The 137,803-nt window shown below is 44.4% G+C and overlaps 2 protein-coding genes and 1 pseudogene across 3 annotated transcripts in view; all 3 read left to right on the forward strand.

Annotated features, from left to right (window-relative positions):
• LOC308309590 (RIMS-binding protein 2-like) overlaps positions 1-46,241 on the forward strand; it is a gene marked incomplete at both ends in the record, with an annotated part of 107,618 nt that extends 61,377 nt beyond the window's left edge. Inside the window, 18 exon segments of the mRNA XM_080755501.1 lie at positions 559-638; positions 1,766-1,875; positions 3,855-4,290; positions 4,292-4,634; positions 6,780-6,954; positions 11,051-11,217; positions 13,250-13,687; positions 13,806-14,231; positions 16,639-16,818; positions 18,874-19,056; positions 20,611-20,716; positions 22,594-22,731; positions 25,874-26,043; positions 27,641-27,809; positions 29,109-29,209; positions 38,424-38,495; positions 39,716-39,931; positions 45,948-46,241. Coding sequence (XP_080611627.1) covers positions 559-638; positions 1,766-1,875; positions 3,855-4,290; positions 4,292-4,634; positions 6,780-6,954; positions 11,051-11,217; positions 13,250-13,687; positions 13,806-14,231; positions 16,639-16,818; positions 18,874-19,056; positions 20,611-20,716; positions 22,594-22,731; positions 25,874-26,043; positions 27,641-27,809; positions 29,109-29,209; positions 38,424-38,495; positions 39,716-39,931; positions 45,948-46,241 — 3,804 coding nt within the window.
• A 4,637-nt stretch (positions 46,242-50,878) lies between these two features.
• On the forward strand, positions 50,879-53,379 carry LOC308309591 (E3 ubiquitin-protein ligase TRIM35-like; annotated as a pseudogene). The gene is made up of 2 exons: positions 50,879-50,915; positions 52,008-53,379. The product of its transcript is annotated as an E3 ubiquitin-protein ligase TRIM35-like (transcript).
• A 21,022-nt stretch (positions 53,380-74,401) lies between these two features.
• On the forward strand, positions 74,402-120,681 carry LOC308309592 (transmembrane protein 132D-like; the record flags this gene model as incomplete). Its single annotated transcript, XM_080755502.1, has 12 exons — positions 74,402-74,440; positions 76,234-77,192; positions 84,587-84,733; positions 89,695-89,866; positions 95,620-95,763; positions 101,212-101,420; positions 107,362-107,551; positions 109,159-109,272; positions 113,263-113,454; positions 118,858-119,349; positions 119,536-120,351; positions 120,499-120,681. The coding sequence occupies 12 exons, from the start codon at positions 74,402-74,404 to the stop codon at positions 120,679-120,681; spliced, it is 3,657 nt and encodes a 1,218-aa protein (XP_080611628.1).
• Positions 120,682-137,803: the final 17,122 nt, after the last annotated feature.

A 137,803-nucleotide genomic window follows, 5' to 3' on the forward strand; every position in this document is an offset into this window, starting at 1 on the left:
TTCTGATCTGAGATCAGATTCTAAAAATGTCTTCTATACATCCTGACAGTTTTCCATTCTGATCTGAGATCAGATTCTAAAAATGTCTTCTATACATCCTGACAGTTTTCCATTCTGACCTGAGATCAGATTAATCGTTTTCTGAAAAACCTCATGTTTCTATATCGGTGTTTGTCATACTATTTCATAGAATCATTATTGAATCGGCCGCAGACCACCCCCCCCCCCCCCATCTGTAAATATGTTGTTCCAGGGACTCTGTCTATTCTCTCGCTACACTCTATAGTTTGACACAAAGAGATGCACCAAAAACTTGAAATATGGAAGATACGAGGTTTCTGCCCGACAACGACGATATTATATGGATGGCTATATACTGTATGTGCAGTACTTAATGCATGTGTGTGTGTGTATTAGGCATGTAACGATATACACTCGTATATCACGATATGAGGCTCACTTGCAGCGACAGTTTGGAGTTTAGGTTGTTTTGAATGCCGTCGTCATGTCCATATTGTCGAATGACTCTAGACTTCCCCACTGGCCTTTATCCAACAGATGGAGGATGAGGTCAGCCCTTCGCCCAGGTCCAAGCCTCGATACACAGGCCAGGTCCGCCTCTGCACTGCCCGCTACAGGTGAGAGGTCGAGTTCTGGGGGTTTAACAGTTAACAATATGTCGTTGGGCATTGACACCGCAGTGGCGGCCTAATATATAGGTTTCAATCGTTTCAATTGAAACGGGTCAACGGCCAAAAAATAATAAAAAAATAGTAGTAGTATAGTGTGTTGTTTGGTTGTAATTGTTCCCACTTCCCAGTGTGTGCACTCACTGCACTAGCAGCGCTGACAGTTGCGATTGCATCATTGTATATAGCCTATGCTGCCTTCCATGTTATACCTTAAAGTAAAAAAAATAGTTTGATCAAGCAAGCTGCTTTTGTCCGATAATACACACTGACAAAAAATATATATATATATATATATATATATTATAAATTATTAAAATTATGACGTCATGAACGGGGCCTCCCGATCCTTAAGGCCGCCCCTGATTGACACGATATGATCTTATTCAGCGGTGTTGTTTTCGTCGGCTAAAACTGAGACGAAAAGTGTTCGTCGACTACCTTTTATTTCACAGAGGAAAACTAAAGCTATCAAAACAGTAATCAAAACAAAGCTATGGCGACTAAAACAGAGGCTAAAAATACTGACAACTTCGCCAACAAATAAAAACTAGACTCAAATGTTATGAAGGGAGTAGTGGACAGGAGATCCAGTATGACCAGTAAGTCATTTTACAATTAGTTGCGTGCTGAAAATAGCCGATCTACAAGCTCGTGGGCTTGTAGATCGGCTATTTTCAGTAAGTGTAAAATGAGCCAAATCAACTAATGATTCCCGTGCGCGGTGCACGGCTGCAGCCCACCACCGCTCCTTGGCTGCAGCTCACCGCTCCTTGGCTGTGGCTCACCGGCGCTCCCATATAGATTGGCCAAACGCGGGGGAACACATTTCACTGCGGTAAACGTGTGTTTGCCAATCGTATACGATTGATAACAGAGCAGTATCAGATTCTGGACGGATTATCAGCAAAACCACGTCAACTCTCTATTCGCTTTGTTCGGAAAGGAAAGATCTGATGAAGCTGTATAATGAGCAACCAAATGTCGTATTATTAATTTATAATTTCACACCTTTTTTAGTTTTTTTTTTTTAACTTTACAAATGTAACAACAATAACGTTCTTTCTCCTTTTCAGTTATAACCCTTATGATGGACCAAATGAGCACCCCGAAGCAGAACTCCCCCTGGTGGCCGGAAAATACCTGTACGTCTATGGAAACATGGACGACGACGGCTTCTATGAAGGTATAGGAAATAAATAAATAAATAACATAAATGTATGGCAGTGGGTTCTCAACCTGCAGGTCCTTGAGAGGATTCCAGGTGGTCCACCTGCAGTTTAAATGATGGAGAGTTTGGTAACCAAATGGACCCTTATATTATAGATCTTGAAGAAATGGAATGTGGAAGAATTGTTATTTTGATTGAACGTTATCGCTCCTGAATACAGCATAGAATTGTGGACAAAGAATGGTGGGATGTGGCTAAAATGCTTAACCCATTCTGACCGGGAACCCGTTTTGGTGTCGGCATCATGTTATGCTTTAGCTATTGAAAAATAGCAGATCTACAAGCTCATAGCGCGCCACCGAGTGGCGCGCTACGAGCTTGTAGGTCTGCTATTTTTGAAAAATCGAAGAACGACTGACATTTTTTTAGAATCTGATCTCAGGTCAGAATGGGTTGATCAGACCAGTGTGTGTCCAGTGGAAACCTCGTATGAATCTGATCTCAGGTCAGAATGGGTTAATAAATAGTGGTCCCTCATGGTATCAAAATGACAACTCATGACAACAAACACCATTTTTGGGGCCGAGAAAATCATTAGAAAGAAGAAAAAAAAGGGCACGGTTTATTTTGTTAACCCCTTTTGGTGTTTTAAAACATTATGTTATAATTTAGCTATTGAAAAAATTATAAAAAATTAATATTATTATATTATTTTGACGTCAGGCCTAAATGGGTTAAATAAATACTTCCTGAAACGTCTATGGGGAAAAAATGAATTGGAAATTATTTTCGCTCGTCTGATGCTATTATTATTAATATTATTATTAATAATAATAATAGTAATTTATTAATATTAATATTATTATTGCTTATTTTGCAATTGGTTATTCCGATTAACCGATGCGCCCCTATATGACATACAGAGAAGCCTTCATAATGCTAATAGGACTCAGTGTTTATCCTAGGACTCGGTGTATCTGCTCCTCAGTCAGCTCAGCCCTCTGCAGTCGTGCTCAGCTACTCTGAGTCATCGTCTGTGGGTGGTGGTGACTGGTAAGATGGCCTTGCATCCTGGAGAAAGCCCTGTGTGTGTGTGTGTGTGTGTGTGTGTGTGTGTGTGTACACACTACACACCCCTGGGGAGGCAGGCTGATGGCTCAGAACAAGCTGTTGTCAAGATGGGGACCATGGTCCTTTTTAGTTCAATGGCTAATCCAACAAGCCACTGCTTAGACATCACCATGCACGCACACACACACACACACACACGCACACACGCACGCACGCACGCACGCACGCACGCGCGCGCACGCACGCACCTACACACACACATCCGCCAGTTTACCGAAGACAGCATGGAAGATAGTGTCGGTAATGCAGTGTGTGACACTGTGTGTGTGTGTGTGTGTGTGTGTGTGTGTGTGTGTGTGTGTGTGTGTGTGTGTGTGACACTGTGTTCGTGTGTGTGTGTGTGTGTGTGTGTGTGTGTGTGTGTGTGTGCGCGCGCGCGGCTGATCAAACCGGGCCTGAATCCAAACTAAATGGACTCTGAGCTGGGTGTGACTGGACAGACACCTGTTGTGCCTCCATCTAATCAATGCACACAGGATAAATCAGTCATCCCCACACACACACGCGAGAGAGAGAGAGAGAGAGAGAGAGAGAGAGAGAGAGAGAGAGAGAGAGAGAGAGAAAGAAACCAATGCCCTGAGCAAAACTCAAACTGGCTTCCCACCACACTATACCGTACAACAGACCATATTTTCAACACCCTAATTGACAACCAAACTAACAACAACAAGAAATGTTGGCAGGGCTGCAGCCTGAGTCCAACCCTCTTTAACACATACTTCAATGAACTGGCAAAAACACGGGCAACCCCCTAGTGGACACATGCAGATTCAGGCGATGAATGAGTTTTTAATTTCACTCTCTTTCTCTGTCTCTCTCTCCCTCTCTCTCTCTCTCCGTCTCTCTCTCTCTGTGTCGTCCAGGGGAGCTCCTGGACGGCCAGCGAGGGCTCGTCCCCTCCAACTTCGTGGAGTTTGTCCAGGACAAGGAGAGACAACTAGCCATCCAGGCGGCGGCGGGCGGCGGGGGAGGAGGGGAGGGAGGGGAGGAGCAGCAGGGGCCATGTTTGGCCTTAGCTCTGGTGGACGGCGGTGGCGTTGGCGGCGGTTGCCTCCTCACGCAGGACGGTCACGCAGGCGGTCTCCTGGGACTATCCGCCAGCAATGGCGGCCTGGGGGGCGGCGGTCCCTGTAGCAACGGCACGGGAAGAGGAGGAGGAGGAGCGTTGGACGCCGAGGACCTCGCCGACGAGGACGCCGTCCCGTTCCCCCGCAGGATCAACCTGATCAAGATGCTGGCGCGCAGCGTCATCGTGGCCTGGGAGCCGCCGCCCTCCTCCTCCTCCCCCCCCCCTCTTCGTGGTCTCGGGCTACAGCGTGCTGGTGGACGGCGAGCCGCGCGCCAGCGTCCCCTACGGCGCGCCGCGCGCCGCCTGCAAGAGCCTGCTGGAGGGCCTGCCGGACCTGGACCTGGCCCCCCCGGCCCCCCCTGGTGGCGGCGGCGGCGGCGTGCACCGCGTGTCGGTGCAGTGCGTGACGGACCGCGGCCTGGCGTCGGACGAGCTGCGCTGCACGCTGCTGGTGGGCGCCGGCGTGGTGGTGGCGCCGTCGGGGCTGCGCGTGGACGACATCCGCCGCGACGCGGCCGAGCTGTCGTGGAGGCCGAGCAACAGCAACTACGGACACGCCGTGTTCCTGGACGGGGTGGGTGTGCGCGTGTGTGTGTGTGTGTGTGTGTGTGTGTGTGTGTGTGTGTGTGTGTGTGTGTGTGTGTGTGTGTGTGTGTGTGTGTGTGTGTGTGTGTGTGTGTGTGTGTGTGTGTGTGTGTGTGTGTGGTCAATGTGAATTAAGGGGACATTTCGCATGAATACACGTGTCCTCCTAAACCCCATTGGCCAGTATGTGTGTGTGTATCAGTGTTGTTTTTGGCAGCTAATTTTAGTTTTAGTCATAGTCTCTTGAATAGTTTTCACTTAGTTTTAGTCGCATTTTAGTCGCCTGGAATGTTCTAGTGTTTAGTCTAGTTTTAGTCGACTAAAATGTCATACGATTTTAGTCGACTATAAATCTACAGTTGAAAAATCTGGATCTCTTGTCCACTAGTCCCTTCCTAACATTTTAGTCTAGTTTTTATTTGTTGACGAAATTGTCAGTATATTTAGTCTTAGTTTTAGTCATCATAGATTCGTTTTTATTTAGTTTTTATTTAGTTTTAGTCAGTGAAAAAAGGTAGTCGACGAACATTTTTCGTCTTAGTTTTAGTCGACGAAAACAACACTGATGTGTATGTGTGAAGGTTTTTTTTTGTTTTTGTTTTTTTTGGTTGCATCCACTCCCATACTAAAAGGCTTTCTTACCTTTCTTTGTAGTCGTTACGTCCCCCACACCAAAGAGGTCCAGGTGTTATTTTGTGCAAAAGCTCCTTATTGGCTGTTTCCCCTACGTCTAAGATACAGAACCTTACCCTGGAAAAAGGTTTGTTTCAGTAGGAGTTTTGTCCCCTCAGCCATCACGGCATTAAACAAACTGCCCCGCCGATAGGATGGTTTCTGTACACAGTGGGGAACTCATGTTTTGTTTTGTATTGTCTTGGTGTTATGTTGTTTCTGTACTATGTGCTGTTTTTGTGTTGGTGTTGAACAGACCTGTGAAAATGAATATCCTTCGGGACAATAAAGATTATTATTATTATTAAGCCCTAAATGAATTGCATTGAATTTAATGGGAATTGAACGGGGCTATGGGGTGTTATGCTAATTCGCTTATTTCCATCGCTCAAAATTATCATTTCTTTGTATATATCCTCTCTTCATAATGTAAATAATATCCCCAAGCGGCACACTTTACTACTTCTTTCGATGGAAATAAGCAAACTAGCATAACACCCCCATAGCCCCATTCAATTCCCATTCAATGCAATGCAATTCATTGAGGGCTTATGGTAGGGAAAATAGCCAATAAGGAGTTTTTGCACAAACAAAACACCTGGACCTCTTTGGTGGGGACGTAACGACTACAAAGAAAGGTAAGAAAGATAAGAAAGCATTCTAGCATGGAATTCTCCTTTATCCCATTTTGACCTGCGAGATCAGATTAAAAAAAATGTCTTCTGACATCCTGATAGTTTTCTGAAAAAGCTATGTTTCTATATATGTCAGTGGTACATATGTCAGACCTATACAAGCTTCAACTTCAAACTTTCAAAATAACTTCATTTTTCCTTTCCGGAAATGTATTTTGTGCAGTGGTAAAAGACAGTTACTATTATAAAATATTTTTTAAGAGGAACTACTTAAAAGCATAATATATTAAAAAAATCTGTTCTATAAGTACTAACAATTAAAAATCTAAATATTTACTGTATGCAACCTATATGCGTTCACTATGTAGTCCATCAGGTGGAAAGGGGGGGGGGGGGGGGGGGGGTTGTTTGTTAGGGATCCCAACGAGGAGGGGGGGGCTTGTTCAGCCTATAGGTGTTCAAGAGTCTGATGGAGGTGGGCACAAAGCTATAGCTGAGCCCCTTTTAGTGAGTTTTGATGCTCTGTATCGCCGGCCTGAGGGCATTAGTTGGTAGTGGTTATGGAGGGTGTGTGTGTTGTCCTCAACTAACACCATTTTGGTGTTAGCATCATGCTTATGCTTTAGCAATTGAAAAATAGCTACGAGCTTGTAGGTCTGCTATTTTTGAAAAATCGAAGAACGACTGACATTTTTAGAATCTGATCTCAGGTCAGAATGGGTTAATCAGACACAGTGTGTGTCCAGTGGAAACCTCGTGTGAATCTGATCTCAGGTCAGAATGGGTTAAAGTGTATTCCCTAAAAAAAGAAATGTTCCATATACCAGGTGGAGTACGCCACGGTGAAGCCCGGGAGGCACCGGCTGCGCTTCCACAACCTGAAGGCCACCACGGTCTACAAGGTGACGGTGGCGGCGCGGCCGCACCAGGTGCCGTGGCAGCTGCCCCTGGAGCAGCGCGAGAAGAAGGAGACGAGCGTGGAGTTCTGCACTCAGGCTGCGGGTGAGAGCGAAAGCGGCCATTTTTTTTTAAATTTAAGTTAACCCGTTTTTTTGGGGGGCGGGAGGGAGGGAGGGAACCCCCCCTTTTGGTTTGTTTTAACCCCTTTAGGCCTGACGACGTCGACATTTATTAAAAAATGTCTTCTAAATCCTGACCGTTTTGTCAGGATTTGCACCACATTTTTTTTCTCCAAAAAATAGCAGACCCTGCACAAGCTCGTAGCGCACCACTCGGTGGCGCGCTATGAGCTTGTATAGATCTGCTATTTTTCAATAGCTAAATAAATTATAACGTAATGTTCAAAACACCAAAAGGGGTTCCCGCCCCAAAATGGGTTAAAGCATCATGTTATACTTTTACTTTTAGTACTTTTACTCAAGTACATTTTCAATTCCGTTCTTTTACTTGTGACGAAGTAGTTCTAAATTGCAGTATTGGTACTTTTAATTAAGTAAAAACAATTGAGTACTTTCCACCACTGCTAATTACACTGGTATATCCACACCTTTTCGATCTAACATACAACATTGATGCATGCTATAGATGTAAGCAAGATGTAAGTGTCATGGCCGCCCCCAAATGCATTTCCAATGGAAGTCACATGGTTTGACACAACATGTTGGACTACAAGCTGTTGTATGGCTTTCGGCTGTGTTTTTCGACTCCCCCTCACAGCAGCGGTGGCCGAACGGTTTTGCGGAGCGGTCTTGATATCGGAAGGTCGCTATAGTTCGTATCCCCGGACCGGCACGTTAAAATTACCACCTTTGGACAAGGCATTGAACCTCTACCATGAAATGTTCTATGAGCAGGGCCTGGCTGTATACACAAGTTCTTGAGCTTAGTCCAGTTACCCTGGGTAAATATAGTAGCCTACCTTTCCTTTCCTTTACACAACACAAATGTTGCGTCAAACCATGTGACTCCCATTAGGAAATGCACTGGGGCAAGATGTATCACACCCTTTGTATACAACAAAGCATACATCAGTCTGTTGCGAAGGTGTTGAGCGAGGCCTTGTGGCGTCGGATATAGAACACAGTGCCTTACCTTCCCATTGTTGTGTGTGTGCTGTGTTTTATCGTCTCAGGTCCAACAGCATATTGCAGAACAGGTCAGAAAGACACACCCGTGTATAGTGTTCCATTTTCACTCGCACTTAAATCATCAGCACAGTTCTTTGGCAGGGGTTTCTAAGAAGTGTTTTAAGCACCCAACGCTGCGAGGCAGATTTATTACCGCATATATATATATATATATATATATATATATATATATATATATATATTTAAAGAGAGAGGACAAAGGCAATGAAAAGTTATAGGGAAGTATTTTCATATTTTGTCCTCCTCTGTCCCCTCCTGTTTTGTATCTTTTGTATGCTTCCTTCTCTTTCTGTTTCATTTATTTTTTTATTTTTGACCGTTTCCTTTTATATCTTGTGTAGTCTATAGTCTATATAGGATCTATTATTTCATTAATTTAATACTTTTGAAAACAGATATTAAGTTGGCTAAAAGTTTATTGTCATTGTTATTAGTGCTACAGAGTAGCAATAATAATAATAATTAAAAAAAAAATATATATATATATATATATACTCATTGAATTTTACTTCAAGTCATGTTGCCACATTTATTTACATCATAGTTAAAATACTTCGAGCCAATTTCAAAATGCTTTGTTTTGCGAGTTCACTCACCGCGAGCACACGGCTAACGAAAGCGCCACGAGCACCTGTGAGCGCCATCGATCGGCTGCCATTTTGATGAGTCATTCCCGCAGCCTAGCCAGGAACAACACATGCTGAAGAAAGTTAGACTTGCCTGCCTTCCCCGCAGCAATAATTTCGTCTTTATTTAAAGTTATTTGTCTTGTTTTTGTAAAGCATATTTCATTTGAGTATCTATTAAAAAATACAATATAAATGTTTTTATTTTTATTTTTATTTTTATTTTTATTTTTATTTTTATTTTTATTTTTATTTTTATTTTTATTTTTATTTTTATTTTTATTTTTATTTTTATTTTTATTTTTATTTTTATTTTTATTTTTATTTTTATTAATAATTGTATAATTTATTTCACTCACAACTCAAGCTGATTGGTTGTCGCATGTATGTACACTATGTATGAGTGTACAGTATGCACTGTGGCTGTGCACTGTGAATCCCACAATGGAAACATTGATGTGCGTGCGCGTGTGCGTGCGTGCGCGCGCACGTGTGGAGCATGTACACCTTCATTTACCTATACATTCATGCACGCACATGCACATTACACATTAATACAAGCGAATGTGTGAGTGTATTAAGTGTGTTCCCCAATTTCTACTTCCTTACTGTATACAGTATAATGTTGTTGTCTGTAAAAATCTATATTATGTCACACTCAACGTCTCAACGACCACCAGGGGTTGCAAATGAATACATCAGGGCCCACTATGTATTTATTCGGCATTTGAGCCACGGAAACCGTCATTTTGATGGCATTTTGACTCTCGGACACACGACTAAAATAATATGATGTTATTCTCGGGATAAGATTGTGTCCACATCTCCATAGCTGTATTGATGTATACCATTAGGAGAGATAACAGGCCAAACGTTGATCAAAATAATCAATTCATCTACATTCTCTAATTGTGCGTATAGAGTTCTTGTAAATGAAGTATAATGCCAGATGTTTCGCGATAATTCAACTCTTGAGAGAGTATAAAGTGAAACCAAATGGACCCCATTTGGTCTCATTTCACGTTCTCAAGTGGTCCAGTGGTTTTCAACCAGTGGTGCGGGGGGACCCAACAGTTGTCCTTGAGGGGGCGGGTTGCAGGTGGGGTCCCCAGGTATAAATGACGAAGAGTTTGGTAACCAAAATGGACCCTTATCATTAGATCTTTGACTCCATGGAAGCACCGGGTCCATTTGGTTTATTTTTACGCTCTCATCTGCACTATACTTAATTTACAAGAATTCTACACAATTAGAGAAAAAAAAAACGCTTTGCCAAAAGCATGGAATTGTAGCCAAAATCGTATCCAACGAAAAAAACCAGAACATACATTGCTTTTGTAAGAGGCTAATTAAGGGCTCCATTTCCGTCACCGCTAAAGCCCTTATCCCTAAACTTCTTTGGCTTTTTTTTTTCTTTTTTTCGCAAAACATTTTTGAATATATAGTTAACCCATTCTGAACGGGAACCCATGTTGGTGTTATAGCATCATGTTATGCTTTAGCTATTGAAAAAATAGCAGATCTACAAGCTCTTAGCGCGCCACCGAGTGGCGCGCTACGAGCTTGTAGGTCTGCTGTTTTTTTTTAAATCGAAGAACGACTGACATTTTTTTCGAATCTGATCTCAGGTCAGAATGGGTTAATCAGACCAGTGTGTGTCCAGTGGAAACCTCGTATGAATCTGATCTCAGGTCAGAATGGGTTAATCAGACCAGTGTGTGTCCAGTGGAAACCTCGTATGAATCTGATCTCAGGTCAGAATGGGCTAGGGGGTGTAACGATACATTTGAACAGCGATGCGATACATGGTCGACGATACGACACATGCGCGATATCGGTTCATTATGGCGATCCGATACGATTCGACGATTTGGAATCGATACGGTAACTATTTAAAATACATTGACGTCATTTTAAATGAAGTAATTAAACCCCTCTTTTTCATTTTTCTTCAATTTTTTTTTGCTAAAATACCACGCACAAAGACATATTATTGATACAATCGATTAGTTGCATATAGCAAAACGATTCGATGCCGATTATTTCCATTGCAAAACGATACGACACATAGTCAATGTTGCCGTTTTCATTTCGATATATATATATATATACTTCGATTCTTGAAATTGAAATCGATTTTTCGATGCAGTTGCACCACAGTGGTGTTCCCTTCCTTACTACCGGCCTGACACCTAGAGGTTTTCTAAAGGTTTTTTAAAAGTACCTAGGTACCTATGGAAGCCACACCTCTGATGGGTGTGGTTTAGTCTTAAGGGGTGTGTTTTTTTCACCCCTATCCTATACATATTCGTTTGACATGTCCTGTCCTGTCCTGTCCTGCCCTGTCCTGTCCTGTCCTGCCCTGCCCTGCCCTGCCAGGCCCTCCCCATGCTCCCCAAGAGGTGCAGGTCCTCTGCGGGCAGATCCCGGGGGTCCTCCAGGTGCGATGGAAGCCCCCGCCCCTTTCCCCTACGGGCACATCCAACGGGGCCAACGTCATCGGCTACGTGGTCTGCACTAAAGGGCAAAGGGTGAGTTGCAAGCATTCCAGTTTAACACATTTTGTACATAATACGTCCTGAAACGTCATAAGGATTGGAACCGAGAGGTGCCTTAGACGTCTGTGGACGTCCTAGCGACGTCCAAACGACGCGGGGCGAGATAATAATATTCAGAATAATTACTTTTTTTTTTTTTGGCATTTCGCTTTTCGCTTGCCGTATGCTAACACTCTGTGAAACTATTAGCTTGTCATTGACTCCCATGTTAGCGCGGCGGAAAGAATGACTCGTATCTCCTCATCCAGGGCGCTCTCCGTGGTGATGAATGGATCGATATGCTGGCGCTGCGTTTCTGCTCCTCATCCGTCTCTCCCGCAAAATATGAACTCTTTTTGGAGCGTATATAAATATATTAAGATGATCGGAGATTGTGATGGCACTTTGTCAGTCAACTTTTTTAAGAAAGTATTTCCGGTTCATGGCTTTCAAAATAGAAGCGATCACTACTCTGGCGATTACTCTGGCGCAAGCAGCGCCTTTATTTTGATGCAGTTCCGGTACTAAATGTGTTAAAGTCGACGTATACGTATATATATACATACTTGGGGGGGGCCTCGCCATACAGATGTCGTCTATATATACGGAGGAGCAGCTCAGAAAGGAACGCCGCGTGAAATAGCTTTTACTTTAGCTATTTTCCCTTGAGAATAGTATAGTAGTTTTACTTTGGTCATTAAAAGAGAAATCGCATGAATACAATGCCTGCTTTTGTAATGCAGACGTAATGCAGATCTACAAGCTCATATAGCGAGCCACCGAGTGGCGCGCTATACGAGCTTGTAGGTCTGCTAATTTTTTTTGAAAAAAATCGACTGACATTTTTAGAATCTGATCTCGGGTCAGAATGGGTTCATGATCAGACCAGTGTGTGTCCAGTGGAAACCTCGCATGAATCTGATCTCGGGTCAGAATGGGTTAAAAAATGTCAGGGAATGGGTTTTGTACCAGTCTGTTGAAAAGATGGCAGACGAAGCACCATGGATGCAGTAGTGTAGCTCAGTATTTGTGAGCAACATGGCCTGGGCATCTTGTGTGCCTTCAACGTGGGCATAACGGTGCACTGCAGTGCCCCCTACCGACAACCCAACGCCAGTGCATGTTTCCCATTACTAGTCCCATTTGTCTCTCTTAGTCTTCCCCCCTCGTTTCCCCCAAACACCGGCTCCTCTAGGACCCATTTGTGGGTCGCGGAAACCGCGGCACACACATTCTTTTCAATAGCTCCCTTTATTTATTTATTTATTTATTCTGTTTCCTATGTACATTTTGTCTTCAATTATTGTTTCAAAACTGCCTCGAGTGACTATTGTTATTTCTACATACTGCTACTCTGCCACCCAGTGATTGTTTAGCAGTAACTATTAACCCATTCTGAACGGGAACCCCTTTTGGTGTTAGCGTCATGATATGCTTCAGCTATTGAAAAATAGCAGATCTACAAGCTCGTAGCGCGCCACCGAGTGGCGCGCTACGAGCTTGTAGGTCTGCTATTTTTGAAAAATCGAAGAACGACTGACATTTTTTAGAATCTGATCTCAGGTCAGAATGCGATAATCAGACCAGTGTGTGTCCAGTGGAAACCTCGTATGAATCTGATCTCAGGTCAGAATGGGTTAAGAATTAAGTACTGTACTTAAGTACAATGTAGAGGTATTTTTTATTTTTAGTATTTACTTAATACTTCTATACTCTACATTTACACTATACATCTCGGAGCCAAAATGTGTAGTACTTTTACTCCACTACAATCATTTGGAAAAACTTGAGTTACTACAGTTGCGTGCGCGCGCGTGCATGCGTGCATGAATTGTGTAACGTTGTGTCTTCCTCTGTAATGTATTTTGTTGTCATTTGATGTTTTATGTGTGGCTGTAGCTGGGGGGGGGGTGAAAAGCCACCAGACAAATTTCCCTGGTGGACAACAATAAAGTTGACCATGACCTTGATGCGTGTGTGTGTGTGTGTGTGTGTGCGCGCGCCCGTCCGTCCGTTGATGCACTAGATAGCGGAGGTGATGTACCCCATGGCGGACTACGTGACGGTGGAGCTGACGAGGATCCAGTGCCTGGAGGCGCGCGAGGTCATCGTCCGGACGCTGTCGGCGCAGGGCGAGTCGCAGGACTCGCCCACGGCCGCCATCCCCAACAACCTCCTGGTGCCTCTCCCCGCCCCCGTCCCCGGCCCCCACCCGCCGCCGCCGCCGCTGGCGCTGGCGGTGTCGTCGCTGGTACCCCAACAGCAGCACCCGCCGCAGCACCCGCACAACACAGGCCTGCCGCCGCCTCACCCTCACCCTCACGCCCCCCCCCCACAGCAGCCCCCCCTCCTCGCCCTCCTGCCCCACCACCCTCAGGCGCCGCCGCCGCCGCTGCCGCGGGGCGGGCAGCCGCTTGCGCTCCACCCTCCTCCTCCTCCTCTCCCGCCGCACGCTCTTCAGCAGGTCAGGCTTCCTCACCCGGGGGGGGGGGGAGCGGGGGTCCCCCCCCCTCCTCCTCCGCCGCACCTCCTCCAGCACCCCCACCCCCACCAGCACCACCCGCCGCCCCCCCCACCCCCAGGGTCCCGCCATGAGGCCCCAGCACCGGCTGCCCCTCCTGCCGCACCCCCACCACCCCCACCACCCCCACCACCACCAACAGCACCACCCCGTACCTCAGAGACCAGTAAGTGCCAGAGACCTGAATGCCAAAGAGCAGGCCCACCCCCACCACCACCCCGCGCTGCCCGGACCGCCCGGCTGGGACCCCCGCTCCCCCTCGTCGTCGTCCGCTCCCCCTCCTCCTCCTCCCCCCGCTGGCGCCCCCGCCATGCAAGGCGGCCCACCACCACCACCACACCCACACCCACACACCCTGGAGGCGCCGCCCCCGGCCTGCAACGCCCGCTCCCCCTCGCCCCAGAGGATCCTGCCCCAGCCCCGGGGGACGCTGATTCCGGACACGGTGGCCAAGGCCATCGCTCGAGAGGCGGCGCAGAGGGTGGCGGTGTTGGCGGCGGAGCAGGGCCAGCAGGGCGGTCCGGGCGGCAAGGTGAGAGAGAAACGTTTTGGATATTCACAAAAAAAAAAAAAAAAAAGTCAAATGTTTTGTTGCTTTTTATGTCTCTGCCTGGTTTCCGCCCCCCCCCCCCCAGGGATCCAAAACATCAAAAAAACCTTGCCCAGGCGGTGGCGTAACCGTCTGGGCACCCGACTGGTAATCCAGTCGCAGTGTGCAGCGGGGTTCGACTCCCGAGCCCGACACGGCCTTTATACTGCATGTCATTCCCCATCTCTCTCCCGTTTCCTGTCAGCCTACTGTCTGTCCCTTATAAAACCAATAAAAGGTGTAAGCCACAAAAAATAATATCTAAAAAAAAAAAAAAAAAAAAAAAAAAATTATACCCTCTAAGGCTGTCACGATTCTCGATAAATTGACGTTCAGTGTATGGGACGAATCAAAATCGCCGGCTCGACTCGCGATATTTCATTCATGCATGCGCTCCGGAACGTTTCTCACGGGACGAGTTTCAGCCAGTCGGACCTCGTGTATACCACCGGTAGAGTTCTCATTTTCTGCCCGAACCCGACCCTATACCCGACCCCCTAATTAATTAGTCGGGCCGGGCCGGCCCGAGCCTCGGGCTCCCTGGTTTTCTGTGATATTTTATTTTAATTTTTATTTATAATGAAAATGACAATTCTGTGACTAAGCTCGCCTCACCAGGCTTTCGAACCTCGGAGGCAAGCCTGGTCTCTGTTCCAAAAGTGCCGTGTCAGGTCTGGAACGGATGATATCGCTACGTCATGTTGTAGTCATTGTTTTGTAGTCATCAGGATGATATCGTTACGTCATGTTGTAGTCATGGTTTGGTAGTCATCAGAATGATATCTTTACGTTATGTTGTAGTCATTGTTTTGTAGTCATCAGGATGATATCGTTACGTTATGTTGTCGTCATTGTTTTGTAGTCATCAAGATGATATCGTTACGTCATGTTGTAGTCATTGTTTTGTAGTCATCAGGATGACATTGTTACGTCATGTTGTAGTCATTGTTTTGTAGTCATCAGACAGGAACAATCAAACGGAACTTCCTTTTCCCGCAAACCGGAAGAATAACAATAAAAGCTCTAGTAGCCTGTGGCTTTTATTGAGAAAATCGGTTCGAGGGAAAAGGAAGTTCCCGGAAGATTGATGACTACAAAACAACACTACAACACGACGTAGCGATATCATCCGCTCCCGACCCGGTTCATAAACCCGAAATGGAATGGTGACCAGGCCCATCATCATTTTTCGACCGCGGTCGAGATCATGGATTTCACAACGCCACGCCAGACTTTCCGGTCCTTCATCGACCATCCCCAGTTCCTGCTTACTGATGCATGATGTGTCCCTTATAGCGATGTCATCAGGGTACGACAGTTTTCTACCTCTGGTCTACTTTGAGGCAGGACTCCAGAGAAGAAGGGAAGATTATATAACCTCATTGTCAGCTCTGTAGCAGCAGTGGCCCGGCAAACTGTGTTCTTCTGGATCGGACTAGTGAAGAAGCACAGGGGGAAGGTTGCCGTATATTAGATTCGATTCGATTTTGCGCTCTCATTAGAAGGCGGGTGTGAGTGCCATTCCAACCGCCCAGGCCCAGGCTACTATGTGACTCTCTGGAGGTGGAGGAGTGGAGTGGAGTGGAGGGCGGAGCGCAGCGCGTTGCACTGGCTGTTTGATGCTGCAGCTCTGGTGGTGCATCGTGGTGGTGGTGGTGGTGGTTGTTGCTGACTGCTACTTGCTAACTTGTTGCTATCGCTGGCTTTGCTGGTTTGCACTTTGCACACCAAAATGAGCTGCTCAGCATCAACTATTAGGTACTGTGTATATGACTTCAGTTAACTTGCCATATGCAAACATGTTTTATGAGATCATTGCACGATAGCTCGTTTTGGTTAGCTCGATAGCTCGTTTTGGTTTCATGTCGCGGTTGAATAATAACCTAATGTCACCCTGACCTAATCAATCGACGTTGCCACGGCGAACGCTCCGTATTGACGTAAACGTTAACGTGTTCACTGCATACACGTAAGATACATTAATAATGCATTCCTTCATTCATTCATTCATTCGTTTTATTTATTCTCCAAATTACACTGAGTAACTAAGCTCATTTTCAGTGTCATCGAGTAATACAATATCATGTAAAAAAAACAAACATCACAATTACATCGGGGGGGGGGGGGGCAATCATTTTTGGGGACCTTGACGTGAAAAATATATCTTGAGAACGACTGACGTAGAAAACACGAGGGTTTTTCAGAAAACTGTCCGGATTCGGAAGAAACTTTGTAGAATGGAGCCCAGCTCTAAATGGGTTTAACTCTCCGTGTGCTTTGTGGCGTCTCCGCCTGTGTTTCCCAGGGGGGCCGAGGAGGGGGGCCGAGGCAGGCCGGCTACGGAGAGCAGCACGGCCAATCGTTCCACCAACACCACTCGGACGAGGAGGAGGAGGAGGAGGAGGACGGCGGCGGCTACGCTCGTAGCCGCAGGAGAGTGGCCTCGGTCGACGAGTTCCTCAGAGGCTCCGAGCTGGGCCGGCCGGTAAGACCAACACCGATGAAAAAAAAAAAAAAAACAGTGGTGGAAAAAGTATTTAATTGTTTTTACTTAAGTAAAAGTGCCAATACTGCAATTTAGAAGTATAGGCTATACGGAAAAGTACGGAATTGTGCTTGAGTAAGAGTACAAAAGTGTCGCCATCAAAATGTACTAAAAGTGAAAGTACTCGTACAAGTTCAAAATGTGTACAAAAATCTATTGAAAATGGCCGAAATGTATAGGGTTGAAGTGCAGGTTAATGTTAATGTTTTCTAATCAAAATTAGAAAATCTCCAAAGTAACTATAGTAACTAAAGTTTTCAAATAACTGTAGTACATTTTTGGCTCTGAGACGTATACTGGAGTTTAGAAGTAAAAGTACTGGGAATTGGATATACTCAAGTAAAGTACAAATACCTCAAAATTGTACTTAAGTAAAATTACTTAGTTACTTTCCACCACTGATGAAAAAAACAAACCCACTGAATCATTCCCTATACCTCCCCCGACCCACTGTCCTGTCCTCCAGCCCCCCTCCTCAGGTCTGTCTGTCTTTGTGTGCAAGGGTCCATTTTTTAGGGAGGAATTGGCTTCCAATGGGCTAAAAACTACAGTTCCCGACTCCCGATCTTTTGATTTTGAGTACAGACTTTTCCCCCGATCAGATATTCATAACAACGCCATGTCACAATCGTACAATATCCAAAAAAACTCACAGACGATATCCAGTCGTATAATATCATGATATGGATACTTTTTTATTTTATTTTTTTTGCTCCCAAATCCGATTCCGATCATCAGAAACCGTGTTGTTTTCGTCGACTAAAACTAAGACTAAGAAAAGTTTGTCGACTACCTTTTTCCCCCCCGACGAAAACTAAACTGGAACTACATGAAAACGAAGCCGCGCTGACTCAAACTATGAGACAAAATATACTGACGTTTTCGTCAACAAATAAAAACTAGACTAAAATGTTAGGAAGGGACTATAGTGGACAAGAGATCCACTATAAGTCATTTTACACCTGGTTGCATGCTGAACATAGCCGATTTACAAGCTCAGCGCGACACGTTGTGGGCTTGTAGATCGGCTATAGTTTTTTTTTTTTAAACAGATTTTGTTCGACTAAATCAACTGTAGATTTAGTCGACTAAAACCTTATGATATTTAGTCGACTAAAACTAGACTAACACTAAAACATTCCAGGTGACTAAAATGTGACCGAAACTAAATGAAAACTATATTCAAGAGACTTATATGACTAAAACTAAAATGAAGAAATGTCATGAAAATGCAATGGGGATCACCCTATAGCTAAAACTATAGTATAGCATCTTTATGGGAGCTGAGCCCTGTCCAAATCTGTAAACATGCGTGACTTTAGGATCTATGCAAATACAGCATAACCTTTTCTGTCTGTCTGTATGCGTGTGTGTGTGTGTGTGCGCGAGACTGAGCGTGCGTGTATGTTTGTGCGTCCACGCGTACGTACGTACACACACAAACACACACACACACACACGTACACGTGTGTACTACTGTACCCATGTGTGGATGCAACTTTGCATGCAAATGCATGCATAAATGGGTGTCTGTATGGGTGTTCTGTACACATATACATGATGATGCGTTTTTGTGTCACGTCTATATCTGTGTGTCCGTGTGTCCGTGTGTGCGTGTGTGTGCGCGCGCGCGCGTGCGTGTGTCTGTCTGTCTTGTGCATGCATTTTCTATCTCCCATCTGTGCGCGTGTATATGCATGTATACATGGACACGTGCATTATGTCGTGTGTGTGTGTGTGTGTGTGTATGAATGCCTGCATACATGCGCATGTATACAACGACAACGATGACGCCGACGGCGCGCGTGTGTTTTTTTTTAACGTGTGCGTGTGTGGTGCGCATGTGACGATGACGGTGGTGGTGGTGGTGGTGTGGGGGCGGCGGGGGGGGGGGGCTACGACCGCGTGACCATACAACATGCATGCGTGTGTGTGTGTGTGTGTTGTTGCTGAAAACCATGCGGCTGTCGTCATGTGTCCGTCAACCGTCCGCAGCCTCACTATAGCCACAGTGAGGAGGAGGGAGGAGGGGAGTGTCAGAGTGATAGTAGCCACGGTGACGGCGCCGGAGGAGGCGCCTCGGACCTCTCCGACATCATGGAGGAGGACGAGGAGGAGCTGTACTCGGAGATGCAGCTGGAGGAGGGACGGCGGCGCAGTTCGCACAACGCCCTTAAGGTAACGGACGGACGGACGCGGGGGGGCGGGGCATGGCGGGGCGGGGCACTCTGATATTATCGGTGGTGGAGACATGCACTCTCGTTGTTTTGTTTTTTTTACTTATAACCCCCCCATTCTGGGCCCCGCCGGGATAATAACCCCCTTTTGGTGTTTTTTTTTTAAAGCATTATGTTAGTCTTTAGCTATTGAAAAAAATTGCAGATTTACAAGCTCATAGCGCGGCACCGAGTGCCGCGCTATGAGCTTGTATAGGTCGGCTGTTTTTTTGGAAAAATCGTGAAAATTGCGGCGCAAATCTTTGAATGTATGTTCTTTCAGAGCCGACTTTTTTAACTCAAATCTTTGCTTCTGACGTGGAATATTGAGAACCCTGCACTGAACATGAGTTCTTCAGGGGGAAAAAAATGACATTGTAAAAAGACTTTTTTTTTTTTTTTTTAATCGACGTCGGGCCTAAATGGGTTAAAGGAGCATTCAGTGATTTCGTTGTGTATAGGTCTGCTATTTTTGAAGAATCGTGAAAAGTGACATGAAAGGGTTTGAGAACGACTGAAAAACAGCTTCAGCTTTTTCAAGAAAACAGTATTTATGTGCGATGAACGGAGGGTACTGTATGTTGCAGGCTCAGGAGTCACTGTCCTATATATATATATCCAGTGGCGTGCACAGACATTTAGAGGGGCGGGTGCTCAAGTGAAGAAAAAAAAGGGCACCTTGTGCAGCGTGTGGAACCGGGTTGCCGGTTGCCTTTAATAGTGTGAGATTAATAGATTTTGGAGGCATAAATAATATATTAGAAGCATTATTATTTTTTAATCAAGAATTGATCAATGTCACCATGGTCCACATACTGTACATACAGTGTACACTGTGCAAAAAAAGAACAGTGGGCACATTTGCTGTCCAGAGGGAAAAGGTTCAGGGGGTGCTCTAGCACACCCTAGTGTCTTATCTGTGCACGCCACTGCCTATATCTCTCTATAACTATATCTTTCTTGTAAAGCACCGTGGGTTACATTCCCTGTATGAAAGAAAAAAAAATATCAAAATAAAGTGTATTTTTCTTGTTGTTTTTCTTGTATGTCATTGCATTGGCCTATTCCTGGAATGTTAAAAAAAATATTCTTGTGTGCTTGTGTGCGTGTGTGTGTGTGTGCGTGTGCGTGTGTGTGTGTGTGTGTGTGTGTTTGTGCATGTGCGTGCGGGTATGTTTGTGTGTGGGTGTGTTTATGTGTGCGTGTGTGTGTGTGTGTGTAGGTGTGTGTGCCTGCATGAGTGTATATAGCTGTGTGAGTGCATATGCACATGTATGTTTATGGGCTCGTCTTCACATAATGTGTATGTGTTTGTGAGCGTCTGTGTGCGCGTACATTTAGTGGTGCGTTGTGTGTGTGTGAGTGCGTGCGTGCGTGTGTATGCGTGCGTATGCGTGCGTGCGTGATCGTGTGGTTGCGCGTGTGTGCACATGCAACTCATGTATGCGCGTGTGTGTCTGTGCGGGTATGAGTGCATGCACATGCCTCTGTATTTGTGTGCGTGTGTGTGTTTCAGACCAACGCCGCCGCCGGCGGTCGAATAGACCGAGAGACGGGGAGAAGACTCCAACATGGCGGCCCCATGAAGCCCCAGAGACGACCCCTCATGGTCCCTTCCATTGGTCAGTATATGTGGTCGCGAGCGTGCCGAGAGAAAAGAACGGTCTTGCTTCTGGGTTTCCCGTGGGTCGTTTTTAATTTTTCAATTTTTTAAAGCTGTTCATGTGTGTTTCCTTGCTTTGATGTTCTCCATGCTCTAGCACAGTGGTTACCAAAAAAGTGGGGTCCCCCCCCCCCCCCCCCCCCGGCTAAATTATAGTTTGGAACCAAATGGAACCCCCTTAGGGGGTCTGTAACTCAAATGGAAACCATTTGGTTCGATGTGTACACTCTCAGAGTTAAAGTATAACATTGATTTTTACAATATAAACTGGGGGGTCTGCCTGCCCCCCAGTTCACATTCGTCCGTTCCGTATAGACTTAAATGGCAATTAAAACGGGTTGAGAATCACTAGCTGGAGCCGTGGAAATGTATAGTTGTCGCAAAAATCCTGTACTATACGCTATATTCCGTCTGGGAACCACTTGCTCTGGCTCTGGTCTATGTTGCTCTGTTTAAAAACTGTCATTATAAGTTTCCCCCCCGATGTTGTAAAAATCGTCCATGTGTGTCTTTGAACCGTTGTTCATGCCCTTTCCACATTCCCTGAACATGAACAGATCTGGCGCAAACTTGTATATATACTTCAGCAGGCTGGAGTCTCTCTCCGCTATAGTCTTACTAGGCGGTCGCGATGGACTGTGGAACTCACCTATGCTTTTTAGGGAGAAACTATAGGCACAGCTGCTGGACATGAGACTAATTAGAGCGAGCGAGCGAGAGAGAGAGAGTGAGAAGTGTGTGAGTGCGTGTCTGCGTCCATTTAACAAAGGTGCAGACCATCGGAAATCAGCAGAGAGTGAGCGACGTTTGCGCTACTCTATTCCGAATTGAAGTGGACTCGGCCCCAGACTTTTTTTTTCTTTTCTCTCCCTTGAAATAAAAAACGTCGAGGCTATATTCGGGCCGCAGACCATCATACACAGACTCATACACACTGATTGAAATCACTTTGGTGTAGTTATTTTCAGTTTTATATACAGTATGCTCCCATGTTAACTTATAGCCACTATACCAAAGCATGGCAGGGACATTTTTTTTGCTGCAATGAAAAGGCTTAATTCAGTTGGCGTTCCTGGCTATAGCGAATGGACCAGCTTTTCGCTTTGTAATCCCCGAACCGAACCCCGCCCCTACCCAGGGGTCATCTCCATGTTGGCTTGTGGGTGGACATTTTTTGTCAGCAGTCCACTTTTTGCCACAGACGTATACAAAATGAGTGGACGATAATATTACCAGAAAGACGACAAATAGAGGGAGCCCTGAATGTCCATAACAGGTCTGTAAATCTGGACCCTTTTCGGGTCCATTTGGTTCCATTTGAACACTCGTTAAGGGGGGGGTCCTTGCAAATATAGAACATTTGAGAACCACTAGTACTAGCTGGACTCCTAGTGTGCCTGTAGTAGTCGTGAATTATTGCCATACATAGTCATTATAGCCCTTCACTAAATCCCACCCCAAAAAGCGACTGTCCAACGCCAATCCAAATAGTTCAGCAACGGTTGCTATGCAGGTCAAGCTAGTCTTCGCTGCTAAACGCGCCTATTGGACAAGGACGGGTTGGGGGAGGGACTTAGTGAAAGGGCTAATTGTGACGAAAACCCCTGGAGACATTGACATTCAATCAAGTGGGTCTCATGATCAAAAATAGGAACATATACATTATAATGGTGTGTAAATAAAAACAGTGTTAAAAAAATAATAATAATAATTGCCACGGGACACATTTTTGTCCGTGTACGGTCGGACATGATGGTGACCCCTGACCCCTTACCCACCCCCCCACCCCCCCCCCCCCACCTACCCCCTCTGTGATTGGTTTATTTCCCTGTATAGAGATAACCACTGAGAGTAACAACAGTGAGGGAGGGAACCTCCCCCGTCATGGCAGAGTAGGTGCAGGACAAAGGACCAGGGCCTCGTCCCGCAGGCACGCAGGCGGCTGCGCAGGCGCCCTCTGCAGGCCACCCCATGGTACGTCGTGCTAGCTGCTAGCTGCTAGCTGCTGCCTGCCTGCGGCCCCCCACCCCCTCTCTCTTTGACCCCCCCCCCTCCCCCCCCTTCGTTCACCAACCAACAGCACTACAGTATAGCCACCAACAAAACAAAAATAACAATAAAGCCTCCCGAAATGAAAAGAAACCTGGTAGTCAGGGGATATTAGTACAATCTGGGGAAATAATTTCCTTCGCCAATGTGTTTGTAAAGGTGTCTGCTAACATAATTATCCCACATTGGTTTATATTCAACCACCCTATAGGGTAATTTTTGACAGCGGCTGAACGTCGGGGGTACCATGGACCCATTATAAGGCAAAATGTTCTAAATTTCATTATGTGAGTCGTGTCAAAATAGGGGGTTTTCATCATTCTGAATCCATTCCAAGCGTTAGTTTTGCACGAAAAACACTCCATGGGCTAAAAATGGCCGTAGCCGTCATCACAAATGTGATGAGGTTCAGTGTCTATGGCCGTTTTTAGCCCATGGAGTGTTTTCGTTCAAAACTAACGCTTGGAATGGATTCAGAATGATGAAAACCCCTTAGTTTGACACGTCACATGCTATTTAAAGCATAATGGAATTTAGAACATTTTGCCATATATTGGCAAACTTTCAGCAGCTGTCAAAAATTCCCCTATAGGGTGGTTGGATATAAACCAATGTGGGATATGTTGGTAGACACCTTTACAAACACATTGGTGAAGAAAAGTCTTGGTAAGAAACGTATTCCCAGATTTGACATTATTCTGATAATATTCCCTGACTATGGGGCTTGTTGAGTAGATGTGGAGGACACTCCTCTCCAGCGAGTATAATTATAACAGCCTGCAACTATCGATTATTTTCTTTGCCAGATTATCGATTTGCTTTCTTCGATTAATCAAATAATCGAGAAGCATGATGTTGGAGGGAGGGGGGGGGCAGGGGGGGGGGTCATTTATATATTTTTATTTTTAATTATGTCAACGTCTGACTTATTCCTGTAGACTGGGGGGCTCCATTTTCGTCACCACTAAACCCCTTATCCCTAAACTTCATTTTTGAATAGTTAAAATGGCCAGTCTACAAGCTATCACAACGTGTCCATGTAGATTGGCTATAGTTGAACTATTCAAAAATGTTTTTCAAAATAGTAAAAAATTTAAAAAAAAAAAAAAAAAAAAAAAAGTTTAGGGATAAGGTGGTTTAGCGGTGACGAAAATGGAGCCCTATATGTCAAGGAATTGACACAAAATTTGCTTTAAAAATAAAATAGTCTGACGACGCACCACGTTGTTGAACTTTGGAGGAGGAGGAGGGGGGGGGAAATATCACAAAATTAACGTCTAAATATTTTCTTTTCAAAATGGATGACTTCATTAAAGATGGATGAGTTCGGCAAACTGTTGAACCCCCTATTATGGCCGCACCAGCATGACTCACTGCACTGCACTGAAACGGTGGCATCACTGACGAGATGGCCACCCCACTGTTGTTCATTGATTGATTGATTGATTGATTGATTGATTGATTGATTGATTGATTGATTGATTGATTGATTGATCGATCGATCGATTGATTGGAATGCTTCCTCCTGCACTGAACTCCAGATGCCTGCTTAAACCCCTTCCCTTTTGTGATATACAGTAGTGTATGTATTATATATACATTATAATATCATGTATATAATAATAATAATACATGAACTACTGTATAATTATACAGTAGACACAATTTCCGCCATCTCTGTCCTATATAGGGGCCGACCATGCATGAAGGGAGACGGAAGATCAATCAAAGCTATTCAATTACTGTATATATGTGCACTGTAGTGAGTGACTGCGTATACTGTAAACTGGTTAACCTTTTTTATGCGGCGTGTGTATATCGTGCTGTATTTAACCCGAGGTCGTGATTACACGAGTGCCTTCTAAAAAAGATCCTGACAGTTTTCTGAGAAACCCTGTGTTTCTCACACATTTTCATGTCAAGGACCCCCAGAAGTATATAAGATTGGCTGTTCCAGTGCTATGTTTCTAAGTCGGTCGTTCGACATAGTCGTTTTGATTTTTCAAAAAACAGCAGACCTACAAGCTCGTAGCGCGCCCTAAAGAGTCAAACAAAGCAGAAGCACACTAATTATCCGAAAGTAATTATGCAGCTCCTTGCAAACTAAACAAAACGATATTATTGTTTCCCTGAGTATAGGCTAACAGTAGAAAAAAGGTTACAGCTTAAGCAACTCACTCTTTCCCTAAAAAGTAGTAAAAAAAACGATTTCCTATAATCGATATCAGACACGCAGCAATATTACATATCACGTTATACACTTCCAAGACGATACTTTAGTAATTCGCCATATAGTGTCCACAGTTGCTTCATAATGGTCTTACTGTACATATGCTTGTCTGTCACTTGTGTGTCATCGCCTGTCATGTTGTCCACGTTTCACGTCAATATAATTCCATATTTTGCCCTTCGTTTGTCTGCAGCACAACACTATCCTCCTGGTGGAGCACTTTCTCATGAATGTACTGTATATTGAAATACAAAAGCATTACAAACGACTATATGTGTGCCGTGCGCTAGGGCTTTACGCAACTAGTCGACTATTCAACTAGTCAACTAGTAAAAATCACTAGAAGTGAAAGCCCTAGCGTGCGTGCGCGCAAGGCGGTGTTTGTATTGGTTCGTTGAATGTGTGTCGCACTGAATGACGGAACGGACATGACTGACCAATGAGACGAGAGCGTTTGCATGCCGATAAGAGACGGTTTGCTGGATGATGTTGATAATGAACCTGTCATACGGCGCTGCATGGGGGTCGGTGTATCTCGTAAAAAAAAACAAAAAAAAACACGAAGACATTCCCGTTTGTTTCATTTCAAACTTGAACACGGAAGCGTGTTTTATCAACATGCCTCACAAGAATGCACACGACACGATCCTATGTGTGGCTTGTGGAACACATGCCACAGTTGCTTTGGTCAAGAGAAAACACACACCATTCCTTGTATATAGGGAAGAGCTCTGGAATCTACTCATTTTATGCACCTATTATGCTCAATGGTTTGATGGCATTTTTTTGGTACCTTTTTTTTTAATGTTTTGTTTCCCCCCCCGATGTTAATTCAAGACGGATACAGGGATCGGGATCGCCGCTCCCCTCCGTACTACGACGAGGCGGAGACCGAGGAGTCCTTTCGAATCTTCGTGGCGCTCTTTGACTACGACCCTCTCTCCATGTCCCCCAACCCGGACGCGGCTGACGAGGAGCTGCCCTTCAAAGAGGGGCAAATTATTAGGGTGTGTGTTTTGTCTTTGAAGAAGAGACATCCAATTTGAATATTCACGACCATTGGTTTTACTTAATTGGCGCCGTGTGTGTGTGTGTGCGTGTGTGTGTGTGTGTGTGTGTGTGTGTGTGTGTGTGTGTGTGTGTGTGTGTGTGTGTGTGCGTGTGTGTGTGTGTGTGTGTGTGTGTGTGTGTGCGCCGTTGAGGCCCTCCGGTGTATCCAATGTAGTTGTTATTTAGTCACGAGCTGTTGTTAATACTTTGCTAATAGTTTAATTGAATCAGAAATATCATGTTAATATATAGGCACGTCGGCGGTGGCTCAGCGGTATAGAGTGGCCGGATGGGAGAACCGCAAGGCTCCCCAGTTCGAACCCTGCGGGCTCCACCCAGAGTTAGTGTCGAAGTGTCCTTGAGCAAAGACTCTGAGCCCCTAATTGCTCCCGGTGAGCAGGTTGGTGCCTTCATGCCTTGCATGGTTTCCTCCGACATCGGGGGGCGTGTTGTGTGCGTGTGCGTGTGCGTGAGCGCGAATTGGTGAATGTAATCCGAAATCTATGTAAAGCAAGCGCCTTGGATAACCCATTCTGACCTGAGATCAGATTCATACGAGGTTTCCACTGGACAACACACTGGTCTGATGAACCCATTCTGACCTGAGATCAGATTCTAAAAATGTCAGTCGTTCTTCGATTTTTCAAAAATAGCAGACCTACAAGCTCGTAGCGCGCCACTCGGTGGCGCGCTACGAGCTTGTAGATCTGCTATTTTTCAATAGCTAAAGCATAACATGATGCTAACACCAAAACGGGTTCCCGGTCAGAATGGGATAAAGGTGCTATATGCATGCACCACTTACCATTCACACAGTATGCCTATTCAAATATTTCGGAAAATAAATGAGATGAAAAGTAGCAACAGCTTGTGACTAAACGACGACCGCATTGGGTCCATTGGACCCACAAGGGTATAGCTTCTTCTTCTTCTTCCGTTTTCCCATTCTGAGGTCAAGGTTTTTCCAGTCGACGGACGGGGGGGGGGGACGGACGATAACTGTTGTTTTTGGCAGCCAATTTCTATTTTAGTTTTAGTCATAGTCTCTTGAATAGTTTTCACTTAGTTTTAGTCGCATTTTAGTCACCCCGGAATGTTCTAGTGTTCAGTCTAGTTTGAGTCGACTAAATGTCATACGATTTCAGTCGACTAAATCTACAGTTGATTTTTTTGTCGACTAAAATGTGTTTTGACAGGCCTTGATGTCGCCGTGATGACATATTTTACACTTTGGTTGCATGCTGAAAATAGCAGATATACAATCGTCGTGCGATTGTATATCTGCTATTTTCAGCATGCAACCCAGCAAAAAACTGGATCTCTTGTCCACTATAGTCCCTTCCTAACATTTTAGTCCAGTTTTTATTTGTTGACAAAATTGTCAGTATTTTTAGTCTTATAGTTTTAGTCATCAGAGATTAGTTTTGATTTAGTTTTAGTCGGTGAAAAAAGGTAGTCGACGAACATTTTTTGTCTTGGTTTTAGTCGAGGAAAACAACACTGCTCCTGTGTGTGTCCCGTCCCGTCCCCGTCCCCCCCCCCGCCGTTGTACAGGTGTACGGCGACAAGGACACCGACGGCTTCTACCGAGGAGACGTGCGGGGCAGGGTGGGGCTGATCCCGTGCAACATGGTGTCCGAGATCAGGGCCGAGGACCAGGAGACCATGGAGCAGCTCATGAAGCAGGGCTTCCTGCCGCTGAACACGCCCGTGGACAGAATAGGTATATAACTTTAAACCCATTCTGACCTGAGATCAGATTCATTCGAGGTTTCCACTGGACACACACTGACACACACGCTGGTCTGATTAAACCCATTCTGACCCGAGATCAGATTCTAGATTCGAGCTTGTATAGACACACTGCCAGACTCGGACTATACCGGTCAAGGTGCCTGGACCGCTGAGCCACGGCCCAGGCTGACAACTTTGTCTTTTAAATACTTTCCTCATAATAACAGCTATTGTGAGTATATATACAGCAGCTGCTGCGGGTTAAATGCTTGTTTGTTAACGTGGCCTTCCATTGTGCCTCTCCAGAGCAGAACAGGTTTGTTAACGTGTTTGTTAACGTGTTTGTTAACGTGTTTTTGTTAGCGTGGCCTTCCATTGTGCCTCTCCAGAGCAGAACAGGTTTGTTAACGTGTTTGTTAACGTGTTTTTGTTAGCGTGGCCTTCCATTGTGCCTCTCCAGAGCAGAACAGGTTTGTTAACGTGTTTGTTAACGTGTTTGTTAACATGTGTTTGTTAACGTGGCCTTCCATTGTGCCTCTCCAGAGCAGAACAGGTTTGTTAACGTGTTTGTTAACGTGTTTTTGTTAGCGTGGCCTTCCATTGTGCCTCTCCAGAGCAGAACAGGTTTGTTAACGTGTTTGTTAACGTGTTTTTGTTAGCGTGGCCTTCCATTGTGCCTCTCCAGAGCAGAACAGGTTTGTTAACGTGTTTGTTAACGTGTTTTTGTTAGCGTGGCCTTCCATTGTGCCTCTCCAGAGCAGAACAGGTTTGTTAACGTGTTTGTTAACGTGTTTTTGTTAGCGTGGCCTTCCATTGTGCCTCTCCAGAGCAGAACAGGTTTGTTAACGTGTTTGTTAACGTGTTTTTGTTAGCGTGGCCTTCCATTGTGCCTCTCCAGAGCAGAACAGGTTTGTTAACGTGTTTGTTAACGTGTTTTTGTTAGCGTGGCCTTCCATTGTGCCTCTCCAGAGCAGAACAGGTTTGTTAACGTGTTTGTTAACGTGTTTTTGTTAGCGTGGCCTTCCATTGTGCCTCTCAAGAGCAGAACAGGTTTGTTAACGTGTTTTTGTTAGCGTGGCCTTCCATTGTGCCTCTCCAGAGCAGAACAGGTTTGTTAACGTGTTTTTGTTAGCGTGGCCTTCCATTGTGCCTCTCCAGAGCAGAACAGGTTTGTTAACGTGTTTTTGTTAACGTGACCTTCCATTGTGCCTCTCCAGAGCAGAACAGGTTTGTTAACGTGTTTGTTAACGTGTTTTTGTTAACGTGGCCTTCCATTGTGCCTCTCCAGAGCAGAACAGGCGAGGCCAACGTCGGGACCAGGCCTCTCGGAGGATGGTCGCCCTGTACGACTACGACCCGAGGGAAAGCTCCCCAAATGTCGATGTCGAGGTACCTTTATACTGTCATTACGGTAGACAACACGCTCACACACAAACACACGCACGCACGCACGCGCCAGTGTTGTTTTCGTCGACTAAAACTTTTTTCACTGACAAAAAAAAACGAATGGAAACTAAATGAAAACCAAGCTATGACGACTAAAACTAAGACTAAACCTATTGACAATTTTGTCAACAAATAAAAACTAGACTAAAATGTTAGGAAGGGACTAGTGGACAAGAGATCCAGTACAAGTCATTTTACACTTTGTAGATCGGCTATTTTCAGAAAGTGTAAAATCGCAAGTTATCTATATAACTATGGTTCTATGAATACCGGATGACCGCCAGAGGCGGTGTTTTCAACACCTGGATATACATCACGCGCTCGCGCATTGGTCGAAAATTTATACCAACACTGTCACTCGTGACCACCTGTGGCGTGCACCACCCATATAGGTGCCCACGCCACAGGGATCATCCTCATGAAATCTTTTCGTCGGGATTCTGAGTGACAATGAACTCTGGCGGTCATCCGGTATTCATAGAACCATAGTTATATAGATAACTTGCGTTCTATTACATACCTACTGACCGCCAGAGGCGGTGTTTTCAACACCTGGATGACTCATACCAACAAGGTCACGAGGAATCTGCACTCACCGAACCTCAGTTGCAGGTTGAAGAGGCGGACAGCACTGCCGTCGCCACAGGGTGAGAGGTGGTCACATTCACCCTGTAGAAGCGGGCAAACGTGCACGAAGAGGCCCATGTCGCTGCAGCACAGATATCGGCCAGCGGGACACCCCTCAACGCGGCCCAGGAGGTGGAGACACTCCGAGTTGAGTGGCACCTGACAGGGGGAGCCGGCAGGCCCCGGTGCTTGTAGGCCTGCAAAACTGCGTCCACCACCCAGTGGGAAAGCCGTTGTTTAGAGACGGCACGCCCCTTTCTGTGTCCTCCATAGCACAGGAAGAGGGCGTCTGACTTCCGAAAGCCTGTCGTCCTGGCGATGTACTGCCTCAGGACCCGGATGGGACACAGCCCAGCGGCAGGGAATAGCCCCTCCGCTCCCGGCTGCGGGGTGAAAGCCGCCAACCTGACTGGCTGGTTGACGTGAAAGGCTGAGATCCTCTTGGGGAGAAAAGAGGGGTTGGGCCACAGTGTGACCACAGATCCGTCCGCAGCCCACCTAACACACTCGTTAGCTACTGACAGGGCATGGAGCTCCCCCACCCGCTTGGCGGATGTGATGGCAAGGAGGAAGGCAGTCTTGACTGATAACCACTTGAGGTCAGCTTGCTCCAGTGGCTCGAAAGGTGCTGAGCACAGGGCTTCCAGCACCATAGGCAAGTCCCATGAAGGCACTCGGGTGACGTGTGGGGGGTGCAACCTGACGGCCCCTTTCAGGAAGCTACCCACCCATGGGTGAGACCACAGGGTACGCCCGTCGACTGGCACATGCCGGGCTGAAATGGCGGCCAGATACACTTTCACTGTATTGGGCTGAAGACTCTTATCCAGCAGTGTCTGCAGGTAGCGGAGCAGCACCGGGACAGAGCACGTGGCTGGGTCCACACATTGTTCCTCACACCAGCCAGAGAACAGCTTCCATCTGTTCGCATAAAGCGCTCTAGTGGAGGGCGCCCTAGCGCTGAGTATGGTGCGGACAACTGAAGGATCACAGGAGTTTAGTAGGAGGTCCGGCCCTTCAGGGGCCAAACATGGAGCTTGAGTCGGTCCGGACAGGGGTGCCAGATGCGGCCCCCTACTTGAGAGAGGAGATCCTGCCTCGACGGCAGAGGCCAAGGCGTCCCGTCGAGGAGTTGCTGGATCATGGGGAACCAAATCCTCCCAGGCCAGTATGGTGCCACCAGCAGCACTGCGTGCCCGTCTGTGGCTATCCTGTGCAGTGTGAGCTTGATTAGTGGGAATGGAGGGAACGCGTACAGCAGACCGTCCCGAGGCCAGGGGTGGGCCAGTGCGTCTTGCCCCAACGGGCTGGATGGTTCGGTCAGGGAGAACCACTGGGGACAGTGCGTCGACGCGCTCGAGGCGAACAGGTCCACTCCAGCTTTCCCGAATCTCCTCCATATCTCCCGAACCACTGCGGGATTCAGCCTCCATTCCCCCGGAGGAGGGCATCCACGTGAAAGCAGGTCTGCAGCCTGGTTGTTCAGCCCTGGGAGATGCACCGCTCTGAGACTCGCCAAGCGAGGGAACGCCCACCGAAGGAGTCTCTGGGCCTCCAGCAGAGACTGCTCGGATCTGACGCCTCCCTGATGGTTTACATGGTAAACAGTGGACGTATTGTCTGTCCTGACAAGGACGTGTTTCCCTTCTAGGGCAGGGAGGAAGTGCCTGAGGGCAAGCCACACTGTACGGAGCTCGAGTACATTTATGTGCTGCTGCCTCCGCTGAGGGTCCCAGGTCCCTCTGACAGTTCTGTGTTCCCACACGGCCCCCCAGCCTGAGAGGGACGCATCCGTCACAATAACCTCCCGGCGGGAGGGTATTGAGCCCAAGACTACCCCGCGGCAAAGGTCTTGCCGTTTTCTCCAAGGATCCAGCAATCGCCGGCACTGGCTGGATGTACTCACCAGCCTCTTCTGGTGCCTCTTGGGGTCGAGGCCCAAGGCGTTGGTCCACCTCTGTAGAGGGCGCAAAGAAAGAAGCCCCAGGGGCACGATTGTGGATGCAGCCGTCAGCATGCCTAGCAACCTGAGGAGCTGGCCATATGTCACCCTTGTACCCCCTTGGACACGGGAGACAAGCTCCAGGATGTCGTCCACCCGCCGCGGGGAGGGGCAAGCTTTCATCGAGACAGAGTTGATGGCGATGCCGATGAAAACTACGTTCTGCCGGGGAGTCAGAGAGCTCTTGGTGAAATTCACTGTGAGTCCCAGTTGTTTCACATGGTCCAGAAGGGCAGCCGTGTCGCAGAGCACCCTCTCTCGACTCGAGGCGGCCAGGAGCCAGTCGTCCAGGTATGGAAGGATCCGCATACCTCTGGCTTGTAGCGGGGCAAGCGCTGCTGCCATGCACCTGGTGAAGACCCGGGGGGAGAGAGAGAGCCCGAACGGGAGCACCCGGAATTGGTAAGCCTGCCCCATGAAGGCAAAGCGAAGGAACTCCCTGTGGTGTGGTGCCACTGGCACGTGGAAATAAGCATCTTTTAGGTCGATGCTCGTGAACCAGTCGTTGGCTGACACGGACTGGAGAACGTCCACCGTTCGCAGCATCCGAAAAGAAAACACCTTCAGGTACTGGTTCAGTCGCCTGAGGTCGAGGATCGGCCGAAGCCTGCCATCCTTTTTTGGAACTAGAAAGTAAAAAGAGTAGTACCCTCTTAGTTGAGCTGCACCAGGTACACTTTCTATGGCTCCCTTTTGTAGGAGCTCTGTAATTTCTTGACTGAGGGCTTGAGCCTTCAGTGGGTCGTCGACCATGGTCATTCTTACCCCATTGAATGGCGGGGGCCGACGTCTGAACTGGATCCTGTAGCCCCTGGATAGTGTCGATAGCACCCAAGGGTCTGGGGTTAAGGCTTCCCAGCAGGTGAGATGTTGTGGGGTGAACCTGCTGGGGCCTGGGTCCGGGGGGTCACGTCCGACTCCCCCGGGCCTGAGATGGTCCGGAGAAACGCCTGTTAGAGGCCCCACGCCTAGGCGCCCTGCCTGTGGGTGCCCGAAAGGAAGGCTGCGGGGGGTTCTGTTGGGGTCGGCTCTGCCGAGGGAAGGAACCTCTGCCCCTCGAGGAACGTCTACCGTTCGCGGCTGGGTAGGAAGGAGCCGAGTATCTGCCAGCCCGGGGCGCAGACCTGCCAGATCCCTGACGCAGGTCAGCGTACTGCTTCCTGGACTTCCGTGCCTGTACACTACGCTCCAGGGCTTCTTGAGCTGCGGGTCCAAACACCTCCCCTGGGACGACAGGCAGCTTTAGGAGCGAATCCCTGCATCTGCTCGACAATGGGGACTGGGCGAGCCAAACCTGGCGACGGGCCATGGTCAGAGTGGACATCAGTCTTCCAAGTTCCCTGGTCATATAGGCAAAGGTCCTGAGGGAAACATCGCTCAGGCTCTGTGTCGGGGCATCCGCCCCCGCCGTCTGGAGAGACTGGGATAGGGCCAGGACTAGATGAGAAAGGGAGTTGCCGAAACGCGCCATACGAGCTGCTGTGTCGTAGCTCTTTGTCAGGAAGTCGTCCGTGACTCTGCACTGCGCTCGTGGACAACGAGCATCAGGCCTGAGGGCCTCGTCTGGGGACACTACCAGAGAGGCAATGGTCTCACCAATTGGAGGCATGCGGTCCAAACCCAATGCGGCCGCACCCTCCATGGTCGACAAGGCCCTGCAGTCCCGTGGGACGTGGAGCCTGGACTTCGGGTCCCCCCAAGACGACTGGAGTTCCCTTATGAAGTCTGCAGAGGGAGGCACACTGAAGGGCGCCGGCTGTTCAGTGTCCTTAAAAAAGGCATTTTGAATTGGGGCTGTATTCCCAGAGGCGTCAAGCCCCAGCCGTGACAACGCCACCAGGATGGTCTGCCTGGTTAAAGAGACTTCGTCCCCAGGCATCCGAGCAGCATCCCCCTCCGACGCCAGAGAACTCGTCTCTGAGTAGTGGAGCGAATGTGCCCCCCCCTCGTCCTCTTCCTGGTCCTCAAGACTAGTGAAGAGGGAGTCAGAGGCTGTGATGGAAATGGCATCTTCATCTCGCTCTCTGACCTCCCTGGCATGACCATAGAGGTCATCTCCGCCCCGGCGCCGAGGCACTGAAGCCATTGTATCGGCGGTAGGGACACCAGGCTGCAGATTGAGCAGGAGGGCCTTAATCTGCGCAAATTCAGAGGCCAACGTGTCCACCTTGTGGGCCAAGGGGTCATCGCTGGTGACAGTGGCTTCTTTAACCACAGTGGCTACTTTGGGCTTCTTTGAGCCCTTGGCCATTGCCCCCACACCCTTGCGCTTACGGGGATCACTCACCGGGCTCAAGGTGGGCATTACTGAGCAAGCTGTGTTGCTAAAGAAACTCTCCACTGCAGCCAGCCTCGCAACTCTTGCCGCATAGGGCATGCTGGCACAGTTGGTACAGGCCTCCTCTGTCAGTGCCTGTCTTAGATGGGCAATGCCGAGGCAGCCCGGGCACATATCATGGCCATCTTCCAGACTCAGTAAGGCTGAGCATTCAGTACAGATGCTGTCCATGATGGCAAGCGGTGGAGCGAGACACACTCTCAGTGCTTATGTTAGATAACGCAGTGGAGCGAGACACACTCTCAGCGTTTGTGTTAGGTGAAGCGAGACACACTCTCAGTGCTTATGTTAGATAACGCAGTGGAGCGAGACACACTCTCAGCGTTTGTGTTAGGTGAAGCGAGACACACTCTCAGTGCTTATGTTAGATAACGCAGTGGAGCGAGACACACTCTCAGCGTTTGCGTTAGGTGATGCGGTGGAGCGAGACACACTCTCGGTGCTTATGTAGATAATGCAGTGGAGCGAGACACACTCTCAGTGCTTGTGTTAGGTGAAGCGAGACACACTCTCAGTGCTTATGTTAGATAACGCAGTGGAGCGAGACACACTCTCAGCGTTTGCGTTAGGTGATGCGGTGGAGCGAGACACACTCTCGGTGCTTATGTAGATAATGCAGTGGAGCGAGACACACTCTCAGTGCTTGTGTTAGGTGACGGTACGCCGTGACAGTTGCCAAGGCAGCGGAGCGAGGGACACTCTCTTAATGCCTATATGGGCACTACCCGAAACGGCACTGAATGAGTTATATTAATTAATTAACTGAAGTATTCACACCGTATCAGCCCTTTCTGAGATACGGTGGCAGGCTGCAGAGCGTAGGGCACTCTCAAAGCCTATATATATATATTAATGCCAGAATAGAACAGTCAATTAATAAGAAGTAAATCAAGTCAGCCCTCTGTGTTGAATGGATTAACCAAAAAATAACCACACTGTAGCAGCCCTTGCTGAAATACAGTGGCAGGCGGCAGAGCCAAGCCTATATTAATGCAAAAAGAACAGGGCAATTAATAAGAAATAAATCAAATCAGCCCTCTGCGTTGACTGGATTAACCAATACAACCAACGATAACCACACCGTAGCAGCCCTTGCTGAACTACAGTGGCAGGCGGCAGAGCCAAGCCTATATTAAAGCCAAAATAGAACAGGGCAATTAATAAGAAATACCATGGCACTGGCAGGCAACGCTGTCAATGCCTATTCAACTTTTAAACGGGACAGTAACCCAGTAGACTACAACGATAGGGGTGGAGGAGGTACACTCTCGCTGCTCACGTCAGCAGCACAAACACAGCACGCAAACGTGCGGCGCCGGTTTCAAACACGTTGACAAACAATAGTAGGACGTAATCAAAATACTATCCAGCTACGACAGCGGAGGAGCGAGGGACACTCTCGTTGCTACGTTAGCACAAACACACGTTGTCAAACAACAGTAGGAAGTAATCCATATACTATCCAGCTACAACGATAGCGGAGGAGCGAGGGACACTCTCGTTGCTACGTTAGCACAAACACACGCTGTCAACAACAGTAGAAAGTAATAAATATACTATCCAGCTACAACGATAGCGGTGGAGCGAGGGACACTCCTGTTGCTCACGTTAGCATAAACACAGCGCGCAAACATGCGGCGCCGGTTCCAAACACAGTTGTCAACAACAGTACAAAGAATAGGTTACTCACGTGCGAGCTGCTCACAGAAACACTTCGTTGTTCCTACAGAACGCACGCCAGCAGCGGCGGCGGGGCGGGAGGCACCCTCAATGCTGCAGTCTGTCACTTCAACTTACCTCACAGTGACAAAGTTATCGAACATCCGTATCGAACGCACGGGGGGAACCCCAGTCATGAAACAAAGCAAACAAACCACGCGTCTCAGGAGGGCACAAGGCAGCTCCAACCGCGTCGGTTTTGAGACACCAAAGCGTAGCTGTTCTAGTTTCCAACGACCTGCGCTTTCGAGGCGAAAAGATGAAAGAGGATGATCCCTGTGGCGTGGGCACCTATATGGGTGGTGCACGCCACAGGTGGTCACGAGTGACAGTGTTGGTATAAATTTTCGACCAATGCGCGAGCGCGTGATGTATATCCAGGTGTTGAAAACACCGCCTCTGGCGGTCAGTAGGTATGTAATAGAACAGCCATTACAACGGCATCAAGACCCGCCAAAATACATCTTAGTCGATAATAAGAATAAAAGCAATGAATACATTCAGATCAGTGCGGTCACCTATGTGACAGGTGCCAGCTGAAAGTGCCTCAACTCGCCAGAATGAAATGGTCTAAAATGGTCAAAATAAAATCGTTTTTTTTTTTATGTGATTTTCTTTTTTTTTCATATTAAGACAGTTTGAATGTTGAAGAAGGTTTTTATTCCAACAGATTGTTCATTTGGGCAAATTAAACGTATACATTTATATGTCAAAGTAGGCTTGTTTTTTAACAATGTTTTGGGGCCGGAGAAGCGCAGTTCTGAGATTTGCATGTTGTTTTCGATTGGTCCTGAGATCTCTTTGTTCTGAGGTTTCACGCTCTGGTCACCGCCCATTAGCGTGCTTGTGTGTTTATAAACACAGAATTATTCTACATGGCTATAGTATGGAGGAGCTTTTGGGTTATACTTTACAGGAAAATAAACAAAACCACGTAGCTACACGCTCAAATACGCTTCCCAGCCTGGAGAATAGACTTCCACCATCACACAACAACAGGCTAAAAGCTAGCTAGCCTAGTTAGCTAGCTGTCTGTGTGTCGTGTGTTAACAGAGGGACATTGTCTTAACTGCTGAGATGTTGTCATAAGCATCTAAACACATGTTTTCACTCCTAAAATGTATAAAACTAATAATACATGTGAAACGTTGCCCGTTAGTGCTATATTGCTTCATAGCCATGGTGGTCCCATGGAAGAGTGTTGCTGCTTATTCTTGTTCTTTTCCTCCAGCCGCAAAGAGCCAAAATAACTCGTCTTTTCTTTAAATCATAACTCGCTCATTTTTTGCTCATTTAAAAAAATTCAAAATACTATATAAACTACGAAATTCGGGCTTTCATTTTGTATATAGATCGTTTGTGTAGGCCGTCTCTACGAAACGGTATCAAGTGAAAAGGAAATGTCGGAAAATCGTTTTTTGTAAAAGATCGTCAAATATATGGCCGTTAGTACTGTTAATTCAACATCCGGTGAGGGGAGGATACGGATTGTGTATGGAAATCAGCGCATACAGTGGGTGGGCTTTAGACCGGATGTAAGCCACATCCACTAAATGTACACTAAATAGAAATAGTATAGCCTACTGCAGCTATTTACAACCAGGTAGTGTATAAGTGAAATTGAACACTTAAATTAGTATTTAATACTTGAATACTTATACTTAGTATTTAATACTTAGTACTTTCAAAAGGGTTTATTGGGGCACCTTACAAATTGCATTGTTTGTTTAAACAGTGTCAGTGTTTCTATATTGCACTGTTGACAGCTAAAACGTTCTAAGGTGGTCATTGTGGGTGGAGTTAAGTACCTATTGTCCCTCCCATTGTCACACCCATTTCTATCCAGCTCTAAGGTGTTAAAAATGTTGTGAATATTGAAAGGGACTTTTCTCAGCTTTGGGTGAAAGGCCCCAATCATTTTAAAATGGTTATATCTCCTTCAATTATTGTCCAATTTCATTGAATGATACATCATATGAAAGCTTACATTCTGTACTTTAATAATCTGTAATAATCTGTAATCTGTAAAAATCGAGTTGAGGCTCTTTTTGCTGGCACCTGTCACCTATATGCACACTTTGCACATGCTAAAAGGTCTTTAGTCCCCTTTTAAAAGCGCCCGAGGCCCGGCGGTCCCAGAGGTTATTGTCCTTTTTGCCTTTGAGTAACATACAGTTATGGCCCCTGAACTCTCATAGGTTACGTTCATTTTCAACACGCTGAATGAAAGGAAAGAGAACACTACTCTCTTCATATCAAGCCCCAATGTGCTGCCAGCTGATACACTACCACACTCCTTGGGCTCCATTATTTATTCTGTTAATTTATATTGACCGTAGTTTGGTTTGGTTGGGCCCAATCCGTTCCCGTACTAGAGTTTGTGCTAGTTCAGGGATAGGTCTTACTGTACCTCACAGACAGAACATACAGTGTACACACTCTCCCTCTGTTTATGTCTCCGTTTCCTATAGGCTGAATTGACATTCTGCGCTGGGGACATCATAGCCGTCTGTGGGGATATCGACGAAGATGGCTTCTATTATGTGAGTGACCCCGCCGCATCACAGTTTAGCATTATCATCCTCCATTCTGGGCCCTGGTTGTTTTGAGCATTATGTTATACTTTAGCTATTGAAAAATAGCAGATCTACAAGCTCATAGTTTGCTCTATTTTTGAGAAAATGTGGCCCAAATGTTTGAATATATACGTTTTTAACTCAAATCTTTGCTTCTGGGGGGGGGGGGTCCCTTGAACAACATATTTTCAGATGGGGGTCATATTTTTGGGAGTCCTTGACATGAAATTGTTTGAGAACGACTGACATAGAAACATGGGTTGTTCCGAAAACCGTCAGGACTTAGAAGGCATTTGTATAGAATCGTTCCCGGGTCTAAATGGGTTTTAACCCATTCTGACCTGAGATCAGATTCATACGAGGTTTCAACGGGACACACACTGGTCCGATTAACCCATTCTGACCTGAGATCAGATTCTAAAAATGTCAGTCGTTCTTCGATTTTTCCAAAAATAGCAGACCTACAAGCTCTTAGCGCGCCACTCGGTGGCGCGCTATGAGCTTGTAGATCTGCTATTTTTCAATAGCTAAAGCATAACATGATGCCAACACCAAAATGGGTGCCCGGTCAGAATGGGTTAAAGGACCACTTCACCACTCTTCAACCCATCTTCATTATAATAGGTCCTCACTAATAATCGTGATTAAATGGCACGATTTTGTTTCTCTTAGGAGGGCAGTTTAGAAACCGTCCTCCAGTGACATCATCATTAGGCAGATTTTTTTTTTTAAACAAGATTATTTTACAAAAATGTTTAGATTTTCATTATCGTGAGAACGATATGGCTTCCATTTTCGCATTGCAACTTTCGCAGGACTAGAAAGCCTGCCGTTTCTAATATTAGCTTGTATTCCCCACCGATGATGTCACTGGAGGACGGTTCCTGAGCTGCCCACGGACCGAGTAGAAAATAATTGCGCCATTTTTTTTCCACGATTATTAGTGAGGACCTATTATAATCGACAAGCTCATAGCGCGCCACGAGCTTGTATAGGTCTGCTATTTTTTTTTTAATCGAAGAGCGACTGACGTATAGAAGACATTTTTAGAATCTGATCTCAGGTCAGAATGCGTTAAAGAACCACCATTCTTCTGTGTGTTAAGAATCTGATCTCAGGTCAGAACGGGTTCATTCTCGTGTGTTGTCTTTCTTCTTCTTCTTCTCCTCTCACAACATCCATCCCAGGGTGAGATGAACGGCCACCGGGGCCTCGTCCCCTCCAACTTCCTGGAGGAAGTGCCCGACGACGTGGAGGTGTACCTGACGGACACCCAGCCGGCCCACCACTACCCTCCTCCTCCTCAGCAGCCATTGGACGAGCCGCCGCCCGGGGCGAGCCGCCCGCCGCCGCCCCCCGCCACCGCCTCCGCCTCCTCCGCCGCCGTCTCGGAGGGCAAACGGGTACAGCACCGTCGCCCTCGCCCCCCTCAGCGCTAGGCCCCCCTCCTCCTCCTCCTCCTCCTCCTCTTGTCCATCCATCCTCCTTAATTCGTCCTTCTCTTGATTTTTTATATATATATATACACGTCTCTCTCAGCTTCCTTCCACTTTTTATGCCGTCTATGTGCTGTTTTCAGTGTGTTGCCGTGTTTTCTGTCCGTGTTGGTGAACCAAGTGGTGACTCTCTATACAAACTAACCGCCTCCCCCGCCTTATCCCCCTTTTTTGGAAAAGGGGGATAACCCTAACCCCCCCCCCCCCCCCAAGCACCCCCGTCTGTCTGTCTGTCTGTCTGTCTGTCTAACACCTTTCAGAGAAAGGACGAAGCAAAGCCCTTATATGGACACAGAGAACTGTGGCCCCCCTTTTTTTTTACCCCACCGGTCGGTTTCCCAATTATGTGGAACCCGGTTCAGTTCTTGTTTTGGTTCTTATATATAGACCCTGAGCCAGAGCTCCCTAACCCATTCTGACCTGAGATCAGATTCTAAAAAATGTCTTCTATAGATCCTGACAAAAGCTATGTTTTCTATGTCAGTCGTTCTTCGATTTTTCAAAAATAGCAGACCTATACAAGCTTGTAGATCTGCACATTTTTTGAGTGGTGCAACCACTCCTACAAGCAGCAATGTCCACCTGTGTACCTGTGTGTGTACGTGAGCACGAGTATGTTACTTATTTATACCAGTAGGGGGCACCAGAAACGGAGAGAGGGGTGTTGCTGTGCCTGCTAATGAGAGAGAGAGAGAGAGAGAGAGAGAGAGACAGAGAGAGAGGGGGGTGTGGGGGGGGGGGGGGGGGGGGATTGCACCACTCAGTTCACACGGGTGTGATTTTCAATAGCTAAAGCATAACATAATGCTGACACCAAAACGGGTGCCCGCCCAAAATGGGCTAAATTGGAACGTTAATTATGAATTGAGTGTAGCAAAACCATACCTATATTAGATTGTTATCGCCGTGAAACTTCCCCCCAATCGAGTACTTACAACGAAGACAATGATTTATTGTATTTCTTTTTACATTTTTAAATATGCAAATGAGGCATTATGTGTAGGAAAATATGCAAAACAATCGAAAATATGAAAAAAAGCTACTACCTGTGGAAAGGTTAATTTACTTGTATTGGTTGATTCTATAAACAATTTAATATAGGTCTAGTTTTTTTTTTCTTCCCCCCACCAATTTTGGAGCTCTGTGGCTCATGGACTATAATAAGAACCCAAAAAAGAACTGAACCCGGTTCCCCCGTCGGGGGAACCAACCTGCGGGGAAAAGGGGGGGGGTCTATTATGTGTTATTATGCATGTGGTATTGCCAATGAGAGGGGAGGGGGGGAGGGGAGGGGGGGGGGGGAGGAGGGAGAGATTAGACGAAAAGGCTAAAGTCATTCCTTAAGCCTAATTTATACGCCATTGTACGATGATGTCACGCATCGTGTCGTCAGCTTGAAATGTTTTTTTTTTTTCTTCTTTTTGATTTTTCAACCAAGCCATGTCATCGTGCCACAGTATGTATATATAAATTAGGCTTTACACACACACAAATAATTTGGTGATCTCTTTTGCACTTGACAAACACACACAAAAGTCTAAATATGGGGGTACTGTGTAATGAAAATGCTGTAAGTGATTTTTTGAACACACGTACCTGCATCGTTTCTCCTATACCACCACCACGACACTGAAAGAAAAGATTTGAATGAGAAAAATCATCTCGAGTTTGATATGAGAGAGAGAGAGAGAGAGAGAGAGAGAGAGAGAGAGAGAGAGAAAAAACATGCCTTTTTTTCAAAAAAAAAACTTGATACATTTTATAATGACTTTCTTGGGCCCCGATTGCTGTATTTACTTAAAGAGGCTTCGTTTCTTTTTGTATACTGCGCGCACACATCAAAAGATCTATTTTTCAGGCCTGTTGAAAGTTGGTTAATACATAATAATGCCATGTTTGATCTGAGAGAGAGAGAGAGAGAGAGAGAGAGAGAGAGAGAGAGAGAGAGAGGAAAAAAAGGAGCCGCTACACTGAGACATCCATACTTGTATTGTTATAATGGAACAATAAAAAGACAAAAATTGGATATAAAAAACAAACCCCTTTGCGCTCTGTGTCCATGTGTTGTTGTTGATGTTGTTCTTTTTCATTTGTCATAGTGTGCTGTTGGTTTTTCTTTTTACTGACGACGAAGATATGCTGCCACGTCTGGTTTCTTTTTTCCCTCGCCTGCTTTTGGGCAAATCAAAGTTGGCGCTGTTGGTTCAGAAACCTTGTGTCCTTTTCCCATAAATTAATGTATGGCCTACTATTTTATAAATGAACGTATGCCTACTATTTTATAAATTAACGTAGGCCTACTGTTTTACAAATGAACGTAGTCCTACTATTGTGTGACAGCGTCATGCAAAAGTTGCACAAGTGTCAGATCTTCACGCTCCTGATTCATCACAATGCTTTGTGAGAATCGGCAATTTTTCGTTTTTTTTTAAAGATTTGAACATTTTCTGAACATTTCGCCTATAATGACATGCCTAGAATAGGAACGGTGAGGTTTCATGACATTCATTTTCATTTTCTTTTTTGATTTTCTTTTAGGTTTCATGACCTCAATTACACAGCCAAAACGACCTGGACTTTGAACATTCGGTGGATTCTCTGTGGTCTGGGATGTTCTCTGTGTCTGTGAAGCCTTTTGAGCTGCAATGGAAACAGGCAAAACGGTGACATCTGCTGGCAAATCCCCATTGACATATATGGGATTTGCTGGCCCTTATAGGGCCTCATTCAACACGTATCAAACACAGTCAAACAAAATGTTTGTTCATTTTCTTCGCCACCACAATGCTTTAGGCAACACGCTTGTCCAATGGGAGTCACATGGTTTGACCAAACATTTGTGTTTGATTGCTGGTAGTGTTCTGCCCCCCCCCCCCCCCCCCCATCTGTGTTTGATACGTGTGAACGAGGCCTTACATCACACTCAGCAGGAGAATCAGAGCACTTGTTTGAGCCAGAAAACCCCCCAGACCACAGAACATCTACTGAATGTTAAAAGTTCCGTTTATTTATTTTTTGGGTGCAATTGAGCTCAGAAAACCTAAAAGGAAAAAAATAAGAAAAAAATACAAAAACTTTTTGAACAATCCCTTTAAACATTGAACCCATGAATAGTATTAACCATAGCTTGGGTACTAAATAATAACAACAACACAATAAAGGACATATACAAGGTTTCCGACTGACAGTTGCCAAATAAAAGGGAAGAGGAAGATTGTTCATTTCACACCATGAAGTGGCTCTGTCTGCCTCGTGTACAGTAAGCCGTCAGCAACTTGAGATACCAAACTGGAAATCCTAATGCAACCGCAAAAAAGGCCATTATGATATAGCATTAGTCACGCACTGTATTCCGGCGAGATCGGATCAGAGACCAGCACTTTAGCAACTAGTAAGGGTATTTTATCAGGTATTTGACCAATCTGGGAACTAAATCGTTACCAAGAAATTTCTTCACCAATGTGTTTCTAAAGGTGTCTAATAACATGTACTAAAAGTTTGAAATTCAACTCCCGGGGGAAATTGAGTTATTAGCATAATATGTGAACATTACCCATAACATCCTATATAAAGAAAAAAAGTCAAAATTTCATCATTCTTTCAGTAGCATGTGACATATGAAACTAGGGGGTTTTCATGATTCTGAATCCATTCCAAGCATTAGTTTTGTACAAAAAACACTCCTTGGGAGGAAAACGGCCATAGCCGTCATCACAAACGTGATGAGGTCAGCACATTTGGATATGGCCTAATTTAGCCCAAGGAGTGTTTTTTGTGCAAAACTAATGCTTGGCTTTGACTTTTTGGCCTAATATAGGATGTTATGGGTATGGTCACATATTATGCTAATAACTCAATTTCCCACAGGAGTTTAGTACATGTTATTAGACACATTTAGAAACACATTGGTGAAGAAATTTCTTGGTAACGATTTAGTTCCCATTTCATAGATTTCTATGGAGGGGAACGGAACTGGTCGCAACAACGCGTTCCTTCCACACGCTATACGTCCAGCCGGTGAAACTCTCCCCTGTCAGGTGAAAAGAAGCAGCTTGGACTCCTCATGCATAGAAGGAAGCATGAAGTCAGTCCGCTGTATATGCTCATCTTTAAAGTTTCACGACCTGAAAGGGGTATTTTATATAGTACATTATTAAAAAAAAAAAAACATAACTTTTGAAAAATATCCGTTTATGTGTTCAGCCAATGCATTTAGACAAGAGGCTTGGTATCTACAGTTGTGTCCCTGAGTGTTGTATGTTATGTAACACTGTATGTTCCCTCATGGCCTATACTGTCTGTTGGTGGGCCTCATGTGGATGGTGTACTAATGTGCTCGCTGTTTCATGTCTTTTCCTGTGTCTCTTCTTCATACTAGATGTACAGTATGCGAATCTCGTACACCTTAGTGGCCAAAATGAGTTATTTCTTTCTTTCTATAGTACTGTAGGCCAGTGATACTCAACCTCAGGCCCGCGGGCCACATCAGGCCCGCGGGACCATTATGACTGGCCCACCAATGAAAATCAAAAAAAAAAGAAGAAAAAAAAATCTGGAAAATGAAATAAAAATAAATAAATCTGAATGAAGTTATCTTTAATTACATTATTATAAGTAATACTATTAGAGTTGTACTATTACTCGAACGAAAATAAAATTTTCGGAAATTGCGGAAATTGTAATTGCGGAAATTGCGGAAATGGTGAAAATGGAAATTGCGGAAATTGCGGAAATGCGGAAATGGAAATTGCGGAAATGGTAATTGCGGAAATTGCGGAAATGGTGGAAATGGAAATTGCGGAAATTGCGGAAATGGAAATTGCGGAAATTGCGGAAATGGTAATTGCGGAAATTGCGGAAATTGCTCTTCACTTATAGCTATCTATTTTCAGGTAGATTGTTTTATTTTACTCAGTCAGCCATATCACTACTCATTTTTACTGTAGTTAATGTTAACTTGTGTGTATTCAATGAAAGATTAATTGTATAGTGGTAAGAAAGCCTAGTGTTAAGTCAACTATACCCTTTTACGCATGAAAGGAAATGACCAGTTGGCAACTTCTTGCTTTTTTTAGTTGTTTTTTTATTTATTTACGATATAAAACATAAATCCAAATCACGGTTCTTTTGTCACATGACAAAGGTCCACTCCCATGATGTGGTATAATATGGTCTGTTAATTATAGGTGACACGTTTTAGCATTATAGGGTTAAGTCATGATACAAAGCACACCTCGGTCATGCTCGGGTGAAATTCTTCACTGTAAATGTCACTCTGTCATTGACACAAACATCAACTCTATATACCCCCCCCCCCCCCAAATATATAATCTAAAATAGGCATTTGGAGAAAATTGTGATAAAAGGCATTATTTTTGAACAATCACTTCAACCAGTTGAATCTATACACTTGTGCAGGGCTAACTATTGACATTGTATTGACAAATCAGGTTTCAAACTTGCTGTAAGGGTGTGCCTTGCTTTGCGTTACAGTACACACCAGTACTGTATACACACCACAAATGGCTGACGCACAAGCGGCGACAGATCAGTAACTTGTCATGACGTGAAGCGTCGTGAGCCTGTAGATCGGCTATTGTCTGGCCGCCCCCAACTTAACCCATTCTGGGTGTCAAGGCAACCCCTTTTGGTGTTTTTTAAACTAAAGCATTATGTAATATACTTTAGCTATTGAAAAATAGCAGATCTACAAGCTCGTAGCGCGCCAACGAGTGGCACGCTATATACGAGCTTGTGTATAGGTCTGCTATTTTTTTGAAAAATCGTGAAAATATTTATCTCAGAAACCCATGGAGGATTTAGATTTAGATTTCTTTTTTAAATGTTGAGGTCACAGGTCCCTTTTGTATAATTGCCAAACCCCATATGCCTCCCACCACCACCACGTGGCTTCTCTCCTCAGGGTACAGAAGAAGCCACCGACAACAACACCACGACGGTCGACAACAATAGTGACGCCCCCTTGCTGCCCGTCCCCCGCGCCCCGTCCCCCATAGTGAAGCCCCTCCTCCTCCTCCCCGGTACCATGAGGCCCCTCAGCCCTCCGAGGGGCCCGGCGGCGGCGGCTCCGGTTCAACTGGACTCGCGGGGGGGCCCGGGGGATAATTCCCAAGACCTGCAGGCGTCGAAGAAGACGAAGAAGGGCCTGCTGTCCAAGGGGAAGAAACTGCTAAAGAGGCTGTCCCCCGTGAAGTAAAAAAAAAAAAAAAACGACACACATTTTCGTCGTGGCATTCAATGCACAAGGTTGCGGCGCGGCGTGGCGCGGCGCTCTATGATATCGTGTGCATTAAACGCAATCAATTCCGATCACGACGACAACATGGCGAAGAAGAGTCATGTATAAAAAAAAAAGGACTTGTGTGAGCTTTAGTTGAATATAATCAGTGGTATCATTATTTGTTCAGTGATTTATTCCGAAACAAGTTACTTACACAGTAAAAAATCCTCAGTTTATTTTACTCAGAGTATAAAAATAGGGACCGTTTTTTTTTTTTTTACTGTGTATGTATACATTGCATTGTGTGCCAAAATCAAGAGTAGATACGGTCAGCCCCCGTGCACACATAACAGTATTTACTGTGATGTATTTTAAATCAAGGAATGATGGAGAAAAAAAAAAAACTAGGATTTTCATGACATGTATTTTCCTCTTATCATTGTTAATCAAATTAACTTTATTGGTGGTGTGTTTATGTCAAGCAGGGTATACAAGCCATGGAAAAAACACATTTCGGGTTACGTCTGGATTTATATTATACAGTATACGTATACAGTACTTTACTCAGCAAAGTAAAAAATAATAACAACAGAGAACACCTACGGTATATTATTGGTGGAGGAATCCGAGATGGATTGATGTCAATACAAAGGAGTTAAGAGACCATATACGAAAACGGGGGGAGGGAGGGGAGGGGAGGGGGGGGGGGGGGACACTGTCACTGTTATTGAGGCATTCTGGAAAAAATGCTGCTGCTAAACAAAAGGCTTTATTCAGTGCAATATCACAGAAGGAGTGTTTGATCCACACATGGTTATATAAGGCGGGGGGGAAAGACATTGAACTTGAGCTTGTGGTGTGGCGTGGACCGGCACACGAGCACAGATATAGGGCTCTGCGACGAAACGGACATGAAACAAAGAATTGGCGACATGGGCATTTCTTAAAAGCGAAAATAGTGACATGATGCCACATCAGGCAAAGCTTAGCCGTATAAAGTGGCCTTTATATAAAAAAAAATACAATACAATATGAGCATAACATTCCTCATTTTTGTACACGTTTGACAAAGTTGAACCTTGCATTTATACCAGTTTTCACGAAAGTGTTTTTTTTTTTTTTTTTTTTTTTTTTTGTCCGTCTGTATATTGCTGTCAAACTGTCATGAAACGCCTAGTTCGAGACAACCTTTGTTTGTCTTCCTATTGCACAAAAAATGTGTGCTTTTTGTCTGATGATTGGTAAAAAAAAAAATAATAATAAAGAAAGTGTGAGTGTGTGTGTGTGTGTGTGTGTGTATGCGTGCGTGTGCGTGTGTGTGTGTGTAGTATGTGTATATGTGATGCATAATTATTCTTTTTTTGTTTCTGAAGAGGCCATAATCGTTATTGGCCTTTGTGATGTGCTGCTACCTCCATTGCCTATGTGTGTGTACTGTTTCATTTTGTCTATTGGTGAATATAAAAGGGCGCCATCTTGACAACACAAAGTATAATTGCCCTCCGGTTTGACCTCTTGGGTTTTTCTATCATCCGGAGGTCGGAGGTCGGAGGTCTCCAATATAGAAAGAAATGCAAACTAAATATTTTCCGTCTCTGCTTTTTTTTTAACCCATTCTGACCCGAGATCAGATTCTAAAAAAATATTTTACATCCCGACGGTTTTCTGAAAAAGCTATGTTTCTATGACTGTCGTTCTTTGATTTTTCTAAAATAGCAGACCTATACAAGCTCGTAGATGAGCTTGTAGATCTGCTATTTTTCAATATCTATAAAGCATATAGCATGATGCTATAACACCTTAAAGAACATGTGCGCTCCACACGTCTTGTTTTCTTGCAAGAATATCAAACATTCAATATTGCACATAATGCTGAATAGTTCAAGGGGAGATGTGTTGCAGACTTGCAGATACATCCGTATACAGTAAAGCTAAGTCTTATGTCATTGAACATCATTTTCTGAACCATGCCAGCGACATGACATATTCATTTAATTGCACATGGGATGTACAGTAAAGACATGCTTTGCTGTACCCCATCAAATTGACCTGATCACCAACACAAACGCTTAGATGCTTATATTGTCATCATATAGCAACCATCTATAGAATCTTGTCTTGTTCATTTTTAGAGACGTTCCATATGGTGTCGTCCCTTCGTTGACATATTGCAGAATTTGCAGTTAACTCTCCTTTCTTTTGTGGTTCTGTGAGAGATGACATTTGTAGAGGCTACTAAATGGACAAAGATCATGGTGGAAGACTAGAAGGATTTCAAAAGCTCACGGTCATGTTGAGGTGTGAAGGATTCCTTGAATGACTTCGCACGCAAACAAAACATGGTTTTTATTCCTTATTAGTTGTCTCGTGTGTACGATTGAGTTGCACTCGAGCGATAAGGCAGACGTGAGCTGCAAATCTGTTTAACCCATTCTGACCGGGAACCCATTTTTGTGTCAGCATCATGTTATGCTTTAGCTATTGAAAAATAGCAGACCTACAAGCTCATAGCGCGCCACCGAGTGGCGCGCTACGAGCTTGTAGGTCTGCTATTTTTGAAAAATCGAAGAACGACTGACATTTTTAGAATCTGATCTCAGGTCAGAATGGGTTAATCAGACCAGTGTGTGTCCAGTGGAAACCTCATATGAATCTGATCTCAGGTCAGAATGGGTTAAAAAACAGAAACGACAGGGTTCCGTCTCAGATTTTATTTCGTACAATGCATAAATTGAGCGATGTGCAGTGAGGCCTTGCCAAAAAGGAATGTATGAAAAGTTCAGTCTGCAATATGGTTTTAAATTATATTATTTTTGCTCCAAAGCTATATACACAACAAAAATCCTCTGTTAATTTAACTGTAAAGTGTAAAAAATCTATACCCGCACGCATCTCCTGGAGTTAAATTAACAACGAGGCTTTTAACTGTGATATGTTTATGCATTATAGTTGAAAGAATACATATACATGCAGTCCAAAATACCAAATCATCTGTGAACGAGTGGTGTCTGCTAAAAGCTGTTGCTCTTTTGTACTTTGATCCATTTGTATAGGTAATTTATAAATGTTTATACTTGATTTTCAGACAGCCTTTTTTTTTGTTAGTGTCACTGAGATTTCCCTCTCCCTGTAAGAACGTTCTCCTCGTGTCCTTCCAAATAAAATGTTTCAGTCCACCATTATGTGCTTGCTCTGTGAATCAGATAAAAACAAAGACAAAAACACAAAAAAAAATTAAAAAAAAAAAGTGTCATTGGACAATATTTATGGTGATAAACTGTGTGGGTATGCATGTGAGAAGAAAAAAAAATACATTTTTTAATAAAAATAAATTTGATATTTTGTAGAAACATATGTGTACTTTCATTTTTGCAAATTATGAGTTGAAATTTGTATTGCATAGAGCAGATTAGTCATACAGCATTAAACATTTAGGGCGGCCAGCCATAGCCATATAGTGTTGTTTTTGGCAGCACATTTTGAATTTAGTTTTAGTCATTATAGTCTCTTAGTTTTTTTTAGTCTTAGCCTATAGTTTTCATTTAGTTTTTAGTCACATTTTAGTCACCTGGAATGTTTTAGTACTAATGTGTTAGTGGACTCATAAGATTTTAGTCGACTAAATCTACAGTTGATTTAGCCGACTAAATGTCGGGCCTTGATGCCGTTGTAATGACTGATTTTACCCTTGCTGAAAATAGCCAATCTACAAGCTCACAACGCGCCGTGCTGCGACGCGTTGTGAGCTTGTAGTTCGGCTATTTTCAGTATGCAACCAAGTGTAAAATGACTTATACTGGATCTCTCTTGTCCACTATAGTCCCTCCCTAACATTTTAGTTTTCATTTGTTGATGAAATTGTCAGTATATTTAGTCATAGTTTTAGTCATCATAGCTTAGTTTTCATTTAGTTTTAGTTGACGAAAACAACACTGCTCAGAGCTCACTCCTTCTAGTAGGCTAGAAGGAGTAATCAATCAATCTTGGGTATATTAGGCACACTAATAGACCTATTAGCCTACCTGTTCATCTGCTAGTTCACTCTTGTCTTCTCTTTCATGTCATTTGAAAAGAAATTTGCAGTTTTTCCTGTATATTTATCATATTCTTGTGAAAAATAGCTATGGTTACTGTTGGTTACACTCACTCATCATCACTCACTCATTGTGGCCAGTGGAGCTAATTGCCTCTCCTCTCCCATCAGGCTGGCACACCTGCAGCCTATCCCAAATTGTTGCAGCCCCCAGCTGCATCACTGCTTTAATAACCAGCCTGGGACCTAACCCTGCGTCACCAGGCTTTCCACCTCCTCGGAGGAAAGCCATGTTTTGTAGGCGGAATAAGAATTCTTCCACCATTCATAGTAGCCTATACTGATTTATATAGTGCCTTTACATAGAGATTGTGCATCAATTCACCCATTGCACATGCACGTCAGGAGCATAAAGGCTCATTCATAGTCTGGATTTTCGGTGGTGAAAAGGACACTTCGACACTGGACACTTCGACACTAACTCTGGGGGAGTGCAGGTTCGAACGCCCATCATTGACTATACAACATAACCAAGTTACCATCCTGCTCCCGACCGGATCATGAACCCGAAATGGAATGAATGCTGCCCATGCAGGCTAGCCTGGACCAGTATCAGGGTAGGTAAACAGAACTACCAGTACTTCAACAACCCACAGTGTTTGTTTATAGGCTTAGTTCGTCGTCCCTTTTTTATTTACATGAAATGAATGAAAAGTAAAATTTTTCAAGGTTTTAAAGAAAATAGAGGGATATATACATGTTGCCAATTGTTTTTCTAATTACTTGGAGGCACAGGTTAGGTTAGAATTAGCCCATGTTAAAGAATAAGCCATGCTGACGCTGTCACTGCATCTAGAGCAGGGGGGGACACTTTGATGATGGAGAGGGCCACAATATTTCCACACTCACTCCAGAGGGGCCACGTTGCATGTTCGTAGCAAATATAGCCGATCTACAAGCTCAAAACACGTCGCAGTGCGACGCGTTTTGAGCTTGTAGATCAGCTATTTTTGCTATATTCTAATTGAAATCCTTTTTTTGCTATTTTTGAATTGGAATCCTGAAAAGTGATTTTTTTTGGGAGGATTTCAAATGCATTTAGTTATACGTATGTTAACTTTATGAACGTAATTGCAAAATCATTGGACGTAAAAAAAAAAGGGAAAAAAAGACAATGAAATTCCAATACTATAGTCATTCAGCTACTAATATAAACTAATTAGTAATTAAAGTAATTCAAGCGGGTCATGTTTGGAATTGTAACAGCTGAAATCAATAATATATCAGTATTCTAATATTAACCTGAGGGCCACATCAAGTGATGGTGGGGGCCGCATGTGGCCCCCGGGCCTCCAGTTGCCCATGTGGTATGGGTGTGTGTGTGCGTGAACTTTGCAACAGGTCTGTCAAAGCTCCACCCCTCACCTGACTCATCTGAGACGGTAAGATTGCACTTTGGATCAAACGCACAACTTCCAGCGAGGAGGACAGACTGTCTTTCCATCCACAGCTACAGGAGGGAATAGTGACCCAGAGACCACTGGAACAACCTGCTGCTGACTCTGCCAGCTGAATGGACTTTAACAAGAGCCTGCACGATTCACTGCGAAAGTAAACTTCAGGGAACATTCCAGAAGACAGAGTGTTTACCACAACTGACTGGCTGGATTTCCTGTCTTGAGCAGAGTGTTCGTAGCTTTACTGAAAAGGCAAAAGGGCTGCCAAGGTGTCTCTTTCGGAAGAGAACTTTTCCTGTCCTGTGTGTCACGACGTCTCCTGTCGTGTAGCCACAGCTTCTGCAAAGACTGTGTACAGGACTGGTGGAGAGGGAAGGAAATAAAGGAGTGTCCCCTTTGTAAGAAGAGACAATCAAGGGATACACCCATAGACCTGGCTCTGAAGAACCTGTGTGAGGCCTTCCTACAGGAGAGACTGAAGAAAATGTCAACAGGGTCTGAGGTTGAGGATCTCTGTGTTCTGCACGCTGAAAAACTCAAACTGTTCTGTCTGGATTGTCAACAGCCAGTGTGTCTTGTTTGTCTTCATTCAGAAAAACACGCCAACCACCGTTTCAGACCCATCGATGAAGCTGCTCTGGATCACAAGGAGGAGGTCCGGAAATCACTGAAGCCTTTACAGGACAAGCTGGAGGTCTTTAATAAAACTAAAACAAACTATGACCAGACAGCAGGACACATTACGTTCCAGACCCGACACACAGAGACGCAGATGAAGGAACAGTTTAAGAAGCTTCATCAGTTTCTACATGATGAAGAGGAGGCCAGGATCACCGAACTGAGGAAGGAAGAGCAGCAGAAGAGTCAGATGATGAAGGAGAAGATCGAGGGTCTGAACAGAGACATATCAACCATTTCAAACGCGATCAGAGCCATAGAGGAGGAGCTGAGAGCTGAACACATCTCATTCCTGCAGAACTACAAGACCACGATGGAGAGAGTCCAGCTCACACTGCGAGACCCACAGCCGGTCTCAGGAGCACTGATAGACGTGGCCAAACACCTGGGCAACCTGGCCTTCAGAGTCTGGGACAAGATGAAGGACATTGTCTCCTACACTCCTGTCATTCTGGACCCCAACACTGCCCATCCAGTATACACCCTGTCTGATGATCTGACCAGCGTGACACGGGGAGAGAAACAGAAGCTTCCCGACAATCTAGAGAGATTTGACCACTGGCGCCGTGTCCTTGGTTCTGAAGGCTTTAACTCAGGGAGTCACAGCTGGGATGTTGAGGTTGGAGACAATACATTATGGTCAGTAGGTGTGTTAGCAGAGTCCTATCAGAGGAAGGGACACACGGGGGGTCCATTCTGGAGAATAAGGTTACGTGACGGTACATACGGAGCAACCACCTTAGAGCCAGGCACTGTTCTATCAGTGAAGCAAAAGCCTCAGAGGATCAGAGTCCAGCTGGACTGGAATGAAGGAAAGCTGTCATTCTGTGATCCTGACACTAACACACACATACACACCTTCACACACAGGTTCACTGACACACTCTTTCCATACATTCTCACTGGTCTTGGTCGTACTCTGAAGATCTTACCTAGATCAGTCTAACTCTGGACAATGTACCATAGACATGATGAAGAAAAAGACCATAATTATATGATGATAGATTGATAGAGCATCTTGATCGATCAATAATGGTAATAATGTTAACATTCATTAATAACCTGATGATATTACTGACGATATTATAATAGTTGTTATTGTAATATCGGGGTTTAGAAGATGTATAAATTAACCCGTTAAAGGGGAATACCACTCATTTTCAACATTTTACTATGTCATTAATATACCAACCTAGTTGTTGTTGAAATAATAAAACAGTCCCCCCATTCTGTGTTGCCTAGAACTGGAGGTCTGAAAAAAATCATTAACATTATGAAGTACATCTTTGTGATGTCATTGAGATGTACTTCATAATGTTAATGATTTTTTTCAGCATATTCAGTATTAGGTTTTCGGCACAGAATTTCCCATTCGGTGCATGCCTAATCAGTCAAGCTGTCATTCCTTGATCCTGATACTAACACACACGCGCACACACACACACACACACACACACACACACACACACACACACACACACACACACACACACACACACACACACACACACACACACACACACACACACACACACACACACACACACACAGGGAAAGTCATTGTAACTGTGGGTGACACAGTTAGACATCATGATGATGAAGGAACTATCAACATTATAAAATGTAATATTAATCAATTGATGGCTATTATTAGGTCTACTATAAATTAAAACTTTGTAATACGCTACATATATGATACTTTTACTGTTTACTTACTTTACTTTTTCCTCATGTAAGTATTGTTTCATTTAGTGTGCATATGTATTGTGTATGTACCCTTGATTTTTTGTTGAAATTATCGATCTGAAAGGCAGAAATCTATGTATAGAAATGATTTGGAAAATCAAATAAACATGATCTAACACAATCGGTGGAATTTGAGTTCCGTTGCATCAATATTGACTCCCACGTTTAAGACATTAAAAGTTACGACATTTTATATGACGCTGACTGAGCACATAGGTCAGTATGTTAAATACTACACCCGTTTTATAGAGTCTATTTCTGCCCGAGGTTTCTTCCTGTTGAAGCAGCACTAATATATGTAACGTTTCTCTTCTACCCTGGATTTGAACCTGGTTTCCTGCACAGACATTTTTTACCATTGAGCTAATAGAGCCTGCCTGCTTGCTCAGTGGATAACACACTATCATACAGATTGTATGATGTTATATTGCATTAACATACTCTAAGGGGTGGGCGACTTTGATGATGGAGAGGGCCACAATATTTCCACACTCACTCCAGAGGGGCCACGTTGCATGTTCGTAGCAAAAATAGCCGATCTACAAGCTCAAAACACGTCGCAGTGCGACGCATCTTGAGCTGGTAGATCAGCTATTTTTGCTATATTCTAATTGAAATCCTGAATATTTCTTTTGCTATTTTTGAATTGGAATTCTGAAAAATGTTTTTTTTTTGGATTTCAAATGCATTTAGTTATACTTATGTTAACTTTATGAAAGTAAATGCAAATTCATTGGACGTAAAAAAAAAAAAAAAAAGACAATGAAATGAAATGAAATTCTAATACTAGTCTACTAATATAAACTGAAGTAATTAAAGCGGGTCATGTTTGGAATTGTAACAGCTGAAATCAATAATATATCAGTATTCTAATATTAACCTGAGTGAGGGCCACATCAAGTGATGGTGGGGGCCGCGTGTGGCCCCCGGGCCTCCAGTTGCCCATGTATGAGCCACCGTATCAGTCCACTTGACTGATGCTGCTGATCGCAAAACAAGGAGTGGAATAACCTGTAGAGAGGAAACGACCACGGTTAAAGATGCACCAGAGATGCCATCAAAGCGATCCAACACATACAAACAAAACGGCCAAGCCACTCCTTGTTTTGCCCTCTCCCCACGTCTGATTGTAAAACAAGGCATGGTACAGTACAGAGACCTTTTTAAAGATAAGGACACCCTGATTGCTGAACTTGGAGCCAGAGCTCCCGGTGTTATTATTTAGTGGCAAGACCAAATGGGACAGTGAGGTGATGAAAGGGAGACATTTATGCGGTATAATGTTCCAAAGAAGTGTCAAAGTTTGGAAGGGTGGGCAGTGGACGCAGGGAAGAGAGGACACGGTATTGACGAGATTAACCGTAGGCCTAAGGGGCACAGCGCACTAAACGAAATAAAACATTGGAAATTATAGCAAAATATCAGCCCGGGTCATCATCATGTGACTTGTGTGGCGGATGTCAGCGGAGCATGTCCAAGGGTATGGGTGTCTATTCTAGAAGTGTTCTCTTTTGCTATATTTACAAATGTTTCAGAGACTTCATTAATGCATGTCATCATGACCTTGCGTTTTCTTTTCTTTATTACAATTAGCCTTAGATTCTGGGAGTGATCTTCAATAATGGCCAAGTACATCAGGTGAGATAACTGCAGCATGGAAACTGGGCAGAACATTGGTCAATTGGCTGAAGACCAGAAATTAAAGTATAGCCTATATAAATAACATGGCCATTAAAGAATAATGTGACCTAAATCTCAGTTTTTTCGCACGTCGATAAGAGGCCCAGACATGGAGGAAAATGTTAATTTAGCTAAACATGTCCATGCTACTGTATAGTGACATTGGACTCTAGACATGGAGATTTAATTTAGCTAAACATGTCCATATGCTACTGTATAGTGACATTAGACTCTAGACATGGAGATTTCAAATAAATGCTATACATACACAAACATGACAAGTTGACTTATATATAGTCCACACACTCAAGACCAAGCCACTAGTTGATTGGTATCATCCTAGTCCTACCAATCACAGCACTGTCTTTTCTCTATCTCTCTCTCTCTCTCTCTCTCTCTCTCTCTCTCTCTCTCTCTCTCTCTCTCTCTCTCTCTCTCTCTCTCTCTCTCTCTCTCTCTCTCTCTCTCTCTCTCTCTCTCTCTCTCTCTCTCTCTCTCTCTCTCTCTCTCTCTCTCTCTCTCTAGGCCTAAAACTCCAGTGTTCATGTAGTTATTGCATGTTCCACAGGAGGGCAGCAGTGGTCTTTACTTGAGGAGCCTGACGCTAATGTAGAATAGTTTTTTGATCAGTACAAATTCTACCTATACAATCAAACCACCACACATGCAGTATCAGTGGTGGAAAGTAACTGAGTGCTTTTACTTAAGTACTGTACCTAAGTACAATGTTGAGGTATTTGTACTTTACTTGAGTATTTCCAATTTCCAGTACTTTTACTTCTCCACTACATCTCGGAGCCAAAATGTGTACTTTTACTTCACTACAATTATTTGAAAACTTTAGTTACTTTAGTTACTTTGGCGATTTTCATTAGAAAACATACATTAACCACTTCAACCCATTACATTTCGGCCATTTGAAAATAGCCGATCTGCGACGCATTGTGATCTTGTAGATCTGCTATTTTCAATAGATTTTGTATTTGAACTTTGTGAAATGGGACATTCTGCAATATGAATACTTTTCACTTTTAGTACATTTCGATGCCGATACTTTTTTTTAAACTTTTACTCAAGTACATTTTCAATTCTGTACTGTTAAATTGCAGTATTGGTACTTTTACTTAAGTAAAACAATTGAGTAGGCCTACTTTTTGCACCACTGTGCAGTATGAGGTCAGGACCCGGGGCTGGCCGAGCGGGACACCTTTTATAATCTTTAATTTGAATTTAAATCTGTTCCGCTATATAGCTGAACAATACTATAGACGCCACATACAGTATTATGAATAATATCTTCTAACGGATGTTCCCTTTTTAAGGTTAAAACCTTGAATATATATATATATATATATATATATATATCTCGTCCTTCTGTCCAGAACCACATATACATCCACAGAAAACTGTTGCAGGGAAAGGCACCACGGTATAAGAAACAGGGGGATTTATTTATTGGGCTCATAAATCATCAGTGCATGTTTGTTCCATTATACCTCCGGCATATTCGCCCTCCGCCGATATAGCTTCTGCTGTAATCTGTGTCCCCCCCTTCACCTCTGCTGCTGCTCTTTCTTTTTTATCTGCCCACCATCTCTTTCCACTTCTCGTCCTCTCCTCCCCAATCACTTTCTGTGTGCATTTCCACCATCTCTTCTGTCCTCTGCACTTCTCTCTATTCCTCACCTTACTCCCCCCCCCCCCCCCTCCAGACCCACAGAAAAAAAGCTAGAAGTCTCTGGAGCACCCGAGGGCCAGTGGATGTTTAAAATTCTTACCAATCGTGACCTTTTATATATCTCTCACAGTCACACCGTGCCTGCCTGCCTGCCTGCCTGCCACTATAGCCTCCACTGGAGGGGGAGACGTTCCATCTTCTGCTGGCTTTTTCTGATGAATATTTCACAGTGCCTATAATAGTTACACAAAATAGAGGGGAAAAAAATATAGTCTCTTTTCAAACAGTCCCAAACATAACCTATATGTGGTCCTTTAATCACGTATGTGTGAGCTGAGTGCTGCACATCAGATGGAGATATTTTAAAATGCGGAAACATATACGTGAAAAACATAAACAATGATGAATGCATTCATGCAATTTCTTAATGTACTTAAAACAACCTAAAATAGCAACAAAAAAACCCCTAAAAAAACCGACATACTGTATATGGACCATGCTACAACTCAACTAATTAATGGTTATATCATTTTTAGGTCCAGCGGATATCTGGGTCAGCTGTGCATTTTTCTATACCTCACCGTACCAGCAGTGCCGTATCCAGGGAATAATCAGCAGGGGGGCATTCATATTTCTAAGGGGGGCACTTGATTTTTCAAGTTCACATCCATATATAGCAATTAAGCTCTCACATAGGCCTATACAATAAAACAACACAAAAGGCTTGGAGAAGGGCTACAAGTATATAGGTTCCAATTATACACCAAAACAAATAATATAGCCTAATTAGTGTAGCCAATAGAACAAACAAACAAACAAACATAGCCTATATACTGTCATGTGGAAACACGATCGCATCGCACCAACAACACAATGAACACAATGAGCATCTCCACGGCGGGAGGAAAGTAGAAAAAAAATACTATAGCCTATGCACCAACCATTAATCACCAACAAATAGTTGAGCATTTAGGCTTATAGTGTCTTTTCTATGTCGCCATCTCCACGGTAGGGGAATATGAGTAAAAGTTTATGCACCAACCAAAAACAACAAGTCTATATAGTGTATTTATGTCGGGAGGCAAAGCGGGGGGGGGGGGGGGATCTGCGCGTCTGTCTCCCTCCCTCCAAATGTCGGCACACGTAAATGCTCTTTAGAGAGCGCATGCTTATTTAAGCCTTTGTTTGATTCTGTTGCGTGCTTTCAATTACGAAATTCTTTCAACGTGAATGTAGTCTCAACATTGCCATTACATGCTGCACGGAATTTCCTGCATGGGAAACAAAATGTAACATCTGTCTCCAGCCAGTCCCTGCCCATGAAACTCATAAACGAGCGTTTTTTGCCATTATGAAGGCTACTTGGGTATTTGTCCCGTTTTACCTGATTCGGTGACGGTGTGCCAGAACCAAGAACCTCTGGTGGAGAAGCATGCGGTGGTGGTGGAGGTCCGAAAGTTGAGCTGCTGCTGTGGAAGTTGCTACAGCAGCCCTCTGCCTCACTGGAATAATGCTATCCGACACTCGCGAACCCCCAGTAATGTGATCCGACGACCGAATTTCGTTGTGCAAGTAGTGCTCGGTGCTCGAACGACTCCCCACAATATTAACAACAACAGGCGACATGGCGGTGGTTTCAGTATCGTCATGATCAGTCTGCCTTTTGAAGGTGCTGGTGGGTTTTCACTGTGACTGAAGTCTGAAAATATTTGAATTGACCCGCCCTGCGTGGCAACACAGGTAATGACGTAGCTTTTGGTGCGCTGCATCAAAACGAATCCGACTAGGTGCACCGACTAGGTGCCAGTGTACTTTTTATTATTGCATTTTTATTACTATGAATTCATTAGAAAATGTAAATTCATTATAAACACAAAGAACATGAAAATAACACATTATATATATTTAAAACCCGTAAAACATTAAAAATAATGGTGGGGTAGGGTTCTGGACTGGGGGGGCACAAAGTCTATCTGGGGGGGCAGCGCCCCCTAGTGCCCCCCCGTAGAAACGGCACTGCGTACCAGTTGAAACTGAACCGCATTTTGGGGCGGGAACCCCTTTTGGTGTTAGCATCATGTTGTGCTTTAGCTATTGAAAAATAGCAGATCTACAAGCTCATGAGTGGCGCGCTACGAGCTTGTAGGTCTGCTATTTTTGAAAAATCAAAGAACGACTGACATAGAAACATATAGCTTTTTCAGAAAAGTGTCATTTTTAGAATCTGATCTCAGGTCAAAATGGGTTAACCCTGAACCCTAACATCACTGCAGGGACGTCGTGCACACACATACTAGACATCAAAGGGGCTTCAGCCCCTGCCCTTTTACCCGTCTGTAAAACAACTGCCCTCTACCAGACCACGGACGCAGCATTTACCGTACTATGGTGGAAGAAAAAACCCGCCATTCAGGAGAATGGCGGGTTTTTTTTCCAAAGTCTCCTTAACGCACCATTTTGCGTCGAAACACATTTGTTTCGGAATCCATGTCGGTTAATTATACGCCGCATCTCCAGTAGATAAAGAGTGCTGGCTTGCCCCCCCGGAAATAGCGGATCTACAAGCTCTCAATGTGTCGCAGCGCGACACGTTGTGAGCTTGTAGATCTGTGATTTTCACTATTTTTTTTGTTTTTTTGTTCAAAAGTATGCCCTCTTCCGAGATTTCAGCCCCTGCCTCATTACTGTTGGGACTCTTCCAGGTGTTTGCATAACAGGTTTTGGCCTAAAGAAATATATATACAGTATATTCTGTCCTCTTAACCCATTCTGACCTGAGATCAGATTCATACGAGGTTTCCACGGGACACACACTGGTCTGATTAACCCATTCTGACCTGAGATCAGATTCTAAAAATGTCAGTCGTTCTTCGAATTTTTCAAAAATAGCAGACCTACAAGCTCGTATCGCGCCACTCGGTGGCGCGATATGAGCTTGTAGATCTGCTATTTTTCAATAGCTAAAGCATAACATGATGCCAACACCAAAATGGGTTCCCGGTCAGAAAGTCTGTGGGTGTCTTTTAGCCTTATGGTATGTGTGACACTCAACGTAGGACATGATGCTAATCCTGCTACAGTTGGTGCAGGTTGGATTTCCATTGAGGCGACCAATATTAAACATATAAGTAAAGTTCTAACTATACTGGCGCTGTGAGCTGTACACTGGTCCAAAGAAAATCCACCAACTGGCACAGGTTGTTATAAATACATGTAGCCTACCTTTTGTGTAAGGGTATATATAGCCCTGGAGACTGTGTTTGAAACAGTTAAGACTTAAATTAGCCGTATACTGTTTGGCTCCTGGAGTGGAAAGTGCCATTTCACTGAAGGATGATGATGATGATTATTATGATGATGACTTTTACCTCATAATCTAAATGGCATCATCATTGGTGTCTTGACTTGCACATACTGCACAGCACAGTTGATCCCAAATGGGACTGAATCTTTCTCGGTGGAGGAGGATGACACTTAAAGAAAAGGTATAGATTTTATTTGGGAATTGGGCAAGTATATACGGCAAAGAACATGGATTGGATATTATCTCAGCCAGGCCGAAATGCTGGGAGGCAGAGATTGTGTTTTTGCCTCTACCCGTCTGTGTGTGTGTGTGTGTGTGTGTGTGTGTGTGTGTGTGTGTGTGTGTGTGTGTGTGTGTGTGTGTGTGTGTGTGTGTGTGTGTGTGTGTGTGTGTCTGTCCGTGTGTCTGTGTATCTGTCCATCTGTTTGTCCGTGTGTCTGTGTACAGCTAAATCTCAAAGACACCCCAGTTATTTTCAAATGGGCCTCATGGTGACGCCATACCAGGCAGCAGGCCCATTCATGTTTGGGCCATTCACCTGCAGGATTCCTTAATTGGACCATCGCCAAGCCCCATGTATCATTGTCCACACGCATTTCTGTCTAAATGGGTTTTGGCCATATTGGATTTTCTTCTAAACACACTTTTTGCTACTATCTACCCAGGGACTACAGATGAAATTTAGCTACGGCTAAACTCTGGCCCATTTACATTGATGTGAAAACTGACATGTTGATTAATGAGCTTTGTCCCTGTCAAATAAATACATCTTCTTGTCCAAAATCAGTAACACAATTAGCTATAGCCTATTATGTTTAGATGCTGTGATATATATATATATAGGCCTAATAACCAATAAAACGCCCTGAGGGCGAGAAGCGACCTCGCCCCCAGATGGAATGAATTCTGTACTGGCCATAACTGTACACAGTATAATGGAACGTGTCTTGCGTGTACAGGGTTCGATGAGGTCAGATGATGAACATAATGGAATGTCAGAACAGGTCAGCTCCATATATGGAGATCTAAGGGTTCGAGGTCAGATGTAGAGTGTTGCTGGCGTGATGTCACGAGGCGTGACCATATATGGAGCTGTGATGTCACGAGGCGTGACCATGCTGTAAATGGAGGCGTGGGGTGATTAACTAACCAACTATAACTGACGGACTGGGAGATGCAGGTTTTCATAGTATAAATGCGACGTACGGTCTCAATAGTATCTTAACCCATTCTGACCGGGCACCCATTTTGGTGTTGGCATCATGTTATGCTTTAGCTATTGAAAAATATCAGATCTACAAGCTCGTATCGCGCCACCGAGTGGCGCGATACGAGCTTGTAGGTCTGCTATTTTTGAAAAATTCGAAGAACGACTGACATTTTTAGAATCTGATCTCAGGTCAGAATGGGTTAATCAGACCAGTGTGTGTCCCGTGGAAACCTCGTATGAATCTGATCTCAGGTCAGAATGGGTTAAATGTATGTAGCGCAGACTCCGAGTACCCAAAGACACTTTCATGGGGGGGGGCATGAGAAAACGACAAATAAAAACAATTTTATTATAGGGGAGGGGACGACGACGACGACGACGACGACATTAAAGGGATAGTTCAGATTTAAAAGTAAATGAATCCACAAAACTAACGTCATTTGTAGTGTTGACCTATTTCTAAAATATTAGTGCAACTTTCGTTCATTTCTGATTCCCTCTATCACACGGAACTATATGTTTTTTGTGTCCATTATCACTACGCCCAAAAAAAGAGTTCCATGTGGTTGAACAAAGGTTGCGCTAATAATTATGTGCGATTTTGTGGATTAATTTACTTTTACTGCGTGGCCCCAGTACCCCCCCCCCCCCCCCCCCCCCCGCAAAATGACCGGAACTACTTAATATTGACCAAAACCAGAGCAGAACTCCCACCACGGGACTCGGGGCAATGCAATTAACACAGTTGCAACCACTACTATATTAATGTCAAGTATTTCATACAGCTTAAGTTAAAAAATAAATCTGAACCGTCCCTTTAAGAAAAAAACAGTGGAATTAATTTTTAAATAAATCACACCCGTGTGAAATGAGGGGCGCTCTTATCATCGTACATCATCATGACGTAAAATAGACAGCTGGGAAAGCGATATAGTGAAGAAGAGGTGTGTTTCGAAGGTTTGGAGGGTTTCGTATGACCTTATTGTGTCCTTGTGCTCCAAACATAATACCTTTAGTCAGCAGCACAGGTGAGAGAAGCACACAGGAAAAGCTTTGATCACACTGAAAAATACCCTTCCTATAGTGTGTCCGTCCGTCCGTCCGTCCGTCCATCCACTCATCCATGAATGTGTTTCCGCAGCAGGTGTTCGGAGTTAAGCCTCTAACGACCTGACCGTCGTCAGTCATTGCTCTCTGTATATCATCAGGCTGATTGTTGGCGCCGGGAGGAGATTCCAACCTGGTCAGTATATAACTCATGTCGGAGCGTCCCCGCCGTGCAGGGGAAAAGGAGCAATGATGTGCACGGACGGCAGCCACACTTTTTTTAAAGGAGCACATTCATTCGTCATCATGAGGCAGCACGTGGAACATGCAGGGCTGAAACCTGCAGCCTTGACCCATTCAATCTCTGTCTGTAAGACTGCTTGGAGTGGGAGACGTCGACTAGGGCATGGCTCCCCCCCCCCTCCCCTGCATGCACCACTAGAGAGTTATCAGACAGCGTTTGCACTGTGAGTGCTGATGTTGAACCGCCTGGCTGGCCCCGCAATACCACTGTAGTATTATTATACACGGGTATATATATAAAAGCTTGCTTTATGAGGTCCCCTGGAATCAAGCACTCCCTGGAGACCGGACAATATGGCGAAAAGCAGTCTGCGACAACACCAGTTCAGAGGGCTATAGGGTGTTAAAACGTGTAGGTCACTAAGAGGTGTCTGAAAAGCTAGCAGCGCGACATTCTTGTTGGCTTTAAATTCTAGCCCCCCATCGCTCAGAATAGAGTGGTATGTTTTTGTAAATATTGAGCTCGTTCCTGGCGACAACATAATAGCGAACCAACACCAGGATGGATAGAAAGAACGTCGGGCCCCAAATAAAATATACCTTACAAGGACAAGGAAAATGTCGTGAACAAACACGGCATGTGCTTAGATACTTTGTTGAACGTTATGTCTCTGTGTGTGTGCCGTATATACAGCTGAGATCCAAGCCATTCTATATACGTCTTTTTGTAAACTCGTCAATCTGGGTTCCTTGACGCCCGGCCGTCTCCGTGCTGGAAAGCTGAAAATCTAATTCCGTTTTCTGGGCTCATTCCCCTCGGACGTGACCTGCTTGCTGTGGCACTTATTTACTGCGCAAGTCTGCACCGTTGTGAGGTCGGTTTAAAAAAAAGAACGTATACACAAGCACACCGGATAGTCGCTCAATGTAAACAAACCAGACAAGCCAAACAAGTATGGCGGCCGCTATACCACTTGACACATATGTTGACTCCCCCCCTCAAGGAGATTTTGGTACGCTCTATATCTTATTATGGCTCCTGTTGTCTTCGAGTGTTGTCGAACCACTTCTGTATACATTGGCTAATATATATGCATTAGCCAATCTATTCACAAGATCCCCTGCTCTATCGTTTGCAGCAACGGAAAAAAAGTCAGGTCCGCGCGTCTATAATCCCTATTCCTGCCGGTTTGATGGATGGGGACTAAAAGTCTATCCCATCAATCATCTATAGCTAATGGAGAATATAAGAGAGTTTAAAGAAAGCTTACGCTGGAGCATTGTTGTTGTTGTTGTTGTAGTTCAATGTTCATCTCTGACCTTGAATAATCCACGAAGAGAGAAGATTCATAAACATCCGTGACTTATTGTTAATATTAACCGCATGCGATGATGTTTTACTGACAAAACACTGGGGAAGTTGTAGATAATAGAAACCTCCGGAGAATACGTGAAATAAAATATGTTCATGTACAAAATAATGGCCCGATGCTGTGAATAAACAGTGGTATACTGGTACACTGTATGAAAAGCAAGCAAAGCTATGCTTTACAGTAAAGTATATGCTAACATCACCATCGAGGATAGATCAATACCTCGCCTGGTCTTCGCTTTCAGAGCATATGGAAATCTTCCACGTGTGGCTATTTTAGATCAATCGGTGATGCAAAAGCACAAGACGGTGCGGCAATAACAAGGCAACCCATTTCACGGCCTTGGATTCTATTAGCCTTAATCAGACCAGTGTGTGTGTGTGTGTGTGTGTGTGTGTGTGTGTCCAGTGGAAACCTCGTATGAATCTGATCTCAGGTCAGAATGGGTTAATATATATCGTTCGTTCACCTGCTCTTGGCCAAGTGACTGTCTATGTTTCCTCTATTGTGCATCCATCTGAATGGCTGCATCATGTCGAACAGAACACCACGCAGGCTTGATAATGGGATAATGGGGCTTTGAAAGCACGAACCAAACTGAAGTAACCTCATAAAACCTTTCACACACACACACACACACACACACACACACACACACACACACACACACACACACACACACGGCAGCCTTTTATCCATGCAGGTCAGAGTAAACCTGGGTTGGTTGGAACTGGGTGATTTGTTTTATTCTGAGAACTACAGTGTCCCATCACCTAATAATAGCAACAGTGGTTTTCATGTCCCAGAAAACGGCTGTGATGTCTGTCTGTCTGTCTGTTGCCCTTTGCTACCATCAGAAAAAATAACAATTGCGCCTTAAACCATTGCTTCCCAACCTTTTTATACTGAAGTACCATGCACCTCAGAAAATATTTGTCTCTCTAAAGTACCACCATAATAACTGATAAAATACAGGAGTGTAATACCTGTCCTTTTTTGTTCTATTCCTAAGCCAATAATGCTGCTGCTCTGACAAAACTCTGTCTAATCAGCACAACTGATGATATATATATATTTTTTAAGATATTTTTTTGTGGCTTACGCCTTTTATTGGTTTTTTTTCTTTTTTGAAGGGGCAGACAGTAGGCTGACAGGAAACGGGAGAGAGATGGGGGGGAAGACATGCAGTAAAGGCCGTGTCGGGCTCGGGAGTCGAACCCCGCGGCTACACTGCGACTGGATTACCAGCCGGGTGCCCAGACGGTTACGCCACCAGCCGGGCCATCTCGTGTTAAGTGTTTATATAGCAGACTCATCACTCAAATGTGCACTTGCAGTTTGGGGCAACGTCCAAAGCAAACTCCACATGTCCCAACATTTTTATTTACCTGCCATATTAGTGTCAACCCCCTTACCCCCCGTGTGTCGGATCTGTGGTTAGACTGGGCATATTCACCGATACCGTATATGACCCGATATGACAAATAAGGGCCGATCTGATACTTTTCCCGATACCGATACAGTATCTCTACCTGAAGTAATATAAATATTTCATTCCACTTTTGTATTTTTTTTTTTTATGTTTTGGGTTGCAAATCCTCTGAGTGTATACCACCAGAGGAGGGCTCAAGTACCACCAGTGGTACTATAGTACCAGTGGTTGGGAACCCTCTGGCTAAAACCCAATTAAACTCTACTTCATTGACTGCATGGGGGCCTGTACAGTAGGCCTACTGTACATGGACCATTTATTCCCCCCCCTCTATACTGTACACTCTTCGCTCTTCACCTATTTATTTATTTATGGGGTATATACCTGCCGTGGGAAGAAAATAAAACATCTCAATTTGGCTTGATTGGTGGCACTTTTTAAGGGATAAGACTGTATCGTATAAGCACAGCAGGCGGTGTATACGCAGTGAATTACACGGTCTGCTCTTTTACCTCTTATGAGCTCCATTAGTTCTCTGCCGTTTTATTGCCATTTAGAGATTCTTAACCCATTCTGTACGGGAACCCATGTTGGTGTTAGCATCATGTTATGCTTTAGCTATTGAAAAATAGCAGATCTACAAGCTCATAGCGCGCCACCGAGTGGCGCGCTACGAGCTTGTAGGTCTACTATTTTTTGAAAAATCGAAGAACGACTGACATTTTTAGAATCTGATCTCAGGTCAGAATGGGTTAATCAAGACCAGTGTGTGTCCCAGTGGAAACCTCGTATGAATCTGATCTCAGGTCAGAATGGGTTAAATGTCCCCGTAGGGCACTATAGGCATTTATTTTAATCAGCTTCTACCATCGGGGGGGGGGGGGGGGGGAAAGAAAAGTTTATTCGCCAATGGCTGCGTGTATAATTCTGTCACCTTTTAGCAGCGAGTATACCTACTAATACTATACCTCCCCGTTATAAAAACAGGACGCATTGAAGTAAGTACTGGATGTTGGCAGCCATGTTCTCTGTCAGCCCACAATGCTGATTTACAGTATTTCAGGCAGAGAAATGTTGACACAGCAGGCGCCCTTGCACGCACGCACGTCACACACCAGCAAAAAAAGGGTCATCAAACATCAGCAAAAGTAGAATGAACAGAATTCAGAGAGAACTGTCAGAGAGAGAGAGGGAGTATGACAAGAAAGGTCAAGTGTGACTGTGTTGACTTACTGGCTCATTACATCCTGTAGGTGTTCTCTCTACTCTGAACCTGATAGTCAGCAGTTATAGCCTGCATGGTGCCTTCAGTGGTGGTGGAAGAAGAAGTATGATGTTTTACTTTAACCCATTCTGACCTGAGATCAGATTCATACGAGGTTTCCACTGGACACACAACTGGTCTGATGAACCCATTCTGACCTGAGATCAGATTCTAAAAATGTCAGTTGTTCTTCGATTCTTTCAAAAATAGCAGACCTACAAGCTCGTAGCGCGCCACTCGGTGGCGCGATATGAGCTTGTAGATCTGCTATTTTTCAATAGCTAAAGCATAACATGATGCTAACACCAAAATGGGTGCCCGGTCAGAATGGGTTAATAAAAGTAGCCATGCCACAATGTACCGAAATACTCAGTTACAAGTATAGGCTAAAGGCACTGTATTTAACATTATGCTTGAGTAAAAGGGTTGGCGTGAAAGTATACTTGGATTTTGAATAGTTGAAGTATAAAACGGAGGGTAGCCTACTGTATGTTTTGGAACAACTAGTTGGCCTAACCTTTTATTTTTTTTATTCTTTTATAACTTAAGTGGAGTAAGAAGTAGCAGTATATTTGCCTCTGAAATGTAGTGTATAGAAGTTTAAAGTTACTTTACACCTGCACTCATGGGTGCTTTGGTGCACTGTAGATCCAGAATTTATTGATGACACAGCATTGATGAGCCAATAATACCCAGCTGGCTCTCTCTCTCTCTCACCGCCAGAATCATCTCATCCATACATTAACCACTTGAAATCTACAATGCGTCGCGACGCATTGTGAGCTCGTAGATCTGCTATTTTCAATCGATTTTGTACACATTTTGAACTTGTGGAAATGGCACATTCCGTACTTTTACTTTTAGTACTTTAAGTACATTTTGATGCCGATACTTTAGTACTTTTACTCAAGTACATTTTCAATTCCGTACTTTTACTTAGTAGTTCTAAATTGCAGTATTGTTGGTACTTTTACTTAAGTAAAACAATTGAGTACTTTGTCCACCACTGGCTATTTCAAATTCAGACCACACACACTCAGTAGTCACACTGCATGAAATGTCAGTCCAAGAGTGACAGAAGCCAAAGACAAAAAAAACGGAAAACATAATTACTGTGAGAGCAAGAGGTTAAATGGAACTTAAGGGCTTTGTAGTAGCAGAGGATAAAAGCACATTTTTATAAAGTATTTTACTTATTTGATTTTGCCTTCTGCAGATATGACTAAAATAAGAGACAATTCAGTCGTACGGAAGGATATTTGTCATTATCGTCGAGGTGTCATTCCAACTGTGCTGCTGTGTATAGACCTACAATTTAGGAATTTAGCAGATGCTCTTATAGTCTTAATCCAGAGTGTTTTACAGTAAGCAAGAACAAAACACGGTAACGCAGAAAATACATAGAAATAGTCATCAAGAATCATGTAAGCTCTATAAGAACCGTGAACAGTGGAATATGTATATATAATGAAACTATATGCGTAGATATAGACTATACAAAAATGCTAAAGTCTAAATGACATAAATTGAGCCTTTGCTCAAGATATCAGGAGTGAGTCTGCGAGTTCTGATTGCAACAATGGGAGGTGCATGCAGAAGAGTTGGGAGAAGAGTTTGGGACGTGTGGAGCGTTGTCCTGGCATTTTAGTGAGTGTATACTTCCAGATACCACAGAGGTTTATGTGAACTTTCATGCATACACTCAGTCCTATGGAATGTAAACCATTGATGATTGCTGATATGGTTGGATTAGTTAGATTAAAAGAAGAAAAAGAAAAGAGACAAAAAAAAAAAGCTGGTGTGGAAGTCCAACTTTCTGCTCTTCCCATACATGGAATCCCTGCTGTGTGTAAGGAGCATTGGGAAGCAGGTGATCTTAAACCACCAAACCTGAGACATATAGGGTAGGTTGAAGCTCATTTAAATATACAGAGGTGGAGGATTGGAACAAAATTAAATTTGAACATTTTTAAAAATTATGTTGAAAAAGTGGCTGATGGGCAAGTTAGTATAGTGCTGTATTTATCTATTTATATATATATCTATTTATTGTCTTTTGTTTATTGATCTATATGATGGCCTGTTGTAAATGTCATTTATAGTATTGTAATGTTAGTACACATGTTCTTCTTGGACATGCTGTAACTATTTATTTATTTGGATCACAATGGAATTATAAGTCCTCCGACTTTTTGTGCAATCCTGATAATTCTGTACTGCTCTTTTATGAATTGTATCATGAATATATCAAATAAATCAAATCAAATCAAGGTGTGGTGTTCTATCCTTAGCCTGGAAACCAGACGAATCTGCCATGCAGTGCAAAAAAAGGGGGGAAAGGGGGCATTTACACAGTGCGTGATGCGTTGCCAGGCTAGAGACGGACTTACCGTTGGGCTAGGGTGGGCTGCAGCCCGGGGGCCCCCGACTAGGGGCGTCCCCGGAAAATATTGGAAAAAAAATATATATATATATATATTATATTTATTATAAAATTGTAAAGTATTGAAATCCAATTCAAGTGAAATGTGTGCCTGCATGCCTCTCTTTTTAGGGGCCTGGCCGGGCCTGGGTACCCCAAAATGAAAACAAAATAGCCAAGGGCCCTCAAATTTGCTCCAGCCCATAGGGGCCCTCGGTGAGGTAAATCCGGCTCTGAGTCTGACCCCACATCGGCTATATGCTTATAGCACACATCCCTCAATACCAGCTCAGTGGCCTTGTGGTTAGAGTGTCGGGCCTGAGACTGGGAGGTCGGGGTTCAATCCCTGGCCGGTTCATACCAAAAAAGACTCTAAAAATGGGACCCAACAATGCCTCCCTGCTTGACACTCAGCATCAAGGGTTGCATTGGGGGTAAGTCCCTGCGACATACTAGCGTCATGTCCAGGGGGTGTACTTGTACATCAAGCTGCCTCACACTACAGAAACAGGAGATAGGCTCCTGGCTGCCCCCTATGGGCCTCATGGCTCGGCAAGGCTTTTTTTTTTTTTACACATCCCTCAATGGAATAATTATAGGGAGAAATAATTTCTAGATTACCGTTTTAAATTGACGAAAAGCTAATTTTCTCAAGCAAACAAATATAAGGCATTGAGGCTTGAGCACTCATAATATAATAGTAGCCTATATTATGGCCATGCAGTGCCCCGGCTATATGTCGCATCGATGTGACACGCCAGTTTCAGACAGTAGGCCATATATATATATATGCGTCATAATATATAGCTCTAGACTAATCTCTCACAGGGTGAGGGTTGGTTCAGAAAATGACCTTTGGCAAATCCGAAATGACAGTGAGTGAGTGACACATCGCCGATCTCTGACTGAACCAGACCTCCTGTCCTGTCCTGTCCTGTCCTGCAGCGCATTTAATTTCCTCCTCGCTGCCTGCCTGCTGCTCAGCGCATTACGCACGTGGTGGTGGAGGGTCTCTCTCTCTCTCTCTCTCTCTAATGATTAGAGTGTAATCTGACAGATGGACGGCCTCACTTGTTTTGTTTACAGACTGTCTTTCATGCACCGTGTGTGTGTGTGTGTGTGCGTGTGTCTCTCTGTAGTGTGAGCGTTCTGTTCTGTCTGTCACACAACAGAAGCAGAGCCTACGGGAGGAAATAAATAACTCTTCGACTCTTATAACCGACGGACTATGAACTTTTCTCCAAATACTTCAAAAGCAAGCACATATATGCGGAGGAGGGGGAGTGACCTCGTTTAAAACAAACAAATTCGCCACGCGACGAAGGGGATGCTTTATGAGGATAAAGAAGTCCACGGAAAGGCCCACTTCGACGGGATTTTTTGGGGGTTTTTTTAATAGAACTTGAGGTTCTTTTAGCCTACTTTTTTTTTTTTGCTGGACAGGAGACCATGTTATGTAGCCCTGATGGTTTGTTTCCATTTCCCCCCCTCTCAGGCAGGGACTCTCTCACTCATTTGAGTGCGTTTTGGACAGAGCTCTGTGCATGAATTGAACCTCACAATTCACCCAAGATGATGCCCACCACCATCAGTCCTTTCTGCCGAATATTGCCAGTTGTCGCAGTGGCAGTTATCGCTGCTATTACCAGAGGTGAGGCTTAAAGACCAAGCTTTTGGGCCCCCCCCTCTCCTCCCCAAAGGTATATCTCTGCATCCAGTGGCAGCAGTAGGCTAGTTAGTTATTATAAACATAGAAATGTGGGTTTTGTACATAACATTAGCCTACATGTCATGATAAATGCTTCTTGGCAATATATTTTATATTTTATAGTCGGAAAGCTATAGTTTATTTCCCTTTTAATTTTTATTTGTGGGTTCAAGGTTGTGCTATTTGACTCTTGTTTGGTGTACAGCCTACACTGGGTGATTTAAGTTTATCAGTGTTAAAGACGAAACACGACATATTGGCAGTTAGTTTATTCATTTCTACCAAACACAAATTAGAGCACAACATTAGAAAAGTCCAAAGGGGCATTTATTTAGCCAAATCTATATCACAAAAATGGCATTGTCTGATGCTTTTGGATCACTGGTGATATGCTTAAATGCAGTCATTATCATTGTCTTGGCAGTCAGGGTTGCCACAGCATGTGCTAATTTGGGAAAATGCATTGCATTAGTGGGAGTTTTGAAGTTGCACAGACATTACTGTGGTTGTTTAGGAAATCAACCTGTAATGCTGTTTTCTCAAGTCATGATTGATATCAGAAAACAGTTTTGTTCTGTGTGTGTGTGTGTGTGTGTGTGTGTGTGTGTGTGTGTGTGTGTGTGAGGGAGAGAGAGCACTACATATACAGTACTGTGTGTGTGTGTGTGTGTGTGTGTGTGTGTGTGTGTGTGTGTGTGTGTGTGTGTGTGTGAGCACTACATACAGTACTGTGTGTGTATGTGTGTGTGCACGCGCGCCCCTGTGTTCGAGTATGTGCAAGTGAGTGTATATTTTTGTGTCTTTGAATGGCTCATGTAGTCTATCCCTCTGGGTGTTCACTGCAGCTGGGTTCTTTTAAATATAACTGCTAGTAGGCCTATCCTCTGTGCTTGCCCTTGTACTACTGTATACTGTATGAATATGCATGTCAGCAGCATTATCTTTTGATATTGCTTAGTTATGGAGCCTATAGTTTGTCAGAGAATGGAAACAAAATACTGTAGTACTGTCTGAAGTTAACAATTTGTTGGATCCCAGCTGGCGCATGATGTGAATGCCATGCACTCAAACAGATGATCTTTGGTAGAATCAACAGTTTTAATAATATTTGGACACTTGCTTTGTCAATGAAAACGTGATGTTTTCTCATGCTAATAAAGCTCTGTTGAATTGAAATTGAATTGACGTCCCTATTTTTGAGGGGCACTATATAGCCCCTCCTATATACATCAGTTTAATGTTTGTTTTTAGTTCAATGTTTGTTTTAAAAACGCCATTGACAATGAAGGGACTCATTACATCATATTGCCTCTTTATTGTTAATGGCATTTTGTGTTTGTTCGACATCACCATTACCATCACCTAATCGACATGAGTTAGACCTATCAGCGCCACACGGTGTGATTTCTAAAGTAGTATTGTCAAGCACAATATACCACAAAAATGTAGACTAATGACTATATTGAAATCCACATATATTGTGCGTTGTTGACCAGTCCTCTTTCAGTGGCATACGTTCAGCTGAAGCTATAAGGTGTGGCAAAGTCACCTGACAGTATATTGTCACCGATGGCCAGGAAACGCTCATTTCTGACATGTATAACGGAGGTAGAAGAGGTCGCACGTGACAAACTGCATCATTTAAACACCTCCAACTAGAACTCTCCAAGACATGTATCCAAACATTTAGTGGCAAACCATCTAAAACAAGATGGTTGAGCGGTAAAAAAAAAAAGGAAAAAAAAACGGTGTCTAAACTATATTACTCACTTCAACACTGCAATTATAGATTTACAAGCTTTTAACTCCTTTTGGTGTTTTAAGCATTATGTTATACTTTAGCTATTGAAAAATATAGCAGATCTATCCGCAAGCTCGTAGCGTGGCACCGAGTGCCGCACTATACAAGCTTGTACTGTAGGTCTGCTATTTTTTTTTTAATCGTGAAAATGTGCCGCAAATCTTTTAATATTTATTCCTTCAGAGATAACGTTTTTAACTCAAATCTTAGCTTCTGGGGAGGTCCCAGCTGGAACAACGATATTTTCAGATGGGGGTCGGCAGGCCAATTACATATAATTCTTGACATGAGAACAACTGATATAGAAAGTCTGGTAATCTGGTATCGGGTCGAAATGGGTTAAAGTTCAACACAATGTGTGCATATAGTTAACATTGGTTTTTAAGACAACTTGAGCTTACAAATGCAGTCTCACCCTTTTACAATGATATACGTTCGTGTAGGCTACACATGTAAAGCATTCATTCTCTGATATGCACCATGGACAGCAACAGTGTCAAAGAGCAGAAGAGACATTATTGAAATTAATCAATTTCATTAATTGTATTTATATAGCACCTTTCCCAACATATATATACAAAGGGCTTTACAGCAGTGGTTCCCAAAGTGGGGTCCGGGGACCCCCAGGGGTCCTTGAGGCAGTTCCAGCTGGGTCCCCAGCTAAATGATATTTAGGAACCAAATGGACCCTCGTGGGTCTGTAACTCAGAGAGTATACAAATGGAACCAAATGGACCACACTACACACTCTCAGAGTTAAATGAACTTTGATATTTTACAATATGAACTGGAGGTCCCAGACCCAGAGATATAGGAATGCCATTAAATGGGGGACTGTATAGCCTGGTTCAGGTCAAACCTGGGGGTCCTTGAAATTAAAACGTGTTGAGAATCACTGCTATGGCTGCAAAAAAGTTCTCTTATGGGGGTCCCTGACCCTGGGGCATATCTTTTCAAATGGGGGTCCGCAGGCTAATGAGTATAATTTTGGGGAGTCCTTTTGTTTTTTGGGTGGAAACCTCTGCTTTACAGACGGGTTTAAAAAAAAAAAACGACAATCATGAACGACATCAAGAGCATCAGAAAACAAAACATCAAAGTGAAAAATAAAAACGCTATTAGGAGACATCAAAAAAATGTGTTTTTAAAAGCTGTTTATAAAAGAGGGCACTGATTCCGCTATATAGCCTAAGAGCCAATAAGGGCAGGGCGTTCTAAAGCAATGGTGCGGCCCAGGACATCAAGGCGAGTTGAGGGTGGAACTATAGGAGGGTTATAGGCCCTATATATGTGTTTTTTTTTTGTATTCACTAAATGCAGTAGAGATGAATGGTCCTCCGTCCTTAGTTTTACACTTATACACTTCCAACCGTATATACACTACTGTTAAGCTACTGTTAATCTCTTTGTAATATTATGTAACACAGAGAAGGATGGGGCGGCGGTGGCTCAGGGGTAGAGTGCCTGGATGGGAACCGCAAGGTTGCCAGTTCGAACCCGGGCTCCCCCAGAGTTACTGTCGAAGTGTCCTTGAGCAAGACACTGAACCCCTTATTGCTCCCGATGTGCTAGTTGGTGCCTTGCATGGTTTCCGCTGCCATCGGTGTATGAATGGGTGAATGTAATGCACAATCTATGTAAAGCGCCTTGGATAAAGGCGCTATATAAATGCACCATTTAATTGCGATGGACGTCTGTGGTCTACTGTAGAGAGTCACAATTAAGAGCAATCGTCTCCAGCTTGGTAACTTGATCATGGCTTGAAATGCAGGGGTTTCTCTCTCCGTGGAGAGGAAAGTAAAGCTTTTCACGTCCTATATAAAAAAAATCTGACCTGAGATCAGATTTTAACGCACGGAAGAATGGTGGTTCACCCACCATCTTTCCCCACGAGGCCAGACATACAAACAACATATAAACACAGGTATAAAACCAGTAGGTTGAGTACAAAACAATACACACAACATACAGTATACACAAGTATAAAACCAATAGGTATAGACAAGATACTAAGATACAAAGAAAAGGATCATATGGTTATGATTAATAAACAACTTCAATGAGGGGTAAAATTAAGGGTAATAATAATGATAGTTAAATAAAATTAAAAGTAATATTAAATAAAAATAAAAATAAATAAATAAAAAACACAAGAAAAAGAAATAAATAAGAAAAACCTATATATATATATATATATATATATATATATAAAAAGATAAAGCGCTTAATTGGCTCATTTCTCGACTCTCACGTGTAATGATTTCCGATGAATGGTGGTTCTTTAACGCATTTTGACCTGAGATCAGATTCTAAAAAAAAAGTCTTCTAAATCCTGACAGTTAAAAAAAAATAATAGCAGACCTACAAGCTTGTGACGCGCCATGTAGGGTCTTGTATATATGCCCCCCAACCCGTTTGAAAATGTTAAAGTTATCAAAGCTAAAAAAAAAAAGAAAAAGAGTTACAATGATGACATGAGTGGGGCTTTTCCTGTCAAACACTTTGAGCGCATTGCACTCTTGAGGGCTTGAGAGTAACTACTAGTCACGCCTGTGCAAAGACCAGTTTGTGAAACGGCATTCAAATGTGTGATATATAGGATAGTTTTCCACCCTATAACTTCTGTCTACGGTGGGTCCGTTCCTTTCTACCGGCCTGACACCCATAGGTACCTCTAGGTATTTAAAAGTACCTGCGGGTACCTATGGAAGTCACACCTCTGATGGGTGTGGTTTAGTCTCAAGGGGTGTGTTCTTTTCATTTTCTATGATTATAGGTGCTGACGGCCAGCCCGGTCTGTCCGATGGCCTCCGGACCGCCTCCTCCTCCTCCTCGCCCTCCTCCTCCTCCTCCTCCTCCTCCTCTCCGGTCTACCCCGCGGTGGGCTTCCAGGTGCTCAACGCGGACCATGTGTATCTGTGGCACGGGAGCGAGCAGCAGCAGCCGGGGGGGGGGAACAACGTGAGCTCGAAGAACAACAGGGTCCACAAGCAGACGTTCTTCATCTCCGGGCCCGGGGGGGGGAGGAGCGACGGTGGGTCGCCGGCGCCGGCCGTCGTCAACGCCTCCTACGGCCCCCTGAGCGCCGACGCCCCGGTCTCGCCGGACCTCCTCCGCCTCCTCCTGAGCCACCGCAGGATCCTGCCCGTCCTCCTGGCCCGCCAGGTGCGCTCGTCGGCCCCCGTCGTCCGGATCCTCTTCCACATGCCCAGCATGGAGTCGGACGTCGTCGTTGGCGCCAAGGGCCGGGGAGGAGGAGGAGGAGGAGGAGGAGGAACGTCGACGCGCGGCAAGGTCGACTCCGCCGCCGGAGCGCACTGTGTGACGGCGTACGCGTTCTGGGAGACGCGCGAGGTCCGCGGGGCGTGCCGCGTGTCCCCGGGGGGGTTCTGCGTGGCCCGGCTGAAGCCGGAGTCGGTTTGGTTCGGCTCGGGTGGCGGCGGCGGCCGCCCTGCGCCCCACGGCGGCAGGTCACACGGCAAGGACGCCGGAGGAGGAGGAGGAGGGCCTTCCCCGGGTAACCCCGTCGAGGTTTATTTCCAGAGCCGGACTACTGGGGACCATGAGACTGAGGGTCAGTGTACGCCCCAGGACAGCCTGCAGCGAGCGGGGGGCCGAGGTGGAGCGAGGAACAACAACAACAACCCCGTGGACTCGGGGACGCCCCTGCGGAGGGTCGGGAGCGTGGAGCTGCTCCGGAGCCCCCCGGGGAACAACCCCACCTTCCTCCGCCTGAGGCTCGGGGGTGCCGTGGTGGTCCAGACGTCCTCCAAGCCCCTGAAGGCCACGGACGTGGCGACCTTCTACGTGTTCCTGTCCAGCGCGTCTAGCTTGGAGAGCTTCACACTCAGGTAATATTGTTGTTAAGCTATTTTTTAGGCCTGATGTCGACATTTTAAAAAAAATTATTTTTCAAATGCCTTCTTCTTAACCCCATTTCTGACCTGAGATCAGATTCATACGAGGTTTCCACTGCTGGTCACACACTGGTCTGATGAACCCATTCTGACCTGAGGTCAGATTCTAAAAAAATGTCAGACCTACAAGCTCGTAGCGCGCCACTCGGTGGCGCGCTATGAGCTTGTAGATCTGCTATTTTTCAATGGCTAAATTATAGCATAATGTTTAAAACACAAAAAGGGGTTCCCGCCCCAAAATGGGGTAAGGGATAGGTACTGTATAGCATAATTGCAATGATATGTAATGTTTATCAGCGGTACAATATCCCGGGTTCAATGTCTGGGTTTGCATGTTTTACACGGAGCAGCAACATGCAAGGGACTCGCCATTTGACGTGGTAAACTATGGGGGCCAGATTTCATTAGCGACTGACGATACACTGATTCCCTGGTCAATGATCAATCCCATGTTTTTCATGGCCTGTGACAGTCGATCAATGCTGAACAGGGATGTGTTGCTGCCTCCGAAATTACTTTTCTTTATATGTGTGACAAATGTTGATATTGTCTACCTATGTGTTTCTTCCTCTAGGCAGGATACCGGTGCCTCAACATAGAAAATAGTGCACATTATAGGAGAGCTCCGAAAAACCACCTGTAACCAGATCTTTGTCAGAAATAAGCTAAACACGGAATCAGAATCTTCAAATTCAAGAATACTTGATATATATGTCCATGCAGTCATCATTAAAGACACACTTTTGGATACATATTTCTAACTATTATCTAAACTAATGAGAACACTTATATGATCTTTTTTTTTTTGTAGAGCAATTAAGCCCCTCATTATATTATTATTTGTCGTTTAAAGCGTCACATTTAAATATTATTTTCTCCAAGAGCTAGATTTTGATCTGCGAAAGTGTGGAAATCGGAAAGCCATAATTTGTCGGACCTTCAAAATGATCTCCCCGCCCCACAACAAACAAGCAGCTGAAGCAAGCAAGCAAGCAAGCAAGCAAACAAACCATATTTCTATAAACCATTTTCGAAAACCGTTAGGTCAATCTAATCAAGTGTTGCTCCGGATCCTCTCCTACGAGAATGATCTGACCCCGGTTGCTGCATTAATTGGACACGTGGGTTAAAAAGCACAATGTGCAGTTGGCACATTTTGCCTGCAGAAAAGCACTCTTGTTGATATAATATAGGCTTTGATGGTTATCGACGTCAAGTTCCCTGGGTCAATACTACAGCATGTGTCTGCCCTGTGGCTATCGGTGGAAATCTATATATAGAGGGCAAACTGATATTTCAGTGAACCAATTTAACTTGGCGCCGCTCAAACGTATAGGCCGGGCCGGGCATAGTGACCACTTTTGGTCACACGTCTGTTTTTATGGGTCCCGAGTAAAATACATTTTTTTTAATATATATTTTTTATTCCACGATTTTGTAACCCATTTTTCACCCCTGTGTCAATCATCTAATGTGATCCTGGGCTCTACACACCCTCCACCAACCTAGTCCCCATATATGGGGTACATGGGGAGAGCAACGGACTTGAACTCATGCTTCCTTCATGCCCGAGTGTCCAAGTTACTCCTTTTACACCTGACAGGGGGGGGAGTTTCCCTGGTTGGACGTATAGCGCGAGGAAGGAACACGTTATTCCAACCAGTTCCTTTCCCCTCCATCAGGCGCCCCGGCTGGCCAGGGGGAGGCAGTTTAGTGACCAGGATTACGGCATGTTTTTTGTGAGGGTATACCTACCCTATAGGGGACACGGGGAGAACATGCAAACTCCACACAGAAAGGCCCTTTCGCCAACCCCCGCCTTCGGGTATATGGGCACTGATGACGCGTCGGAGGAAACACGCCGCCAGCACCCACAGCGTCCCGAGCGGGAATCGAACCCAGGACCTTCTAGCTGTGAGGCGACTGCACTACCAACTGTGCCACCTGTACCCGGGTTTATGAACATTATATAGGAACTCGCAGGAACCTTCGAGCACTTGGGGCTGAAAAAAAGGTAGCATATACGGTGAAATCACTGGGATGTATGGCATTCAGTGTCTTCATGAAGGATGAGATTCCATGCATTTAAATGGTTACTTAAGGGCACTTGAATAGCTATGTGTGGGGCATAATTCCAAGGCCACGCTGTTAGCCCATTTTGGCCGGTATAACCTCTTTTGTTGTTTCAATCAGTATGTTACACTTTAGCTATTGGAAAATAGCAGATCTACAAGCTCACCTACGAGCTTGTAGGTCTGCTATTTTAGAAAAATCGTGAAAATGCGGCGCAAATCTTTGAATGTACTGTATATGTACTGGCGGCCAATTACATATAATTCTTGGGCTCCTTGACATGAAATAGTTTGAGAACAACTGATAAAGAAACATTTAGATTTAGACGACTTTCGTAGAATCGGCCCTCAGTCCAAAATGTGTTAAACGCTTGAGTGGTGAAGTGACTTCCAGTATGCTATTCAGATTATACATACAGTAAACTGTAATCTGTGCATGCTATACTGTACGCTACGGTATATCCTGTCTACTGTACAGCGTGCACTTCGACTTCTCTGTTGCTGGCAAAGTTACGAAGTGTGCCGTTCCACAGACAGGGGAAATAATTGGCAAACTATTCGCCCCAGTATTTATTCATATCTTTAACATCCCATTACCTTATAGGAACAAGGTCCTCTGGATATTTCGACTTGATAAATAATGCATGCATTTAATGGTGCTAAGGCTGCAAATAACTACAGCATAACAGATGCCCTGACTGGGTGAAAATGAACTCCTTACAAAGCCATGCCAAAACACAAGAAGCATACGGTAGCCATACCTGCTGCTCTCGATGCAGAATATAGGTCATAAACTGAGTATATACCCTTTCTTTTATTATACTTTAGATCTTTACAGGCAGACGGTGCAGGCTCAGGGGGTATAGAGTGGCCGGATGGTAACCGCATGAGGTTGCCAGTTCGAACCCTGTGGGCTCCCCCCAGAGTTGGTGTCGGAAAAGTGTCCTTGAGCAAAGACACTGAACGCCCCTAATTGCTCCCGATGTGCTGGTCGGTGCCTTGCATGGTTTCCGCCGCCATCGGTGTGTGAATGGGTGATTGTGATGCACAATCTATATGTGAAGCGCCTTGGATAAAGGCGCTATATATAAATGCACCATTTTTACCATTTGACATGGTAAAGGCTATCACGATGGGGGTGATTTCCAGTCGTCACTAAACGCTACATTAATTTCCTTCATTATTCACCGATGTAGGGATGTCACAGCCATTTTGACCTGAGATCAGATTCTAAAAATGTCTTCTACATCCTGACGGTTTTCTCTCTATGTCAGTGGTTCTTCGATCTTTCAAAAATAGCAGACCTACAAGCTCTCGTGGCGCGCTACGAGCTTGTAGATCTGCTATTTTTCAATGGCTAAAGCATAGCCCAAAATGGGTTAAATTAGACAAACAAACAACCTGGAACTTGCACAACATGCATACATATTATTATATTGACTGAACGTTATGGTTGTTTGATTCACTGACAAACATGGCGACAGCATTGCATTGAAATGACCATACAACAACCACCTGGTCACACAAGTCTAATGGATGAGTTAGCCATTGTGCTCTAAAAATGACCGGTTTTACAATGGACTGTAACGCACACGCACGCACGCACACATGCACACGCTCGCGCACGCACACACACACACACACACACACACACACACACACACACACACACACACACACACACACACACACTGATGAGATAGGCTCTTGATAACAACAAACAAAATTGTGCAGTGGGATACTTTAGAAAAACCCTCTTGGAGCACGCTATCTCTGCGCGTCGTTTAATTGGTTAAGTTTAAGAACGGACAAAGGTATTAAGGATTTAACATGGTATTTAATCAAATTGCTCGAAGTTTTACAGTATTACAGATTGAATAATAGAATGAAATTAACTACATGAGATCTCATGGGTGGCGTCAGAATTCTATCCCCTGGCAGATGAATGTATACAGTTCGTGAAGTCACTGGTCAAAATGCTTTCCCTGCCCGTTTTACACATTAACATGAAGCCAAATCGGTGGATTCCAGATGACGATTTCTGTATGTTCCCCTCGATACTTCTGCTTTTCCTCGGGGGTTATGCGATGGTCAGTTTAGTCGGAGAGTTTAGCCTGAAGGACAAAGCATAGACGAACCATACAACATATAGAAAATATGGAACTGCGTGACGCAGAGAGGCCTCTTGACCTCTCCTCTGGTACTTTTCCTTGCTTAACATCTGAGTGTCCATTTTTAGATTTCTTATCAACCCGCTCATATCCGATGAGCCTTTGATGCTGTTTTGGGGAAAAACACAGTTACGGAAATATGGGCATACGCCATACGGTCTATTCGTCATCCTTTGGTCATATAGATTAAAGGTTAAACATGGATGAATCGATATCCTGATACGTTCAAAATGTATAATGCATTTGTATATTTAATCACATTATGCCTTTTTAAATAAATGGCTCTTTATTTGACATTAATGATCTAATTAATTTAGATAATAATATGGTCAACTGAGTATACTGATTGGATCTCTTTAACCAATAAACCAACGCACAAGCACACACACGCACACACGCGCGCACACGCACACACAAACGGTGATACTGACAGGCTAACAGCTATACCGTATGTTTTTAGGGGATTGATATAAATACAGTAGACTTCTAGGTAGACGGACTAACAGACTAGTGACCCCCCACTGCTGAGGCCACCCATAAACCCGTCAATTACTTTTACTCCTGCTGCTTCTGGCCCACTGCCAAAGCCGGGATGAGATTTTGGCAAACGCCATGCATGAGTCCGGCGGTTAAGTCCCAAGTATGGCTCCGAGCAGCCGGGGCTATATAAGCGATTGATTCTTCCTCCTGTGGAGAAATCCTTTGCTCCACTTCACTCTTTAAAGGGGCCCCAAGATGGAGACCAATCTCAGATAATCTGTGGGCCTGATTGAAAATGACTCGAGGGGTTAACCCTTTGGGACATCGTCGATCTCGGGGGCGACTGACGTTTACTCTCTCTCTCTGCGCGTGTGTGTGTGTGTGTGTGTGTGTGTGTGTGTGTGTGTGTGTGTGTGTGTGTGTGTGTGTGTGTGTGTGTGTGTGTGTGTGTGTGTGTGTGTGTGTGTGTGTGTGTGTGTGTGTGTGTGTGTGTGTGTGTGTGTGTGTGTGTGTGTGTGTTGAATTACTTTTTTCTCATTCAAATTTTATTTGTTTTCTGATCAGGCAAAAACACAGTATAATCATTTCAAAGTAGCCTATACAAAATTGAACTAAAAACACACACACACACACACGCACACGCACACACACACAAAACCCCCTCCCCGCCCCCCATCCTATTCACAGAATAATCAACCCACAACACATCCATTACATCACCGGGTCAGTGAGTCTTTCAGGTCTGATATTAGGTCTGTCCACATTGCAATTGAGCCCTCTTGGGCCTGATTAATTGTGGTTGAATTACTTGAATGGAGGGCATGCACGTGGCATCATACTCTCTGAGGGGCAGCGCCGGTGGCCGAACGGTTTTGCGGAGCGGTCTTGATATCGGAAGGTCTCTAGTTCGTATCCCCGGAAACCGGCACGTTAAAATGACCACCGCTGAAGTGCCCTTTTTGGACAAGGCATTGAACCCCATACCATGAAATGTTCTATGAGCAGGGCCTGGCTGTATAAACAAGTTCTTGAGCTTAGTCCAGTTACCCTGGGTAAACAAACATAGTACCTTTCCTTTCCTTTTGATGTCGGGAACGCCTACTGAGTGTCAAGAAAAAGTGCTTTCTGGTCTTGACAGCCTCATACATCCAAACAGGAAAGTCCTATCCGATTTGCATTAAACGACATTAAACTCACTTTTGACACTTTTATGCATGTGCATTGGAATGTTCTCCGTATATGTATGAAAATTGTACTCGCAATTTCCGTACATTGTATTCAAAATACTTTTGTGTTTTGAGTCAGAAAAGACATTTGTATGATTCATAGGCAACTGGCCTGCTGGAGTGAGAGTCTGTCTGCCTGCCTGCCCAGCCACTGACCCTGCCCTTGATCCTGTCACAGCTATCATTGATCAGTCTGGCATGGCGTGTCTGATGATGTGTGTCAGTGTTGTTGAGGCTATAGCGTATATATACATGCATGTTGGTCAGTGACAACTGACCCAGAAAAAGAACCGGTGTGTTTGAAACTCTCCCGGTGGGTGGTGGGGGGGTGTGTGTGTGTGTGGGGGGGGGGGGGGGGGGGGGTGGCGTCTCAACCAAACAGATTTATAAAGTGCGGCGGATAACCAAACCAATTGTGCATTTTATGACTAAAGCATGAAACTTTCAGAATATCATCTATACACACACACACACACCCCAAGGTTTGATTTCAGACGTGGAACCTACTTTCTGACTGACTTCTGGTGACCTCGAGGAGTTTGTTTGTATTTATTTATGATTACCCGCAGAGAGAATTGACAAAAAAAAAGTAAAGTTAACTAGTGATATTGAACTATCCCCTGTGGGAGGTCTTCAGGTTTATTACATACGTATATGATTGATTGTAGAATTGGGTTTTGAGAGTGACTGAGAGTTAAAAACAAGTAAGTTAATATAAAATGAAATGATATGAAATGTTTTGCTGTTGGGGGCACTAAGTATTCCCATTACTTGCATGATGCCTGGGTACAGTTCTTTGTGACACAATTTGTCACATTGAAAGTGTATAATGGACATGATGAGATTTGTTGACTCAACGTCAATTCTGTGAGTTAAATTTGGCGAGGGAAGACTGTCACTTCAGCAAAAGTATACTACACGTTTTGCTCCATTATTTTCCCCACTATAATAATCTGTTATGTCTGTTAAATGGAAGTTAGTTAGTTGTTCTAATGAATGACAACTTAAACCCCAATAGTCGGTACAGAAATGGTGAATCATGTCAACCTTTTATGATATAAATGATATGTTATAGTATTTGTTGGACAAGACTTTCTTTTCTTATACGTTGTGAGCTTTGTATTGATATATTTGATTTATTTTTCTGCCATTTTAGAAGCGGTATACTGATGATGATAGTTCATCAATTAGTGTCATTAACGACTAACAGCTTGTGGATGATCTACCCACAAAACGGACTCTATTCACAGACTATTCAAGCGCTAACCGCCGCCGCCGCCCCTCCCACATGTGTATGTCGCACAAATAAATGCGTTCGCTAATTGCCCTGTGTGTGTGTGTGTGCGCGCTCGTGTGTGTGTGTGTGTGTGCGCGCGCAGGGCCATGGTAAAGAAGGGGCTGGTGTTCCGTTCGGCCCGGCCCAGTGACTCGACGCTGTGGGACATCGGCGTGCAGCCTGGAACCCCCGGACCCCACGCCGTGTCGGTGCTCTGCCAAAGGAAAGGGGGGACCGTCACTGGAAAGAGGTCGGTCTAACACTGTGTGCACACAAAATGTGTTTGTTTTTTTTTTCTCCCCGTCCTCGACCTGCTATATTATTATCATGGAATTAACCCATTCTGACCGGGCACCCATTTTGGTGTTGGCATCATGTTATGCTTTACCTATTGAAAAATAGCAGATCTACAAGCTCGTAGCGCGCCACCGAGTGGCGCGCTACGAGCTTGTAGGTCTGCTATTTTTGAAAAATCGAAGAGTGACTGACATTTTTAGAATCTGATCTCAGGTCAGAATGGGTTAATCAGACCAGTGTGTGTCCAGTGGAAACCTCGTATGAATCTGATCTCAGGTCAGAATGGGTTAAAGTTCTCCAGTCGCCATGATGCAGTCATTTTGGATTCCCATCTTCCAAAGTCTTCAATGATCCAAAATGTTTTTTCTTTTTTTTCAATTCAGTGAAACGTATACTGTTTATAGTCTCGTTGTTTATTTCCATGCAGATGTCATTGATTGACAAGGTATTTACTTGTTTAGCCCATTTTAGGGCCTGACGTCGAAAAAAAAAAAAAAAAAAAAAGTATTTTTAAAGTTCAAAAAATTTCCGACACATTTTCCCCAGAAATAGCAGACCTACAAGCTCGTAAGCGCGGCACCGATTGCCGCCCTACGAGCTTGTAGATCTGCTTGAATAATGCTTGAAACACCGAAATGGGTTAAGTGTAGTTGAAAAAGCCTAATCACAAGTTCAAGAAGAGTGACATGAGTTGAGTTGAGTGACTTGAGTCTTTAACCCATTCTGGGCAGGAACCCCTTTTAGTATTAGCACTGTGTTATGCTTTAGCTATTGAAAAATAGCAGACCTATACAAGCTCGTAGCGCGCCACTCGGTGGCGCGCTACGAGCTTGTAGGTCTGCTATTTTTGAAAAATCGAAGAGCGACTGACATACGTAGAAGACATTTTTAGAATCTGATCTCAGGTCAGAATGGAAAACTGTCGGGATGTGTAGAAGACATTCTTTGAATCTGATCTCGGGTCAGAATGGCTTAAATATAAACCAACTGAATTTACAATTAGAGGTAAATGATGACGAGGTTTTATACAGGCAGCAGCAAATACACGACCAAGTGATTCTGAAGACTGATTGGGGCCAGAAAATGGATAATCGGTGATTTCAAAGTAGTTTTATAGTTATACATTTTACATCACAATCTTCTACCTGCTGTGGTTGAGGGCGACTGTGGCTCAGGAGGTAATAGAGCAGTGATCGTCCAATGATGCGTGGGGTCGGCGTGTTCGAATCCCGGCTCCTCCTCCTCCATGTCTACATGTCGAAGTGTCCTTATATGGGCAAGACACTGAACCTTGCATGGCTTCCGTCGCCATCGGTGTATGAATGTGTGTGTGTGTGTGTGTGTGAATAGGTGAATGTGCATATTCGCACAATCTATGTAAAGCGCCTTGGATAAAGGCGCTATATATAAATGCATACCATTTGCCATTTTGACCACATGCAGGCCTGCCTGATGCTATTGGCACACATTTGAACACACCTCTAACCAGCAACCTTCTAGCCACACACACACACACACACACACACACACACACACACACACACACACACACACACACACACACACCACCCGCCCGACCGACCCACTTATCCACAATCGTCTATAATCATGGCTATACGTTATCCTGGCTTTAGTGCTTGCACGTTCAGCGAGGGGTAGATTAGGAAGTATAGGGATATTCCAAGTCCTATGTCTCTCACATTGAGCTCTTGCACGCACGCACGCACGCACGCACGCACGCACCCACCCACGCACGCACGCACGCACGCACGCACGCACATTCCATGCTGAGCTATATCAAGTGATGATACTCCCAGTGGTTTACGGACCGTGACCCCCAAATCGCATCTATCAGGGGAGATGGATGTTTTTTGAGGAAATATGGGAATTACCCCCCCCCCCCCCCAGGCCCCCACATGCCTTCACACTATCTCAGTATCTCTACCCCCCCCCCTCTCTCTCTCACATGCCCCCCCCCCCCCCCCATGCACACACATATTGCATACTTTCCCTTTTGAGTAGGGAGGTGGTGTGAGGCATGAACCGTGAGAAATCTGTCTCATCTATTTTATCTTGAATTTGATCACTGACACACACAGCGGTGGGTGGCCGAACGGTTTTGCGGAGCAGTCTTGATATCGGAAAGGTCGCTATAGTTCGTATATCCCCCGGACCGGCACGTTTAAAATTGCCACCGCTGAAGTGCCCTTGAGCAAGGCATTGAACCCGCTACCATGAAATGTTCTATGAGCAGGGGCCTGGCTGTATAAACAAGTTATTGAGCTTAGTCCAGTTACCCTGGGTAAACATAGTACCTTTCCTTTCCTTACCCAGATGCGTTCTGTTGGCTCTGAACAGGGATACTATATCAAGTATAAGAAGAGTATCTTCTATAGTAAATACATTAAAGTACATTTTACATTGGCCACAATAGAATGTGAATAAACTAATTATTATGCAGATAATAATTATCTGCCTAATGAAAAACAAACATTGACTTTGTTGCAGCCTATTGTTTTTAAGATTTTAAGAAGTTACTTTGACCAGTTTGTCATATAAAAAACTCAATACACCCATGCAAAGTAATAAGAAAAAAAATCATAATAATCCATATTAATCATGACGGTATACAAATGGTAATATTGTTAAATAAAGTATACAAAAAACATGACCAAGCAACATATCGCAGGTTGAAACTTCATGAAAAACTTCCCCTGTGAAAGAGAAAAGGGAACAGTTTACAAGAGGTTAAAACCAGGTACAAAATCAAATCATCAACAAATGATAATAAATGGTGGTCACTGCATTTGAAGACAGTGTGCGGTTGTTGTCCTTGTTCATATATCAGAGGTGCCCAATATTGCATGTCAAGGACCCCAAAAATGTTATGTATTTGGCCTCCGACCCCCCCATCTGAAAATATGTTATTCCAGGAGACTTTCAAGCTATGAACTTTCATTGGTGTGTGACGTCGCGTTCTCTTCCTGGGGTGCGTTTTAATTGATTGGCCCTGGAGTGTTGGAGGTGTTACTCTAATTGTAACAGCTGTTTCATAATATATATTTCATATAGCTGTTTTATTCTATCACATACGTTCAACTCTTTTGAGTATAGAGCTCAACACCCTCATTAACCTTTTTTGGTTTCCTAATACATTCCACCCCGGGAAAAACTCAAGTTTAATTAGGAAAATATATTTGACAATAACTTATCCTTTTCATTTCAATTTATCTATATCCTGCCCTCATTACACGCATAATGGGTAATTGAATTCCCCTGCCACTATATCGTAACATTGCACTTTTGGTGTTTATCGCATTTATGATTGACATTGAATTACTTGTGCATTTCACATGCATATATATTTAGATCTATGTGCTATTATACATGGCATGTGACAACTAGCCTGACCCCACTGCATGGCGTGTCGCTTTTATTTCTAAAAGGGTCCCCATAAAGCCCTATTAAAATGATTGCCTTCAAATCCATGACTCATATGTATTGCCACTAATTACATTACAGTACAGTCTGTCATTGTCTAATGTGTTCAAACGCTGTAGCAAATACTTTGGGGCAACTTCAATCACATGTGGGCTTGAAACAAGACGTCAGGGTTTTATGCATGATTACAAAGTGATAACTCTTGTCATTAAACTACAAGATATGCAGAGTTATACCAACATGTTATGGTCACCGTGGGTGGTACCAATTTGTGAAAATATCAGTAATTGGCCCCTGGACTAAAATACTTCTGCTGTTACTGCAGTCAAACGGTATATAGTGTGTATCAAAATCTCCTTGAGGGAGGCGTCAACATAATGTGTCACGTGGTATAGCGGCCGCCATACTTGTTGGCTTGTCTGGTTTGTTTACATTGAGCGACTATCAGACTTGCTCAGTAAATAAGTGCCACAGCAAGGTCACGTCGAGGGAATGAGACGGAAAACGGAATTAGATTTTCGGCTTTCCAGCATGGAGACGGGCATCAAGGAACCCAGATTGACGAGTTTACAAAAATACGTAGAATGGCTTGGATCTCGGGCTGTACGGCGCACGGGGCGCAGAGACATAACGTTCAACAAAGTAAAACTAAGCACAGCCGTGTTTGTTCACAACATTTTCCTTGTCCTTGTAAGGTATTTGGGCCCGACGTTCTTTCTATCCATCCTGGTGTTGGTTCACTATATGTTGTCGCCAGGAACGAGCTCAATATTTACAAAAACGTACCACTCTATTCTGAGTGAGGTGGGCTAGAATGTAAAGCCCACGAGAGGGCCGTCCCTAGCTTTCAGACGCCGCCCCCCGTCTTGGTGACGTACACGTTTTCACACGTTATAGGCTGGAACTTACCGCCGGGAGAAACTATAGGCGCAGCTGCTGGACACGAGGCTAATTCATTGGAGCGACAGAGAGAGAGAGAGAGAGAGAGGAGTGTATGTCTAGGCCTACTGTGCGCGTCAATTTAACAAAGGTGTAGATGATCAGAAATCAGCAGAGAGTGAGCGACGTTTGCGCTACTCTATGCCGAATTGAAGTGGACTCGGCCCCAGACTTTGTTTTCTCCCTGGAAATAAAAACTGGGTCTGGGTTTCCGAGGCTAAACTCTATATGACTCGGGTATCTCCGGACATGCTGACTAATCAGATCTAAAAAGAAAACCACCTTTTATAGTCATTATTATGAAAACGTTTCATGAAAATGTTTGGGAACCACATGGCTTATAACACCCACGGTGCGCAGAGTAGGCCTACCTAACACATTGATGAATGAATTGATTGATGACGACTGACATTTTTTTAATCTGATCTCAGGTCAGAATGGGTTCATCAGACCAGTGTGTGTCCAGTGGAAAACTCGTATGAATCTGATCTCAGGTCAGAATGGGTTAAACTGTATTTATCTCCTGCTGAACAGGGGCCTGCTGGAGGTGCTGCAGATGGACTTCTCCCCCAGGGCTGTTTCGGAGCAGACCGAGAGCCAGATGATCACCTGGCGCCTGGAGTTGCCAGGGAACGTCAAAGATGTCGGCATGATGAAGGTCTACACCACCCAGAGGGATTATGTCGGGCTGGCGCCACTGGTCATGGTGAGAACACACTGACCACACACACACCGCACTATATAATTCGTTGCTGTCGGGGAGGAAACCTCCTAACTCCATTTTTTAGGGTTTTTTTTTGTTGTTGTTGTTGTTGTTAGTAAATCATCATAAATCAGTGCTATTGAACACCCTTTACGTCTTATGTGTTGTTTCGAAAATATTGAACCAATGGAAAGTAGTAAAAAGTGCTAACTCCACCACCTCTCCCCCCCCCCTGTCATGGAAGTAATTGACAATATAATAAAGTCACAACACCAAATTTGATGAGGCAGTATATTGCTTTTGTTTTCAAAATATAAGGTTTTCTTAATTTTTCCCGAAAGAAATGTGTATTTTTCATTTCCTGAAAAGTGGACATTTTGGAGTTTAGGTGGTTTTCTTAGGTGGTTTCCTTCCTGGGCAGCCGGGGGAACATTTCCATGGCATTTATACAGCACAGGTTTCCCAACCAGTGGGTCGGGGAAACTCGGGACCCATGGTTGGGTCGCAGTTCAATTGTTGTGGGGTCGCGAGTAGATATCTCCTTTTTATTTCCGATTCCTATACATTTATAAGGAAAGAAATACCGGTAATATGCTGGCCAGTGGCCAGCCGCATGCGAAAAGCAAAAAAATCCCCCCCCCTCCTCTCCTCTCGAGTCATTAGCAGGCAACAGTGCAGCACTAATACTATCTCTCTCTCTGTTTCTGGCACAACAGCGCCCCTACTGGTAGTCAGTCATGCTGGTGCTCATGAACACATACATAGGCACATATCATAGGTGAACCAACACATAGGTGAACAAACACGGACATTGCTGTTCCTTGGAGTGGTTGCACCACTCAAAAAAACACGTTAAACTCTAAACAGTCGGTATGCGTATTTCACGGCTGATGTAAACGACAAGTCCTACTGTTTTCTCTCTCACAACGGCGAGACAACGAGTCACGCTCAAACCCGTCCCATCGTTGGCTTCATTTGACCAGCAGCTGTCGGCTGAGGTGTTGTGTTGCGGGCAGCAACCGGTGACGTTGTTGTTGAACAGATCTCAGACCAGCTGTCGGCTGAGGTGTTGTGTTGCGGGCAGCACCGGTGACGTTGTTGTTGAACAGATCTCAGACCAGCTGTCGGCTGAGGTGTTGTGCAGGGCAGCACCGGTGACGTTGTTGTTGAACAGATCTCAGACCAGCTGTCGGCTGAGGTGTTGTGTTGCGGGCAGCACCGGTGACGTTGTTGTTGAACAGATCTCAGACCAGCTGTCGGCTGAGGTGTTGTGTTGCGGGCAGCACCGGTGACGTTGTTGTTGAACAGATCTCAGACCAGCTGTCGGCTGAGGTGTTGTGTTGCGGGCAGCACCGGTGACGTTGTTGTTGAACAGATCTCAAACCAGCTGTCGGCTGAGGTGTTGTGTTGCGGGCAGCACCGGTGACGTTGTTGTTGAACAGATCTCAGACCAGCTGTCGGCTGAGGTGTTGTGCAGGGCAGCACCGGTGACGTTGTTGTTGAACAGATCTCAAACCAGCTGTCGGCTGAGGTGTTGTGTTGCGGGCAGCACCGGTGACGTTGTTGTTGAACAGATCTCAGACCAGCTGTCGGCTGAGGTGTTGTGTTGCGGGCAGCACCGGTGACGTTGTCGTTGAACAGATCTCAGAAAAAACCCGGGAAAGAGGACTTTTGTGCGGCTGTCAAATGGACGGGCTGAATGTAAAACTGGAAAAGCATTTGATTTGCTGCAAATCTCAACTTCTGCCCAAGTCAAATAAATCCCTACTTAAAACATACCTCTATTGCCCAGAACGGAGAAAAACGACAACAAAAGTGTCACTTAAAAAAAAATCCATGCATCCTTCATTACTTTTGAATTCATAAATGGGGCAAATGCAACGCAATGGACGATTTTACACACACGCGCGCATGCGCACACGCGCACGCGCACACTCACACACACACAGTCCTGGAAATTGGGTTGAATATTCTGTAAATTGAAAATTCATTGGAACAAATGTGTGGGAACGCTGACTGTTGTATGACAAAGTATTTAAAAAAAGAAAACGGTGAACGATGAAATAGGGAGATACAGGGTTCCAGCCCCGACAGCAACGATATGCAATATGAGTCTTATTATCGTTGCATTTAGTTTAGTAGTAATTAGCATTATTTTTTACAGCACCGGTAACAATACATTCCCTTCCCACTGTGTGGAGAGAATTAACCTCTCATGCCATGAAGTCAACGCTGGCTGTCCCAATAAATTCCGCCCATCGTTGTCTCATCTACGCCGATTTTTTATAAGGCGGAGGGAAGCGAGGAGAGTATACATGGCCTGTAGAGTGTTGTCAGATATCTGTTAATTGTGGATTGTGTATTTTTGCGTTTTTTTACAATGCCCTAACTCCTAAAAATGAGTTATTTAGGTAGTACAAAGCAGCACGCACACTGAGTCAGAAGCCAGAAGTTACAACAACAACCGGCATTGACGGGACGCTGCAATCCTGCAAGTTTCTTTATTTATACCTGATTGCTTTCACTTTAGAAAAACTGCGGAAATAAGTATTCATTGCAGAGGGGCGGGCTGGCTGGCGGGGGGGGCCATCTTTGTAATACGTCTCGAATGTCCCACACAATGATTATAATCAAAATAGGAAAGGTTACTGAAAAGCTTCGGCAGGATAACAACAACAACACAGCAGCATGTGTACATGAAGAGTCACAACAACTCTCGTTATAGTCACCCAGAGACGACCTGCTTTACGGCAGATTTGTAACCATAGTGATGCCGGTCTCTTAAAGCAGGGGTTCTCAACCTGTGGGTCGCGAGCCGGAGATATTTCAGCCTATTTTGCAGGCTCAGGGATGGATAGATTGCTCTTGCTTGCGTGAACCGAAGGCTGTCGTCCTGTGCCCTGTGGCGCTCCAAAGAGAGAAACCCCTTCTCGCAAAAGCCCGTGAAAATGTCAAAACATAAGCAGACAGATTTCTCGGTATCATTAGTGTTAGGATCCGACATGCCCCCCCGCGGTTTGCTCTCCGATATTGCTTTATGCCCTGATTCGATGGCTTATACGATTGGGTCACAGTTGAAGCATGACTCCAGAGCCGTGTCCTTTTTTAGAATTGCGGTCAGCATCTGTCAAGCCAATAGAGAGTTTTAGAACGCAAAGGCTGCCAGCGAACATCTGGCCCGCGAGCGCCAACCCGCCTTGCCTGCCTGATTTGCTACGTCTGCAAACAACAGGCAGAGAATAACACGAATGGGGAAACTTGAGGTTCTGCTTTAGACATTCAGGCACATGAGTACAGAAATGCTTGCACAGCCCTGCACACACCCACAACAAACGCATATACCGTATACTCCCTAATGCATTAACACAGCCCCGCAGCTGTAATCGGCTGTCAGTCTTGCTGATTGAATCAGCGTTTCGACGTGCCAATCACAGGCCATTCTCACGAGGCAGTCCATTTAAATATGGCTCATATACTCCGACACTTGGGGCTGTATTTTGCGTGTCTTAAAGTACCAGGTCTAATTCCCTAACTTGAGTAAACTAAAGACCTGCATGGAGGCGTGGCCAATGCTCTTTGGCCACTCAGAATAGCCAAATGGCATTGATCACGCAGGTCTTTAGTGTACTCAAGTTAGGGAATAAGACCTGGTACTTAAAGGGACACTTCACCCTTTTTGCAAAAAAATATATGTTAATGACGTTTAGAAGCTTTAGATCACTTTCCCGGGGGTATTTATGTGTGTAATATGTGGTTTTAGATATTTTAGATTGTAGCAGTGAGCCTGTTGTCTCTGATGTCATGGACACTGGTCTCACTACCTTCCTGGACTACAATTCCCATAATTTTTTTGGTGCACTGCTCCTCCTTGTGGATAGGGGGGAGAGCTGTCTTACTGAGACAACACGATACAACTATTCCTTAACCCATTCAGGACGGGATCGAACCCCTTTTTGGTTGTTTTAAGCATTATGTTATACTTTAGCCATTGAAAAATAGCACATCTACAAGCTCATATATAGCTATACGAGCTTGTATATTGGTCTGCTTTTTTTTTTTTTTTAATCGTGAAAATGTGGCGCAAATCTTTGAATATATATTCTTCCAGAGCGAACGTTTTTAACTCAAATCTTTGCTTCAGGGGAGGGGTCCCTGGAACAACATATTTTCAGATGGGGGGGTCGGCGCCCAAATACGTATTTGGGCCCAGCATAGCCTGTCACTGTCCATGGTACTGTAATGGCCATCTCTCTCTCTCTCTCTCTGTAATATTTCTGTGGGTCCCAATGTGAAACATTGCGGGATTATGCAGGACTAGACCGTAATGTCGCAGGATTATGCAGGACTAAATACTTAAATATCCGGGCGAGGAGGAGGGGGACGGGGGGGCGGTCGGAAATTAAGCCATTGCTGGGAAAAGGGTCAGAAATCCAATGGGAGCAGGGAGGAGGGAGAGGGGACTATAACCCATTCTGACCTGAGATCAGATTCATACGAGGTTTCCACTGGACACACACACACACTGGTCTGATTAACCCATTCTGACCTGAGATCAGATTCTAAAAATGTCAGTCGTTCTTTCGATTTTTCAAAAATAGCAGACCTACAAGCTCGTAGCGCGCCACTCGGTGGCACGCTATGAGCTTGTAGATCTGAGCATTCATATAGCGGCTTTTATCCAAGGCGCTTTACATAGATTGTGCATTACATTCACCCATTCACGCGCACATTCATACACCGATGGCGGCCGGAAAACCATGCTAGGCACCAACCTGCACATCAGGAGCAACCAAGGGGGGGTCAGTGTCTTGCTCAAGGACACTTCGACACTAGGGGCTGTATTTTGCGTGTCTTAAGTACCAGGTCTTATTCCCTAACTTGAGTAAACGAAAGACCTGGAGGCGTGATCAATGCCATTTGGCTATTCTGAGTGGCCAAAGAGCCATTGATCACGCCTCCAGGTCTTCAGTTTACTCAAGTTATAGGGAATAAGACCTGGTACATAAGACACGCAAAATAGAGCCCTGTAACTCTGGGGGGGAGCCCGGGTTCGAACTGGCAGGAGATACTGATTTGTCTTCTCTATGACATTTGACAACAAGAGCAAAGATATGATCGAAGCAGTTCCATTTTATTACAGCCAATTGACTCAACACCATCTGCAATTTGACCTGCTAGTTTGTACGAAAATAGTCTCACTTTAGCCAGGCGATCGAAGATCAATGTATATATGTTAGAGAGATAGCCGTCCCTAAAAAACCCACGACCACTGCTTTGAGAATGAATCTCGATACGATCCCATCCCAATACGAAGGACCACCCTAACGTCTTTGCATTGGTTCTGTTCTTCTTTTTTTTTTTTTATGTTACCACACAGTTTTACCCCATTCATATATAGTTTGACCTATCAGTATAGGCCAAACAATAGTGGACATGGCCTGCTACAAGCCACAATAAAGTCAATGAGCCTATAGTAGGCTCCAATATTACTTTCAATTAGGTTCCATGACAGAAAGTGGGCGAAGGGAAGCCAGTGCCAGAGATGACCCAGTCTTCACGATCTTGCATATTTGGTGGATATATATATAATATCAGAACATTTTGCTTAAAATGCCAGGTTGGCAACATCATTGTTCGGGACTTTCTGCCGTAGTGCATGTCGCCTATAGTATACATCACTGGCTAAACCTCTCTCTCTCTCTCTCTCTCTCTCTCTCTCTCTCTCTCTCTCTCTCTGTCTGTCTTCTCCTAAACAGTACAGTGATATCCTCAACACGGCAGTGTTGACTGGGAAGACGGTGTCCGTCCCCGTGAAGACTTTGGCCGTGGAAGCCGATGGCTCCGTCACCGAGGTCACCAACTACACCAACTGCAGGTCTACGGAGGAGGACGTGCTCAAGGTCAGTCACGATTGATTGATTGATTGATTGATTGATTGATTGATTGATTGATTGATTGACTGGCGTACGTGTAAGCTTGATAGCAAAGTGGTAAATGAAGGAGCCGAGTGAGTTGAACGCTGAATGAATGAATGAACGAGCGGGCGGTTATACACTGCACATAACAAACACAATGGATTTATTCACCATATTATAGTATATAGGTTTGCTGTGTGCTTGTCGCTCCAACATTTAAACCGCGAGTGTGTCTATATATAGGTTCAGGTCTGTATGAATGTATAAATGCAGAGTATAAATACAATGACACTATTTTTGCTTCGAGCACTCTCAGTCTTAAGTGTAAACGGGTATACAAAAACAAACGGAACGGCTGTACAAAAGAAAGTGCAGAGTAAAAGTGGCAAAAGTGCAATACAGTTCAATGTCGGCTGTGTTCAGAAGCCTGACTGTCTGGGGGGGGAATAACGAATTGCATTTTTATATAGCGCTTTTCCTCAGTGCTCAGAGCGCTTTGCAACGGTTCATTCATCCATACATTTGGGAGGTGAAGCGGCGAACGGTCGACGCCATGCAGCGTCCTCAACACTTCCCACATTCTCACACACCGATGGTGGCCGAGCTCACACCGACCGACTCATTGGAGGCGACGTACTGTAGGGTTCAGTGTCTTCTTGCCCCAAGGACACATCGACATGTAGACAGGAGGAGGAGGAGGAGCCGGGATTCGAACCGCCGACCCCATGGGATCATTGGACGACCCTGCTCTACCTCCTGAGCCACAGCCGTCCGGGGGAAGAGACGGGTGGTACGAGATTTGATGCTCTGGTAGCGTTTTTTTTTTGTTGGAGTAGTTGGAACAGGGTATTTTTTTGCGGGGATGGCTGGTGTCTTTTTAACCCATTTAGGCCTGAATAATTGTGAAAGAATATATTATTCAAAGATTTCAAAAATAGCAGACCTACAAGCTCGCATAGCGTGCCACTCGGTGGCGCGCCGCGAGCTTGTAGATCTGAAACGTTGCATGCACACTCCCTAGAGGCCAAGCCTTTGACATCTGCCTTTATAGCGCCACCAAGAGGCCGATTCTTTTTTCATATTACTCCTCGAGATTCTGTCCAAAAATCCCGCAAATCGTCATACACTATCTCAATAGTCATGTGCTCAAGACGGATCTGCCCGATATCTCATATTCCATCCTAATTGGCCAACATTGGCCGGATTGGCCCGTTTTGAACAAAAAGCCTGAAATCATGAACGCAATCGTGCAATTCGACGTGAAATCTTTCACGCACTTTCCTATACTATAGGCTGAGGACTATTATCCCACCCTTTTCGCATTGCCTGTCATGTGCCTGAAATCATCCCATTGCCAAGTTCTTTTAGACCTTAACCCATTCTGACCGGGAACCCATTTTGGTGTCAGCATCATGTCATGCTTTAGCTATTGAAAAATAGCAGATCTACAAGCTCATAGCGCAGCCACCGAGTGGCGCGCTACGAGCTTGTAGGTCTGCTATTTTTGAAAAATCGAAGAGCGACTGACATTTTTAGAATCTGATCTCAGGTCAGAATGGGTTCATCAGACCAGTGTGTGTCCAGTGGAAACCTCGTATGAATCTGATCTCAGGTCAGAATGGGTTAAAAAACAAGATTCATTATGGAATTATGACTTCCCCGCAAGCTATACTGTATACTGTACATGGGGATTGTGTGTGTATTTCATACAACTGGGATGCATTTAGATGCACGCCGCAATCATCAAACTCTCCACCAGGTCACTCTTAAATGTCTGTGCGAAGTCAAAGTATCACCGTGGACGAAAGCCGGCTCACATATGGCACTGGAGTGGAGACTATATAAGCTCCTATAAGCATAGGACGTTTTGACCTCCGTGTAATGGATCTATGTTACTAGGACACAGTGGGGAGAAAGACTGTGCCCACAGTGCCCACACATGCAGCACCGCGAAAACAAGGATCGCGTGGGAAAGAGCATAGGAGGGGGAGGGGGGGGGGGGGGGGGAAGAAATTATGACAGATGGCCGAATGCTGGTGGGAATAAATACTGAGGGATAGAGAATTATTTTCTTTACTTTCTATCAGAAGCTGTGTCGGGCTCACGGCCTCTGATTTTGAGTGTTTGTGAGAAAGAGTTTAAGCCCCCGTGTGTCTGTGTGTGTGTGTGTGTGTGTGTGTGTGTGTGTGTGAGAGAGAGAGAGAGAGACACACACAAAGAGACAGCAAGTGAGTGAAGGTCTAAAAACGATGACTTATATAATATTGTATAATAGCACAACTTAAAACAACTTTGATTCCAAAATGGCTTTCAAGCTTTGAAATGTTCCATAAAAAACGTGACCATGATTTTGTTCAAGGTTGTACTTTATTGTTACATCTTGTGTATACAGGTATACATAAGAGTAAAACATATACATTTTGTTTTGGCTTTTCCTTACAGACAATATAGATATAGCGTAACATTCAACACAACAAAACCACAGCAAACAAAGAATAAAGATGTGCAAGAAAGAGTGTGTGTTTTCCCTCATGTATAGTAGCAAAGTTACGTAACGTTTTTGTGAACGGCTTCCCAGTAGGTCGTGTTCCATGTATACAACACAATTTAGTTTAAGAAGGCGCAATCGAGGCTATACTAGACCTGTACGTGCCCGTCGGCCACCGGCCTACTTGAGAAAATGGTGCAACTTGGGAACCTAATAATAACCGTCGTCAACTTGTCATTGTCATTTTTTTTTTGCTATCTGTCTGTGTCCCTTTTGTTCCCATATACTGTATATGGAGATCTCTTATGTATCTGCCAGCCTGCCTGTGGCCCCGAAGAGTGCAAACTGACTGTGAAGAGTGTAGTGGTTAAGTAATACATTTCCAGGTGTGGGGTTGCCATGGTAAATCAATTGTCTGAGGGCAGAGGCTGGGAATTGCACAGGTGAGGGGGGGGGGGGGGGCTTTTGTGGTGGTTTCTGGAGAGCCGTGGGGGTCCGACCGACTCTACACCGGACACTGCACTCCCTGTGGGGGTTGTGGAACGCGTGTGTGTGTGTGTGTGTGTGTGTGTGTGTGTGTGTGTCGAATGTGAAGTCGGCCAAACGGTTCTCGAGTTACGCGCGCATGATGATTGGTGATTATAGCTCCTGCTATAATCGGTGGTACTCATTCGTATAGGTCGGTATATATATGGCTATGGCTTCTCCCTTGGTGGAGCTCGATGAAGATGCTATACTATACTTATATTTGAGTTGTTGGTATAAAGCGACGCTATCATTGAGGGTCCCGGCCCCCCCCCCCCCCATCCCACTTGTCCCACACAAGCGATATGCTGTACCGGGTTAGCAACGTACTATACTTTGATGTCATATTCGACCATACAGGCCTATCGGGTATCATTCATAAACTCCTCTGCAGGTGTCTCACATTTTGTTTTAAAATCATGCTTCATTTTTATGCTATTTTTAACGGGCTTAAAAACGCATCTCGCAGCAAGAGACAACGAGAGAGCTTTACAACAGAAGGCCAACTATTAGGGGACTAAACTATTATAGGGCATTTGAACACTGATGCAATTGCCTGTCTTCAGTCACAATGTGGGACAGACAGGGTCTCAATTTGTGGGACGGCTGAAAAGTCTTGGAAATGAGGGACTGTCCCACGCAAAGAGGGACATCTGGTCACCCTATATAGCGTGCGTGCGTGTGTGTGTGTGGAAACACACTTGGCACTGTTCACGGATGGGAAGTCGACAGTGGAGGACGCTGCACTAGCAGACTCCTACATGTAGGTTTGTCTGGGCACTCGTTGGCCTGGGAAGATAGGGCGGTGTGTTCCTCGACCACATGTTACGCTACCCCAGTGAAAGTCCATACTGTCAGAACAGTATGGACCCGAAGAAACGAAGAAATGAACGTTGATTAAAGAAGCCTCAACATGGGTGGGGATGCCCTCCTTCCCTCCCTTTCTCGTCCACCTCTCCCCCTCCATTTCCCCTCTACTCTGTGATCCTCTCTTCTTATTCTCCAGTCTAGTGCTCTCCAATTAACTGTACCTCTGCGCAGCTGGCGGTGTGTTGAGATAAGTGAGGGAAGGTTGTGGAGAGATAGGCCCCCTGGTTGTTAAATAAGACACACCGACTGCTTGTGGCAGGGATCTTGCTATGCTCTTCCATACAGCGCCACAGCAGCAGTTCTAGGGTATAGTATTCATTAGTATTCAGTATAACAGTTGCCTAAAGAAAGACCCATTGGGGTCATGCATTTACACGACATAAACAGGAAGACAGCCCTGGATTCCCTGGCCAGACTCTATGACAGAATGTACTTTGCAAGCAAAAATCCATTATTGTTTGTTTTCTCTTTTTGTTTCAGGACTAATTTTTTTTTTTTCAATGGTTCTGAGATTCCTCATGCACTTCCCATTTTGGCAGTTCTTTTTTTTTTTTAAGATTTGTTTTTGGCTTTTCTGCCTTTTTATTGATAGTATCAAGTGGAATAGATAGAAAAGAGAGAGAGAGAGAGAGAGAGAGAGAGCATGCAGCAAAGGTCGTCGTGAACATGACTCGAACACGCGACGCGCTGTCACAGGCCAAAGCCTGGACCACTTGGTCATGAGCGGGCGCCCCGCAGTCAGTAACTATGGATCTTGAGCAATATAAACAAATCACACCTGTGTGAAGCCCAACACACACCGTCTGCGAACGCTATACCACCTCCGTTATTTTCAATGAACCTCTCCCACGACGGCGGCGTCAGACGTGCGCTGGCGCGCGTTCACGCCTCGCCTGCCGCTCCTCACTGTTCTATTTTCCAGGCGTTGCCGCGCGGCAACGGACGGTGCGTGTTGGGCTTTAACTAAGTGGTGCAACTCCCCTCTCCCCCTGCCCCTCTCTCTCTCTCTCTCTGTAATTAGCAGGCAACAGTGCAACACTATGGGCTGTATTTTTGCGTGTCTTATGTACCAGGTCTTATTCCCTAACTTGATTAAACTAAAGACCTGGAGGCGTGATCAATGCCATTTGGCTATTCTGAGTGGCCAAAGAGCCATTGATCACGCCTCCAGGTCTTTAGTTTACTCAAGTTAGGGAATAAGACCTGGTACTTCTTAAGATACGCAAAATACAGCCCTATATCTCTCTCTCTCTCTCTCTGTTTCTGGCACAACAGTGCCACTTTTGCCCCTACTGGTACTCTAAACATCGGGACACATAGTCATATAGGGACATTGCTGTTCCTTGGAGTGGTTGCACCACTCAAAAAACCTTCGGGACACATAGTCATATAGGGACATTGCTGTTCCTTGGAGTGGTTGCACCACTCAAAAAACCTTCTTCCAAGAACAAAATGTGCATTTGTCTGTCTTTGATCTGTTCTTAATCTTTCTCCCACTTCAAAACTTTTTTTTTTTCCGGTTTCTGTCTGTCTGTCTGTCTGTGGCCCAGGTGTCGGAGCGCTGTGACTACGTCTACGTGAACGGCAAAGAGACCAGAGGGAGGACCAAGGTGTTGCTCAACTTCACCTACAGCTTCCTGAGTGCCCAGCTGGAGGTCAGCGTGTGGACGCCCCGCCTGCCTCTGCAGATCCACCTGTCTGACTCTGAGCTCAGCCAGATCAAAGGATGGAGGGTCCCCGTCTCTACTGGCAGCAGGAGGTGAGGCGGCGGCGCCACTTGACTCCGTTGACCGTTCCCCACTCGCAGGGCCTTCATTTGTTACCAGATTTGACTGAGAGCCTGTAAAATCCAGCTTTAGACCAGAGGAGAAAAACTTTTAGTTTTTTGTTTTTTTTCCCCCCAAAAATGAGTTAATAGCACAGTCAGACTCTTCACATACTAGACTCTAGTATGTGAAGAGTCTGACTGTGCTATTAACTCATTTTTGGGGGGAAAAAAAACAAAAAACTAACAAAAAACATGCTCTAGTAACTAGAGCATGTCTGAAATAAGTGTCGGAGCTGAAATTGACATGTAAATATGAAATAAATGCTTAAACATGTAGCTAGGTGTAATGTTAGAGACCACAGAAGTGAACCTTCTGTTTTCTGCAAGACATTTCTCTATAAGCCATAATTATCTCCAAAACTGGTGGCTCAAACTGAACAACCAATGTGTCAATTTGAAGCTATGATTCCCTGCTTTCACATCCAAAAATCCAATGGCAGTCCCTCAGTCGAACTTTGTCACATTTGATGTCATTTAACACATTTAAGACCTGAGACCAGATTCTACAAATGTTTTCTAAATGGTGACAGTTTTCTGTAAAGACCTGGTTTCTCTAACCCATTCTGAACGGGAACCCATTTTGGTGTTAGCACTATGTTATGCTTTAGCTATTGAAAAATAGCAGATCTACAAGCTCATAGCGCGCCACCGAGTGGCGCGCTACGAGCTTGTAGGTCTGCTATTTTTTGAAAAATCGAAGAACGACTGACATTTTTAGAATCTGATCTCAGGTCAAAATGGGTTAATCAGACCCAGTGTGTGTCCAGTGGAAACCTCGTATGAATCTGATCTCAGGTCAGAATGGGTTAAACGATGTCATGTCAAGGAACGCCAGAAATTATCTAATTGGCCGCGAACCCCGGTCTCAAAAATATATTGTTCCAGGAACCTTGCAGAAGAAACGATACGAGTTGAAAACGTTCGCTCTAAAATAATATAATATAGTCAAAGATTTGCAGTCGAAAATAGCACATCTCCAAGCTCGTATATAGCATGGTCCTGAATGGGTTAAAATGAACAGCCTTGCTTGTTTCTATATACTATTCTAAATTCACATGATTTTCACATGAATTGATTTTGTCGATGGAAGATTTGCGATGCTTCTCGGAAGTTTGGGCTTCAAGTCAAATGTCACTTTGATGGCTTGTCAAAACTGAGCAGAAAATAAATCCTTGAGATTCACAAAATGCCAACAATGTAATGGCCTCGTAAAGAAAGCCATCATAGGACATAAGCCTTTTTATTTGTGAAGCGAGCGTTTAATAAATAACACAATTGACAGTAATATAGGTTGCCACTATGCAGATGCCATGCTGATAATACGTTGGTGCCGGGAAGAAACCTCCTAACTCCAATTTCTTTAGGTTTTTAATATTGTTTGCATAAATCAGTGCTATTGAACACCAGTCTGTGTGTTTGTTTTTCGCAAACATTGAACCAATGGAAAGTGGTTAAAAATAGCTTTTGGACAAAACCTCTTAACTCCATTGGACCCTCAGAACTGTCTGCTAAAGCAGCCTCTCCCCCTCTCGTGGAAGTCACAACGCCAACTTTGATGAGGCAGTATTGCTTTGTTTTGAAAAAAAATATATATATAATGTTTTCTAAATTTCCTGAAATAAACATTTTGGATTTAGGTGCAGGTCTCTTCCCGACAGTAGACATTATACTGTACACTAGGAACATAAAATCCCTCCAGCTTAGCAGCCCCTCCCAGTGCCTTAATGTATATTGATAGAAATAAGTACATGTTAAAATGTTATTAGTCATAAACAATAATCACATGCTACGGTGGTTACATTAGTGTATTGGTATTCTCCATGGGGGGGGGGGGGGGCATGGCGGTGTTGTAGAGGCATCACAGATGCACATTTTATGCACATTTATAATAATTATCAAAATAATAATAACAAATTAATAATTTACATTTGGGGGATATCTTTCACAATAATGAATAAAACATGTTCTAGACATTCTAATGGTCACACACACAAAAAAAACATATATTACAGTTCTTTTACTTACTTTTGTCAGGGTTAAAGGTCAAAGGTCATAGGTTTGAAAAAAATCGAAATTGGGTTAGGGTTTTAATTTGTGTGAATTTCAGCCTCTGTGGGGGGTATTCATATGCAAATATCATGACCAATGGCAGTGCAATGGCATTGCAATGAACGTCAATGATGACGTTTAGGTGAAAAAATAACATTAAAAAAAATATTAATTAATTAATTCATGAATTAAAATATGTTGTGTATATATAACGCTGGGTGTTACAGGGTTAATGGAAAGTGCACAGCGATGGCCGGGGCATTATTGTTCTCCAGGCTAAAAAAGACAACAAGACACGTCTTTTAGTCTTTCTCCAGTAACCTCAGAGGATGCACCTTAAGAATGGCTCAGAGTATAGTCGGACAGACATCAATTTGTCACACATATGAAGTATGAAGTGAATCATTTTCACCCAAAATGACTTTCAATTCATCACAACTGCTGTCATAACAGTCATATATAACCTTTGACGCAGACTTGGCATTGCCGTTATACTGTAATGCCTTCAAGGCTCAATTTTAGGTCCAATCCTGTTTTTCCCATTTACTCCCACATCTCCCACATGACCATAGATAGATCCATGAACACAATTTTTTGCTTCCCCCGCGCGGACAACATAGCAGCCCAACAGATGTGTCCTCTTTAAACTCAGTCACTCTGCCTCTGGCCTCGCTGATATTAGCTTAGTTCTGCCTTTCACATTATTTTCTTCCGAAAATAAATAACGTAAATATATATAATCAGAAATATATTTGACCGTGACCTATAGACCAGAGGGGTTCCCCAACCCCCTCTAGGGGCTTTTATGGCGTTATTTAACCCATTCTGACCTGAGATCAGATTCATACGAGGTTTCCACTGGACACACTGCACTGGTCTGATGAACCCATTCTGACCCGAGATCAGATTCTAAAAAATGTCAGTCGTTCTTCGATTTTTCAAAAATAGCAGACCTACAAGCTCGTAGCGCGCCACTCGGTGGCGCGCTATGAGCTTGTAGATCTGCTATTTTTCAATAGCTAAAGCATAACATGATGCTAACACCAAAATGGGTTCCCGTTCAGAATGGGTTAACACATTTAGACCTGAGGACGATTCTACCAAATGTCTTTTTAAATCCTGACAAAGAAACTTGGTTTCTTTGTCAGTGCATCTGAACCAAAGATTTTAGTTAAAAACGTTCGCTCTGAAACAATATATTATATTCAAAGATTTGCACCACATTTTCACGATTTTTCAAAAATAGCAGACCTATACAGTACAAGCGCGCTATATGAGCTTGTAGATCTGCTATTTTCCAATAGCTCAAGTATAACACGATGCTTAAAACACCAAGAGGTGTTCCCGTTCTGAATGGGTTTACACAAACGGCAACATCTGGTATAAAAACCACTGTTGTAAGGAGATGTATAGAGCAGCCGTAGGCGTAGACAGCAGCTGCATGTCTCACAGTCTGTGATTATTTGCCAATTGCCAATAATCATATTTTTTTCTTTTTTTTTTTAAGTATTGAGGACCGCTGACCGGGACAATGGCCATACAGGCACTCGGCTATAGCTTCCATAATGCTTTGATCTTTATCGTTCTTCAACAGAAGGAATTATTTAGTTTTCTCCTCAAGTTTAGACTAAAACTAAAACTATTTCACTATGTCTCTGGGTGTATAACACACTTTAGAAGAAGGAGAATATACCAGCACTCACAGAGTAGTCCTTTAAGGCACTTTATTGTTTCATCTTTACACATGGGAAAGGTATATGCTGCAAGCAGCAACACAACGAACGCGTTTCGGCCAGGGGGCCTTCGTCAGCGTGCTAAATGCTGTAAACAAAGCACATATTATACTACAATTTACAATTTAGGCATTTAGCAGACGCTTTTTTTTATATCCCACGATTTTGTAACCCAGTTTTCTTTTCACCCAGTGCCAATTATCTAATCCTGGGCGCTACACTTCCTCTGCCAACCTGGGGGGGCAGCGGACTGACCTCATGCCTACTTCTATGCATGAGGAGTCCAAGCTGCTTCTTTTCACCTGACAGAGGGGAATTTCCCCGGCCGGACGTAGCGCGTGGAAGGGACACGTTATTCCGACCAGTTCCTTTTCCCCTCCATCAGGCGCCCCGGCTGTCCAGGGGGAGGTAGTTTTAGAGACCAGGATTACTGCATGTTTTTTGTGAGGGTACCTATACCCTAGGGGACACGGGGAGAACATGCAAACTCCACACAGAAAGGCCCTTTGGCCAACCCCCGCCTCGGGTATGGGCACACGAGGGAACACGCCGCCAGTGCCCACAGCGTCCCCAGCGGGAATCGAACCCAGGACCTTCTAGCTGTGAGGCGACAGCACTACCAACTGTGCCACCGTGCCCCTTAGCAGACGCTCTTAATCCAGAGCGACTTACTCTCAGACGGTGCGACATCCTCCCCGTCCGAGTAGATAAACGCCACAACCAGCTAAACCCCTTCAGTATTACGTATATTATATGCTGTAAGCAGCAGCAACACAATTAATTGTCAGAAAATAAATGAACAACAAAAAGGTCAGTTTGTCCACATAAGACTTTGGTAATTCATAAGGCACCAACTGCTGCACAACAGATCTTTCAAGGCACAAACGGAAAAAAACACACTGTATCATGAATGAAATGTATAGACGGCTCTCAAAGAGTTGCCCTTTATAGCCGGTTAATTGTATAAACATTTTATTGATAATTTCCCCCTAACCTGTTTATGTCCGTCCCCACGCTATATAATAATCGCTCTAATCCTCTAAGCACTTTGAGCTACATTTATGTATGAAAGGTGCTATACAAATAAAGTTTATTATTATTATTATTATTAATCCCCAATGAGTTTCAATCAGTTTGAAGTGATGAAATGGACAGACACGAAACTTGGTAAACACCATCTTTAATGATACTATTTTAATTGGATTCATAATTTCATATCGTTGATTACAGTGTCTTTGGTCTCAGCTATATATCTTGCAATTTGTCGTGTTTTTTGAGTGGTGTGCAACCACTCCTACAACCAGCAATGTCCGTGCTTATCTATGTATCGCGTGCGTATCTCAGTGGTCATGAGCACGAGCATATGACTTATTAGTACCAGTAGGGGGCGCCAGAAACAGAGAGAGGCAGCAGTGCTGTGCCTGCTGCCTGCTAATGAGAGAGAGAGAGAGAGAGAGACAAATACAATACAATACAATACAATACAATACAATACAAATGTGTTGTATTTCGTAGCCAGGAGCACGCACTCACACACCCACACACACGTCCTAACCTGACTCGGCCAGATGAGGCAGCAGAGGGGAACCCAGTGTACTCTCTGCTGCCCCCATCAGGTGACACACACGTCCTCTCCTGTAAAGGACGTGTACACTCCCTGCGTCGGCGTTGTTGATTTCGTCGACGAGAAAACGAGACTCAAGCGTTATAGGAAGGGACTATAGTGGACAAGAGATCCAGCATAAGTCATTTTACACTTGGTTGCGTGGCTGAAAATAGCAGATCTACAAGATCAGCTATTTTCAGCAAGCGTAAAAATCAGCCATTACGACGGCATCAAGGCCCGCCAGAATACATTTCAGTCGACTAAATCCACCGTAGATCTATAGACTAAAATCACGTGACATTTACTCGACTAAAATTAGACACACTGCACCCTATAAGACATTCCAGGTGACTAAAATGTGACTGAAACTAAATGAAGTTTCATTCCAAAAGACTATACTGTATATATGTGACTAAAACTAAAATATAAATTTGCTGCCCAAAAACAACACTGCCCCCTGCTGTGCGCCCACACACACACACAGGTCAGCGTGGGACACTAGTGAGGAGGACGAGGAGACGAGGAAGGGCAGAGGATGCATGCTTCAGTACCAGTCCTCTCTGGTCAGGGTTCTGACGCCCTTCATGGCCCAGTCGTCGTCGTCCTCCGAGATGTCTCCAGACCCCGTCACTGGGAAAGTACCTCTCGACTACTTCCTGGGTTCCGATTGGCAGGTATATATAGAAAGCTTTTTTATTTCATCCCAAATGTATTATTATTTTATTTTTTATCCCACGATTTTGTAACCCATTTTTCACCCCTGTGTCAATCATCTAATGTGATCCTGGGCTCTATACACACCCTCCGCCAACCTAGTCCCCATATATGGGGGACATGCGGGGAGAGCAACGGACTTGAACTCATGCTCCCTTCATGCCTGAGTGTCCAAGTTGCTCCTTTTACACCTGACAGGGGGAAGTTTCCCTGGTTGGACGTATAGCGCGTGGAAGGAACACGTTATTCCAACCAGTTCCTTTCCCCTCCAGTGTAAGATTTTTTTAGCAAAAGGCCGATGCACACCTCGAAAGGCTGGTGACGTAGTGCGTAGGGCTATAGAGCGTCGCAGTCCCGCCCCCCTTTCATGACGACGCCAGGCCCAGGAACTGAATCCCAATGTATTTTTCCCGCATAGACATTTCAAAAGGTATTTATTTAAAGACCTTTTAAGCGTCGTACGACGCCAACTCTTGTCGTGACAAATCATGACAACAACAACACACAATATTTTGGACCAAACAAATAATTACAAAGAAGAAAAACGACAACAAAAAGTGTTGTAACCTATACCGTTTTTTGTTTGGCCCGAAAAATTGTGTTTGTTGTCATGAGCTGTCACGACAAGAGTTGGCTTTGTCCGCGGCGGAAACGTCTTTAAATAAATACTATGAGGGGAAAATGAACGGGGATTTATTTTCCGGGTCTCTCGAGGGGGGGCGGGACTGCGACGCTCCATAGAGCATATAATGAAAAGGGTATCTTTGAAAGACAAAGAAGAGAAGTCCCGCACACTGTCGTCGGGCTGATGAAGGTCTAAGCGACCGAAACGTCGACCTAATAAAGAGCAACTTTATTTGTCTTTCAACGATACTTTCCAAGATATTTTCCACCCAAATCTAAGGTGCCATGACATGTTCAAAGTTTCTATACGATTGATATATTGTTGCTGGAGCCTTATACTGTAAATATCTGGCATATAATATTTTAATTAATGCCCTATACTTCATCATACAAGAAGAGTGACGCAGAAGCTATAGTTAAGTCTTGTCTGTGGGTTTTTATAAACGTATGATAACAAGTAAGACGCGCGGACGCGGGACACGAACACAGCTCGTGAATTGCAAATACAACAATTAGAATAAATTACGTACTTTTAAGGTTTTTTGTAAGATTTTTTTTAAGTTGTTTTTTTTAGTGTGTGTGTGTGTGTGTGTGTGCGTGTGTTTTTTAATGTTTTTTTTTAAGTTACGTTTTTTTAAAGTTAAGGTGTGTGTGTGTGTGTGTGTGTGTGTGTGATACAGCTGCGCCCTCTGGTGGCGGGCCGGTGGTGTTACAGCGTGACACACAGACAAACAGACAGACAGACAGACAGACAGACAGTTTAGCCCAGCTTCTATACTTAGTGCTCAGTGCGTTCGCAATAACCAATAACAAAAGTATTACGAATGGATTCATTGAATCCTGTGTACACAAAAGAGGTTTGCACCCGCCATGGAGGATGTGCTCTCTCCATCGTCATCTATATACTTCTGACTAAAGAGGTCTTCCGCTCGTTAATGTCCAGGTGGACGTGACCAATCTGGTGCGCTATTCTCTGAGGGTGGTCGACCCCGACGTGGCCCGGCTGCAGTCGGGGGTGGTGCTTCAAGGGCGGGCTCCTGGCTCCACCGCAATACAGGTGAGCCATTCTGACCTGAGATCAGATTCTAAAAAATGTCTTCTACATCCTGACAGTTTTCCATTCTGACCTGAGATCAGATTCTAAAAAAATGTCTTCTACATCCTGACAGTTTTCCATTCTGACCTGAGATCAGATTAAAAAAAATGTCTTCTACATCCTTGACAGTTTTCCATTCTGACCTGAGATCAGATTCTAAAAAAATGTCTTCTACATCCTGACAGTTTTCCATTCTGACCTGAGATCAGATTCTAAAAAATGTCTTCTACATCCTGACAGTTTTCCATTCTGACCTGAGATCAGATTCTAAAAAAATGTCTTCTACATCCTGACAGTTTTCCATTCTGACCTGAGATCAGATTCTAAAAAATGTCTTCTACATCCTTGACAGTTTTCCATTCTGACCTGAGATCAGATTCTAAAAAATGTCTTCTACATCCTGACAGTTTTCCATTCTGACCTGAGATCAGATTCTAAAAAAATGTCTTCTACATCCTGACAGTTTTCCATTCTGACCTGAGATCAGATTCTAAAAAATGTCTTCTACATCCTTGACAGTTTTCCATTCTGACCTGAGATCAGATTCTAAAAAAATGTCTTCTACATCCTGACAGTTTTCCATTCTGACCTGAGATCAGATTCTAAAAAAATGTCTTCTACATCCTTGACAGTTTTCCATTCTGACCTGTGATCAGATTCTAAAAAAATGTCTTCTACATCCTGACAGTTTTCCATTCTGACCTGAGATCAGATTCTAAAAAATGTCTTCTACATCCTTGACAGTTTTCCATTCTGACCTGAGATCAGATTCTAAAAAATGTCTTCTATCCTGACAGTTTTCCATTCTGACCTGAGATCAGATTAAAAAAAATGTCTTCTACATCCTTGACAGTTTTCCATTCTGACCTGAGATCAGATTCTAAAAAAAATGTCTTCTACATCCTGACAGTTTTCCATTCTGACCTGAGATCAGATTAAAAAAAATGTCTTCTACATCCTTGACAGTTTTCCATTCTGACCTGAGATCAGATTCTAAAAAAAATGTCTTCTACATCCTGACAGTTTTCCATTCTGACCTGAGATCAGATTCTAAAAAATGTCTTCTACATCCTGACAGTTTTCCATTCTGACCTGAGATCAGATTCTAAAAAATGTCTTCTACATCCTTGACAGTTTTCCATTCTGACCTGAGATCAGATTCTAAAAAATGTCTTCTACATCCTTGACAGTTTTCCATTCTGACCTGAGATCAGATTCTAAAAAATGTCTTCTACATCCTTGACAGTTTTCCATTCTGACCTGAGATCAGATTCTAAAAAAATGTCTTCTACATCCTGACAGTTTTCCATTCTGACCTGAGATCAGATTCAAAAAAATGTCTTCTACATCCTTGACAGTTTTCCATTCTGACCTGAGATCAGATTCTAAAAAAATGTCTTCTACATCCTGACAGTTTGCCATTCTGACCTGAGATCAGATTAAAAAAAATGTTTTCTACATCCTGACAGTTTTCCATTCTGACCTGAGATCAGATTCTAAAAAAATGTCTTCTACATGCTGACAGTTTTCCATTCTGACCTGAGATCAGATTCTAAAAAATGTCTTCTACATCCTTGACAGTTTTCCATTCCGACCTGAGATCAGATTCTAAAAAATGTCTTCTACATCCTGACAGTTTTCCATTCTGACCTGAGATCAGATTCTAAAAAAATGTCTTCTACATCCTGACAGTTTTCCATTCTGACCTGAGATCAGATTCTAAAAAATGTCTTCTATGTCATGTCGTAGCGCGCCACTCGGTGGCGCCCTATGAGCTTGTAGATCTGCTATTTTTCAATAGCTAAAGCATAACGTAATGCTAACACCAAAACGGTAGTACTCACATGTTTTACTTAAGTAAAGCATGTGAGTGCTTTAACCCATTTATGCCTGACGTCGACATTTTTTAAATGTCTTTTCTGGGAAAAAACCTCATGTTTCTATATCCGTGGTTCTCAATATTTCACGTCAAGTACCCCAAAACGTGTATGTAATATGACCGCCGACCCTTATCTGAAAGTACAGTATGTTGTTCCAGGACCCCCTCAGAAGCAAAGATTTGAGTTTAAAACGTTGGCTCTGAAAGAATATAATCAAAGATTTGAGTTTAAAACGTTGGCTCTGAAAGAATATAATCAAAGATTTGCACCACATTTTCACGATTTTTCAAAAATAGCAGACCTATACAAGCTCGAAAGCTTGTAGCCTATTTACTTGTAACCTATATTTACAAATGTCTACAAATGTCTTCTAAATCCTGACAGTTTTCTGGAAAAACCCCATGTGTCTCTGCATGCAAGCACAATTATAGTATTTCCTCCTGGCTTGGCTTATTAGGGTGTACCACATTTGATTTCACTGCACTTGCATCGTTATAGATTAAAACAGTGCCATCGTTTGTAATGATGTCGGAGAATATTCCACGGTTCCGATAAACAACAAGAGCGACATGGAGGCTGCCATGACTCCCCTATAGGCATTGCATTGTGCCTCCGTTACCCAGAAGCCCTACTCCCCTATAGGCATTGCATTGTGCCTCCGTTACCCAGAAGCCCTACTCCCCTATAGGCATTGCATTGTGCCTCCGTTACCCAGAAGCCCTACTCCCCTATAGGCATTGCATTGTGCCTCCATTACCCAGAAGCCCTACTCCCCTATAGGCATTGCATTGTGCCTCCGTTACCCAGAAGCCCTACTCCCCTATAGGCATTGCATTGTGCCTCCGTTACCCAGAAGCCCTACTCCCCTATAGGCATTGCATTGTGCCTCCGTTACCCAGAAGCCCTACTCCCCTATAGGCATTGCATTGTGCCTCCGTTACCCAGAAGCCCTACTCCCCTATATAGGCATTGCATTGTGCCTCCGTTACCCAGAAGCCCTACTCCCCTATAGGCATTGCATTGTGCCTCCGTTACCCAGAAGCCCTACTCCCCTATAGGCATTGCATTGTGCCTCCGTTACCCAGAAGCCCTACTCCCCTATAGGCATTGCATTGTGCCTCCATTACCCAGAAGCCCTACTCCCCTATAGGCATTGCATTGTGCCTCCGTTACCCAGAAGCCCTACTCCCCTATAGGCATTGCATTGTGCCTCCGTTACCCAGAAGCCCTACTCCCCTATAGGCATTGCATTGTGCCTCCATTACCCAGAAGCCCTACTCCCCTATAGGCATTGCATTGTGCCTCCGTTACCCAGAAGCCCTACTCCCCTATATAGGCATTGCATTGTGCCTCCGTTACCCAGAAGCCCTACTCCCCTATAGGCATTGCATTGTGCCTCCATTACCCAGAAGCCCTACTCCCCTATAGGCATTGCATTGTGCCTCCGTTACCCAGAAGCCCTACTCCCCTATAGGCATTGCATTGTGCCTCCGTTACCCAGAAGCCCTACTCCCCTATAGGCATTGCATTGTGCCTCCGTTACCCAGAAGCCCTACTCCCCTATAGGCATTGCATTGTGCCTCCATTACCCAGAAGCCCTGAGAAGCGAGCGTCAGTTTTTATTTTGTTATTTTTCCGGTCAAATCGGCCAATAAAACAAATAAAACACAAGTCGGGTAACCAGTTGTTGGGAGGGAAAGAGGTCTTTATCAATTAGGTGTTTTGTGTGTGTGTGTGTGTGTGTGTGTGTGTGTGTGTGTGTGTGTGTGTGTGTGTGTGTGTGTGTGTGTGTGTGTGTGTGTGTGTGTGTGTGTGTGTGTGTGTGTGTGTGTGTGTGTGTGTGTGTGTGTTCTCGGTGCTCGTGCTGGTACGCAAATACTGTATTTGTGTAATGATGATGTTAAATGTGAATTGTAAGGAACATGTGAAAGAGGTTTTTAATGTGTACATCATCTGCGTGTGCGTGTGCGTGCGTGTGTGTGCGTGCGTGCGTGCGTGCGTGTGTGTGTGTGTGTGTGTGTATGTGTGTGTGTGTGTGTGTGTGTGCGTGTGCGCGCCGTGCGTGTTTCAGGTGCTGTCCCCTCTGTCCTCGTCGGTCCTGGCCGAGCAGAGCTTCAGGGTGATGGAGGACAGAGTCAGCGTGACGGAGCTGGGAGTTCAGCTGGTGTCTGGTCTCTCACTGTCCCTTCAGCTCAGCCCAGGGAGCGACAGGGCCATCCTGGCCACCGCCACCACACAGGAGGTCGTCACACAGCTCAAACAGGTATAACCGTATAGGTATATCCAGGGGTGGGGGGGGCAACTTTTGACGATGGAGAGAGGGCCACTATTCAGTATTATTTAACCCATTTAGGGCCTGAAAAAAAATGTCTCCTAAAATCCTGACAGTTTTCTGAAATATTACCTATGCTGTTTCTATAGGCCTATATCACTCAATATTTCATGTCAAGGACCCCGAAAATGATCTGTAATTGGCATCCGAGACCCCCCCATCTGAATATGTTGTTCCAGAAGCAAAGATTTGAGTTAAAAACGTTCGTTCTGAAAAAAATTAATCCAAATTTGAGGCACATTTTCACGATTTTTCAAAAAATAGCAGACCTACAAGCTCGTAGTGCGCCACTCGGTGGCGCGCTATGAGCTTGTAGATCTGCTATTTTTCAATAGCTAAAGCATAACACGATGCTAACACCAAAAGGGGCTCCCGCCCAGAATGGGTTATGTCCGACATAATTTTGTAGTGCTAGTGTTGCGTCCGGGTCCAAGTGGCACCAGCTCCCCGTCCGCATCTCATCGTAAATAGAATATCTAAACGCGTGAATCTTTTTACAATGACGTTTTCTTTCAGAAATTAAGGAAGCCATTGAGGGTTAAAATGGGGTCATTTGCTCGGTAAAGTATTTCGGGGGCATATTTAGAATGTGTGCAGGCTTGAGTATGTTGAATCTAGTTTGCATTAATGAGGATTTTAGTTGACGCAATACAATAAAATGGCGATAGTATTTCCATGTGTGGGCAGACGGCCTTGTCACAGCCAGATTTGGGAGAGCAGCGCATGCAGCTTTGTTGTTGAGGAAAGCGGTAAAATGAGACTTTCGTGGTTGTTTTCGTCTCAGATTTAGTCCGACGGAGCGTCACAGTATAACTCTATGGGGACACAAAAGCGACACAAAAGTAGGACCTGGAAGTATCTCAGGAGGGGGAGCTCACGTCACAGCTAAAATACTGAATAGAGCGTTGCAGTCCCCCCCCCCCCCCCCCTCGAGAGAGAGACCCGGGAAAAGAAATCCCCGTTCATTTTCCTCATAGACTTTTCAGAAAGTATGTATTTGAAGACGTTTTACGCCGCGGACAAAGCCAACTCTTGTGACAAATCATGACAACAAACACAATTTCTTCGGGGCTGAACAAATGATTAGAAAGAATAAGAAAACGGCAGGTTACAGGGCTTAAAGTTCTCAGTCCTGGGGACTGATTTCAGTCCTGAGGATCTCACAGGGGTCATTTAATGAGATCAGTGCAGATTTGCAAAAAAAAAAAAAAAAAAACATTTTCAGTCTTGGGATTGTTTTTGGCTTTAAGCCCTGAGGTTACAACACTATTTTTTGTTGTTTTTCTTCTTTGTAAGGTCTTATATAAGGTCTCATAAGGTCTTTAAATAAATACATTTTGAAATGTCTATGGGAAAAATGCATTGGGAACTATTTCCTGGGCCTGGTGTCGTCATGAAAGGGGACGGAACTGCGACGCTCTATATTTCCACACTCACACTGGTATAGTCTGTAGACAACGCAGACGTTAGTGAAACGGTTTCCTAATCTCACCCACTGATTTAGGGGGTTCTCAACGTTTTTGGCTGGGGACTCCCCATATACATGCATTGGCCATGTCTCGCGACCCCCGCCCCTCCCCCCTCCCCACCACCAATACAAACTGACTGCGAAAATAACGTAATAATAGAGAAAATATATAAATGAATACTGAAACCAGATATAATCATTAAGGAAAGTTTATGCATGCACCACGTACTATGTAAACTCTTAATTTCCATTTCCCAGCCATTCAGTTGCAAAAATATATATATATATATTTTTTTTTTAAATCATGAATTTAAGGAGCAAATCTGTCTAGTTGTTTTTTGTTTTGTTTTTAGTGATGGATATGTTTGCGCGTTTATTGCTGATTATTTATCTGTGCGTCCGAGTTTGTATGTCTGCAGTGTTCATGTGTTTCCTAATTTACTAACACTTTGGTCAATCGGAATTGTTTTTAAATGTGCTATACATTTTTGATTTGATCTGATTCGCCTATACAAGAGAGAGAGAGAGAGAGAGAGAGAGAGAGAGAGAGAGGGAGGGAGAGGCAGACATGGAGCCGAAATGATTGTTCTGATGACTGATGAATGTGTCTGATGACACATTTTAGATTTTACCATGGCAGCATGACCCCCCCATCGTCCCCAAAGAATGGCAGGGGGGGGGGGCAGCCATTAGGTCGCTCATAGCTGTCCCATATATAGCCCATAGCTGTCCCATATAGCCCATAGCTGTCCCATAGCCCATAGCTGTCCGGAACAACAGCATTCTTTATCTATAGCCTTTCACAGTGGCTGGTCTGCCCCACCCGTCAATAGTGAACTATTAGAAGAACCAAGCCCAATGCACATGGCTTGTCATTTTGTTTTACTGTAGTGTACACTGTTGTTAATGGACCGCCCAGGGCTATTCGTGATGTATTTCCAACTCGGTATATACGTACATTATATAGGTTAGGTTCATCTATCTATAAATTCACAAAACCTCTGTCTGTCTGTGTGACGTGTGTGTGTGTGTGTGTGTGTGTGTGTGTGTGTGTGTGTGTGTGTGTGTGTGTGTGTGTGTGTGTGTGTGTGTGTGCGCGTCTATATGTGTGACTGTCACGGCCATAACTCGGTCACCATCCGGGTGATTGACTTCAAACTTGGCATGTGTGTCGGCGATGACCCCCTGGGGGGTCGGTCGAACCAACATTTGTAGAGAAGTGTGACAAAGCCACAGACGCCTGTGTCTGTCATCTGTGTGTCCTCGGGTGTGTGCAGGCGGATGCAACCGAATCTCTTGTGTCTGTCACTGTGCAAAACAAGCATGGAATACGGATGTGTATGTTACAGGAAACTCCCGTTAAACTTTCCAACAAAATCCAGTAAACTCCCGTAAATTGTACCGTCACACCTGTATATTACCGTATATTAACTGTATATGCCCGCTAAACTTGAGGTTTCTTGATCAGTACTTTATTTGGATTTCTTTTTTACAAATAAACAGAAAAACATAAACGCAAGCAACAACAGAATACGTATGCATGGACATTATGTATGAACACAAAAACATAATATAAAACGAGGATAGACGAGATAAACAAATACAAATGCAAATAAATCAAATTAAAGGTTTAAGTTAGTCTACACACGACCAAACGCGCAGCATCATCAACCGTATCATATAAGACGGTATAAACAATCAAAAGGGCATTGCCTGACCATCATCAAGGACCTGCGACATGAATCATATTTATGTAACGGTTTATTCATCTTGAAAGGTAACTTTCCCGTGCTGAGTGAACCATACATTGTGCTGGAGGCAAATCCTCAGACTTCCATTATTCCATTCCATGATTCTCCAGTCCTGCCCACCTGTATGAATCCAGTCAGCTTAGAGGTGCGGGGAGGTGTTTTTTAATGCTAAACTTGACAAATCTAGTGCCCATAATAGAGCGCCGCAGTCCCGCCCCCTTTCAGAAAAGCGAGTGGCCCAGGAAGTGGAAGCCCCATGCATTCTCCCATCGGCACTTTTAATATAATTTATTTAAAGACGGTTAACGCCGCGGACAAAGCCAATTCGGATCGTGACGAATCATGACAATGAACACAATATTTTGGGCCGATCAAATAATTTATAAGACGAAAAATAAAACAAATAGTGTTGTCTCCTGACTTTCTTTTCTTCTTTCTAATGATTTGATCGTCCCAAAATATTGTGTTCATTGTCATGATTCGTCACGATCCGAATTGGCTTTGTCCGCGGCGTAACCGCCTTTAAATAAATTATATTAAAAGTGCCGATGGGAGAATGCATGGGGCTTCCACTTCCTGGTCCACTCGCTTTTCTGAAAGGGGGCGGGGACTGCGGCGCTCTATTGGGCACTAGATTACCCAAACTCCTCTTTTCACGCAGTGTGTGGGGTGTAGCCATTGGCTTCCCCGACTGGCCAGGCCTTCACGGATTGGCTGAAGTGTCTATCACATGTTTTGCCGCTGTGCCAATGGAAGTGGAGGCGTGCGCATTAGAACTATATAGGCATGTAACGATATATCGTATATCGATATTAATCCCGACGATATGAATCGATTCATTGAAACTGTAAGTAACAGCAAGTTTTTAGTGTGTGATGTGAAATGTGAGCTTTAGTCATATTCCATCATATTCAAGTCACTTTCAGTAGTAGAGCACTGTAGAGGGGAGCTGTGTGTGTCTGTGACTGTAGAGGGGAGCTGTGTGTGTCTGTGACTGTAGAGGGGAGCTGTGTGTGACTGTAGAGGGGAGCTGTGTGTGTCTGTGACTGTAGAGGGGAGCTGTGTGTGTGTGTGTCTGTGACTGTAGAGGGGAGCTGTGTGTGTGTGTCTGTGACTGTAGAGGGGAGCTGTGTGTGTGTCTGTGACTGTAGAGGGGAGCTGTGTGTGTGTCTGTGACTGTAGAGGGGAGCTGTGTGTGTGTCTGTGACTGTAGAGGGGAGCTGTGTGTGTCTGTGACTGTAGAGGGGAGCTGTCTGTGACTGTAGAGGGGAGCTGTGTGTGTCTGTGACTGTAGAGGGGAGCTGTGTGTGTCTGTGACTGTAGAGGGGAGCTGTGTGTGTCTGTGACTGTAGAGGGGAGCTGTGTGTGTGTCTGTGACTGTAGAGGGGAGCTGTGTGTGTCTGTGACTGTAGAGGGGAGCTGTGTGTGACTGTAGAGGGGAGCTGTGTGTGTGTGTGTCTGTGACTGTAGAGGGGAGCTGTGTGTGTGTGTGTCTGTGACTGTAGAGGGGAGCTGTGTGTGTCTGTGACTGTAGAGGGGAGCTGTGTGTGTCTGTGACTTTAGAGGGGAGCTGTGTGTGTCTGTGACTGTAGAGGGGAGCTGTGTGTGTGTCTGTGACTGTAGAGGGGAGCTGTGTGTGTGTCTGTGACTGTAGAGGGGAGCTGTGTGTGTCTGTGACTGTAGAGGGGAGCTGTGTGTGTGTCTGTGACTGTAGAGGGGAGCTGTGTGTGTCTGTGACTGTAGAGGGGAGCTGTGTGTGTGTCTGTGACTGTAGAGGGGAGCTGTGTGTGTCTGTGACTGTAGAGGGGAGCTGTGTGTGTGTGTGTCTGTGACTGTAGAGGGGTCTGTGACTGTGCCCAGGTGATGATGGTCGTTGATGCTCATCAAGGAAGGCAATTATGTTTCTGCACTGTCAAAAGCAATGCTACTTCTTTTGCAATGTAGTTAAATAAAAAATCTCAGGGGGGGGAGATACATTATATGAAATTAAAAAAAACTGTACCTGATACCACACTGGCTACTGATTTAAATTATATTGTTGTACACTGTACTGTCCTCATAAACTGTATATGTTTCTTTCTTTCCCCCCTATATACACCCCCACCCTGTGCATAGGAGGCAATGGTCAGCTGCTGGCTCCAGTTCAGCGACGGATCGGTGACCCCTCTGGAACTCTTTGACCGAAGCGTCTACTCCCTGACCGTCTCCACCCCGGACGAGGCGGTGGCGACCGTGCGCCAGGCGCCACAGTCCACGTTCGTGGTCGCGCAGGGCGAGGGGGGGGGCGAAGAAGGCCAGGAGGAGGGGGCACTTGTGCGCGTGGAGCTGAGGATCTGCGAGGAGTGTCAGAAGTCCAAGAGGAAGAGCACGCTGGCGGCGGGCGCCGCGCTTCTGAGGATGAACTTTCGGTCGGCGCACGCACACGGCGGCAAGGGGTCTGACGAGCTGACGGCGGAGCCCGTGTCGATGGCGACGCCGCAGAGTGCTCTTCCGGCGGCGACGGAGCGGTGGGACGGAGACGGGCGCGCTGCCGTGCCCGGTCGGCGAGGAGAGAACACCTTCGCGGAAAGCACCGCCACGTCGTCGACCACCACCAGGCCGCAAGTGGTATGGATCGGTACGTCTCCTTCCACGACGACCAGCGACGACCCGCGCACTACGACGACCACTGGGAAACCGAACGCAAACGCGACGGCGGCGGCGGCGGCGGCGGCGGCGGCGGCGGCGGCGGCGGCGGGTTCGGACAGAAACGCGGGCGTGCTGCGAAGCCACGGGAACATGCTGGACCCAAAGCCCAAAGCGCCGCCGACGAAGCCGAAGGCGGCCCTCCCCAAATACAAGGCGGTGCCCAAGCATCTGATTCCGAAGCCCAAGTTCAAGGTGCGCGCGGAGAGCGACCTCATGAGGACACTGCGCTCCATGTCGGAGCTGGAGATCGGCATGTACGCCCTGGGCGGGGTCTCGTGCCTGGCCATGCTGGCGCTCCTGGTCAACTGCGCGTCGTACAAGCTCTGCCTGCGGAGCGACAAGACTCCCACCACGGCGGCGCCCGGCGGAGATCCCAGCCACAAGCACGACTGGGCGTGGCTGGGCAGCAACAACAACAACGGCCTTCCTCCAGCGGCGGACGCCGCCGGTGGCGTTAGCGGCGGCCCCGGCCCCCTCCTCCCGGTCCAGGTCTCCTCCTCCTTGCGACGGGACAGCAGCCACAGGGAGTCGCGGCGCTCCGGCTCCGTGGACGACTCCTCCTCCTCCGCGGACGGCGGCGGCGTTCCGTTCGAGAGGACGGCCACGCTGGGCCGCTGCCGGAGCAGCTCGCAGCAGTACGTCGCGACCAACCGGGGCGTGATGGACGCCTTCCTGGGGCGCCGCTCGGCCACGCTGCTGGCCAAGCCGCAGCGCGCCGGCGAGCCTCTCCACTCTCCCACCAGCAAGAGGAACCAGGTGCAGTTCACCACCTTCACCACCCTGGACGTCAAGCACCTGAACGCGCTGAAGAAGAACGGCGTGGACTTGAACTGGGAGCAGCAGCAGCAGCAGCAGCAGCAGCAGCAGCAGCACCATTACCATACCCTGCCCCTAAAAGCGCTACCCGACACGAAGACCGATGTTGACTTTAACTGGCAGCAGCAGCAGCAGCAGCAGCAACAGCAGCAACAGCAACAGCAGCAGCAACAGCAGCAGCAGCAGCAATACCATACCCTGCCCCGGAAAGCGCTACCCGACACGAAGACCGATGTTGACTTTAACTGGCAGCAGCAGCAGCAGCAGCAGCAGCAGCAGCTGCTCAACAGCCAGCCCATAATAAGAGCCCAACTCCCCGACATGCCGCATGTGGACTTTAACTGGCAGCAGCAGCACCAGCTCCACAGCCAGGCCCAAAGATCACCCCACATGCAACACAGGCCTGTGTGTGTGCCATACGCCGTGTCCCAGTGAAGTGTGTGCGTGTAAATGGTGCATTTATATAGCGCCTTTTATCCAAGGCGCTTTTACAGAGATCGTGCATTACATTCACACACACACACACACACTCTCATGCTACAGTGCACTGATGGCGGCGAGGAAACCAATGCAAGACATCCAACCAGCACATCGGGAGCAATTTTTAGGCTTCCAGAGTCTTGCTCAAAGGACACTTCGACACTAACTCCGGGGGAGCTCCCGAGGTTTCGAACTGGCAACCTTGCGGTTTTACCATCCGGCCACTCTACTCCCTGAGCCACACCGCCACCCACACGCGTGTGTGTGTGTGCGTGCGCGCGCACGTTTGCCCACATTATGTGTTTTTATGTGTACAGTCATAATGAATAGGGTATAATATCGGAGATGGAGAGGTTTGTGAATATTAACTGGGAGGATAGATATACGTTTTGTTTTTTTTTCATTGCAATGCATTGCAAATGCAGTATATATTGATGAATACTATACATATATTATGATAAATAAATTACTCTATGGAAAAAAAAGATATGTCCCTATGGAACTGGTGTTGTAAATACACATATATTTATATTGTTTATTATTTAAAAAAATAGTTTTTACATTTCTATTGCTCCTGTAGGAAATAGCTTGATATTTAGCAAGTTTTCACGTTAACCCATTCTGAACGGGAACCCGTTTTGGTGTCAGCATCATGTTATGCTTTAGCTATTGAAAAATAGCAGACCTACAAGCTCGTAGCGCGCCACCGAGTGGCGCGCTACGAGCTTGTAGGTCTGCTATTTTTGAAAAATCGACTGACATTTTTAGAATCTGATCTCAGGTCAGAATGGGTTCATCAGACCAGTGTGTGTCCAGTGGAAACCTCGTATGAATCTGATCTCAGGTCAGAATGGGTTAAATGCTGAGATTATTTCTTGTAAGTGATTTGACGCTTTCCAGACTTTTGTACATTTGTATGATATTCCTCGAGAATCGCACGGAGACACGTCACAACATTTATTAACTGTATACTGTTTCGTCGTCGCTGTCGAGCAGAAACCGTAGTAATAATAATAATAATAATAATGAATTGCATTTTTATGGCGCATCTTTTCTATGCACTATACGTGCCTACTCAAAGCGCTAGTATATCCATCTATGAGCTTTTTTTCATGAATGCATTTTAATACTTTGTTGTTCTTTTAGTGTTGCACACGACGAGTAGTGCAAATAATAGCCAAACTGCAACCTCACAATGGGTCGCATTGTGCGACGCGGCGTGAGCCTGCTATGGTTGCTATTTTAGAACGGTGGTTCCCAAAGTGGGAGTCCGGGGACCCCCCCAGGCGTCCTTGAGGGAGTTCCAGGGGGTCCCCAGCTAAATGATTGCGAACGCAGTGAGCACTTACTATGAGACCTAGCAGATCATGTCTGTCTGTGTGTGTGTGTGTGTGTGTGTGTGTGTGTGTGTGTGTGTGTGTGTGTGTGTGTGTGTGTCTCTGTGTCTGTCTGTGTGTCTGTCCCGCTATCCAAATATGGAGTGTGTTGCATCAGCAATCACTCAGCTCCATATATGGGCCCAAAAGGGGCCAGGTCCACTCAGCTCCATATATGGGCACAAAAGGGGCCAGGTCCACTCAGCTCCATATATGGGCACAAAAGGGGCCAGGTACACATATACAGTAACAGCGGGACAGACACACTCACAGACACACAGACAGACAGACAGACATGATCTGCAGGGTCTCAGCTGCGTTCGCTTCCCGCGTTTGCGCGTCTTACTGGTAGTTAGGGAACTAAACAGACCGTAATGGTCCTGAGTTAAATTAACATTGATTTTTACATTATAAATTGGGGGTCCCAGAGATAGAAATGTCATCAAATGGGGGTCCGTAGACTAATGCATGTCAAACCGGGGGTCCTTGAAATTAAACGGGTTGAGAATCACTGCTAGAGACGTCAAATGATTCTATTATTATGGGGGGGTCTCTGCATGGCATGTCTTTTCACATGGGGGGCTAATGAATGTCAATTCGGGGGGTCCTTGACGTGAAAAAGTTTGGGAACCACTGTTTTAGAAAACACATTTTCGCCTATAATGACATGTCCAAAATAGATGCGCCAGGTTTAAGTCTGTCTCTTGGGGGTTTATAAATATTGTAACCAATGAAAGAATTTCTGGCTAAATAATAATTACATTGGAACAAAGGCTTTCCCACTATCTGAAAAGGTAACGGTTTTGGACATTCAGTGTTTCCGCCCGACAGCGAACAATATGTCTTCCGCCACTGAACTTGACTAAATATTTATCTGAAACGAGTGTGCTATGCAAACAGTTCCATGCAAGAAAATAAAGTCAATATTTTCTCAGACTCTGCTATGGAGTTACCTTTTGGCTTGAGGCATCGTTTCCCAATTTGCCAAAATGTCTAATCTAGGTTTCTTGACACGGCAATGCATATTAAACAGTATAGGATTTCCATGTGCAAATGAAGATGGATGATGCCTTGTCTTATGCAGCAGGCTAGCCTCCATTTTTAAACTAAGTTGTAAGCAATTCCTATTCCATCAATAAAAGAACTAACGGAGAATGTCTTTGTATAGTGGGAATACAGTTAAATTGGGTTCTCTCAATTTCCACTGATTACACTCAAAACATGAAACGGTAAACTAATATATAGCACTGAGGTTGTGGTATAGTGCATAAAGCCAATCCATGCATCAGTAAGTGTTGGAAGTATCGCAGGTAATATGAAGGATTCTGTTGCTTCTGTCAGCATTTAGTCCTGCACCAAAAACGTAATTCTTTTTGGGAGGAATTAGAGGACAAAGGAGAAAAAAAGAGAGACAGAGAAATGCAACTAAAAAGACAAAGTGATCCTCATCCTGTGCTTCCCAGGGAACATGCAGTACAAAAATGTACAGGTGTCACCCATGAAGGCGCACGAATGATATCCGTTGTCATCGGCCTGTAACACTTTTTTTTTGTCTGGCCTCTTTTGCCTCTCTAAATTACATTTTAGGAGATGTATAAACATGGTACCGAGTTAAAACTAACCCAGATAATCTAGTAATCTAGCACTTCAGCAACTGGCAGCTTGCGCGCCACTCTATGATGCCCAACGGCAATCAGGTGGATTTGGAAGGTTGATAAAAGCATTTTAATATCTTGTCTCGACACTCTTTTTTTTTTTTTTTTTTTTTTCTCACTATACTGGCCTAGTATGGGTTTGTTATGCAGATACACACTCTCCTTTTGCAGTCTCCACAGTGCAATTGTGGTCCCGTATATTGGGGTCTCTATCTTGTGCCACCCCTTATCCCTAGCTCTGGTCCATAGCTCTAATGCGTGCTTTAGAGCTATGTTACTTTCAACTTCCGCCGCTCGCATGAATGCAGACCAGCCTCTACTCTTTATTGTAAATAAAAAGAACGTTTTTGCTACTCACCAAAACAAAGGCGGGTTGTGTCAATAGAAAGACTACTTTCCTTAGTGGAAGCACTCTGAGCCCCCCACCACACGTATAAACTGTACTTTTTAGCCAAAAAGGGATTTTGTTTCCACCGGAAAAAAAACATTTTTAGTTACTCCGCTGCACCCTCTACTGATATTGCCCAGAGAACTGCCTCATATATAGAGGATATTTTTCCTCCGGTGAAAAAATATCCCTTTTTGGCCAAAAAGTACCGTTTATACGTGTGGTGGGGCTCAGAGTGCGTCCACTAAGGAAAGTAGGCTTTCTATTGACACAACCCGTGTTTGTATTGGTGAGTAGGTCAAACGTTCGTGAGATTTCCATTAAAGAGGAGAGGCTGGTCTGATTTCGATTTGAGATTTAATAGGGAAAGTCCCATAGCCTTAATGCAGAAAAGAAATTCGCAGAATCGAAGCATTAATGCTATGGACCAGAGCTACCCTTATCCCTAAACTTATTTTTAAAACATTAAAAAAATAGTTCAACTATAGGCCTGGGCCGTGGCTCAGTGGTCCAGGCACCTTGGCTGGTGATCCAGTCAGTCTGGCAGTGTGGCCGCGGGTTCGACTCCAGATCCTGACGGCCTTTACTTACTGCATGTCTCTCCCCAGTTCCTGTCGGCCTATATTATACTGTCTGTCCCTCCATAAAAATAAATATATAAAATATAGGCGAAAGCCACAAAAGAACTAAAGCTATTTGAACTATTTCAAAAGGTTTTTTTAAATAGTAAAAAAAAAGGCAAATAAGTTTAAGGGTTAAGGGGTGCATGGCCCTAGATGTCTGATGCTATATCGTCACTCCATGCTGAAATATTTAGCTGAAATATGAAAATAAATAACTCAAATTGTCACAAGATGCTTAAAATATTAAATCCTGACCAGGGCAAACCGTATGTTCTTTTATAGTGTATATTGTGCACAAGGGTTTTAGTACGGTTCTCAGGGCAGGCAGGTCGAGCCCCTCAACGACACAGAATTTACTTTCATCAAAGGCCGCTCTATGGGTTTGTTTTGAGTGACGTATTATTAGACTGAAGTATAAAATAATTACGTATGCGTAGTAGTGGACTTCAGCCTATACTACATGTACACAATGTATCTCAATAAAGCAAATCTGTTCGTCTTATACGAGCGACATAGCAGGAGTGAGAGTCTCTCGGTATCATAACAGCAGACTTTTAATCTGGAGCATCAGCTTCCCTATTGACAGATTTAAGGGATTGGGGTCATTGTGTTGGAGGATTAGTGTGCATTAGTGGACCGTCTCCATGGCACATTCCCATTAAATGTGGGCCAAAGCCGGCGAGGTGGGGCCAGCCAGAGCAGTGGTTCGCAAACAATGGGTCAGGACCCCTTTTTGGGCCCCACACAAAAGCATTTGTTATGGTTCGCTAGCCTAAATCTCTTTTAGGTTACTTACAGTGTGTGTGTGTGTGTGTGTGTGTGTGTGTGTGTGTGTGTGTGTGTGTGTGCGTGTGTGCGCGTGTGCGCGTGTTTTTAAGTATCCTAGTAATACCATGTTTTATTGCGAATGTTATGGGCTGTAGATACAGAAATATGGTGCTTAATAATTGTAGGTTTGTGTCCCGAGGAGACACCAGATGTGTCTCTATTTGCGTCTCAAGCTGAGAAGGTTTAGGAAAGCCCTGACTGCTAGAAATTGATCGAGATATAGAGACGGGGAGAAGGACTGCCTTTCTGAAGGTAATTCATACAAAAATACTTACTTACTGTAGGTGAATATACTGTAGTGTTTTCCCTATTGCAGGAGATCAGAGCAGTGTCAAGGTGCGAGAGGGTACTCGTAAGCAAAGTAAAGTTACCATAGGTCCGGGGATATACGAACTATAGCGACCTTCCGGTATCAAGACCTGCGTGCAATGTTATTGTCATTGCGTGGAACAGTGACAGGCAGTCCTCGGCATGTGTTGTGAGATGACATCACCGGGCAGTTTTACAAAAAGAAAGAAAGGGATAACGGCAGAGTATAGTGTAGGCCTACTTGTGTGCAGGAGTGTTTCCAGTGAAACGGATGTGATTGAAGTGTGAATACATCTTTTATTGAAGGGAATAAAGACAGAAAATGTTGGTCTGCCTAGGAAAGAACAAAGCAAATGAAAAAAACGAAAAGGGGCGAAAGGTTCACATATCCGCCTGGCTGGGTTGTGGGTTGAGAGGGGAAATATGGAATTTCTATGACTTAGGCCTACGGTGCAACTGGTGTCCATGGGCAGTGCAACCCCTTTAGACTGAGACTGTTTAAAAAATGTATCCCACTCCCATTGGATTTTTATTTCATTTCTGACCGGCCAAAGTAACATTTCTGACCGCCACAACAAAGATTTTAGTGCCATAATTCACTAGGCCTATACGCACCTGTGCATACGCCTGATTTCTATAGGTGTGCGAAAGCTTTCTCCTGCAGTGCCATAGTACCAAAATGTTACCTTCTAATCTATACCAGTACTGCATAAACTCGCAATGATTCCATTGAGATCCAAAAACATTACGAATGATAGAAACAGAATGAGTGCGGGAGCGAGACGGAGACTAGTATAGCATGCTCAGCACAAGCCCAGCTGGATAAACTGCTCCACAGTACGTTATTAAATAGATTAATTATGCACATGCTGTACCTGTCAGAAGCATTTTGAAAGTAAGTTCCCCCCTGCATGCAGCCATGAGAATCATATCAAATTAAAGTAAAGCACGACCTACACACATGCTTCAGATGCTCAATATAGTACAGTTTATTGCAGGACAGTGTAAGATGTTCCCGATCAAGATGCAACCCTCAAACACTGTTTGTAGTGTAGACCAGGGCAACTTTGATGGTGCAGAGGCGGGCCACTATTTCCAAACTCACTCCAGGGGGACGCATTGCATAATCTCTGCTGTCGGGAAGAAACCTCTTAACTCCAAAATGTTCATTTTTCGGGAAATGAAAATTATACATTTTTCAAATGTTTTCAAAACAAAGCAATAATGCCTCGTCAAAGTCGGTGTTGAGAGTTTATACATTGTCAATGACTTGCATGAGAGAGGGGGAGAGGTGGTGGAGTTAGTTGCTTTAGCAGACAGTCTGAGGGTCCAATGGAGTTAAGAGGTTTTGTCCAAAGCGTTTTTTACTACTTTGCATTGGTTCAATATTTTCGAAACAATACACAGACGTAAAGGGTGTTCAATTGCACTGATTTTATGAAAAAAAAACCTCTTATCTTATCTCGCATTTTAACCTTTTTTCTTAAACGAATGCCCTACTTCGTCCTTCTATGTCACACAAAAGTAGCAAAAATAATTTTGCTATATTTGAATTTGAATCCTGAATAATGTTTTGCTATTTTTGAATTGGAATCCTGAAAATAAATATTTTATTTAATTTCAAATTAATTTTGTTATGCTTATATTCACTTTATGAACAATTACAAATGTATACAAATACATTAGACAATAAAAAATCTTTGATGAATGTTTGGAATTGTAACAGCTATAATCAATCATATATCAGCATTGCTATAGTTGTTCGTGTATGGTGTAGGCCTACTGCAGACAATGTCAATGGCTTCCTGTGTGTGAATGTACTCTCAGCTTCCCTGCGTTGGCTGATCCGAGTGTGCGGGAGGGTTTGTAGGGTCCAATCAGACTTGGGAGATTTGGGGTGCGTTCGTAAATGCGCACCAGGAATGTTGCCAGTTTGTTGAGTGTGGTGGGCGGTGACGTCACAGAGTGCGTTCAGTGTGCCTTATTTACGAACGACCACCACAGCTGTGACGCATTCACAGTACACCGGACAACCCCAGCTTCAGGGTAGGGTCGCTATCAGTGCGGGCACTCGGCACACCCAGTGCTCAGCGCACTGGATTTTCGAACGTCAATTTCATATAATTAAATATTAAATATTCTTTCCCCCACAGAATCAAAAGTTTTATATGGTGATAATTCACCAGGATCCTGGATGACTTAAAATAATTGATAGTTGAAATATTGTTGTAAATTTCTACGGGAAAAATGGCCAAATTTTAAGTGGAAGCAGAAAACCACCCACTGCTATGCCCTATTTTAATTGAATATGAAAAAGCTGATTGAGGAAAAGTCTGTCTGTCTGTCTGTCTGTCTGTCTGTCTGTCTGTCTGTGGGAGTGAAGAAGACAACTATTAATTTCTCCAAATGTATTCTGTTATTAGCATTTCTGTGAACTCCCTTTGCTGTAGGTGGAGATAGGGGCTCACACATGGGAGCAGTGTGCGGGTTAATTGAACAGCCTGTTTCCAATATGTCTGATTGCGGCCTCCTCTTTATAAGAGCAAATAGAGCATGCGCTCTCTCAACTCAGGACCATGCCAGGCCAGAGATTCAACATTGGAAGGTTAGAAAGGACTTTTGAACGCATAGCAAGCCCCAGCCAGGCTGGTAGCAGATACTGTAGTATAGCTGTGCGTAATAATAAGCAGAAGCTTTAATTCCAAATTGTCCCATGATTGGGCGCATATGCAAAACGCAGCTTCAACTTGTATAGCATCGGCAAAAAAAAAAAAAAACGCTTTGCCGACGCCACAAGTTGAAGCCGCACGTCATTTCCATCCACCAGCTGTTAAAAACCAGAAAGATTCCTGCTCGTGTTTTCTTGCCGACCTCTTGACGCGTATATGTGCCTGCGCCCATTGTGCCTGTGAGGGTTTTTCCACAGGCTACTAGGAAAGCTGTTGTGTAATTTGGGTGCGTGTACCCCTGGGTGGCTGGGTCACCTTGGACTAGATAATTCACCATTACAATCCATAGGTTTTAGCACTACACAAACCTCAATCTTTCCAGTATAATATTTAGCCCACCTTAGGCTGGATGGATACTGACAGCCATGAAAACGAGGAATGACAATTACCGGTGAAGAATATAGTTCAGAAAAAACGGAAATTAGTATGGGTTTGAAAACTGTAAAACATTGTGGAACAAACAAGGTGACTGCGGGGTTAGGTCTGCCAAGAATACTTCGATGGGAAGATTGATGAAAACAAGAGAAAATATCAAGTGAGTCCATCATCATACAGATACATTAAAATGTAAAATAGCTAAAAAAGAAAACATCAATTAAAGGTATCAAGGAGTAAAATGCTTTTTAGAGAATGCATAACTCAAATGACATCAGTTTTTGACAAGGAGAAAATATGATTGAATAAACTGATATGTCAACATGCCGCTATTATCACCTGCACCTAATACATCATGGGAAAACACTGAAATGAGTGGTTAGACTAATTAGAACAAACTATTAATTAGCTTTTGAAATTTTACTTTTTCTCTCTGCCAGGAATGTGATGCCTGCATGCAGGTCTTCATCAGCGAGGGAGGAGGCGGGACGCGGGAGATAGGCTACCTGCATATTCCCAGTGTTCTGTCATTGGAAAAGGTAAAATTAAACGCGTAATGGTCATAATTCATTCTACCGGGGGAAGGTTTGCTGAGCATGCATGATCTTTTTTAGTAGTACCCTGCTTCACTTTCATATACCCCATTTCATATTCACACGGTTTCACACCTGGGAGCAGTGGCATATACTTATACAGACAGTGCACACCTGCAGTATAGTATGTTGGATGGAGAATGGTCCCTAAAAGAGTGATTCGGTTTGCCAACTTGAAAGTACACATTCAAAGATGTTAATAACTCGCATTAACATTAATATACGATAGGTGTTGCCATTTGGAATAGCCTACCTTGCATGTGCAAAACACAAACACCCCCACAAGTCATGTTTTTGTTTTGTTTTGGCGAAATAGCCTGTGTAACGTGTATAATTTCTTATTGTCTTTGACATCTTTGTCTGACATAATGCAATGATGTTCTCTGGGTAATGTCCACTGTCAAGCCTGTAGCTGTTTCATCATGGTACACTAATATGCGTGACTGCATCTATTACAGGAATGACATTTTGGGCAGGCAAGATGTGTTAATGTGTTGTCGTCGTCCTAAAGGTAAAGAGATATACCTGCCAGACAGTAGGATTACAAAGGCTGAAAGGCAAGCATTTTGCATTCCAATGGGTGATTGAGTATTGTGCACTGCACGCAGCGGCCAATCCGCTGTCCACTAATGGTTCTCAGGTCTTGTTTTGGTCTTTTTTTCTCATTTTGGCCAGGCAGAAAAGGATTTGGACAGCCTGTCCTCGCCTTATTGTAGATACGCCACTGGTTAGTCACCAGCTCACAATAATAATAATAATAACAGATTATTGCCTGCACTGGCCGGGGCAAGCTATGCTATGCCATGCCACTTCCTGCGACGGCTTTAGGTGTATGTGTGACTATACCAACAGCTGCTCTAAAACATTTAGTGGTACATTGACACGTGAAGATAAATGGGAGAGATTTACTGAACTGAACTGGCTATGCAAATTCCAACCTGGCCGAGCCTCTATGGCCTCCTTCCCAGGCTGTAATCAATATACACATAACGAGAGAGGTTCATCCGATCCACTTTGGATAGAGCACATTAAAAACAACAGTGTTGAACAGTGCTGTGTGTACACCCCACAACAAGTCCTCGGGGACAGTCAACATAGTTGTTTGACTTTCCATAGTCTGGTTGTGATATGGCTTACTGGTTTCAACAATTTCCAACTCTCCAGCTCCATTTGTAAAAGCAAGAGAAAGTGTGTATATGGAAACAGAGCTGTTGGCAGGTCTTTATTGTCAAATGGCAGCGGCAAGCGTACACTATGTCAGGGGTTCTCAACCCGTGGGTCACTACCCCTAGGGGGGGGGGGGGTCGTCAAGTTATTTTGGGGGTCCCCAAATTATTAAAAATAAATAAAAAATATTTTCTTTTGCAACTGAATGGCTGGGAAATGGAAATGAAGAGTTTACATAGTACACATACAGTAGTACATGCATAAACCTTCCTTAATGATTACATCTGGTTTCAGTATTCATGTATGATATATTTTCTCTTGCAGTCAGTTTGTATTGGGGGTAGGCAACCATGCAACTGGTACCAGCCTGTGTACATTGCGTCGTTGGCTTTATAGTGTCTTCCTTAAGGGCACTTCGAGCCAGGGATGAAATGTTATAACTTTCCAAGAAGACATTCAGGTTTTTCTATACTGTATGTGCGTGGGACGGGCATGGTTATATGATATACGTCACGCACACATGAGGCATGCGGTCTCCCACAGCCACACCTCCATACCTAATGTAAAGAAGGATCCACGGGCGGAAAGTTCTGACGAGCTATAGGCAGCTAGCCATATGTATGAACCAAAACTAAGAACATATCGTCTTATTAAAAGTAATTATGGCCCTGATCCTTATGTTGCACAGAATATATCCAAAAGTCAGAGATCTTTTTGTGCACAGCTGCATTCTGGGACCTTACCATTAGCTTTAGAAACGGGTAGAGTCATTGGTACTCCTGAGGAGGACAGAGTCTGTCTATAGTGTGTGATTTGAAAGAAATTGAAAATGAAATTCATTTTTTGTTTTACTGCCCACTATATGAAGAATTAAGACATTATTTTGTAAAATGACAACCATCTGTGCTAACTTTTTCTGGTTGGGGGAATGAAAAACTGGAATTTTGTTTTAGGAAAGGTATTTTTGCTTTAGCAGCCTTCTTTTATGCAAAGCGTGGGAAATAAGGCAGAATGTTTTGTTTGTGTAAAAAAAAAAACAAAAAAAAGGAATAACAACAAAACAAACCTGTTTCTTGTACACAATGCAATATTGAAGCAGTGATATGGTGTGTCCTGTAAGTCCATGTGGGCTGGGCGCCTTTGGTGCATGACACAAAAATAATAATAGAGTTTCTATCTGTATGGAGGATCGAGATGACTGGAGACGTCATTGTTGGGGGCTCGTCCGAGGATGACCTATGGGATTTTCACTGGGCGGGTTGTCTGTTGTCTGTATAGCGACTGACACACCTCTCTCTCTGACCGTCAGTATGTTAGCATGAACAAAATAGATCCTGGCATGAACCTATAGTTGATTTGCATAGTGTTCGTACACATTGTATGTAGACAATGTATATAGAGTATCTTCACATCTCCCTGGTTATTTAGTAATTACATGTACAGTGGTCACGGTATACCCGTTGCATTGTTCTGTTTGTATTCTGTCCTTTCATTCTAAATGCTGGTGCGGGATACAGTATGTGCAATAATTATGCAATTTTCCTCTATTTCAGTAATCCTCAGTGTGCACCAGCTGCGGCCTGTTTACATTACAATGGGGGCTCCAATATATGCTATTACTGTATACATGCAGGAGTGAAAGACACGGGGCAGAATAATAGAATCCGACTGAAGACTATTTGGAAATGAGGGAAATAAAACGAAACTAATATGAGCATGAAGTATATAGGCCCACAGCTTTTCGTTTAAAAATGTTATCCCACGATTTTGCAACCCATTTTTTTCACCCAGTGTCAATTATCTAATGTAATCCTGGGCGCTACACTTCCTCTGCTAACCTGGGTGAAGGGGGGGGGCAGCGGACTGACCTCATGCTTCCTTATATGCATGAGGAGTCTCCAAGCTGCTTCTTTTTCACCTGACGGGGGAGAGTTTCCCCCGGGCCGGACGTATAGCACGTGGAAGGAACACGTTATTCTGACTGTGTTCCTTTCCCCCTCCATCAGGCGCCCCGGCTGGCCAGGGGGAGGTAGTTTAGAGACCAGGATTACTGCATGTTTTTTGTGAGGGTATCTACCCTAGGGGACACAGGGAGAACATGTGAGGGTACCACTACCTACCCTAGGGGACACGGGGAGAACATGTGAGGGTACCACTACCTACCCTAGGGGACACGGGGAGAACATGTGAGGGTACCACGGCACTACCCCTATAGGGGACACGGGGAGAACATGCAAACTTCACACAGAAAGGCCCTTTCGCCAACCCAGCCTCGGGTATGGGCACTGATGACACGGAGGAGAGAACCTATCCCCCCCCCCAAAAAAAGAATGTGAAGATCTTTGAGAAACAAAACATTCAATATCATGTTTTTTTTCATTTTATTTCTTTAACAGAAAATAAGCTAAAATTTGGAACACTGTTTAAGCTAACAGTGAAACATGTTCGTTCAATATAAGGTGAAAATAAACTACAAAGTAGGCCAACTTAAAGATAAATAGTAAATACAATCACATCTATCTGTAGACAAAATAAAACTCAAAAATGTAATTCACCTTTAAGATGAACAAATAGATTTTTCTGACATAGGCTATATATATATATTTATATTATATTTCCACAAATTTTAAGGCATTGACATTGTGAAACAAATTTTGAAAAGACATTTTCATTTTCATACGAGGTTGAACATCAACAGAACATTCGGAACAATGTCTAAGATAAAGTAGGCCAACAATGAAATGAAAACAATACTACAACATATTCATTCAATTGTGTCTTTCACATGAACCAAATGTAGCAGTCTTCGTGGTGTGTATAGGCCTACTACTGTAGTATAGCTGTTCTGTCAAAGTCAGCCACCACCAGTGTTGGCAAGTAACTTAATTAATATACTACTTTCAGTAATATTATTACTTTTTTCCAGTAATATGTAACTTAACTAGTTACTTTCACATTTTGAGTAATAATATTACATTTACTTTTTTTCAAAAGTAATATTATTACTATTTTCACGAGCCTTGGTGGAACTGTGGGTTTGAGTGTTTATTTATAATGGTAGACTGGGTTGGGGTGGAGTTGCTTTGTAGACTGCTGATCCGCTCTAGATCTAGACTCTAGAGCGGATACGGAAACGATGCACACTCGTCGGTACGTATGTGTGAAGTATCGGATGCAGAAGGGCGGGCCTTAAACTGTCCGGAACACGGAACAACAACCTAAACTAGTGTGTGTAACTCGTTAGACTGCACTGTTAGAGAGAAGAGATTTAAATAAACTAACAATGGAGGAGGTGGAGGAGACAGAAACACCGGCACAACAAAGCGTTATAACATTCAATACTTGGAAGTATTCGCATTATTTTGAGTATGTCCGCGATCGAGACGAGATGAACATTATTGTCCGCTGCAAGTTGTGCATAGGGAAGAATCTATATTCCACGTCGAAAAAATCTACTTCTAATCAATGTGTACAAATGGACCCATCATCATGTGTACACTATACAGTACACTTTTTAGAGTTAAATAAACTCTGCAGAATAGGGGAGGGGGGACTGCAAATGTTGAAAATGCAAAGTAAGACTTTTGGGGACAAAATATGCAATTACTGGAGGCGAGAGGAAATAATAAGTAAAGTAATAAGTAATAAGTAACTAGTTACTTTTCTCAGGGAGTAATAAAAAGTATAACTTTATTCCTTTTTTTTAAAGTAATAAGTAATAAGTAGTATATTAGTGTTAAAGTAATATTTTGCCAACACTGGCCACCACAGTCTGTTCCAGAGGACTTGGTAGCTACAAAATGAGAATAATTGAGTAAAAGGCTCCTCCTCTCTGTTGGGATTGTGTGTTCTCATATATTGTGAGAAGTGAATACATGATTCTGTGAGATTGATTTCAGTATGGCTGACGAAACTATAGGAGTTCAAAACTCTCCTCCTCCCACCCTTCCCCTCCTCTCTTAATTCCTATTTTTCCCCTCCCTCTCTATTCCCTCGTGCATGCGATAGAAATATACTACTGCGCTGCACAGCATTGCGTGGGATATAATGCAAAGGCTGGCTGCGCCGGGCTACTCTCTTCTCCCCTCCTCCTCCCTTTGGTTGTTTCAGTAATAATTAACACTGTACGGACTCATGCAGGCCTGCCACTAGAGGGTGCTGCTCGCACACCACAGGGGGTGCACCGCACGCACCACAGATTGGGAATCCCAGGGTTAAAGGATTCACTATTAAAATATCACTATTATACAATTGAAATATAATAATATAATTTAGTGCCTCATACCCATATTTTGGAAACAATGCGGATATATGCATCCTTTCAAATACGTATCTGGGGAGAAAGTTACTGGTGGGTGTGCTAAATAACATACTACTTTTTTTCCCCTTTTTTAAGAACTTCTTGATGGCGTCCACAATGGCTGCCAGGTGTATTTTGGGCATTTCTTCTTAAAATAGCAGGTCTACAAGCTGTGTGCAACATATGCGTTGCTGGTTGAAGAACAGGAAGTCAAATTAATAGTAGCCTAATATCTGTTTATAAGATATGTAAAGTATGCATTTAGAATGTGTGGTAATATATAGAGGAACATTTAATGTAGGCTATTTCATAATTTGCAGATGTAAGGCCATGTGACAGTGGTGGTGACACATATCGGACTTAAAAACCGGAATCATTAACATCATTTCCTAAAGATATTTCTTAACGAATCTGGTTCAATCAACTCAACTCCCCGTTTCGGTTCCATGATAATCCAAATAAATGGCAAAGTAGTAGACTAGTATTCGCTATTATGTTTCGTCTGTTATGAGATGCACCCTAGGAGACTATACTTCAAAGTGCAACAGTGTCGCGCACAGAGAACAGCTGATATACAAGCTCACACATCGCATCACGGATGCCACTCTGTTGTGAGTGTAGAGGTCTGCGTGTTGCGACACCATCGCGGGACGAAGCATCAATTATACTCGATGGGCTGCAGGTGCGCGTGCAGCCACGGACAAACGGGCCCAGCTGCCGTGATCACGATGATCTTAAATTCAAACGAGGCTGAAGAGTTTATGCCATAATCATAGTAAAAACTCTCCATTGTTTCCCGTCTTTCTTTATTGTCCCAAGGCAGGAAGGGACATATATATGGCCGCAGCTCGTCGTCGTCATTCTGAATTTTCAGGGACTTGTACTCCCCATGCTCTTTCACCTTGTGGACATATCGACCATCCTCCGATACGTGGCAACTATCTAAGAGAGGTGAACAGTGAGGACAAAGATAGAAGTGGCACAGTGTTTATATATCAAAATGACCACCTAGCCAGGCATTATCCCTTACATAACAAACTTAGAAGTTCCCTCTCTGTTCCAACGCTCACCTGTGTCCCATCTTGAATTCAAATGAGGCTGGGCGCTGCCTATATAAATATAGCAAAGTTGTTATTTTTCCAACACAGAAAGGCTGCAGCTTGTCCTCCCTCAGCTCTTTCGGGCACTTATATATACTCCCCGTCGTGTTTCAGTTTGTTTACAAACCGACAGTCCTCATCCATGTGGAAACAATCTAAGAGGTGAACAGAAACAAGAAGTGAGGACAAGATAAATAGAGCACTGAAACAGTGGCTTACTTATCTTTTCGCAGATAAGTAAGCCTGGGACCGAGGCTACAGTACCTATGCCCAGCTTTCCGGGTTTGTGTGAGCACAAACATTGGCTTGTGATTGGCTGATCACCCCATAGCGATGTTTTTTTTTCCAAATCACTGAATGCTTCTTTAACCGTGTTCGTACTACAGTATCTATCTATACCTCCAAAATAGTTCTCTCCAACACCTGTGATTTTATGTTTTAGGATTTTTGACCCTGTAGAGTTGCCGTTGTACACGCACACAAGAGGTATATATGTATTATGTAAGTAAGTACAATTTATTTATAGAGCACATTTCATCAGTCACAAAGTGCTTCGCAACAATAAAAGCAAAACATATCAATAGTAACAATAGTAATATTAATAATAAAAATAAGAATAATGAAAAAGAATAAAGCAAAGAAAGAGAAAACGGATCAACAAACGGCACTGGTACAAATAAATAATAATAATAATCTAGAGATCAATACAAGCACTATATATGTTGCAAAGGCCTGTCTAAAAAGGTGGGTCTTTAAATGTTTTTTTAAAAAGGTCCACTGAGGCCACACAGATTTCAGGTGCTCCGGGAGGTCATCCCATAGCCTGGGTGGCGAAACTATAGCAAACTAGCTCGATAATCACCTTTAGTTTTTTAGCCTTGTGGGTGGAACGACCTGCAGCAGGGCTTGGGATGAGTTTGGTAGGCGACCGATGACGGTGTAGGCTGCTGTCCCTCTGTTTGGCAGGCCACTTCCCTGTGGTGCTGCTGTCCCTCCGTTTGGCAGGCGACCGATGGCGGTGTAGGCTGCTGTCCCTCTGTTTGGCAGGCGACCTCCCTGTGGTGCTGCTGTCCCTCTGTTTGGCAGGCGACCGATGGCGGTGTAGGCTGCTGTCCCTCGGTTTGGCAGGCGACAGATGACGGTGTAGGCTGCTGTCCCTCGGTTTGGCAGGCGACAGATGACGGTGTAGGCTGCTGTCCCTCGGTTTGGCAGGCGACAGATGACGGTGTAGGCTGCTGTCCCTCTGTTTGGCAGGCCACCTCCCTGTGGTGCTCTGTGTATATGTCTGCATGAGACAAGAGGCTGCTAGCTGCAGCAAAACCGTTCTCCATTGAATCGGTGACACATACTGTACCAGTATGTCAAGACGACGTTCTACGAATTGACCAAGAGCGAGCTTCACAGCACGCTCGTCTTTTGTCAACCCGGAAGTCACTGTTGACATCCTCACGCGGTAACTGCAAAACAGGACAACAATTCAGATCTCTCATCGACTAACGTTTGATAAAAAAACTCATCTTCTCCAAATTGTTTTGATTTGAAAATTGCATACACCCTGATTGTTGATATTCCTGTAGCCTACTACCTGCTGTTTATTTACCACTGCAGCCAGAAATGTTCGGAAGAATGGAGAC

The sequence above is a fragment of the Protomyctophum bolini genome (genome assembly GCF_963924005.1).
Source record: "Protomyctophum bolini genome assembly, chromosome: 22".
NCBI lineage: Eukaryota > Metazoa > Chordata > Actinopteri > Myctophiformes > Myctophidae > Protomyctophum > Protomyctophum bolini.